Source organism: Argopecten irradians, chromosome 4 (assembly GCF_041381155.1).
Source record: "Argopecten irradians isolate NY chromosome 4, Ai_NY, whole genome shotgun sequence".
Taxonomy (NCBI): Eukaryota; Metazoa; Mollusca; class Bivalvia; order Pectinida; family Pectinidae; genus Argopecten; species Argopecten irradians.
The window spans coordinates 44058175-44202353 of NC_091137.1; the positions used below are offsets into that span (position 1 = coordinate 44058175).

Consider the following 144179-nt stretch of genomic DNA (forward strand, 5'->3'; position numbering starts at 1 on the left):
TGTCAGGAATGTCTGAATACTTACATCATCAGTGAGGTGTCGGGAGGAGGGACACGGCGACTACCTTTACCTGTCCGGTGTGTAGAACGCTTACTTACCCTGTTGATAAGACTGAGAATAAGGAGAAATGGGCTGGACAGTTTCCTATAGACAAAGTTGCCATGGAGCTGATCCAAATGAAGAGTAGTTCAACAGACGTTCACTACTGCATGTCTTGTGAAACTAAAGACAAAAAGGTTTCAGCTCAGTTCTGGTGTAAGACTAATAAATGTTTGCTTTGCAAGTCATGTAAACTAAATCACCATGATATCGTACACTTCAACTGTGACGCTATTGACATTAGAACGTCTACGTACTTTCTACCACGAACGGAAACAAATTCAAAAAGATGTGACAAGCACAGGAAAAAGATGGCTTACTACTGCGTTGACCACAATGTTTTCGGTTGCAGCAAATGTGTCACTGTTTGTCACAGGAAATGTGACGATGTGACAACCACTGAGGATTACTGTGAGACACTGGATAAAGACTCAAAATTAGTGGAAAGGACGACCTATATGAAAGAGGCTGCTGACTCCCTGGAATCGTTGGTAAAGAACTTCCATCAATACTTACAGAGCATCGCAGACGACAAAGAGTCGGCATTACAAAGTATCGACGATATGGAGGAACGGTTCATCCAACGAATGAGGGAAATGAAGAAGGAAATCAAAGATGATTTGATAGCTAAGTACAAGGAGGAGAGTGGAAATTTCAAGGCGGCAAGTCAAAAGTGTGAACGGCTGAAGGTCGCTATGCAGAACACAATGGAATCGACCGTGACAGCCCAGCAGCAAAACAACCACATTGGTACGATTATATTGTACCAGAGAGGACAAACAGAGCTGGATGCTTGGAAAGATTTAGTAAAAGAGATGAGGATGACGAACTCTGCTGTCAGTCTTAAACACGAAGCAGAATTTGATGGGACAATCCTGAACTTTGGTAAAAAATTGTCGTCCAGAAGCAACAGAGACAACTCACAGATGTTCCAGGCCTAACCAAACATTTATCCGAATGTGAACTAAAGGAGGTAAGAAAAGTGAACATAAAAATGGAATCAGATCGGTCCGATTGTAGTGCTTGTGGAGTTGTTATCACTTCTGACGGTTTGGTTGTTGTAGGAGATTATAGCAATCGGAAGCTGAAATTAATTAACACTGACGGAGATGTTGTTGATGAGTTGAAGGTGAATGGAAAACCTCGTGATTTGTGTTTGGTAGACAACACGACAGTTGCAGCAGCAATAGGTAATAGTATACATGTGGTGACAGTTACACCCGATAAACTTACATTATCGAATGTAATAATCATTGGGAAACAATGTCACGGTATAACGTACAGAAATGGAGAGTTCGTTGTGTGTTCAGATACTGAAGTGTACCGGGTAACAAAGGACGGTAAGACTCAGATTCTACACAAAGGTCCTAACATCATATACTTTTTATCCCAAGATCACCGTGACGGGACTCTTTTCATTCCTTACTACAACCACACCCCTGGTAGTACGGCCGTCGGAAGTCTGTCTACTGACAATCTACACAAAGACGTGTTGAAGGTCGGTGTAGTAAGGTGGCCGTATGGAGTGGACGTGGACGGAGAGGGTAACGTCTATGTCTGTGGACGTGAATCACACAACGTGGTACAGATGTCTGGGGACGGGACAAACGTCAGGGAACTGTTAACGACAGCGGACGGTATCAACAATCCAGGAGCTATATCTGTGTGTGTGTGATAAGGTTGTTGTGACAAATCTTTCAGACAGACTCTGCAATTATATTCACTTATATCAGTTAACTTGATCACTTTGCTAGAACATCTATTATGTTGACATTTTTCCATTTTTGTTACACTTACATAACTGGGAGTTTTATTACTTTACTTTATTATATTCACAAGTGATGATTCACTGTTAAAATTGTATTTCTTGTAATTTTCACCATCTCAAACTCACATAAAACGCACAATGTGTGAATATGAATGCTTTATACATGATGGTTCAGATCCATAAAAGCACAAAATACTGTTGATATAGCGGTAAATGTCGCATAAAATATCACACAGTTTGAAAGAAACGTCTCAGTCAACGCCATATTTCAAACTTACGGGTAATATCGGAAAACTGAGTTGCATCACGTGACCGACATCGGCGATACTAGTATAGATAGGAACTTCCTGAGCCGTATCACCTGGTCAATATTGGCAATACCCGTACAGATAGGAATAGATCGGAACAGTTCGGATACTTCCGAGCTATTTCAAACGTGTACACGTTAAAAATTAATATTTCAATTTAATTGTTTAATAACTTTGCGAATACGAACTTTACAAAAGTCGGTAAATATTGAAAGTTTAAAAAGTGTAGAACACTTAAAATACCTTTTCTATGCCAAAAATGTAACAAGTCACAGACCATACAACTTTAAATCTATAAAATTATTTCAGCTCAACAATGCTTGGTAAACACCTAATCCATAAGGTGTTGGTGAATATTCATACCGTACTTTCCTTACAGGGAACTGTGATCTTTGACTTTTGCTTTGATATGTCATTGATGTACAATGTAACTCAGTTGTAAAGCTTATTACTAAACATTTAGCTTTTAGTCAGAATTCAATAACCGATATATCTTAAAATCATATCTTATTAACTTAAGAATAATATATAACTGACAAATGCTCACGAAATGTATTTTGTAGTGCTTTTGGGTATATGTTCAATTAAATATACATTGTACATCTAATGTCCAAATTGTTATTTCGAATTAGTTTAATTATAATGTATGGTTTATTTTATGCTATATCATGAAATTTGGGATGTAAAATTGGTACATAGTGCTATAATATCGAAGGTATCCGGCCCTTTTTGTAGCATCATGCCTTGTTCCGGGCGGCGGGGGAAAAGTTGGGGATGTCCTTTACATTTTATTTGCCATGGAACTCGTCTTACATTTATCTATGATATTTGTTTTGTTCCATTATTAGAAAACCTGTATTTATCATTTTATATCGGTTTCATAACACGCAATAATCATTTTTTGGTCATGTGTATTCGATTAATCGATATATTTCAGAACTAAGGATGGTTTAAAGGGTTTCCCTCCAAAGGGAAATAACTCCTTTTTGTCGTCAAAGAAAATTCGGTGATATAATTGATCATATAAAGGTGTGCGTGAGTAGTAGTAGAACTAAATGTATAACTAGGCTTTAAAATCATTCTGTAGCATGAAACTTGATCATGCTTTTTTTTATTATTAGAAATATCTTCATATCAACATGTGTTACTTTACAGATGAAATAAAATTTATTAAATCTTCTTTAATTGTTAATCAATACCCAAATTAATTTTATTGACTTGTAAGGAATTTATCACAGGCGATATCTGAATAAAGATATGATTGAAATGCTTATACTTTCGTGTTTTGTAGTTTTAATTTTTTGAGTAATTAATAACTGTATAATTTTCTAGATTAATTACGAGAATTTTTTTCATTCACATTACGTAATTATTTCAAGTCACATTATACGTAACTATCAACAAAACTTCAAGTTAGTGTAGATGTAGTTGAAATAAAGTTATATCAAAGAAACTCTTGTAAACATGCCTTCATTATAAACAGGTCGTCATAGAAGCTACGAATATTGTCGAACGGAAATCGGAAAATTCATGACCCGTTCTCTTTAGAGTACTGACAGACGTTACGTAGTTACGGTAGTCACCTGTCGTTTTCGGCAATGACGTTACAATATCGGCTAACTTCGGCTTGTTTGACTCAATGGGACCCACCAAGCGATGTGCAATATTTATGTTAAAATATATATTTCACACAACCATTAATGTTAACAAAATCACTAACCTTGTAAACAATGCCGATCAGTGTCCATAGACCTATATGATTGATACAGTATAAAAAGCTCAAAATACCTTGAAATATTTCATTAATATCAAGGCATGACATAGACATTTCACATATTAAAAAATGGTGAGGATCGATAGCTGTATATCAAAGTGGTTATCTAAAACAGAAGTTGTATTATCGTAATGAAAGAGGAAATATTTCTCTACATGAAAGATCCTACATGAGTGACATATAACGTTTTATGAAATTGGTCACGAAGTTTTAATGTTTGCTTGCCTGCAAATTCAGTGAAATCTTGGAATCCTGACGTCACTTTATTGTATCTGAAAGATTTTTTCCTACAGCAAGAAACAGGATGATCAGGGAACAATCATGAATTTTGAATCACAACTAAATGTTTAGAATAGGGAAGCGCCGGGCCCTCCGCCACCGTCATACATCCAGTTTCCACACAGTGGCTTGTTTTTCAAACATCGATAGGAGCACAACAATATGCAGGATATGACGTCATTCAAATATTAATGACGTTAACAATCTGTGATGTGATATTAAGAAAAAAGTGGTTCGCGTCAAAGTTGAAAATCTCGACCAATCAAAAGACTGGAACGTCATAATCCTTTAGTACAATATCAATATATTTCTCCAACATCCAGCACATTTAGGAAATGGCGTGAGAGTGGAATAACACGATGTAATGATGCAGAAATGTAAACATCAGTTTTAATATCACAAAATGAAAACAATGCAAAAAAAACAAAGCAATTAAAAAAGCGACCGTCACCCTTAAAATAATTTGTGGTGAAATTTCTATGTTTATAAACAGCAGGTATAATGTTTATCCTTTAAAACGAATTGAAACAAACGATGAAGAGTTAGTTTGAAATATTTCCTACAGGATTTTGTTGTTTTAATATTCCATAATAAAGGCACCGTATTATAGTATCTACAATGGGCTATTATTGTTACATTAGATACTGTATGTACAAAGGGAGATCACTCGTCTTGTCAAAAACGAGTGTACGAGGTGAAAAATACGAAGTATATTGGCTTCCTGTAATTTATGAAACAACTTTATCAGTCATCAATAAGTATGGACAAAAAGCAAATATATATTTGCACATGTACATTATCGTTATATAAATGCTGAATTCTATTTTTTTCAGTATTTAAGTGATCGCTATTTAGAAATTACTTACAGTGTGGAATGAGCTGGCCATCCACTATACTTATCGATTTAAAATATTCGAAGGTTTGTTTTCATTTCATTTCAACATATTTTATTGATAACAAAGGGATGAGACAACATTTAAGCCTAAGTCTTCTCCCGTAGCCTATATAAGTCTTCTCCCGTAGTTGTTTATTTGAATATTACAGGATTAATACCGAATCAATCGTTTACAAAAGAAAAATCAGGATTGAGAGTAATATCATGAAATCAGAGAACTCGATGCGACTTTCAATACAAAAAAGTTTCAGTTTACTATACTTTTCATACAAGTGTTGATACTTAGTTTGATACAGTGTATGAGATGATTATCTTAGTCAATTCAGATTACAAAAAAAAATGTTGAAATATTGTGTTGCCTTTCTAAGATAGTAATGATAAAAATAAATGAAGAGTATGGTAGCGATTATTTATTACATTCATATTATATTGTTTAATCATTAGGCCAAACAAATATGTCTCCTTAGGGTTACATTGCCGAAAAAGGAGGGTCGGTCGGGAGGATTTTTTGGAGGAAACGGTTCATCCAACGAATGAGGGAAATGAAGAAGGAAATCAAAGATGATTTGATAGCTAAGTACAAGGAGGAGAGTGGAAATTTCTTTTCTTTTTTTTTCTTTTTTTTTTTTCTTCTTTTTTAGTGTCTTTCACTCTAAAATGATGGCCGGAACCGGAGTCTGAGATCGAAATCCCGACTTTTTTTCGCAGAAAGTGTGGGGGGGGGGATTAAGGTCAGGAGTAAAAAATTAGGGTCGGTCGGGTAACCCTAAACAGACGTATTTTGTTGGCCTTATAGCCAGGTGTAAATCATATCTGATATCAGGAAGACACTCAATATGTTGAGTAAACCTTTGTTAAATGGAAAACGGTTTTAACAAAAATGTCCACCAAGTACAGAAGTTCGCGTTAACACCCAGGTGCATATTGTGTATAAAGGTATATGTATATGAAAATTACATGTTTAACATCTTAAGAAAGCTTCTTCATCGCTTTTTGTAATTTTTACATTTCTTCTAATTTTCCAGTTGAAATATGAGTTGTATTGAACGAGGTTTACCGAACAGGTATTGACGAAGCTTGTAGACACGTTACCGGAATTGACCGAGTATTATCGATTGTCAAACAGGAACCACCAAGGCGGACACACTGTCATAATACTAGGTATGGAGGTTTTATTTTGTCGGTGTTGTCAGTATGTAATGCTATATACTCTGTGTACGACAGATTCAAAACATTGATAGGATGTGGAGTGTGAATTAATAATAGTAACAGACATATTTAAAGAATTATGTCCAACCTTTAGTGTAAATAGGAAGGCGTGGTTATGTTGACTATACGTAAATCGAAAGTGAAAGTAATTTAACACTACCAAGAAGGCCTACCATACGAGGTTATTTACTAGAACGGGTATTTCCGTATAATTTACACGAATGCTTACAATACAAATTATCATAAACTAGCAAAATAAGCGACATGATAAGATGTTCAGCGGTTCTGTTATTTGTTCACGTGATAACATTTGTAAATGATTCCAAGGTTCGTTCAGCCCATGCCTGGTCACTTTAACTTAATGGATCAATATATGTCTGAACATGCTTACAATATACATTTAAAGCTGTACTTTTTATCTTTATAGTGTTCTACTTTATACATATATTGATACCACCATTCAATAAATAAATGTCCCAACTTTCTTTTTTTCAGAATCTTTCTATGTTTGCCGAACGCAAGTTATAGTTGTCGACTTATGCTTACCCGGATATACCGAGGATTGCCGAATATCACTCAAAGGTCGCCGATCTAGACAGACACGCTATAATCAACTGACATGAAGTTTAAGTTTTGATAATATTGACGGTAAGTTACGTTATATTTTATGATAGATATAGTCAAATTTATTTTTACGTAAACTCGATACAGAATTTGTGTTAAATACAAAAACGTACATTTAAATGTATATCCTGTAATAGGTCGGTTATTGTGGTGATATTGTTGCTGTGTTAGATATATGCAAACCGAAAGTAGATGTAATACACAGCACTTATATGTATCGGGTAGATACATAGGCCTAAAATTACAAGGCACACCGTTCTATATTCTGACATACGTTTATATTTTTGCCAATACTGACGGTGAGAGTTTATATTATCGGGTAGGCCTACCTACAATCACTATGTTATTGGTTGATTGGTTGGATGTTCAATGCTTGTATTTTATATTTTGCGTAAGCATGGAATAATTGATCATTCTACATTTATATGTACATGATAAACTGTTCAATATGGTAATTATTAAACTGTATGCATCAATTGAACACGTTTATACTAGTTTACTCAATGGCATGTTGATAAAAAGCCTACGATAATGTATGTTTATATGATTATTGTTCCATTTGTTCCGGACTGACACTATTATAACCTTAGCAAAAAAGGGAGAATTTATGAGCTCATAATTCTTCCATAACTCCCGTTGGTGTAGTGATATGAAGAACATGTTTCGTGACGTCGTTCTGGCCTTCGTCATGACGTAATGACGCAATGCTATATTTATTCGCAAAAATACTTACAAATTGATTAAAAAGTTGTAAATGTACTGATGATTTGATGTTTAAATCTAAGAACTTATTTTTAACCCGAATGTCATTGTGGCTGCTTATAATGTCATAAATAGGGGCTCCAGTGACGGGGACAGCGGGGAATTTGATTTGGCAATAGCGATAACAGTGTACAATACAGAGTTGGATTAAAAGAGATAACAGAAAACGGAAATGTAAGCATTAAACTGCCTTCTTGAGGGATTTATGGTTCTATAATTAATTTTTATTTGTTTTTATGCTAAATCCAACTCTCTGATTGGCAGATTCTATTTCTTCATATAATATGAAAACCAAATCCAAGAATGGCGCGAAAATCCGATGTAATCATGACGTCACAATAGAGACGTCGACGTTGCGTATTGATTTGAAAAAACATATTCCATTGGAAAATTAATGGAATTGTACGTTTAAACGTATTTTATGTTATCAAGTAGTCTGAAAAAATAATTATAGGCATTGATGTAACTATTTTTAACTTCTTCGGGTTATGAAATAAATTTTGTTTGCAAACTTTTATGAGAATCCGCTACGCATAAAAATCATTTATTCCTTTTAGGATACCTGATCAGGGACTGATAACGTCATGGCAGAAGGTGGCCCCAATCAGGAATCGGTCCCGAAAGACGGTACCCAGACGGACTCACACCTCCTGGAGTGTCCGATCTGTCTGGAACAGCTTCATCAGCCAAAATGTCTACCATGTCACCATTCTCTTTGTCAGGAATGTCTGAATACTTACATCAACAGCGAGGTGTCGGGGAAGAGGGATACGGCGACTACCTTTACCTGTCCGGTATGTAGAACGCTTACTTACCCTGTTGATAAGACTGAGGATAAAGGGAAATGGGCCGGGCAGTTTCCTATAGACAAAGTTGCCTTGGAGCTTATACAAATGCAGAGTAGTTCAACAGACGTTCACTACTGCATGTCATGTGAAAAAACTAAAGACAAAAAAGTTCCAGCTCAGTTCTGGTGTAAAAATACCCAATGTTTGCTTTGCGAGTCCTGTAAACTAAATTATCATGACATCATACACTTTAACTGTGACGCTATTGACATTAGAACTTCTAACGTACTTTCTACCACGAACGGAAACAAATTCAAAAAGATGTGACAAGCACAGGAAAAAGATGGCTTACTACTGCGTTGACCACAAATGTTTTCGGTTGCAGCAAATGTGTCACTGTTTGTCACAGGAAATGTGACGATGTGACAACCACTGAGGATTACTGTGAGACACTGGATAAAGACTCAAAATTAGTGGAAAGGACGACCTATATGAAAGAGGCTGCTGACTCCCTGGAATCGTTGGTAAAGAACTTCCATCAATACTTACAGAGCATCGCAGACGACAAAGAGTCGGCATTACAAAGTATCGACGATATGGAGGAACGGTTCATCCAACGAATGAGGGAAATGAAGAAGGAAATCAAAGATGATTTGATAGCTAAGTACAAGGAGGAGAGTGGAAATTTCAAGCGGCAAGTCAAAAGTGTGAACGGCTGAAGGTCGCTATGCAGAACACAATGGAATCGACCGTGACAGCCCAGCAGCAAAACAACCACATTGGTACGATTATATTGTACCAGAGAGGACAAACAGAGCTGGATGCTTGGAAAGATTTAGTAAAAGAGATGAGGATGACGAACTCTGCTGTCAGTCTTAAACACGAAGCAGAATTTGATGGGACAATCCTGAACTTTGGTAAAATTGTCGTCCAGAAGCAACAGAGACAACTCACAGATGTTCCAGGCCTAACCAAACATTTATCCGAATGTGAACTAAAGGAGGTAAGAAAAGTGAACATAAAAATGGAATCAGATCGGTCCGATTGTAGGGCTTGTGGAGTTGTTATCACTTCTGACGGTTTGGTTGTTGTAGGAGATTATAGCAATCGGAAGCTGAAATTAATTAACACTGACGGAGATGTTGTTGATGAGTTGAAGGTGAATGGAAAACCTCGTGATTTGTGTTTGGTAGACAACACGACAGTTGCAGCAGCAATAGGTAATAGTATACATGTGGTGACAGTTACACCCGATAAACTTACATTATCGAATGTAATAAACATTGGGAAACAATGTCACGGTATAACGTACAGAAATGGAGAGTTCATCGTGAGTTCAGGTAAAGAAGTGTACCGGGTAACAAAAGACGGTGAGACACAGATACTACACAAAGGCCCTACAATATATTGACATTATCTCATAAATCACCGTGATGGGACTGTCTTCATCCCTTACTACAACCACACCCTGGTAGTACGGCCGTCGGTAGTCTGTCTACTGATAATATACACAAGGACGTGTTGAAGGTCGGTGTAATAGTGAGTGACGTGTTTGGAGTGGACTTGGACGGGGAGGGTAACGTCTATGTCTGTGGACGTGGGTCATACAACGTGGTACAGATGTCTGGGGAAGGGACAAACGTCAGGGAACTGTTAACGACAGCGGACGGTATCAAACAACCAGAAGCTATATCTGTATGTGGTGATAAGATTGTTGTGACAAACATTTCATCCGAACATTGCAATTATATTAGCTTATTTCAGCTTATTTCATCAGTTTGATTGAACAATTTTTATGATGACTTTGTTCCTTTGTAGTTACATATCAGTTTAAGGACACCTAGGAAATATATTCATTATTTCATCAGGTTAAACATTCTTGTCAGATCCAAATAAATGATTTATTCAAAAAATCATGTAAAAACCAATATATTTTCTTTTCGCAGAAGGGCCCTCACACCATTTTCCATATTTAATTATACTTATGTAAACACAGTACATCACTCTCACTTTATTATAGATATATTTAACAATGCCTTGAAAACACCTACTCCATCATGTTATTATTCTGTACATTTGCTGAAGGTTTGTAAATTCCTTACAACGAACTGTGGACTTCTTGACTTTGATGTCACTGATGTAACTCACCGGTACATTTGCTTACTGTAAACCCACATTCATTCGCGTGCGATTTACTTTACTTTGCGGATTTTGCTATTTAAGTAAATTCGCTAAAGTTTATCTCCGCGGATTAATGTCTACATTATCTATATTGATAGGAATCATCATTGAATTGTTGAATCTGCGAGTAATTATCTTCGGATACATGTTTTGTAATGGAAATCGCGAAATTTAATAGCCGCGAAAGAAAGTTGGTTTGCAGTATAACTGACGATTTATATAGTTTTAGGCCAGTGTTTCACTGTTATATCTCATTAGTTTAATTCTAATTTATGATATTATTTTATTCTAAACCGTAAAATGTGGGCATGTAGTGTTAGAGCATAGTGCTATAATATCGAAGGTGTCCGGTCCTTCCTGTAACATTATACCTTGTTCCGGGCGATGTGGAAAAGTTTGGGATGTCATTGTCATTTTATTTGTCATGTAAGTCACTTGCTTAAAATTTGTCTATGATTTGCGTCAGATGTTTTATTCCATTATTAGTGTTTACTTTTTTATCGGTTTCATATTACGCAATAATTTTTTTAATCAATTTTGTACAATATATCGAGACATTTCAGAATAAATGAATGCTGAGTCTTTTTACCTCCAAAGGGAATTAACTCCTTTTTGCCGGCAAAGAAAATTTGGTGATATAATGAATCATACATAGGTTTGATTTAAAAATATTTTATTTGTATCAAATATACATTGGGATCGGGCACAATTTGTTTAAATTATTATAAGCCATACATAGGATTAGATGTGTACGATTAGTGTAACTAGATTTAAGAATAATTCGGTGGCATGAAACTTGTGTATGTTTTTTTTATTATTAGAAATATCTTCATAGAAACATGTGTTGTTTTCCAGATAAAAAAAATCATTGAATCTTATTAACCTGTCTATATAAACAGCCGATCAATATCCAAATTATTTTTATTGACTTGTAAGGAATTTGTAATATGTAACAATGAATAAAAATATGATTTGAATATTTTCGTGTATTGTAGGTTTTTTTTTTAGTAATTACCAAATTTTTAATTTTCTTGAGTGATAACGAGAAATTATTTTTCATTCACAATACATAACCAATGTTTCACCAACAAAGAATCGATAGACTAATTACAAATACGATGGATGCGTCGTGAATCACTACGCTATAAATATTATCAGCAGTGATATCAGCGTTTAATAGAAGCAAACACACACATTATCACAGTTATCATCTTCATTACATTAGTGGATGTCAAATATAACGGAGAAACAAATACATCTGGTATACATAAGGTCAGAGGTCAGATAGAATTGCAGTAAACACCATTATATGTATTTAGAGTAATATTGTTTTTATTTTTTACACGAATATTAGTTGTAATAAGAACATACACATAAAACAACTATTGATGTCTCAATATCCTCAGACCCCAGATAGGATTGATACTGATAGCATATAAGGAACTCAAAAACATTTTTAAAGCTTGATATAAACATTTCATAAAAATGGTGAGGATGGATTTCTGAATACCAAATGGAAATCGCTCTAGGTTATATTACACTAGTGACATATGCAAAGGCACTGAACATCCGTCGGATTAAGCGATATATATGTTTTACAACGAGTTGTTGTTGGGTATGGAATTTATTTTACACGAACGAGTTACTTGTGAAAATTAGTAGGAAAATTGTGAAATTACCAAAATACACGAGCTTCAGCGAGTGCCTTTGTAGCTTTGAGAAAAATTTTACAAGTGTAAAATAAATTCCAAATTTACCAACTCCGACTTGTGTGACTTGTTTCTATGTGGTTATTTAATAAAAAATGAAGTTGTGAAGTTGTGTCATGACATAATTAACACTTTCCTTTCATTTAAGATCTTACATGAGTGTCATATCAATTTTTATGAAACTCATCAAAACTAGCAAAAATAAACACTTCAAATACTCGTTTCATAAAATGTCATATGCAATGAAAACGAAGTCAAAATACTTTTGAACACATAACTATAACAACATACATTTCGAAGGATTTCAATGCCGAATTGTGATACAAAAATCAGAGGAGACAGCCATTTTGCCCCACCATATTGGATTCCTGACGTCACGTCATTATTCCTGACGTCACTTTATTGTTTCTGTTATGACGTCACCATAGATTTCCTACCGGACACAGTCAATGGAAATCTGAACTGAACATCAGGCGGATTATGCGATAAATAGGTTTTACAACGAGTTGTTGATGGATGTTGAATTTATTTTACACGAACGAGTTATTTTCTAAAATTACCAAAATACACGAGCTTTAGCGAGTGTCTTTCGTAGCCGTAGCTTTAAGAATTTTTTTACAAGTGTAAAATAAATTCCAAATCTAAAAACCTCGAGTTGTGTGACTTGCACGAGCACGTCTTCCCACTGCCTGGGACCGTATACGGCTGATAATGTATACAAGATGGGGTTTTGGGTTGGGGGATCCACTCTCCCACCCAGTGCTGAAGGTTCGTTCCTCTTTCAATCCTAATTAGATTACTATGGAATGTTTCATGGGAACCAATGAGATGGCAGCCGCCGTCAAAAGTCGTGCACGAGCACGACTTCCCACTGCCTGGGACCGTATACGGCTGATAATGTATACAGTATGGGGTTTTGGGTTGGGGGATCCACTCTCCCACCCAGTGATGAAGGTTCGTTCCTCCTGCAATCCTAATTAGACTGCTATGGAATGTTCCATGGGAACCACTGAGATGGCAGCCACCTTCAAAAGTCGTGCATGAGCACGTCTTCCCACTGCCTGGGACCGTATACGGCTGATAATGTATACAAGATGGGGTTTTGGGTTGGGGGATCCACTCTCCCACCCAGTGCTGAAGGTTCGTTCCTCTTTCAATCCTAATTACATTGCTACTGAATGTTCCATGGGAACCAATGAGATGGCAGCCACCTTCAAATGTCGTGCACGTGCACGTCTTCCCACTGCCTGGGACCGTATACGGCTGATAATGTATATAAGATGGGGTTTTGGGTTGTGGGATCCACTCTCCCACCCATTGCTGAAGGTTCGTTCATCTTTCAAACCTAATTAGATTGCTATGGGATGTTCCATTGGAACCACTGAGATAGTAGCCACCTTCAAAAGTCGTGCACGAGCATGTCTTCCCACTGCCTGGGTCCGTATACGGCTGATAATGTATACAAGATTAAGTTTAGGGTTGGGGGATCCACTCTCCCACCCAGTGCTGAAGGTTCGTTCCTCTTTCAATCCTAATAACATTGCTATGGAATGTTTCATGGGAACCACTGAGATGGTAGCCACCTTCAAAAGTCGTGCACGAGCACGTCTTCCCACTGCCTGGGACTGTATACGGCTGATAATGTATACAAGAAGGGGTTTTGGGTTCCAATCTCCCACACAGTGCTGAAGGTTCGTTTCTCTTTAAATCCTAATTACATTGCTATGGAATGTTTCATGGGATCCACTGAGATGGCAGCCGCCGTCAAAAGTCCTGCACGAGCACGATTTCTCTCTGCCTGGGACCATGTACGGCTGATAATGTATATAAGATGGGGTTTTTGGTTGGGGGACCCACTCTCCCACCCAGTACTGAAGGTTTGTTCCTCTTTCAGTCCTAATTAAATTGCTATGGAATGTTTCATGGGAACCACGGAGATGGCAGCCACCTTCAAAAGTTGTGCATGAGCACGACTTCCCACTGCCTGGGACCGTATACGGCTGATAATGTAAATAAGATGGGGTTTTGGGTTGGGGGATCCACTCTCCCACCCAGTGCTGAAGGTTAATTCCTCTTTCAATCCTAATTAGATTGCCATGGAATATTTCATGGGAACCCCTGAGGTGATAGCCATCTTCAAAAGTCGTGCACAAGCATGTATTCCCACTGCCTGGGACCGTATACTGCTGATAATGTATACAAGATTGGGTTTGGGTTGGGGGATCCACTCTCCCACCCAGTGCTGAAGGTTCGTTCCTCTTTCAATCCTAATTAGATTGCTATGGAATGTTCGATAGGAACCACTGAGATGGCAGCCACCTTCAAAAATTGTGCACGAGCATGTCTTCTCACTGCCTGGGACCGTATACGGCTGATAATGTATACAAGATGGGGTTTGGGTTGGGGGATCCACTCTCCCACCAAGTGATGAAGGTTCGTTCCTCTTTCAATCCTAATTAGATTGCTATCGAATGTTCCATGGGAACCAATGTGATGGCAGCCACCTTCAAAAGTCGGTCTTGCACGAGCACGTCTTCCCACTGCCTGGGACCGTATACGGCTGATAATGTACATGTATGTAAGATGTGTTATTTGACCCGGCGATCCAGTTAACTACCTAGAGCTCAGGGCTCGTTATGCTTTCAATCTGAATAAGATTGCTATGGAATATTCTATGGGCAGCACTGAATTTGCAGCAAACTTCAAAAGCCGTGCATGAGCAGCTCTTCCCACTGCCTGGGACCGTATACGGCTGATAATGTATATAAGATGTGTAATTTGACCCGGAGATCCAGTTTCCGACCTTGAGCTCAGGGCCCGTTCCGCTTTCAATCTGAATAAGATTGCTATGGATTGTTCTATGGGCAGCACTGAATTTGCAGCCAACTCCAAAAGTCGTGCACGATAATGTCTTACCGCAGCCTGGGACCGTATACGGCTGATAATGTATATAGGATGTGTTATTTGACCCAGAGATCCAGTTTCCGACCCGAAGCTCAGGGCGCTTTCCACTAGTTAGTATTATGATCCAAATAAATTATATAACTGTCTAACTCTTATATTTTTCTTCTTATACATTTGAGTTAAAAAGTAAATAAATGTGAACGCAATTGAAGATATGGTATCAGTAAAATAATTTATCATCGACAATAAAACCCTCAAATGATTTAGAAAGGTCTGTGTTTTAATATTTACTGGAAAACTCCGAAAAATTCAAAGGAATTAAACAAAAAATAAAGACTTTATTTAATTTGGCTGCATCCGTCAAAACAGGTGACGCTTGAATAACGAATAACTGTCTAACTTAACTTTACCCGGCCAGAAGTAAAGTTAGTTACTTACTTTACACCATTACCACCATTGAAAAGTTTGAGCTTCTAATTTTACTTCAAGTTAAAAATTTGAAAAATAATTAATTGCATCCCGAAAAAATCCCGTGACACTATATCCTATATGGAATGAAGTACTGATTGCGCATGCACCAACGGCGAAATAAATTATTTTATATTATTTTTTGTGTTAATTAGGCATATATATACACCATTAAACACCAATTATTGTTCAAATGATTAATATCATTTATGCTCTGTCGGCGGTGGAGCATCTTTAAGTATTTGTTTTATTTTAGCAATAAAAACTCTAATATTTTTTCGCTGAAAACTATGATTTTTAAACAATTTTATAGCTTGAGATTGACGTTTAATTAGTACTGCATGTGGATCTTGACATGACCTGCTTAAGATGATTACATCCTAGGGTCACATTGGCTAGGTCACGTGCATAAATTAGGTCATATTCAATTAATGGTATCATCTGTCCACGTAGCATCCGTTGTTTTCCCATGTTTAAGGCAGGTTTTTAAATTATTCAAGTTTGTTTTATGAGCTAATCTCAAGCAACAACTTCATTCAATATCTCCATTTTAATATTTAATTAATAAGGACTTAAACAATGGAAATGTGAATTTTCTCCATTTGGCTTTTAACCTTTGACCTCTGGTATTACCACCAGACCAGAAAAAATCGGATGTCCTTAATTAGCATACAATATCTAGCTGATCCTAAGGTACCTTCATGAAAAATATTTTGCTTATCATTGAGTGACCTTAAAAACGGCCCAAAGTGATACGCCTCCTTCTATGTAAATTGACACTATTACAGAGGAGACAAGGTAACATAGCGTCACACATAAATGTAATTTATTTCTTTTAGGATACCTGATCAAGGACTGATAACGTCATGGCAGAAGGTGGCCCGAATCAAGAAACGGTTCCAAAAGACGGCACTCAGTCGGACTTACACCTCCTCGAGTGCCCGATCTGTCTGGAACAGCTTCATCAGCCAAGATGTCTACCATGTCACCATTCTCTGTGTCAGGAATGTCTGAGTAGTTACATCATCAGTGAGGTGTCACTAAAAAGGGATACGGCGACTATCTTTACCTGTCCGGTATGTAGAACGCTTACTTACCCTGTTGATAAGACTAAAAATAAAGACAAATGGGCCGAGCAGTTTCCTGTGAACAAAGTTTCCACGAAGCTGATACGAATGAGTAGTGATTCAACAGACGGTCACTACTGCATGCCCTGCAAGAAAACTAAAGACAAGAAGGTTCTGGCTCAGTTCTGGTGTAAGACTACCCAATGTTTGTTTTGTGAGTCTTGTAAACTAAACTACCATGACATCATACACACCAACTGTGACGCTATAGACATTGGAACTTCTACTGACTTTCTACCAAGAACGGAAACAAATTCAAAAAGATGTGACAAGCTCAAGAAGAAGATTACTTACTATTGCGCTGACCACAATTCATTTGACTGCAGCAAATGTGTAACCACCCGCCACAGAAAATGCGAAGAAGTCGCAACCACTGAGGATTACTGCGAGACACTGGATAAAGACTCAAAACTAGTGGAAAGGACGACATATATGAAAGAGGCTGCTGACTCCCTGGAATCGTTGGTAAAGAACTTGCATACATATTTACAGAGCATCGCAGACGACAAGGAGTCGGCATTGCAAAGTATCGACGATATGGAGGAAAGGTTCATTCAACGAATGAGGGAAATGAAGAAGGAAATCACAGATGATTTGATAGCTAAGTACAAAGAGGAGAGTGGACATCTGAAGACGGCAAGTCAAAAGTATGAACGACTGAAGGTCGCTATGCAGAATACAATGGAATCGACTGTGACGGCCCGCCAGAAGAACGACTACATGGGTACGATTCTATTATACCAGAGAGGACAAACGGAGCTAGATTCCTGGAAAGATTTAGTCAAAGAGATGAGGATGATGAGCTCTTCTGTCTGTCTTAAGCACGATGCAGAATTTGATGGGACAAGTATGAACTTTGGTAAAATTGTCGTCCAAAAGCAACAAATACAATTTACAGATGTTCCCGGCTTAACCAAACCTTTATCAGAATGTGAATTAAAGGAGGTAAGAAAAATGAACATAAAATTTGATTCAGATCAGTCCGATTGTTGTGCTTGTGGAGTTGTTATCACTTCTGCCGACAGTATTATTGTAACAGATTATGCCAATAGGAAGCTGAAATTAATCAACACTGACGGAGATCTTGTGAATGAGTTAAAGGTGGATGGAAAACCTCGTGATTTGTGTTTGGTAGATAACACTACAGTTGCAGCAGCGATAGGTAATGGTATACATGTGGTGACAGTTACACCCTCTAAACTTACATTATCGAATGTAATAAACATTGGGAAACAATGTCACGGTATAACGTACAGAAATGGAGAGTTCATCGTGAGTTCAGGTAAAGAAGTGTACCGGGTAACAAAGGACGGTAAGACTCTACACAAAGGTCCTAACACGATATACACTTTATCCCAAGATCACCGTGACGGGACTCTTTTCATTCCTTACTACAAACCACACCCCTGGTAGTACGGCCGTCGGTAGCTATAGTCTGTCTACTGACAATCTACACAAGGACGTGTTGAAGGTCGGTGTAGTAAGGAACGCGAATGGAGTGGACGTGGACGGAGAGGGTAACGTCTATGTCTGTGGATTAGGATCACACAACGTGGTACAGATGTCTGGGGACTCGACAAACGTCATGGAATTGTTAACGACAGCGGACGGTATCAACAATCCAGAAGCTATATCCGTGTGTGGTGATAAGGTTGTTGTGACAAATCTTTCAGACAGACTCTGCAATTATATTCACTTATATCAGTTAATTTGATCACTTTGCTAAAACATCTATTATGTTGACATTTTTCCATTTTTGTTACACTTACATAACTGGTAGGTTTATTACTTTACTTTATTATATTCACAAGTGATGATTCACTGTTAAAATTGTATTTCTTGTAATTTTCACCATCTCACACTCTCATAAAACGCACAATGTGTGAATATGAATGCTTATATATGATGGTTCAGATCCATAAAAGCACCAATATACTGTTGATATAGCGGTAAATGTCGCATAAAATATCACACAGTTTGAAAGAAACGTCTCAGTCAACGCCATATTTCAAACTTTCGGGTAATATCAAAAAACTGAGTTGCATCACGTGACCGACATCGGCGATACTAGTATAGATAGGAACTTCCTGAGCCGTATCACCTGGTCAATATTGGCAATACCCGTACAGATAGGAATAGATCGGAACAGTTCGGATACTTCCGAGCTATTTCAAACGTGTACACGTTAAAAATTAATATTTCAATTTAATTGTTTAATAACTTTGCGAATACGAACTTTACAAAAGTCGGTAAATATTGAAAGTTTAAAAAGTGTAGAAACACTTAAAATACCTTTTCTATGCCAAAAATGTAACAAGTCACAGACCATACAACTTTAAATCTATAAAATTATTTCAGCTCAACAATGCTTGGTAAACACCTAATCCATAAGGTGTTGGTGAATATTCATACCGTACTTTCCTTACAGGGAACTGTGATCTTTGACTTTTGCTTTGATATGTCATTGATGTACAATGTAACTCAGTTGTAAAGCTTATTACTAAACATTTAGCTTTTAGTCAGAATTCAATAACCGATATATCTTAAAATCATATCTTATTAACTTAAGAATAATATATAACTGACAAATGCTCACGAAATGTATTTTGTAGTGCTTTTGGGTATATGTTCAATTAAATATACATTGTACATCTAATGTCCAAATTGTTATTTCGAATTAGTTTAATTATAATGTATGGTTTATTTTATGCTATATCATGAAATTTGGGATGTAAAATTGGTACATAGTGCTATAATATCGAAGGTATCCGGCCCTTTTTGTAGCATCATGCCTTGTTCCGGGCGGCGGGGGGGAAAAGTTGGGGATGTCCTTTACATTTTATTTGCCATGGAACTCGTCTTACATTTATCTATGATATTTGTTTTGTTCCATTATTAGAAAACCTGTATTTATCATTTTATATCGGTTTCATAACACGCAATAATCATTTTTTGGTCATGTGTATTCGATTAATCGATATATTTCAGAACTAAGGATGGTTTAAAGGGTTTCCCTCCAAAGGGAAATAACTCCTTTTTGTCGTCAAAGAAAATTCGGTGATATAATTGATCATATAAAGGTGTGCGTGAGTAGTAGAACTAAATGTATAACTAGGCTTTAAAATCATTCTGTAGCATGAAACTTGATCATGCTTTTTTTTATTATTAGAAATATCTTCATATCAACATGTGTTACTTTACAGATGAAATAAAATTTATTAAATCTTCTTTAATTGTTAATCAATACCCAAATTAATTTTATTGACTTGTAAGGAATTTATCACAGGCGATATCTGAATAAAGATATGATTGAAATGCTTATACTTTCGTGTTTTGTAGTTTTAATTTTTTGAGTAATTAATAACTGTATAATTTTCTAGATTAATTACGAGAATTTTTTTCATTCACATTACGTAATTATTTCAAGTCACATTATACGTAACTATCAACAAAACTTCAAGTTAGTGTAGATGTAGTTGAAATAAAGTTATATCAAAGAAACTCTTGTAAAACATGCCTTCATTATAAACAGGTCGTCATAGAAGCTACGAATATTGTCGAACGGAAATCGGAAAATTCATGACCCGTTCTCTTTAGAGTACTGACAGACGTTACGTAGTTACGGTAGTCACCTGTCGTTTTCGGCAATGACGTTACAATATCGGCTAACTTCGGCTTGTTTGACTCAATGGGACCCACCAAGCGATGTGCAATATTTATGTTAAAATATATATATTTCACACAACCATTAATGTTAACAAAATCACTAACCTTGTAAACAATGCCGATCAGTGTCCATAGACCTATATGATTGATACAGTATAAAAAGCTCAAAATACCTTGAAATATTTCATTAATATCAAGGCATGACATAGACATTTCACATATTAAAAAATGGTGAGGATCGATAGCTGTATATCAAAGTGGTTATCTAAAACAGAAGTTGTATTATCGTAATGAAAGAGGAAATATTTCTCTACATGAAAGATCCTACATGAGTGACATATAACGTTTTATGAAATTAGTCAAGAAGTTTTAATGTTTGCTTGCCTACAAATTCAGTGAAATCTTGGAATCCTGACGTCACTTTATTGTATCTGAAAGATTTTTCCTACAGCAAGAAACAGGATGATCAGGGAACAATCATGAATTTTGAATCACAACTAAATGTTTAGAATAGGGAAGCGCCGGGCCCTCCGCCACCGTCATACATCCAGTTTCCACACAGTGGCTTGTTTTTCAAACATCGATCGGAGCACAACAATATGCAGGATATGACGTCACTCAAATATTAATGACGTTAACAATCTGTGATGTGATATTAAGAAAAAAGTGGTTCGCGTCAAAGTTGAAAATCTCGACCAATCAAAAGACTGGAACGTCATAATCCTTTAGTACAATATCAATATATTTCTCCAACATCCAGCACATTTATGAAATGCCCTGAGAGTGGAATAACACGATGTAATGATGCAGAAATGTAAACATCAGTTTTAATATCACAAAATGAAAACAATGCAAAAAAACAAAGCAATTAATAAAGCGACCGTCACCCTTAAAATAATTTGTGGTGAAATTTCTATGTTTATAAACAGCAGGTATAATGTTTATCCTTTGAACGAATTGAAACAAACGATGAAGAGTTAGTTTGAAATATTTCCTACAGGATTTTGTTGTTTTAATATTCCATAATAAAGGCACCGTATTATAGTATCTACAATGGGCTATTATTGTTACATTAGATAATTGTATGTACAAAGGGAGATCACTCGTCTTGTCAAAAACGAGTGTACGAGGAGAAAAATACGAAGTATATTGGCTTCCTGCAATTTATGAACAACTTTATCAGTCATCAATAAGTATGGACAAAAAGCAAATATATATATTTGCAGATGTAGATTATCGTTACATATATGCTGAATTCTATATTTTCAGTATTTAAGTGATCGCTATTTAGAAATTACTTACAGTGTGGAATGAGCTGGCCATCCACTATACTTATCGATTTAAAATATTCGAAGGTTTGTTTTCATTTCATTTCAACATATTTTATTGATAACAAAGGGATCAGACAACAGTTAAGCCTATATAAGTTTTCTCCCGTAGCCTATATAAGTCTTCTCCCGTAGTTTGTTTATTTGAATATTAATCGTTTACAAACAGGATTGTAATAAAATCAATCGGATAGGTAAAATGTGCTTTATTTATTTCATAAAGAAACATCTTCATCACAGGATGTGTCTTCTACTGATGAGATCCCTTTCAGTTATAATCATGATTTTATTTCAGAGAACTCGATGCGACTTTCAATACAAAATCATATCACCAAACTCTTTCAAGTTTACTATTACTTTTCATACAAGTGTAATACAAAAGTTTCAGTTATCTTAGTTTGATACAGTGTATGAGATGATTATCTTACTTAGTTTGATACAGTGTATGAGATGATTATCTTAGTCAATTCAGTTTACAAAAAAATGTTGAAATATTGTGTTGCCTTTCTAAGAAAAGTAATGATAAAAATAAATGAAGAGTATGGTAGCGATTATTTATTACATTCATAATATATTGTTTAATCATTAGGCCAAACAAATATGTCTCCTTAGGGTTACATTGCCGAAAAAGTAGGGTCGGTCGGGAGGATTTTTTTCTTTTCTTTTTCTTTTTTTTTTCTTCTTTTTTTAGTGTCTTTCACTCTAAAATGATGGCCGGAACCGGAGTCTGAGATCGAAATCCCGACTTTTTTTCGCAGAAAGTGTGGGGGGGGGGGGGGATTAAGGTCAGGAGTAAAAAATTAGGGTCGGTCGGGTAACCCTAAACAGACGTATTTTGTTGGCCTTATAGCCAGTTGTAAATCATATCTGATATCAGGAAGACACTCAATATGTTGAGTAAACCTTTGTTAAATGGAAAACGGTTTTTAACAAAAATGTCCACCAAGTACAGAAGTTCGCGTTAACACCCAGGTGCATATTGTGTATAAAGGTATATGTATATAAAAAATTACATGTTTAACATCTTAAGATTTACATTTCTTCTAATTTTCCAGTTGAAATATGAGTTGTATTGAACGAGGTTTACCGAACGGGTATTGACGAAGCTTGTAGACACGTTACCGGAATTGACCGAGTATTATCGATTGTCAAACAGGAACCACCAAGGCGGACACACTGTCATAATACTAGGTATGGAGGTTTTATTTTGTCGGTGTTGTCGGTATGTAATGCTATATACTCTGTGTACGACAGATTCGAAACATTGATAGGATGTGGAGTGTGAATTAATAATAGTAACAGACATATTTAAAGAATTATGTCCAACCTTTAGTGTAAAGAGGAAGGCGTGGTTATGTTGACTATACGTAAATCGAAAGTGAAAGTAATTTAACACTACCAAGAAGGCCTACCATACGAGGTTATTTACTAGAACGGGTATTTCAGTATAATTTACACGAATGCTTACAATACAAATTATCATAAACTAGCAAAAATAAGCGACATGATAAGATGTCCAGCGTTTCTGTTATTTGTTCACGTGATAACATTTGTAAATGATTCCAAGGTTCGTTCAGCCCATGCCTGGTCACTTTAACTTAATGGATCAATATATGTCTGAACATGCTTACAATATACATTTAAAGCTGTACTTTTTATCTTTATAGTGTTCTACTTTATACATATATTGATACCACCATTCAATAAATAAATGTCCCAACTTTCTTTTTTTTCAGAATCTATAGTTGTAGACTTATGCTTACCCGAATATACCGATGATTGCCGAATATCACTCAAAGGTCGCCGATCTAGACAGACTCGCTATAATCAACTGACATGAAGTTTAAGTTTTGATAATATTGACGGTAAGTTACGTTATATTTTATGATAGATATAGTCAAATTTATTTTTACGTAAACTCGATACAGAATTTGTGTTAAATACAAAAACGTACATTTAAATGTATATCCTGTAATAGGTCGGTTATTGTGGTGATATTGTTGCTGTGTTAGATATATGCAAACCGAAAGTAGATGTAATACACAGCACTTATATGTATCGGGTAGATACATAGGCCTAAAATTACAAGGCACACCGTTCTATATTCTGACATACGTTTATATTTTTGCCAATACTGACGGTGAGAGTTTATATTATCGGGTAGGCCTACCTACAATCACTATGTTATTGGTTGATTGGTTGGATGTTCAATGCTTGTATTTTATATTTTGCGTAAGCATGAAATAATTGATCATTCTACATTTATATGTACATGATAAACTGTTCAATATGGTAATTATTAAACTGTATGCATCAATTGAACACGTTTATACTAGTTTACTCAATGGCATGTTGATAAAAAGCCTACGATAATGTATGTTATATGATTATTGTTCCATTTGTTCCGGACTGACACTATTATAACCTTAGCAAAAAAGGGAGAATTTATGAGCTCATAATTCTTCCATAACTCCCGTTGGTGTAGTGATATGAAGAACATGTTTCGTGACGTCGTTCTGGCCTTCGTCATGACGTAATGACGCAATGCTATATTTATTCGCAAAAATACTTACAAATTGATTAAAAAGTTGGAAATGTACCGATGATTTGATGTTTAAATCTAAGAACTTATTTTTAACCCGAATGTCATTGGGGCTGCTTATAATGTCATAAATAGGGGCTCCAGTGACGGGGACAGCGGGGAATTTGATTTGGCAATAGCGATAACAGTGTACAATACAGAGTTGGATTAAAAGAGATAACAGAAAACGGAAATATAAGCATTAAACTGCCTTCTTGAGGGATTTATGGTTCTATAATTAATTTTTATTTGTTTTCATGCTAAATCCAACTCTCTGATTGGCAGATTCTATTTCTTCATATAATATGAAAACCGAATCCAAGAATGGCGCGAAAATCCGATGTAATCATGACGTCACAATAGAGACGTCGACGTTGCGTATTGATTTGAAAAAACATATTCCATTGGAAAATTAATGGAATTGTACGTTTAAACGTATTTTATGTTATCAAGTAGTCTGAAAAAATAATTATAGGCATTGATGTAACTATTTTTAACTTCTTCGGGTTATGAAATAAATTTTGTTTGCAAACTTTTATGAGAATCCGCTACGCATAAAAATCATTTATTCCTTTTAGGATACCTGATCAGGGACTGATAACGTCATGGCAGAAGGTGGCCCCAATCAGGAATCGGTCCCGAAAGACGGTACCCAGACGGACTCACACCTCCTGGAGTGTCCGATCTGTCTGGAACAGCTTCATCAGCCAAAATGTCTACCATGTCACCATTCTCTTTGTCAGGAATGTCTGAATACTTACATCATCAGTGAGGTGTCGGGGAGGAGGGACACGGCGACTACCTTTACCTGTCCGGTGTGTAGAACGCTTACTTACCCTGTTGATAAGACTGAGAATAAGGAGAAATGGGCTGGACAGTTTCCTATAGACAAAGTTGCCATGGAGCTGATCCAAATGAAGAGTAGTTCAACAGACGTTCACTACTGCATGTCTTGTGAAACTAAAGACAAAAAGGTTTCAGCTCAGTTCTGGTGTAAGACTAATAAATGTTTGCTTTGCAAGTCATGTAAACTAAATCACCATGATATCGTACACTTCAACTGTGACGCTATTGACATTAGAACGTCTACGTACTTTCTACCACGAACGGAAACAAATTCAAAAAGATGTGACAAGCACAGGAAAAAGATGGCTTACTACTGCGTTGACCACAATGTTTTCGGTTGCAGCAAATGTGTCACTGTTTGTCACAGGAAATGTGACGATGTGACAACCACTGAGGATTACTGTGAGACACTGGATAAAGACTCAAAATTAGTGGAAAGGACGACCTATATGAAAGAGGCTGCTGACTCCCTGGAATCGTTGGTAAAGAACTTCCATCAATACTTACAGAGCATCGCAGACGACAAAGAGTCGGCATTACAAAGTATCGACGATATGGAGGAACGGTTCATCCAACGAATGAGGGAAATGAAGAAGGAAATCAAAGATGATTTGATAGCTAAGTACAAGGAGGAGAGTGGAAATTTCAAGGCGGCAAGTCAAAAGTGTGAACGGCTGAAGGTCGCTATGCAGAACACAATGGAATCGACCGTGACAGCCCAGCAGCAAAACAACCACATTGGTACGATTATATTGTACCAGAGAGGACAAACAGAGCTGGATGCTTGGAAAGATTTAGTAAAAGAGATGAGGATGACGAACTCTGCTGTCAGTCTTAAACACGAAGCAGAATTTGATGGGACAATCCTGAACTTTGGTAAAATTGTCGTCCAGAAGCAACAGAGACAACTCACAGATGTTCCAGGCCTAACCAAACCTTTATCCGAATGTGAACTAAAGGAGGTAAGAAAAGTGAACATAAAAATGGAATCAGATCGGTCCGATTGTGCAGCTTGTGGAGTTGTTATCACTTCTGACGGTTTGGTTGTTGTAGGAGATTATAGCAATCGGAAGTTGAAATTAATCAACACTGACGGAGATGTTGTGTATGAGTTAAAGGTGATTGGACGGCCTTCGGATTTGTGTTTGGTAGACAACACACGACAGTTGCAGCTGCAATAGGTAATAGTATACATGTGGTGACAGTTACACCCGATAAACTTACATTATCGAATGTAATAAACATTGGGAAACAATGTCACGGTATAACGTACAGAAATGGAGAGTTCATCGTGAGTTCAGGTAAAGAAGTGTACCGGGTAACAAAAGACGGTGAGACACAGATACTACACAGAGGTCCTAACACTATATACGCGTTATCGCATAAACACCGTACCGGGAATCTCTTCTTCCCATACTTTACCTGCACACCGGACAGTACGGTCATCGGTAGTCTGTCCACTGACAATCTACACAAGGACGTGTTAAAGGTCGGTATAGTAAATATAAGTTACCCGTATGGAGTGGACGTGGACGGGGAGGGTAACGTCTATGTCTGTGGATATGGATCAGACAACGTGGTACAGATGTCTGGGGACGAGACAAACGTCAGGGAAGTGTTAACGACAGCGGACGGTATGCACAGTCCACGAGCTATATCTGTATGTGGTGATAAGATTGTTGTGACAAACATTTCATCCGAACATTGCAATTATATTAGCTTATTTCAGCTTATTTCATCAGTTTGATTACACAATTTTTATGATGACTTTGTTCCTTTGTAGTTACATATCAGTTTAAGGACACCTAGGAAAACTGTTCATTATTTCATCAAGTTCAACATTCTTGTTAGATCCAAAGAAATGATTTATTCAATAAATCATGTAAATACCAATATATTTCCTTTTCGCAGAAGGGCTCTCACACCATGTTCCATATTTAATTATTCTTATATAAACAGTACATCACTCTCACTTTATTATAGATATATTTAACAATGCCTTGAAAACACCTACTTCATCATGTTATTATTCTGTACTTTTGCTGAAGGTTTGCACTTTCCTTACAGAGAACTTATTTACTTTGATGTCACTGATATAGCTCACCAGTACATTTACTTACTGAAAAACCTTCTTTCATTCGCGTGCGATTTACTTTACTTTGCGGATTTCGCGATCTGAGGGTTAGGGTTTAAGCCTACATTATCTATATTAATAGGAATTATCATTGAATTGTTAAATCAGCGAATAATTATCTTCGCAAACTTGTTTTGGAATGGAAATCGCGAAATTTGATATCCGCGAAAGAAAGTTGGTTTGCAGTATAACTGACGATTTATATAGTATTAGGCCAATGTTTAACTGTTATATCACATTAGTTTAATTCTAATTTATGATGCTACTTTATTATAAACGTAAAATGTGGGCATGTAGTGTTAGAACATAGTGCTATAATATTGAAGATGTCCGGTCCTTCCTGTAACATTATACCTTGTTCCGGGCGATGGGGGAAATTTAGGGATGTCATTGTCATTTTATTTGTCATTTAAGTCACCTGCTTAAAATTTGTCTATGATTTGCGTCAGATGTTTTATTCCATTATTAGTGTTTACTTTTTTATCGGTTTCATATTACGCAATAATTTTTTTAATCAATTTTGTACAATATATCGAGACATTTCAGAATAAATGAATGCTGAGTCTTTTTACCTCCAAAGGGAATTAACTCCTTTTTGCCGGCAAAGAACATTTGGTGATAGAATGAATCATACATAGGTTTGATTTAAAAATATTTTATTTGTATCAAATATACATTGGGATCGGGCACAAGTTGTCCAAATTATTTAAAGCCATACATAGGATTAGATGTGTACGATAGTTAAGAATAATTCGGTGGCATGAAACTTGTGTATGTTTCTTTTATTATTAGAAATATCTTCATAGAAACATGTGTTGTTTTACAGATAAAAAAAAATCATTGAATCTTATTAACCTGTCTATAACAACGGTCGATCAATATCCAAATTATTTTATTGACTTGTAAGGAATTTGTCATATGTAACATATGAATGAAAATATGATTTGAATATTTTCGTGTATTGTAGGTTTTTTTGAGTAATTAACAAATTTTTAATTTTCTTGAGTGATAACGATAAATCATTTTCATTCACATTACGTAAATACATAACCAATGTTTCACCAACAAAGAATCGATAGACTAATTAAAAGATTAAGCATATCGTTGTGATGTATAAATACGATGAATGCGACGTGAATCACTACGCTATAAAGAATTGAAGCAAACAGACACATTATCACACTTGTCATCTTCATTACATAAGTGGATGTCAAATATAACGGAGAAACAAATACATCTGGTATATACTACGGTCAGAGGTCAGATAGAATTGCAGTAAACACCATTATATGTATTTAGAGTAATTTTGTTTATATTTCACACGAAAATTAGTTTTAACAAGAACACACACATAAAACAACTATTGATGTCTCAATATCCTCAAACCCCAGATAGGATTGATGCTGATAGCATTTAGGAACTCAAAAACATTTTTAAAGCTTGATATAAACATCTCATAAAAATGGTGAGGGTGGATTGCTGAATACCAAATGGAAATCGCTATAGGTTATATTACACTAGTGACATATTTAAAAATACAACTACTTGACATGTGCAAAGGCACTGAACATCAGACAGATTATGAAGTGGGGGAGGAGAAATAGGTTCCCATGTACCCCTCTGGCAGTTTTTCAAAAATGTGTTTATTTGTCTCTGAATGTTGTCTGGTTCTCTATCTATGCGCATATATGCGAATGTGTCATTTTGGCCAGTTTTTGATAATTTTTTAGGGGGGGGGGGGGTTATTCCCTCTCTTTTCCCGACCTCATTGATGCGATCTGTCTTTTTATAGTACACATATGTTTACACAAGGGTTGGTTCAATTCGAAATGACTGTTACAAGGTGATTTGTCCATCTTTTTTTTTTACTTGTGATAAAAATTATGACATTTATTGATTTTTTACGGAAAAAAGCAGAAAATTTCATTGTTTCCCCGTCATTTCACAAAAATAAGAAGACGTAACGTCATTATTAGTATTCAGCATGTTTCAATCATATCAAAAAATGTGTTTATTTGTCTCTGAATGTTGTCTGGTTCACTATCTATGCGCATATATGCGAATGTGTCATTTTGGCCAGTTTTTGATAATTTTTTAGGGGGGGGGGGTTATTCCCTCTCTTTTCCCGACCTCATTGATGCGATCTGTCTTTTTATAGTACACATATGTTTACACAAGGGTTGGTTCAATTCGAAATGACTGTTACAAGGTGATTTGTCCATCAATTTTTTTACGTGTGATAAAAACTATGAAATCGATTTTTTACGGAAAAAAAGCAGAAAATTTCATTGTTTCCCCGTCATTTCACAAAAATAAGAAGACGTAACGTCATTATTAGTATTCAGCATGTTTCAATCATATCAAAAAATGTGTTTATTTGTCTCTGAATGTTGTCTGGTTCTTTATCTATGCGCATATATGCGAATGTGTCATTTTGGCCATTTTTGATACCTGAAATCCAAGATGGCCGCCATATGACCCCCATGGGACATTAGTTGTCAATGGCAACAAGCATAAAATGAAACTAGATATCACAACGGTCCTAAAAAACCATGTTTCGAAAAACTGCCAGAGGGGTACATGGGAACCTACTTCTCCTCCACCACTAATGCGATAAATAGGTTTTGTTGGGTATGGAATTTATTTTACACGAACGAGTTATTTTCTAAAATTACCAAAATACACGAGCTTTGTAGCTTTGAGAAAGGATTATCAAGTGTAAAATAAATTCCAAATCTACCAACCCCGAGTTGTGTGACTTATTTCTAAGTGGTTATTTAAAATGAAGTTGTGTCATGACATAATAAACAACAGTTCAAATACTCGTTTCATAAAATGTCATATGCAATGAAAACAAAGTCAAAATACTTTTGAACACATAACTATAACAACATACATTTCGAAGGATTTCAACGCCGAATTGTGATGCGAAAATCAGAGGAGACAGCCATTTAGCCCAACCATATTGGATTCCTGACGTCACGTCATTATTCCTGACGTCACTTTATTGTTTCTGTTATGACCTCTCCATGTATTTCCTGCCGGACACAGTCAATGGAAACTGAACTGAACATCAGGCGGATTATGCGATAAATAGGTTTTACAACGAGTTGTTGTTGGGTATTGAATTTATTTTACACGAACGAGTTATTTTCTAAAATTACCAAAATACACGAGCTTTAGCGAGTGTCTTTTGTAGCTTTAATATGTTTTTTACAAGTGTAAAATAAACTCCAAATCTAACAACCCCGAGTGTGACTTGTTTCTGCCATAATTAAATCATCTACAACCTGCTCAGAATCCCCCCCCCCCCAAAAAAAAATATATGAATTGCGGTTAAACTTATAATTGTCTATTGATTATACAGAGTGGGTGTTATTTTGTTCTCTGATCAGAACTTAAATCATGAGTCGACTGCGGTGCGTTTTAAATATTTCCTACATTTTTTTCTGTCTGAATATCCGATGATGAAAGCACCGTATTTATAATAGTATTTATAATGTGGAATTATTTACAGTGGAAAATACGTTCGAAGGGAGGTCACTCGTCTTGATATAAACAAGTAAACGAGGTGAATAAAATGAAGTATTGGCTTCCTGCAATTTATTTAACAACATTATCAGTCATCAATTAGTATGGACAAAAATACAAATAAATATTGCATATGTAGATAATCCATGGATAAATGCTGAATTCTTATATTTTTTGTGTGTTTCCGAGAGTTCGTTGTTATATGTAATTACTAACAGTACATATGGCATGTGTTGGCCCCAAGAATTTCAATTATCAAAATTTTCAAATGTTTGTTAATTGAATATTAACAGGAAATCGTTTACATACAGAATTGTAAGACATTCAATCTGATAGCTGATAATTTGCTTAATCCATTTTATAAAGAAACATGAAAACATGAAACAATGCAGGATGTTTCTTCTACCGGTGAAGACCCACTACAGTTATAATCACTGTGTTATTTAGATAACTCGTTGCAACCGTCCATACAAAATCTTATCACCGAACTCGTCCAAGTTTACCATTACTTTTCACACAAGTGTAACATACAAGAGTTTTCTTCCAGTTTTTTTTTTTAAGTTTGATACAGTTTATAATATGATTACATTTGTGTCATTTCAAATTACAAAATAACGCAAAGTTATACAGACATATTCAATGCAGAATATCTCCGTATCTAATTGCGTTCATATTACCTTTAACGCAGTCAAAACAATGTTCCATCTATATATTTACATACTTTCTCTACTTTTGCATGTTCATCATATTTAAAACTGTATTGGTTGCTAAGTAGGGTATTTTCGGTAGAAAAGTAACTAAAAATATAGTTCTTATTGTGAAACGCAATTTACACTTTTGGATTGAAAGACAAAAAAAAGTAAAAACTCTCCGATGATTCACTTTTTTTAATTCATTATGCGGCACCTATGTCTCTTTCGATTGATTACGCAAAATAGTAAAGGCGGATTGACAACCACTGCAGTAGTGTTGCGGCTCGAAGCGGGAGGCGAGCCACCATATTTGATTGAGACTGTATATGTGCTGGCAAAATCGTGTGAGTGAAATTGAAAATACACCAGTTAAAACAGTGTTGATTAACATCCCGGAGCTGCATAATGTAATGTGGTTGATGCTATTGTCTGTTGTCAATAAGTGTCCGAGTTTACAAGTTCCAATTCATTGGATGGAGAAGCACGTGTGTTGTTACTGTCAGTAGGCAAATCTGGATACGGAAATGTTTATTACCGGACGATAGCGCTGACAAAGTGCCATAAAATGACTTTTTTCCGAGTCAGTACACGAGCTGCTGTACGAACGAAGGGCTTCTCCGACCTAGGACCTGAAGTAAACATGATATGCCTTGCATCATCATGCTGTGATAACAGTAGCGCGGTAAACATCTGAACACCCGCAGCCTTGCAGATATCTGGCAAGACATTACAAAATGTGCGTGGGAACAGCGGATTGTTGACATACCAAACTTTATCATGTAATTTTGTTCGTTTTACTTACTGATTGAACAACAGTGTTTCAGACGGGTGATTTTGTTTTGTTTTTTGTTTTTGTTAGAGCAATTTCAACATTTAATGAGATACAGAAATCCACATCAGTTTCCTGTTGTCTTCAAATTTGGAGAGACCGTCTTGATAGTTTTTTCGCCAAAGTTTGGAATGAGTCAATTACTAATTGTTTGTGAACTTCAATACCTCTTCCTCCTAACCAAGTGGATGCTATTTCGTATCAAACAGGGGATGTAAAGCGCTTCTGGTGCCCCCTGAAAGTAAGTGTTTATTTTATTCGGTTTCGTCTTAAGAATTATGCTTCTAGATGATCCGGTGGTCATTCTGTCCATCAAATCTTACCAAATTGATATCATTATGGTATCATGTATAAGATGATTAATTAATCGCATATTGATTAGTGTGTTTTTATGATAAACTTCAGTTTGTTTTGACGACAAGGACTTTCCCTTTCCTTAATTTGTTTGGCCTTCCTTGACGACAAAATCGTGTTATCCTTATTGAAAGATCTTAGGAGCAGGTAGTGCGGAAGTCACTTTCTGTACAAAATACCACTACACTAAAATCTTAAAAAAAATACAACAAAATCTCAATATATATTTAGTGAAGAAAACAGCCTTGTAACTACAGTCAACTATGTAACGGTCAAGTAGCTAGTTAATTGCTTATTTTAAAAAGTGCAATTACTGGTTGATTTATAATTAGTACGTTATTTTTAACTGTACATTACACGGAATGACATATTCACCGAACGGGGTTGTTCGATATTGTTTTCAATTTCATCATTCGAATGTTTCTTCCATTAAATTTTCTATTTTTTTTTTTTTCATTTCAATTATTTTTGTCAGTATTTTCGTTCTTATCAGTTGATAAGGGTTCTGAGTTAACGTTATATGTATAAGGCCCGGGGATGGAAACCGGAGGGATACCGGAGGCATAGCCATATCATGAATATATAGCACTACATCCATATCTGTCAGACATGAGCCCAGACAATAACACTGTGAATGAATCACCAAGCAATTCCCAATCGCTAAACACGTACGGAATATTACAGTTATTAAGCTGTCTTGATGATATATACTTTTCAGATAACGCCGACAGCGATCTTGTTTCTAGTTTCATATTGCGTGATTATGTTAATATTTTACTTGTGAACTAAGCGAAAGCCAGTGTGCAAGGTAAAATATAAACAAAGTATTATGTATAAATGTCGTGATGACGCAACGTCTCATTAAAGCTTGAAGTAAAAGTAGTCCGGACTGACATTGCGGGATTGTATTCCTACACCGTTATGTTTATGCTAATTTTATCGCACGTGCATTTTAAAAAGAATGTATAGGTACATCTAAGTACAAAAGTCTACTCAATGACATGTTGATTAAGAAACTCAGATACGTGAATTTATACGTATGATTCATTGTATCTGTATATACGTGTATGTTAGTTCCTCATCCTTACAATTCCCTGCCTAACCACCAATCCAACCCATTATTTTTAGTTTATCGGGCAGTAAATATGTCATCGACGGCTATGGACAAGGACGCGTAATAATACTGTAGTTACAAAAATTGATTTCCGGAGAATCAAATTTCACATTGAAGACATTAAAGTTGTGGCTAATTTATCTTAAAGTTAAGTCTTAACGTCAACAACTATACTATTCATAATCAGAAACTCAAATTAAGAAAAGTACTATGTCGTGGAATTTGTCGATGTTTCTTGTTACATATTTCATAAGGAATGTAGAGCAATACATTTGTAACAGTACTATCCTCACTGCAAAGCCCCTTTAAAGTCGTGGCTAATATGTCTTAAATATGAATTCATAACATCGACAACTATACTAATCATGACTAGGAACTCAAATTAAGAAAAGTACTATTAAGGTATATATGTCATATAATATATATATAATATATAAACATGTATGCGTAAATAATCATTATAGGTATAAAACGAGATTTTCTTTAAAAATATTTGTTCGATGAATGAGATCTGAAAAATATGTGCTAAATGAATGTAATTAAGAAAGAGTGAAGAAGTTTGAGGGAAAAAATCCATAACTAAATATGGATATTAGTGCGAGAGGTCTTCTGAGAAAGGAAATTTATTGTTTATTTCATGAAATATTGAATAAAATGAAAACTTCAACTACGATTAATAAATTGTTGAAATGAAACCCAAAATCAATATTACCTGGGCAGAAAGGAGTGGTATCACATTGGGCCTTTTTACGGCCACTCAGTGATAAGCAAAATATTTTGCATGAAGATTCGCTAGGGTCAGCTGAATGTCTGGGTTCATGGTAATTTCAGAGGTCAAAGGTCAAAGGGTGAAAATTAACATTTTCATTATTTATGTCGTAATTGATTAGATATTAGCATAGAGATATTTTTTGTAGATTTTGGATGTAAATATTTAGTTTGTGAAGTTCAGTTCAGAAAAATAAAAAGTAGGTCACGATGACCTAGTTAAGTATTTGTTTTATTTTAGCAATAAAAACTCTAATATTTTTTCGCTGAAAACTATGATTTTTAAACAATTTTATAGCTTGAGATTGACGTTTAATTAGTACTGCATGTGGATCTTGACATGACCTGCTTAAGATGATTACATCCTAGGGTCACATTGGCTAGGTCACGTGCATAAATTAGGTCATATTCAATTAATGGTATCATCTGTCCACGTAGCATCCGTTGTTTTCCAATGTTTAAAGCAGGTTTTTAAATTATTCAAGTTTGTTTTATGAGCTAATCTCAAGCAACAACTTCATTCAATATCTCCATTTTAATATTTAATTAATTAGGACTTAAACAATGGAAATGTGAATTTTCTCCATTTGGCTTTTAACCTTTGACCTCTGGTATTACCACCAGACCAGAAAAATCGGATGTCCTTAATTAGCATACAATATCTAGCTGATCCTAAGGTACCTTCATGAAAAATATTTTGCTTATCATTGAGTGACCTTAAAAACGGCCCAAAGTGATACTCCTCCTTCTATGTAAATTGACACTATTACAGAGGAAACAAGGTAACATAGCGTCACACATAAATGTAATTTATTTCTTTTAGGATACCTGATCAAATCAAGGACTGATAACGTCATGGCAGAAGGTGGCCCGAATCAAGAATCGGTTCCAAAAGACGGTACTCAGTCGGACTTACACCTCCTCGAGTGCCCGATCTGTCTGGAACAGCTTCATCAGCCAAGATGTCTACCATGTCACCATTCTCTTTGTCAGGAATGTCTGAGTAGTTACATCATCAGTGAAGTGTCACTAAAAAGGGATACGGCGACTACCTTTACCTGTCCGGTATGTAGAACGCTTACTTACCCTGTTGATAAGACTAAAAATAAAGAGAAATGGGCTGAGCAGTTTCCTGTGAACAAAGTTTCCACGAAGCTGATACGAATGAGTAGTGATTCAACAGACGGTCACTACTGCATGCCCTGCAAGAAAACTAAAGACAAGATGGTTCTGGCTCAGTTCTGGTGTAAGACTACCCAATGTTTGTTTTGTGAGTCTTGTAAACTAAACTACCATGACATCATACACACCAACTGTGACGCTATAGACATTGGAACTTCTACAGACTTTCTACCAAGAACGGAAACAAATTCAAAAAGGTGTGATAAGCACAAGAAGAATATTACTTACTATTGCGCTGACCACAATTCATTTGACTGCAGCAAATGTGTAACCACCAGTAACAGAAACTGTAAAGATGTGGGAATCACTGAGGATTTATGCGAGACACTGGATAAAGACTCAAATCTAGAGGAAAGGAAGATGAAAGAGGCAGCTGATTCCCTGGAATCGTTGGTAAAGGGCTTCCATAAATATTTACAGAGCATCGCAGACGACAAGGAGTCGGCATTACAAAGTATCGACGATATTGAGGAACGGTTCATCCAACGAATGAGGGAGATGAAGAAGGAAATCACAGATGATTTGATAGTTAAGTACAAAGAAGAGACTGAAAATTTGAAGACGATATGTCAAAAGTGTAAACGACTGAAGATCGCTATGCAGAACACAATGGAATCGATTGCTACAGCCCGGCAGGAGAACGACCACGTGGGCACAATTATATTGTACCAGAGAGGACAAACAGAACTGGATGCTTGGAAATATTTAGTAAAAGAGTTGAGGTTGACATGGTCTACTGTCAGTCTGAAGCACGAAGCAGAATTTGATGGAACAAATCTGAACTTTGGTAAAATTATCGTCCAGAAGCAACAGAGGCAACTTTTAGATGTTCCATGTATACCCAAGTCTTTATCAAAATGTGAACTACAGAAGGTGAGAAAAGTGAAGATTAAAACGGAATCAGATCGGTCCGATTGTATAGCTCGTGGAATTGTTATCGCTCCTGACGGTATAATTGTCGTAGGAGATTATGCAAATCAGAAGCTGAAATTAATCAACACTGACGGAAATATTGTGGATGATTTGAAGGTGAATGGAAACCCCTGGGATTTGTGTTTGGTAGACAACACTACAGTGGCAGCTTCGATAGGTAATGGTGTACATGTGATGACAGTTACACCCTCTAAACTTACATTATCGAATGTAATTAACATTGGGAAACCATGTTACGGTATAACGTACAGAAATGGAGAGTTTGTAGTGAGCACAGGTAAAAAAGTGTACCGTGTGGCAAAGGACGGTAAGACAAAGATACACAAAGGTCCTAACAATATATTCTCGTTATCTCTAAACCACCTTAATGGAACTCTCTTCTTCCCTTACTACACTGACACCCTTGGCAGTACAGCCCTCGGTAGTCTGTCCACTGACAATCTACACAAGGACGTGTTGAAGGTCGGTGTAGTAAGGGTCGCGTATGGAGTTGACGTGGACAGGGAGGGTAACGTCTATGTCTGTGGATATGGATCACACAACGTTGTACAGATGTCTGGGGACAGAAAAAACGTCAGGGAACTGTTAACGTCAGCGGACGGTATCAACAAACCAGAAGCTATATCCGTATGTGGTGATAAGGTTGTTGTGACAAACCTTTCAGACACTCTCTGCGATTATATTCACTTATATCAGTTAATTTAATCACAATTCTTGTGATGACACTTTCCCTTTATAGTTACATATCACTTACAGGGCTGGTTGGTTTAGACTTTTCTTTGAATCAAAATGTAACGTCATCAGGTTAACCTTTTTGCAATGTTCACGCAATTAAAACATTTTAATTATTTACTGAATAATTGAAAGTTAAAAAAATGACTGGTAAACAGGTACTCCGTTATTTTTTTTCTTATTCTGTAATTTTGCTGAATGTTTTAACCGTTCGGTCGTTCCTTATAGAAAACTATGAACTTATTGGCTTTAGATTTGATATTTCATTGTCAGACTAAGCCATAGTTGCTGACATGAAATGAAGATATTACTGATTTATATATCTAAGGGAAAGATCAATTTTTGGTTAGTATTAATATATGGCTCATTTGAAAATGCATTTTTTTCTTTTATAGTTAAGCGTAAGATTTAAAAAAAAAATTACATAATTGAACGCCGTAATTATTGATATACATTGTATATATATATATATATATATATATATATATGTGTGTGTGTGTGTGTGTGTGTGTGTGTGTGTGTGTGTGTGTGTGTGTGTGTGTGTGTGTGTGTGTGTGTGTGTGTGTGTGTGTGTGTGTGTGTGTGGATACACACAATTAAAAGATGCAAAAAAAAACTAAAAAAAACTTTTTGCTATAATTTTTTCATTTTTTTTTCTCGCCATTTTTTGCATTAATCTTATTGACAAATACATGGGACATAAACATTTCATTTCTATCGCACAAAAAAATAAACATAACATAGCATGCTGAGTAAGAACATGTACGTAGAAAAAATATGTTTGATATGTTTTGGTGAAGATGAATTTATAGAAAAAAATTTGTATGTACTGGTATGTGTATTTTGATTGATTTATGAACAGTTACTTATAGTAATAAAACTTTATCAATGGTTTTGCATATCTATTCCTTACTTAAAACAGATTGTGAAACTGACTCAAATCGACTGCTTATAGATATTTTATTTCAAGGGTTTTAACACTGAAAACATTTGACATTCGGATTATCACCATCAGTATATACATATATATCAGACATGTAGAGGTTACACAACGAGTGGTCATTGGATATGGAATCTATTTCATACGAGTTATTTTTTAAAAATTACAAAAAACACAAGCTTTAGCGAGTGTCTTTTGGAACTTGATGAAATAACTTACAAGTGTGAAATAAATTCCATATCCAATAACCCCGAATTGTGTGACCTGTTTCTACCACAACAAATAATCTATAAGAAGGCTAAAATAAGAAAACGTTATTTGCCGGCATATGCAAATAAGGTGTAATATTATCATAAGCAAATAGTCACTCATTAATATTCAAAATTTACAATCTGTACATTCCTTCCCACCGAACGTCGTTTTGAATCTAGATTTCTATAGGTACTTGAACAGTTAATTGTTGCCGAACTAAATGTCCACGGCAAAGTAACATTTACTTCCCGCCAAATAATCATCAAACCATTGTGACATAGTTAAAGTAAGGCTTATGTGCGTTAATTTTACCGAACCCCTCCCCCCATGGTTCTCGTATAGCAAGATTTACCACAAAACAAAAGACAATTATGAATTTTGAGTCAATAGTGTTAGCGATCCGTTATTCGATGATCGATATCGTTAACAATTTCTGACTTGACTATGTAAAAATGTAGTTCGGGTCAAAGTTAAAAATCTTAATCCATCAAAAGATCGGAAGCTGTTATTCCAATAGTGGAAATCAATATATTTATCCAACACCCAGCACATATATACAATGGCCTGATGGTGGAATAACACGACGTATTGTGGTAGAAATGCCAGTGTGTTACAGTGTTAGTGGTCTACAAATCTGATGGTAGTAAAATAAAATTAGAATTATTGCAAATCTTGAGTATTCCTTTGAAGTTCTTCAATTGTAGTAAAATTATTAGGACTACACAGTCCTGTGTATCATGCTGTGGATCCAAAATTATGTAGTCTATATACTTTGTGATTATCGGGTCCTTTATATAGGTAGAGTTCCGCATATGAAGTTACTAATTAAATGCGGTCTTGTGTGAAAGCCCGTCAATTCTTCTTTTTCTAAAATGAAAAATCATATGAATTTCACTTATATTTTCTTATTCCAAATTTTGTATTAACAAAATAAAAGTACTTTGATATTTGCATGACTTGGTATAAAACGGAATTTAAACATACCTTGTTATTTCATGGTAAATCTGAAAAATACAATAAGATTGTGTTGAGGATTAAAAGACATCAAAGTATCTTACGTGATATTTACGCAAGATATATGCGAAGTTTAATTCCTAGTCGGCACAATTTATCCAAGGGAAATCCAGATTTAGAAACCCCATGTACAAGCTCTCTAATTTTCGGCATCATTTCAACACACATAATGGTCGACATTTGGTTTTGATTTACCGGCTTAGGATTGGAGATGTTTAAAACAGTTTTAAACATGTTAAAAACAAAACAGATAGGAAACAATGTCCATATTACGAGGATGGAATAAAAGAAGAAGGAAAACGTCAAGTGGTCTTCATGCAATAAAGTTGTAATTATATACATGAATTTAATCGTGAATAAGAAATCAGAACAAAAATAGAAATAAACTCAGCAGCCGTTCATCATTTTGCATTTAAAATTCTTATGGTTTTACGCTGTTCAAGTTATCAATTAAACGGAAGACGCATGGTATGATTAAATCTTAACGGCGCATTTAAAGCTGTTTCACTGTTGACTAGGAATTATAATGAAGAAAATAATTTGAAATTTCATAGTTTTCAACAATTCTCAACAATGATATCTGACATTGTCCTACCTGGAATCTTATTGGCAGTTCCTTGCAGCTCAAATGAAAATGTAGCGTCTGCAGCAGTGATCTGCGATTAAAACGTTCAGCTTAAGAGTTAAAAGTTTAATGATTTGATCATTTTTAAGAACTTTCCTCTGATTCGATTCTTAGCAAATATGTTATAACGTATATATTTTGTAATTGTAACATCATATACTAGGAACGACAACTGGTTTTTCGTCAGTTTAGATTTTTAGTAGATCCTGTTTCCTTGGTCAAGGTTTCTGTTTATTTGAGACCACTTTATGATATTCAATGTACCCTTAATCAAACATATAACCTTATTGTTACCTTTTGTAAGTAAGAGACTGAGATAAGCCAAAATCTTTATGTATGTCTTAGCATATACTGTATGCGTAGATATTTTCGCGAGAGCTTAATGTCGAGATTTGCACGCATAAAAGTTTGGCGGTGTTATTATTTTCGCAATAGTTACAAATTTAGACATTTAACAACAAAGTTCATATACGTACATAATGTTACGCGCGGGGAAATTTTCAACGATCACGCGAAGAAAGCCTTCGCGTAATTAGCGTAAATTTTCCGCTCGCGAAAATGTCCACAAATACAGTATAATGTTATGTTTATCTACAACCATCAATGATTTTATAAAATAGAGTACAGAACATACCCCTTATTTATATGCATGATACACTTTTCCTTTAAATTTAATCAAACTTCTCTGAGATGTATTTTTTATATTGTTTACCTAATCTTAAGCTTAAGATATCTGTTTTAATGAGATATATAAGCAACAATGTTATGTTATGTTATGAAGGAGAAAATTTCATAAAGAGGTTTCTCATTAAGTTATAATTTAAAATTAATTACAATACTACACAATAAAAAGCCTTTGATTAGCAGAGGAATAAGTAGACTATTCCATGCAATAAATTCGTATAAATTGATCCATCCTCGATATTTCAGAAGTTATTTTTACTGTCGTTATATCCACCCTTGGAATCATAGTAAAACTGATGTAAGTTCAGGAGAAAAAAATAAACATGTCAATTAGAGTCCTACAGAGATTCTCCTTTGATGTATCTCAAAAGCATTCCTTACTTACAATTTGAAATAATACAGTTTAAACAAAAATGAGGATGGCTGCCACGATAAGTAATTTCTTACCTGCAAGTCCTTCATCAACTGAAATCAGTATAATACATGAATAAGCCAAAAAGATTTGATTTAAAAGAAAATCAATGCATCGTGTTTAAGACGTTTCAGGTGATTGTAAATGTTGTAATATAATCAATTTAAATACCAGATAAAAATTCCATGATGAATCATATAAGAAGATTTAATTGATTTGAAACGAACCACTTTGTACAGGTATGATTTAAGGATAACTATATATAGGTGTTACTACTGTTTAGTCATACAAAACAAATAAAAATGTATTCCAGCAATAGAGAAAAATAGTTTAATAGTTTAATGTTTTAATTTGTACATGTAAAACATTAAATAGACTAAAAAGTAATTCATATCAGCATCATTATTAAAATAATGGAAAACTAAACATAAAGGAACTCTTTCAATTATGAACAAATGATAAATATTATATTACTTTCACATAACGTTTAGTCCTATAAAAAGTATTCCAGCAATCTAGGATTTTTTTTCTCAAATCTATTAAACCAGACACTAGGAACACAAGGTCACAGGAAACAATATATTCTATCTTTATTGTGTTCACTGTACATAAGCATTTTATAAGTAAGGTTATCTACCTTCTTGATATCGACATACAGAAATATAATTAAAAATCATTTATACAATTTGTATGTATCATCATCAATTATATGTGATAGAAATAAAAATTAACTTGTTATAGCATACCTTCAGGCATGAAGACGGAATTTTCTGTAACAGAAGGAGGGGAGAAAAATATGTATTAATGAGACAAGGTGATACATTCTATAGAAAATTTGAGTTGATCGTTTGTATAGTGATTAAGCTATTCACCTGGACGGCCTGGGTTCGATCCTGACAAGGTCAAGAAAGAAAATGCCAGAAATGTTATAACTTTTAAACTCCCCGATACTCGGAGAAAATCATAAAAATTGTACGGACTACCATGTACAACATGCTTTTTTATTTTCAAATATTCGAATCCAGAAATATTATGATGTCATGACTATGAATTTCTTACCTTTGAATCTTTCGTCCACTGAAAAAGATACAATAGAATAGTTAAAGAAATTAAAACAAACTATACGTTTCAGGATAAAGAAGAAACTTGAATCAATAAAACTATTAGTTTAAGTTGGAACGGTACACGCTATATACAGATAACAAGAGATAAGTTATTCTTGTTGAGCGAATGGTCTCTCTAAACTGGTTTATATATCATTTCTTAGGTTTCGTTCTGAAATATTGGTTTTTATTTCGATTCCGGATAGATTACCGCGTATTTACACACTCACTAGAGACATCTGGTAACTTTGGTATCAATATTTCTCTCATACCTACAGGTGTAATACTGGCTGGTCTCGGCAATACATCCATGTTGCCTGAGGCTGTATTGCATCGCTACCCATGCAATAAAGCCTCGTGACGGCACAGCGTCAAAAACAACTATTTTCGCGGTATAATTCTTTTTTACACTTTTTCTCAGAAACTAGACTGGGTTAACTTTAAAAGATACAAACAACAGGATTTGCGTTGAAAATATCACCCAATTTTCATATATGGATAATTGACTTGCAGTCGCGTTTTTTTCGAATTTATATCAAAATGGCGGATCACAGAAGTAACATTGCAATAAAACGTCGAGGTATGAGAGAAAAATACTATTTCATACGTGGACATGAAGGATAGGGATATTCTACCCGAGGGTCACAAAATGTTATGATATTGTATAGCTTAATATAAAATGTCAGAGAGCAACCCATATGTTTTAAGTTATTTTCGTAGGGCGATATAATTTCACGATCGATGAGAATACACGAAAAAAAATTCAACTTTACGAACAGAGCAATCTACCTTTAATCTGAAAAATAAAACTTTGCGTGAAATGTCGTGAGACATGCAATTGCAAAATTAAACCACCTAAAAATATGTTGGTTTATATAACATATGAGCGTAGGTAGAAATATATTCAGCTACCCAATTTACACAGCTGTGGCTTTCGAATTCTCGTTTCTGTGTAGAAATTGGTTTCTTCGTAACAACCATCTAAACGAATAGTTAGGTACATATATGTAGTATAATGATGTTTTCGGCCTATATCTACATTCTACAAAGAATAATTAGTTCCGTAATTCAAGAATAGCCAAAGCTTTGTCATAATGACATTGGCAAAATTCTCACTAAAAATATTTATTAAGATTTTACATCAAAATCATAGATGACCGTGGGTTATTTTCACTAACTTAACCGTTTAAGGAATGTGCGATGGCAATGCTTATTAATAAAATAAATATATATGTACATTGAGAATATAAAAAATGTTGTTCATGCATTCTAGATACAAAATATTTCATATATATGTAAGAATACAATGTCCTAGCATACCTTCACACATGAATCCGGAATTGTCTGCAGAGAAATATAAAAAAATAGTGTTATATTCTGGGAAGTTTGAACGTAATTACCAATTTATTGAAATATTTTTATTGTTTGATTTTATAAAGCAATTAAAAAAATCTGTGACTTAATTTCGGTAACGAAATGTTTGACTTATGTAACGTGGACTTTTTGATGTAATTAACCAAATAGAATCTTAACATTATCAATTATGGACCTTTGTTTCGTCCATTTAGTGTTACAACGCCTTGGTAGAATCAAATAATGACCAAAGGCGTAGTACGAGGTCATTATTTTAGATTCTACAAAGACATGTTATGTTATGAAGGAGAAAATTTCATAAGGAGGTTTCTCATTAAGTTATACTTTAAAATTAATTACAATACTACACAATAAAAAGCCTTGATTAGCAGAGGAATAAGTAGACTATTCCATGCAATAAATTCGTATGAATTGATCCACCCTCGATATTTCAGAAGTTACTTTTACTGTCGTTATATCCACCCTTGGAATCATAGTAAAACTGATGTAAGTTCAGGAGAAAAAAAATAAACATGTCAATTAGAGTCCTACAGAGATTCCCCTTTGATGTATATCAAAAGCATTCCTTACTTACAATTTGAAATAATACAGTTTAAACAAAAATGATGATGGCTGCCACGATAAGTAATTTCTTACCTGCAAGTCCTTCATCAACTGAAATCAGTATAATACATGAATAAGCCAAAAATATTTGATTTAAAAGAAAATCAATGCATCGTGTTTAAGACGTTTCAGGTGATTGTAAATGTTGTAATATAATCAATTTAAATACCAGATAAAAATTCCATGATGAATCATATAAGAAGATTTAATTGATTTGAAACGAACCACTTTGTACAGGTATGATTTAAGGATAACTATATATAGGTGTTACTACTGTTTAGTCATACAAAACAAATAAAAATGTATTCCAGCAATAGAGAAAAATAGTTTAATAGTTTAATGTTTTAATTTGTACATGTAAAACATTAAATCGACTAAAAAGTAATTCATATCAGCATCATTATTAAAATAATGGAAAACTAAACATAAAGGAACTCTTTCAATTATGAACAAAGGATAGTCCTATAAAAAAGTATTCCAGCAATCTAGGATTTTTTTCTCAAATCTATTAAACCAGACACTAGGAACACAAGGTCACAGAAAACAATATATTCTATTTTTATTGTGTTCACTGTACATAAGCATTTTATAAGTAAGGTTATCTACCTTCTTGATATCGACATACAGAAATATAATTAAAAATCATTTATACAATTTGTATGTATCATCATCAATTATATGTGATAGAAATAAAAATTAACTTGTTATAGCATACCTTCAGGCATGAAGACGGAATTTTCTGTAACAGAAGGAGGGGAGAAAAATATGTATTAATGAGACAAGGTGATACATTCTATAGAAAATTTGAGTTGATCGTTTGTATAGTGATTAAGCTATTCACCTGGACGGCCTGGGTTCGATCCTGACAAGGTCAAGAAAGAAAATGCCAGAAATGTTATAACTTTTAAACTCCCCGATACTCAGAGAAAATCTTAAAATTTGTAGACTACCATGCACAATATGCTTTTTTTTAACTTTCAAATGTTCGAATCCAGAAATATTATGATGTCATGACTATGAATTTCTTACCATTGAATCTTTCGTCCACTGAAATAGATACAATAGAATAGTTAAAGAAATTAAAACAAACTATACGTTTCAGAATAAAGAAGAAACTTGAATCGATAACACTATTAGTTTTAGTAGGAATGATGCACGCTATACACAGATAACAAGAGATAAGTTACTCTTGTTGAGCAAATGGTCTCTCTAAACTGGTTTATATATCATTTCTTAGGTTTCGTTCTGAAATATTGGTTTTTATTTCGATTCCGGATAGATTACCGCGTATTTACACACTCACTAGAGACATCTGGTAACTTTGGTTTCAATATTTCTCTCATACCTACAGGTGTAATACTGGCTGGTCTCGGCAATACATCCATGTTGCCTGAGGCTGTATTGCATCGCTACCCATGCAATAAAGCCTCGTGACGGCACAGCGTCAAAAACAACTATTTTCGCGGTATAATTCTTTTTTACACTTTTTCTCAGAAACTAGACTGGGTTAACTTTAAAAGATACAAACAACAGGATTTGCGTTGAAAATATCACCCAATTTTCATATATGGATAATTGACTTGCAGTCGCGTTTTTTTCGAATTTATATCAAAATGGCGGATCACAGAAGTAACATTGCAATAAAACGTCGAGGTATGAGAGAAAAATACTATTTCATACGTGGACATGAAGGATAGGGATATTCTACCCGAGGGTCACAAAATGTTATGATATTGTATAGCTTGATATAAAATGTCAGAGAGCAACCCATATGTTTTAAGTTATTTTCGTAGGGCGATATAATTTCACGATCGATGAGAATACACGAAAAAAAATTCAACTTTACGAACAGAGCAATCTACCTTTAATCTGAAAAATAAAACTTTGCGTGAAATGTCGTGAGACATGCAATTGCAAAATTAAACCACCTAAAAATATGTTGGTTTATATAACATATGAGCGTAGGTAGAAATATATTCAGCTACCCAATTTACACAGCTGTGGCTTTCGAATTCTCGTTTCTGTGTAGAAATTGGTTTCTTCGTAACAACCATCTAAACGAATAGTTAGGTACATATATGTAGTATAATGATGTTTTCGGCCTATATCTACATTCTACAAAGAATAATTAGTTCCGTAATTCAAGAATAGCCAAAGCTTTGTCATAATGACATTGGCAAAATTCTCCCTAAAAATATTTATTAAGATTTTACATCAAAATCATAGATGACCGTGGGTTATTTTCACTAACTTAACCGTTTAAGGAAGGGGCGATGGCAATGCTTATTAATAAAATAAATATATATGTACATTGAGAATATAAAAAATGTTGTCCATGCATTCTAGATACAAAATATTTCATATATATGTAAGAATACAATGTCATAGCATACCTTCACACATGAATCCGGAATTGTCTGCAGAGAAACATAAAAAATAGTGTTATATTCTGGGAAGTTTGAACGTAATTACCAATTTATTGAAATATTTTTTATTGTTTGATTTTATAAAGCAATTAAAACAATCTGTGACTTAATTTCGGTAACGAAATGTTTGTCTTATGTAACGTGGACTTTTTGATGTAATTAACCAAATAGAATTATCAATTATGGACCTTTGTTTCGTCCATTTAGTGTTACAACGCCTTGGTAGAATCAAATAATGACCAAATGCGTAGTACGAGGTCATTATTTTAGATTCTACCAAGACATTATTACACCATATGGACCGCATGAAACGTCTTTAATCTCTATATTAGATATGTACGTAGTTCCTTTGTAAAATGTCAAAAGAGTTATCCGAAAGAAAAACGGCTACAGGACGTCACCCTGAAAAACTGAACATTTGGGTAATGACATTGCAGAAGGTATACGGACTCGATGTTTCTAAAAACTGGAAAACACCAAGTCGACATGCTGTGTATCCAACGTGACCATGTGTTAACCAATGAGAAAAAAGGAATATCAGAGCATATCTTATATTGTTTAATAACTTGTGTTTCTGTATCTGAACTCCACTCATGGTACTCCGTGGTTCTATATAAATAGTCAGCCTCTGATTGGCAAGTCTTTCATGTTAATACTATTTCCCGCTCAACAATTATAAACCACAAATGTCGGATGAATATTTTGACTTGAATTTGACTTGAATTAACTTGTATTTATGAATGTGACAAATAGAACGGCCGATTACAACTCCGTTAACACACTTTATATTACATATCAATCACACATCTATACAGCATAATACACCCTCGGAAGTCAGTGTCTAAACTCCACTACGCTCCGTTTATTCTAGACCGGATCCTCGATACTCTAGGGGTTACTATCACTGACGTTATATCCACCCCTGGACTATCTCATAGTAAATCTGCAAAGGCTTCCTTTAAAGGCTACAGAAAAGAACCGAATTCAGCTGAAATTAACATGTGCCTTATTTTGCCTTCAGTTTTACTATGACATAATTCAAAGGTGGATATAACGTCAGTTATAGTAACCCCTGGAGTGTCGAGGATGATCAGACTGTAACCTAGTGTAGGCTGATAACATGGGTGACCGATAATGAATATCATACAAACATAACGTTACACTTACAATTGTTCTCCCTGAAGCCAGTATGACCACCGCATATATGACGACATATGTAGAGAGTTTCATGGTGTAAGTCGGAAACAAATTTATCTTTGACGGTAGTCGTTTATATATATATATATTTAAATGTAAATTAAGTCTGCGTATCAGTGTCTTGTCTGTCAGCTATATGCATGTTTCAATTTAAAAAAGATAAATAAATATGTTATTGATTTTATGTAAATCAAATGGATTCGATATCAGGTTACGCCTATTCAAGTCCTTTCCATACTGGTCATTAACATATACACTTCTGCATGCATTATATTATATTTATACTAAGATGATTTTTACAATATTATTGTAAACGGTGTTTACAACAATCTACAACAATGTATCTGCAACAGTTTATATACAATACGTAATAATGACCAACAAATACCACTTGCGTGCTGTTGGAAGTCGTATCAAAAGATGGCGCGCTGGACTTAACACGTGACCCTCGTCTGCAGGATCTGCTGACGTCATGTGTTTTGCGGTTCACAACACTATTAGTTAAAAAAGGGAGACAACTCCAACATAATTTTAGTAAGTTATATTGATATTGAATAAATATTAAAGATTAATATGCATATAGATATGAATAAATCATGTTCAATGGTATTATTGTTGACGTCTTTTCTACATCGGTTACCAAGAACTCAACAGATGTTGTGCATGTTGACAATCATTACGTAATCTACCATAGAATATTTCGTGACAATATGGAATATTTACATTTATGTAACAATTTACTATTTTAAGACATAAATTTTGATAAAATGGTGTTTGAATATACAGTGAAACATCACATTACGACATCAAAATAACGACCACCATGCCACTTGTTTTCAGTCCGATTTCTTTCTCTACATCATCATTGTATTGGCTGATTCAGTTTTAAGACCACCCTGCTATTTCGGGTACTAGTTTTCAGTCCCATAAAGCTGGAAAATTAAGTGTTTGAATATAAACTACTTGCAGTACCACTTGACTTTTTAAAGACACAAAGATTGAAAATAAAGTTATAAAGTACTCTCACTAATTAATGACTAAAAGTATTTCATCATCCCATAAGGACAAAATAGCTTTGTGCACGTTATTTTTGCCAATCGGATATGTACTTACAAACAGTGACACTATTTGTTCGCACCGTTATGATAATATTAGTTTTTTTGATCCAATGAAAATTCTCGTTACAAGCAAATATGGATCGAAATAAAAAAAAAAAAAAAAGGCCCATGGGCCTTAACGGTCACCTGAGTTAGAATATATAATGAAACAAATAATGAAACAAATTAAAGACATATAAACACTATATGCTGGGCCTTGAAGTTGGTCAGTGGTTTATAAATTTGACCTTTTTAGACTATGAAGAGTATTTGCTTCCATCCTGCCCCTCTGGTCCCCCAGAGGGTCATCGAGGACGGATATGGATGTTAAAATGCTATATCTTAGGCTAATAATTCTAATCAAGTTTGACTAATTCCCTACGAAAATTAGGCAAATAATGTTCACAAATATGTTTTTCCTATATAAACTAAAAGTAAACTTGACCCCTCCCCAGGGGGTAACGTGAGACCCCAAGGTCATATAATTCACAGTTTTTATAAAACACCTGAAGACCTTTCCATCTATAATTATTTGATTCTACTATATCCAGAATTTTAGAAGATTTTTGAAGTTTTAGCCTATTTGACCCTTTTTTAGCCCCGCCCCTCTGCCCCCAGGGGGTCGGCCAGGACCAATGTGGATATGATATTAAAATGCTATCTCAAGCTAATAATTCTAACCAAGTTTGACTCATTTCCTATGAAAATTGAGCAAAAAATGCTCATAAATATGTTTTCCCTATATAAACTATAGTAAACTTGACCCCCTCCCCAAGGGGAAACAGGAGATCCCAGGGTCATATAATTTACAATTTTTATAAACAAACTTTAAGACCTTTTCATCTATAAAGTGTATTTGATTATACCATTTCCAGAAGAATATTTTTGAAGTTTTAGCCTATTTGACCTTTTTTGGCCCCGCCCCTCTGCCCCCAGGGGGTCAGCCTGGACCAATGTGGATATGATATTAAAATGCTATCTCAGGCTAATAATTCTAACCAAGTTTGACTCGTTTCCAATGAAAATTGAGCAAAAAATGCTCATAAATGTGTTTCCCTATATAAACTATAGTAAACTTGACCCCCTCTCCAGGGGGAAACGTGAGACCCCAGGGTCATATAATTCACAATTTTTGTAAAGGACCTTTTCCTACCATTTCCAGAATTTCAGAAGAAGATTTTTGAAGTTTTAGCCTATTTGACCCTTTTTTAGCCCTGCCCCTCTGCCCCCAGGGGGTCGGCCAGAACCAATGTGGATATGATATTAAAATGCTATCTCAGGCTAATAATTCTAACCAAGTTTGACTCGTTTCCAATGAAAATTGAGCAAAAAATGCTCATAAATGTGTTTTCCCTATATAAACTATAGTAAACTTGACCCCCTCCCCAGGGGGAAACGTGAGACCCCAGGGTCATATAATTCACAATTTTTGTAAAGGACCTTAAGACCTTTCTATTTATGAAAAGTATTTGATTCTACCATTTCCAGAATTTCAGAAGAAGATTTTTGAAGTTTTAGCCTATTTGACCCCTTTTGACCCCGCCCCTAAGGCCCCTGGGGGTCAGTCATCGAAAATTTGTTAATAGGATTAAATGGCCATCTCATACTGATAATTCCGACAACATTTGACTCATTTCCTATTACAAATGACCAAATAATGCGCAAAAATGTGTTTTCTCAATATAAAGTATAGTAAACTTAACCCCCTCCCCAGGGGGAAACTAGAGACCCCAGGGTCATATAATTCACAATTTTTGTAAAGGACCTTAAGACCTTTCTATCTATGAAGAGTATTTGATTCTACCACATCTGTGAGTAGAGAAGAAGATTTTTGAAATTTTACTCAATTTTACCCCTTTTGGCCCCTCCCACAGCCCCCTGGGGGGTGGGGACCATATAATTCACAATTTTGATTGGCCTTATGCCTTAGAAGGTTTGTGCAAAATTTCATTGAAATTGCTTCAGCAGTTTTGGAGAAGAAGTCGAAAATGTAAATTGTTTACGGACATACGACGGACGACGCACGACGCACGACGACGGACAAAAGGCGATTAGAATAGGTCACTTGAGACTTCGTCTCAGGTGAAATAAAAAAAAACTTCTGAGCGACTGGTGACGAGAATACATAGATGTTTGTGTTATATCTCAATTCCATCAAAGAGGTTAATCCGTATAATTCAATAGTCTTTTCCCTACATATATATCAATAGTGTCTTCAAAATACAAAATTCATCAAAGGACTCTCTCTGAATCAATTACGCCGTTGTAGCAGCCATTTACAAGCGACATTACAAATGACAACGTCATTATTTCCTGTATGGGATGATAAAATATTTTCTAAGCCAATGAAAATGTCCGTTACAAGCAAAATTGATTTATTAACAGAGAAATTTCAAATCTGAGGACACTTTAAAAGTGCATATTGTTTTAACCAATTAAAAGTGGCGTTACAAACGGTGCCATCATTTTTTTCGGAATGATACAACATAAATTTATCCAATGGAAATGCTTGTTGCAAATAAAGATCTAATAAGCAAAATAAATAATTTAATTCGAGTTTGATATACAAGATGCAGAAAACCGTGTCAGTTTCATTAAGGGGCGAACTACAGATCTAAATGGTAAAAGTAAACAACTAAAACATGTACGATTTCATGAGAAATGAGTCCTGTAGCATAGACCAACAAAGAAATCCCGAACATCTGTATAATTGCTTTCCAAACAATACTCTCACAATAAACCGCTTCGTTGTTTTATTTAGAGTACATTCAGATTTTTGTGTTTTATCTCCTAAGCATAAAAAATTTATTCAAGTTAATCCTTAAGAGCAATAACGTCACAAGTAAAACAAGGAAATCATTTTTTTGCGATAAAGCTTACCATTTTCAATGGTATTTCACCTACTAGTCTTATCGCTAGTGAACAGCTATCTCACGTCTGAGGTCAATACACCTCGTGCGTTCAGCGGAAATGGATTTACTCGGTAGAAAAGCATTATTAATTATCGCTGTATCCTGCGTTAGCTTATGTACAGGTAAATGTTAGGGTTTTCTCTATAAATGTACGTTAATTTTCATAATGGTGATTTTAATGTAAAGACATACTTACAAATACATAATGTAATTTACTAGATAATTGATAATACAGACTATCAGTACTATGAATAGATATTATTCGATATGGTTTGAGAATAACTATTACATCTGTATAATAGTATAAAATTTATCGAATTTCAGTTAAAACTGATGATATTCTACACGTGTATTGGCCTGTGTATGATGCCGATTTACAGAGTTACCTCCCTTGACCTATATTTGTAGCCTGTATATGTTATGGCGAATAGGACAAATATCACAAAATATACATACTCTCAATTATATTTTGAATCATGTCATAATTCTCTAGATGTTATTATATTATAAATGGAAATTAACTGTTACTTTATAAAGTTACAATAAATATGGTCAAAAATTATATCGTTCCTCACCAAGGAGTTACCTTTCCTTATTTTCATAAACATCACCATGTATATATGTTTTATATAATTGTTTATTTGTACCACCATTATCAGGAGAAGAATAATTATAAGAAAGGCTATGACTGATGTCTAATGCTATTGACACATAACATCATTTGTCAATAAAATATTTGGAAATTGAAAACCTGTATTTTTATTTTATAATTTTGTACATAATGTCACAGTGATAGTAAATGAGAAAAACTTCCTTTTTGATTTACACTTACATGATGAAATATGTCTCAAGTATAATATTTTTACCAAAGATAATCAAGGTACCTTAACATTATTTAATCTTACCATCATTTGAGAGACTAAAACTTTGAATTATTGCTTTACTGAAAGAAACAATTTTTCATATGTGCTGAATTTAGCCATATCCTTGTTTGAATATGCAATTTTTAAGTTTTATATTACCTTACATTGTATACACAGTGGAGAGTGTAAACGTGTCCATTTTCGCTTATTACGCGAAGGCTTTCTCAATGTGAAAATTTCCACCACGCGTAACTTAAATCGCGAATATACATTGACGCAAAATGTTTGCTGCAACAAATCGCGAAAATATACACTAGCGAAAATATCCACATTTACAGTACTTATATATGTAATTTAAGTATGATGATAAGCTTATAACTGTATAATACTTTCAATCATGTTATGTAATGGTGATGACAATAATGTCATGAAAGATCTTTGTGATCGGTTATGTAGATTCATCACAATTCTCTTTTTAAAAAACAAAATGTTTATTTTTAGGCGATAGCCCCTGTAGAGCAGGATGGTTAGCGTTTGGGGAAAACTGTTACTACTTCTCCCATAACCTACTGTCATGGCCACAGGCTGCAGTAAGTCATAGATATCAATTATATACTACGACTTCTGTTTCAAATTTGGCTTTATTTAATGTATCTTTCTTTGTTTAGGAGATAGTTATCTGGTTATAAAGAGCTAAGTTATTTAAACGGATTTAAATGCAATATCGGACAATAAAACTTTGCAGTTTATGCATATACTAACTATGAAATTCAATGTGTACTATAAATCATTTTCTTTTCGTGGCAAATTAATTTCGCGATTCCTTACCTAACTTTTTCACTGCGTTTTAATTTCGTGATTTTGAGTCATACGGTTCAAATCTACCTACGCATGATATTTTTTTATCTTCGTGATAAAGAGTCATACGGTTCAAATCTACCTACGCTTGACATTTTTTTATCTTCATCATATAGAGTCATACGGTTCTAATCTACATACGCTTGACATTTTATCGCGGAGATTAATTTTCGCAAATTCTACTTGCCCGCAAAATTATATCACCCACGAAAAAAAGTTGTAAGATTTGTTAACAGACGAAATACCTGCTTCGAATATTACATTTATTGCAAAATTGATTGCAAGGGACATGGGTTTTAAGCTCCTTAGAGTAGATACCAGAATACCATTGACACATTGCGTAGAATTATACTGTTCGCACCAAGGACTTTTCACTGAGTCCTATTGGTGTAGCTTTTTGCTATGGCCATCGACGTAATACGTCGATATGTGGTTTAGAGATGTAATTATTTATTAATTCATGTTTTTTTTAGGAAACTTGTGAAGCTCTTCATAGTACACTGGCCACTGTTTTGTCTGCTCAGGAACACTCATTCCTCAAGACTACTCTCATGAAAATACACCCCAATGGTAACACGAATTTGTTTTTATTACTTTGGTTTTATTATTTTTACTTTACAAAAAAATGTTAGATAACAATATACCAGTGATAGTTACACAGATGGAAAGGGCATCTGCAATCGCCGGGTTCACTGAGTACTTGGTTACTTAATGTACAAAATATCGAATATAATGTTACACTATATTGGCTTTGAAGTTGACCGTCGCTCCTCAACAAGGAATCTTCAAAAGAAGTCTATGTGTATCTATGATGGTCAGTGGCTGCCTTCAGTTTTATGATGACATAGTCCAGTGGTATGTATACAGGCAATACTTCATCACGTGAATTTCACGTGCATTTCATTTGAACAGGGGCCAAAAAAAGTTTTTTTTTATCTGAAATTCACATGAAGAAAAATTGCCTGTACATAATGACATAGAAGGTATCCTCTTGAGTATCGAGGATAATGCATAAAACATTTAGATGCAGATACTCGAATGACAATCGATATAAAGCATTTAAATATTCAAGTGTTACATTTTATGATATAAATTTTTGGAGAATATTAAATTCTGAATCCCGCATTTCAAATCACACAACAGATAATAAACACATGATTTTTTCAAAGTAAATTATCCTGTCAAAGTAAAATTGTTGAGAAAATTTGCATCCCGAATTATGGTACTATTTTGCTGCTAAGTTTGCTAAATATCTTCATGTTATGGATAATATATTAGATATATAAGATATTCTGTACAGTTTGCAGTAAGAATAGGGCCAAATGTGGATCACAAATTCACTCAGCAATTTTACTTTGACAGGATAATTTACGTTGAAAAAAAAGTGTTGAAAGTGAAAGTGAAAGTAAACTGAGGGTATGCTGCCTTATATGCTGTCATTCAGATGCAAATACTCGTATCTACTGGCTTGATGGTACCGACCTAGAAGTGGAGCATGACTGGAGATGGGCGTCATCTGGGGAAAGGCTCGGCTATCAGAAATGGAGTCCTGGGGAACCCACGAACACGGGCAATGAAAACTGTCTTCTGCTATGGGGACACGCAGGCTTCGATATGGGCGACAACCCTTGTGGGGCTAGTTGGAACTACATATGCAAAACCAGGTACTATTGTTTTGATATCGTGCTAATTCAAATTGGTTTGTATACATATTATTGTTTGTGCTGATCAAACTGAACACTATGACATGTTCATTTAACTTTAATTCCACAATCAACACTGTATATGTCACAGTTCAACATTAAGAAACTCATTTATAGGAGCATTTTTTTGTTTAAAAATGATCAATATTTGTATATTTAAAAAAAAATGAGGCGGCCCCGGTTCTTATATGTTTTCTATGCGCTTACGAGTTTTTGTGCCAAGATTTATGCTTTGAACAAAAAGTAAACTTTTTTTTTCGTTCGAGTTCGAGTTCGGGTTAATGATGAGGTAGTACTGACTAAAGCATTACATACATCAAGGTCCATTAAATAAGTTATGGTATTAACAAATAGAGTAAATTATGTTTGTTTACGAGTGCATTGTATTCCTTTTAATTTAGATATATATTGATATCTATTTAATTCATGTTGCAGCTTAGAAGAAACTGGCGAAAGCCTCATCGGCTGAGTTAATCGAATAAACAAGGATTGGAATTAATGTATGTGTTGTTATCAATTTACTTCACTTTTGGCGATGCTAAATTATAAGTTTTTTTAATCCTCCTTACCCAAAACAAAGATTTTCCTAACGCATGAAAAATCACCTCGTCGTGTGGAGTGTAACATATTCGAGGATAGAGACCATACTATACCTTTGGGCCGGATACGAAATTGTGCCTATACGTCCCAGTGAAGCACTGTCTCCGAAAATCACTCGGGCACAATTTTCTTAATTTTTGGTAGGTTTCAAATTACTTTATGCATATACGTACATTTATATATTATTTTTGTCAAACCAAACATAACTACCATTTCTAATATCAACCCTACCGCTCACAAGACGCCGAGTTCAGTTTTTGTAGACTTGCTGTATACTTTTCCTTTTGAAAGACCTTCATATTTACATGTGAAAAAAATGTTTCGCTGTGAATCTGATATGTTGTACGGTACAGTTTTATAACCTTGTAGGTAAGTGATATCAAACAAGTAAGATAAAATGCGTACAAACATTTTGATAATGGTTTGCATAATCATTACTTAGCTCCATTAGCATAGAAACCAATTGCAGCTCCACAGATGACGTCATTATCTACTAAAAGTCTTTTGAGCTACAATATTGCAGTTATAGACCGTTTAGAACAACATACAGGTGTAAACACAAGGCCTAAACTCAATGACAATTGTTAGAATGATCAACAGATATTTGTAAGAGTGATGGTATGATAGATAATTCTATCTTACTTATAACGAATGCATTTGGTGACTTAAACCGCTGTATTTTCTTCCACCATTCATTGATGTTGATGTCACCGTTTTTCGCAGTGAGAGATTTAAGCAAAATATTTACGTGACATCGTGCATTAATATGGCGTATTAACCGAAGCGTGTATTGTCGACCGATTATCATGGTGCGTTAAGCATGCTTTTTTAAGACTCCCCCTTTCCACCTCTTTTTATGCTCCTTACCTTAATTGTGTGACAATAAAATCTCAACCCTCGAGGGAATTCAAGAATGATCAAACCCTTGACAAGCTTCTGGTTGGGCGTCCATAGATTACTGGTACCCTTCGGGTTGTGTGGGTTCCGTGTCACACCCTCAAGGTAGGGAAATACCCTGTTAACCATCATTTTATAAAACTATAAAACAGCGATTCTTCAGATTAGATTATAACTTAAATTTTCCAATTGAAGATTTTTAGCCTCATTATTGGACAACATGTTCACCATTGCTTCACATCTAAAAGTCATTCACGGTGGGATTGGTCACTTTAACAAAGACAGAAAAAAATATCAAATTAAAGAAAGTCAAAAAGACCAAACAAAGAAGACAATTTGAAGAATGCATAAGATGTTAAGCCTCATTATTGGACATTGGAAAACAACAAAATAGAGATAAGAGAGACAAGCAATGACCCGTCAGATAAGACTCAAATGTGGATATGAAGATCGTGCTTCGTTTTACTCTGCTTTCCTGTCTGACATGCGTTGTTTGTGAGTATTGCTTGTTTAATATACAGTCATTTGACACCTATTAGACTGGCCACCAGTCTCTAGAATATTAAAAACATCATCAAAATTTGGCATGATCATTATTTTGTATCTATGACATGTTCAATTCCTCAGTTTCAAAGCAAGGTAGATGATCTAGTAATAGAACTCTACTGAGAAAATCTTATCAATAACTTATGTCTTGAGGTCAGTCTAAACTGCTGTATAACGTAAGATATTCGTTGCATAGAAAATGTTTTATTTTCATGGCTACACGCAGAGAGAAAGAAAAACCACGAGTTATGTTTTCCATGTTACTGTAAGCATTGTTAAAAAGATTAGTCAAGAATTGTGAATATTTTTAATAATTCGAAATAATAGTAAATCTCCAAAACACGAATGAAAATTTCGGGTTATACAGGATGTATATTTTTATTACACATTTAATGTTTTGTTTCGGTGAATAACGGCATGTGTACTGTTCTGTTTTGGTCATCAGAAAAAAAAAACAATATCACTGAAACAAGATTTAAAGTTTCTTAACTTAAAAACAGAACAAACGTAGGAAAATATATAACGATGACCCAAAATGAGGTTACAACATTAAACAATGCAAGGTTTCCCTGTGTAATTTATGATAACAGTGAAGATTCATTTAGCTGTTTCGCTGTCTGGCGCGGCTGTTAACATAAGACGAATCGCGTTATAAAAATATTTTTTGCTTAAAATTTGTTTTAGAATGGGAGGAATTTGATTTGTTTGAAATTAATTGTTCATGTGATGATAAGGGTAGTATTAACGGTAAGGTAATCATTTTCGCGAACCTACAAAATCATCAGAATCGTTTAACATTCCCGTTTAAAAAAATTAAAAGTTTTTTCGGAAGATAGTGGACCTACTAGAAAATTGTTGATATATATCGATATAACTTACTTTTACAGTAGCCAACTGCAGAAATGGATGGGTCTCGTTTGATGAATGGTGCTACCTATTCTCTCACAATCAGCTGACTTGGCCTGAGGCATCTGTAAGAAATAATTATCAATTATATATAATATATATGGACCTTTAATTATTTTATTACTGAGGTGGTATAACATCATATATTTACATCGTCAGTGCAGTTCCACTATGTAATCTTACCAAGCTCAGTCACAATATTAATTGTCGTGCCAGCGATCACGAAAAACGGCTGTTAAAATGGCTGTCCTTCCTTGACGATAACCAATGACTAATTCACTTAAGATGCAAAATCCTTTGGTATTTCAACATGAAATTGTGGCCAAATGTAAATATATATGCATTGAAGGTCTTTCAGTTGGCATTCATAGCCAAATGAATGCCAACTGAAAGACGTTCAATGCTTAAAATGAACCGAATAAAAGGTCCTTAATATTCATTTTAGATATGTAGTTCTTTTAACAAATGTCAAAAGATCCATATATTAATTAACAAGAAGAACGATTAGGCCAATTACGCTACTAAATACAAGAAAGGTTTTCTTAGAGGTAGAAATATTGCAGACAATACTAGACAACTATACGTCTAATACACTCTGCAAAAGAAAATAACATCCCTGGACTATTGCTCTTAATTGATTTTGAGAAGGCCTTCGACTCGCTATCATGGACATTCCTGTACAATGAAAGTGTCATAAGATGGATCAAATTATTCAATGACGATCCTAAGTATGTATCCTACAAAGTGGTATTTTTTTATATTTTTTCCGAATTCAGCATGGATGAAGACAAGGAGATCCTATTGCGCCATATTTGTTCATATTATGTGCGGTAATCATGGCAATAATGATGAGAAATAGCAAAGATATTAAGGGATTAACTATTGAAGGCCATGAATGTAAGCTCATGCAATTTGCTGATAATACCAGCCTCACTCTTGATGGAACAGAAAATTCTCTTAGATGTACGTTGAACCTTTAGATCAGTTCGCTAAGTTTTCTGGTTTGAAACCAAATATTGAAAAAACGCAAGCCATTTAGATTGGCTCAGAGACAAAAAGTGAAAAGAAAATATGCATAGAACGTATCTTACAGTGGATTAATGACATATTTGTCGTTTTGGGGATCAAATTTAGTACTGAGCTTATAAATATGCCTGATTAGAACATCAAAGAGAAAATACTTGGAATTGAACGTCTCCTAGCTCAATGGTCCAAATGACAATTGACAGTTATTGGTAGAATAACAGTTGTCAAATCACTAGCTGTCTCAAAGATTGTATATTTGATCTTAAGCATTCTCAGTGCATCAGACATATCGATTAAAAAACTAAACAAAATCATCTACTCGTATATATGGAATGGGTCTATTGATAGAATAGCCAGAAATACCTAACCCTAGTCTTATGACATGGGAGTTCTAAAATGATGAACTTCGAATACTTTTGCAAGTCATTGAAACTGACATGGATTAAAAAGTTGTGTCTATCCGAATCCATATGGCGTCATTTGATTTTCAGAAATATACCGCATCCAAATTTAGGATTAGCAGGGGCTGGTAATGAATATTTTCAACTGTGCTCTGATAGGATATCCAATCCCTTTTGGAAAGAAGTTTTTAAAACTTTAAACATGTTTTGTACTAAAATACCTTTAAATGACACTGTGATTTTTTATGAACCTTTGTGGTATAACTCATTGATTAAGGTTGGTAATAGTAGCATTTTCTATAAAAATGGACACAACATGGAGTTTATAGTATTTAGGATTTATTTGATTGTAGTGCTGGTAAATTGTATACATATGAAAGATTCTGTGAAGACAACTTTTTTCATCTACCTTTTACCACTTTTGAGGGAATTAAAAAGGCAGTTTTAAAAAGTTGGCCTAATTTAGGGAACCTACCTCTGCCTACAGTGCTTTCGGAATGGCCTCATGCTCTAGAAACAATATTCCAAGATATTAAGGGATGTAGGAATATATAAAATGTATTTGTAAAACCTACAGCTGTTCATGAAGAGTACATGAAAAAAGTGGAAAAGTGTATTTGTATTACCTATATGAAGGTTACCAAAGATACTAGCCTTCGGTGGTTTCAATACACTTTTGATACAGAATTCATAGAGCAGACTCTCCACTCTGTGGTTTCTGTGGTGCTCATAATGAAACATACAAACACTTATTCTCTGAATGTAATATTGTTAGCAAATTCTTAGAAGAAGTAAAAGAGTGGTTAGCACCTTATTTTGTGGAAGATTTGGATTTTGAAAACCTTATATTTTGAAATTTAAAGACAAACTCGTATTCTAATATTATAATCCTTTTGCTAAAAAGATATATCCATACCTCAAAGTTCAAAAGCAGATATTTAATTTTGAAAATGTTAACAATACTATAAATCTGAAAAACTTAATTTTATCAATGAGCAAAGATTTTTAGATAGAATGAGTAATCTCTCAGAGGACAATTCATAACTGATCCATAGTCTAATTTATATGCATGTATATATTGTATATCTTATATGCATGTATATATTGTATATCTAAAAATAAAAACTAAGGCATCATCTTGGTACTAATGTTTATTCCGCAACATATTAATATATTTATTTCTGACACCGCAAATGTGAAAGTTTGTATTGTCATGTTCGTCTTGTCATATTTTATCTTTAGTGAAACAGTAGCCAGTTGAAGTGGTAACTTACTCACCATGTGTATTCAATTTTAAAATGACAACTCATTATCTAAACATTTTTGACATCACAAATGTTTATAAGTATAAGCCTCCGTATAAATATATGGACATATATATACATACCCATGTGCACCTTGAATTCGGGTTTCAAAATTAAACAATATTAATCTGTACATTTTTGGTGTCAAAATTGCTTATTTGCTTCTAGTTTTATGATTGGCTTAATCTTGTAATGTGGTATCTTCATCAAAAGGTAGTATAGTGATAAATGACAATATACCATGTATTCATAATTCAGAATAATACACCTTTTATAATTACATGCTTTTTAATACCACGGTTGATTCAAGCTTCCATCGTAAAGATTGTCTTGTCATCTACATCATATCTTTAGTGAGGCAGTATGCACTTTAAGTGGTAACATAAAATCATGCAACTATGAAATGATAAATTGTGTATTGTCTTTTATGTTTGTAATGTCATGTTTTGATGAAAATCAATAAAATGTAAATGATAAAAAAGCAAGAAGAACGATTGACATAGGACGTCACCCTGAAGAGCTCAGCGTTTGGGTTATGACGTCACAAAAGGAATATTGACTTGATCTTTCTAAAAACGAAAACATCAAGTCAATATGCTATATATCGACCCCACGTTATAATGTATTAGCCAATAAAAATTGAGCATATCTGACACATCATTGAATCTTAAAAGAGTTAAAGAGTGTTCATTGCATATAACACAAGTTTAGTTCCAGGAAGTGTCACTTAGAACAAGAACAAACAGATGATACACAATGACACAAACAAATTTACTTTTAAACGAGTCTTGAAGTCAAAATACATTAAAGATAAACAAGATTTAAAAATGGCCATATGTACAACTTCCGACAGCCTATCAGTGTAATTCTCATACAATTCTCAAATGGCAACAATGGCATTACACATTCATCATTAGATTAGCGAATGCCTCGGACGGGAATTGTGGATAAATTGATTAGATTACTACTAGGCCTAGTTTTTACTATTAAAGATTTCTTAATGCTGATTGTTTTTTTTTTGTACAGGAAACATGCCATGCGTTCCATGCACAGTTGGCTTCAGTGCTTTCAGCAGAAGAGCAAAACTTCTTGTCAACAGAATTACAAGAGATGCATAAAAACGGTAATATCTGTGCCAGATTACGAAAAGTATACATTTTATTTAATTTTTGAAGCAATCACTTTCTAGTATATACATGTAGTTTATAGTGAATAAATCCAAATATCATTTTATATAAATTAATGCATATACCAAATCATGGTGACAAAATTGATCTCCTAGTTTTTCCTAAAAATCCTACAATCCTTGATACTCCAGGGGTTACTATCACTGACGTTATATCCACCCTTAAACCATTTCATAGTTAAACTGAAGGCACCGGAGGACACATAATTTGATCATTTGATGTACATCAAGGGATTGGTCATCCTCGATACTCCAGAGGTTCCGATCTTTTACGATCTCTACACCCCTGGACTATCTCCTGTAGTATAGAGAATGATAAACTACCCGTTACTATATATCACTTATAAGCTCTTTTTTGAAATATTGCTAGAGATAATCTTATTCTGTATATGCATATAACTGAGTTATCTGCCCTTGCTGGAAAGTATTGATATTGACGTCATGTGTTTGCGGGCATAACGTCATTCTTTCAGAGAAAACGACGTGATTTCGCACACAAAATAATTACGTCACAATGAGATACCTTCCCGCGAGGGAGGTAACTCCGTCATACTCAAAGACGGAATTTACGCCCATTAAATGTGAAAAATAAAAATAAAAACGGTCGATTATTTCAGATCCGAAAATATCCTCAATCCACTACTGGCTGGACGGGTCGGACTTGGAGGTGGAGCACGTGTGGAAATGGATGTCCACAGGCGCCAACCTAACCTTCACAGACTGGGCGCCGAATGAGCCTAACATGGGAGAAAACGAAGACTGTCTGATCCTTTGGGGCGCCAGTAAATTCCAGATGGGGGACAACACGTGTTCCAACAAACGGAACTACATATGCCAGCAAACGTACCTATAAATATATATACTTACAGTTTGCACTGACATGGACTCAACAAGCATGCTTTTTAGTATTATCATTATCAAAGTATAATGATAGCACAACACGTGCGACGATTTTATTGTTACGTGAATAGTCGCTGGCGTGGGAACATATGAATAGTCGCTGGCGTGGGAACATATGAATCAGCTGTTCAATTGAATCCGTTGACGATATGACGGGAGAAAAAATATATGGATATTTTGATAAAAAATATGAAACTGTCGCGAGATATTTATTTACGTGAAAATCTGTAATTATAAGGAATAGATTTTTTATTTTGTTGAGGTTATGAGGGTATAATGATAATAGTGTAAATTATGTAACCCTGGCGAAGCCGGGTTACATAAAAATTTACACGGGCTCCATTATCATTATACCCTCATTACCTCAACAAAATAAAAATCAATTCCTTAAATAAATAGTAAATATCAAATTATTTTTTCCCATATACACATGTATGAATAATATAGAGGCCCACTACCTTTCCGAAATAACATTTATATTTTAACGTTAATACGACCCTTATCATCGCATTTGAAAAGTTTAATTAAGATAAATAAAATCTTACTTTTAGTTTCCATAACGCTAGTCGTATTATGATTCTCGTTGTCGTTCGAAATACCGCACAGTAGTTGACTATCAATACGCCAGACAGATGAATCTTCACTGTTCATATAGATTACGCAGGGATTTTACATACGTTTGGTGTTGTAACCTATTCGTAGGCCATCCATATACACTGTACATGTACAATTCCTTACGTTATAATTGTTTTTAAGAAACTTTTACTTTCTGTATCGTAAAGGTAGTGGCACTTTAATATATGGTAATATATCACAACAATATGATAATGTAATAACATGTTTGGATGATATATGCATTATTGTGTATCTATTAATTATCATGGGTAAGCATTGGATAAAACAAGCTGTTGATTTTTTTTGCATCACATCTTAGTTAAGTACGCGTTCATGTTTTGTTTTTTTATTATTATTATTATTTAATAAATATTCTATTAAAAATTTTGCTTGTTTTTAATTTTCAGCATGGAAACCGATTTCGGGAACGGGTTCATCGGCTGAATTTTCATCTTTATGTAAAATCAAGCGGGTTTTTTTCTTTTTCTTTTCAAATTCCATCCGTAAAAAATAAACTTACGTAAATTCACAACAAGTGCAGCCTTTTTATTTTTGGTATTTCAAATGTGTAATTGTTTGCATTTCTCAATTATTCTAAACCTAACACATACACTATGTGAGTACATGGGAACCCATCCGAGGAAGAAGCTTGGAATCGACCGTAAACCTCATATGTAATACACGTACGTTTTTAAATGTCCAATCTTTGCAGAAATACATATTACGTTTACATCAACTAACAACGAGTGATTCCTTTGTGTGGAAACTATTGTTTACTGTACGACTGTGCACGCTTGTTTTCGGCGGAAGACCACTCGGTCCCAACAGTTTCATATGTGACATATTTACAATTGCAGCAAAAAAAATGTTGATTATGTATTTCTATGATTTAGACCATTTCGCTCCTCATGTAGATTATTCTACAAACGAGTGATGCGTAATCATTACCGCATGAAGTGGCTTCATGAAATTGAGACTTCAAATATGAGTCTGTACATAGTGAATATGGTCCTCATCCCCTATGACTCTTGGAAAGTAGTACCCATAATACGCATGGAAACTTGGGGAGTCAATAAAACTCTCTTATCGACACGAAAATGAGACTGTCATATGTAGGTGATGTAGTAAATCTACAAACAACATTTCTATGCATAAATTCTCATACGATGTAATCGTCTCTTCGATAATCACGACAAACTGTTGGGATTTCTTGTAAACTATCCTGATGTCCATGTATATGTTCGTTTTGATGGCCCTAATCCCCTATGTATGGTGGTTGATTACGGCCATCTCGTGTTGTTGTGTTGTCGCCTTGTCGTGTTGTCGCCTTGTCGAGTTGTCGCGGTCTCAAACTGCGACAACCCCAGATTTAACAGTTAAAATGTCGACTAGTCGCGTTTTCGAACCGCGACAATTCGACAACACGACAAGACGACAAGTCGACAACACGACAAGTCGACATTTCAAACACGCTAATTAGCGCGTACAGAATCTCGTGTTGTCGCGGTAAAATGTCGACTTGTCGTGTTGTCGAGTTGTCGACTTGTCGTGTTGTCGCCTTGTCGTGTTGTCGACTTGTCGTGTTGTCGAGTTGTCGACTTGTCGCCTTCCTGTACACATGCGCAAACAATGGATAACACTCGCCATATTGGATTGCTAATGGAAATAATTGTGTGCATGTGTTTGTACCTAGATGAAGAAATTTGATAGCAATTTCTTTACCGAGAGTTGTCAAAGTATTTTTCTCTGAACTATGAATTTCAATAATTTGTTTATTATATGATAATCGTGTAATAATGGTCAGGTCACGCCGTCTGAGTAGTACGCAGTAATCGTTATCTGTTAATTTTAAGGTCACTTGAACCGCTAAGGCCTAATTATGGAAACGTATTTGGGCCTTCTTTTGTCGTGATAAATCATAGTCTAAACGACTTTAAAAACGCGACATGACGTGTTCCTTGAGGATTTAGCGACATGTTTTATACGACTTAATCACTAAAACCCACATTTTGGCGATGGTAACAAACACGACATTTAATAGATACACGACGGGTGACTTACTATTACGTCGACATGTACCGATAAAGATATGAAGGCGACTTACCAAAGTCGTCCATTTCACAAGTTATAACATCATGTCGACATGAACAAATCGACTTGCCTTGGAAAAACATGAAGTCGATATCCTGAATATCACCTGATTATACAAGCAATCATCAATAGCCGAAGAATGACAAAGGTGAAAGAAAGATGGGCTTCCAAAGGGTATGTTAAACTTAACCTGTGAATACAGTGTAATAATGTGAATACCATTCAAATTAATGTGGAACCGTATGCAAATTTACTACAATCAATATTTACTATTTGTCAGGAATATTATTGCTGTTATATATGCGGTATTCTCCATATAAGTATGCCAATTCAGTTCAAAATGTTATTTTCTGATTACATTCATTGTAATTCTGTTTTTAAATACATTTTGAAATGTGCTATATATTTGACGGAGAAACAACGTTAAACTAATTAATACAATTATCATTTATCATCACAGGATCAACACAATTTGAAATATTTTGCCCTCTAAATAATCTAGATCTATAACATAATAACCTGAAGGCATGTTTGGCGTTTCATGCTTGTACTGTGAGGTTTTAGCTGTTTATGAAAGTGTTAAACACAATATGTTTGTTTTCCAGTTCCTGATATTGCTGAATTACTTTGTATTATCGGAGACTGTTTTTCCATACCCAGGAGATAATGATAATGATTGATGATCTTCTCAGGTACTACTTTGGACTTTTGTATAATTCACGTGAGATCTGCGGTTTTCTTGTGCTTGATCATGGAGTTGTCATCAGCATGTCAACAGTAAAACGAAAGTTGAGACTTGGATTAAGGAGACATGCATGTGAGAGGCTATTGCAAGAGATAATACAAACAAATATTTACATTGCCACTGCACAGTATCTATATGTTGCTACTACGCCAAAAATGTGTTATTTTCCGACATTAACATTGTCAGTTAGGCTCTGGCGTACTGATACCATAATCAAAGTTCAAGAGGTCACGAAAAGACAGTGTTTAAGTCTGTGTGAGAATTCACTGAAAGATTATTGAAATATTTTAAAAATTGGTCAGTATGAAAATATATTCTAATTAAAAAATTTCAAATGGATAGAAGTGTTGTATTTATCCATTTATATCCGCTTTATTTCATAACTGCTATTGTTGAGTCGGTTGTCCATGACAACACACCGGAAGAACACTATTTTCCGCCAATTCAAAGGCTGTCCTATCAAATGGTATTTTGCTATATGCAGACGTATAAGTTTTATTTTCATACTTTATTTTTACTTAATTTCTTTTTAAATTGGGAATGACTACTTAAAATGTAAATATAAGCATTGGCTGTCATATTTTTGACATGCATTTGTGTGTAACATACATTGGGTGTTCAAGCATATCTATCATGTTGCGCTAACGCGCACCATTGGCCATGCTAGAACACCCAATGTATGTTACACAAGAATGCGTGTCAAAAATATGACAATTTATGCTTAATTAATAATCTGCACCGAGAGACCTTCTGTAATTACTCCAAGTTGTTCTTGGGATGCGTTCGTTTCCGAATACCGTGAGGACATACTGAAGCATCACTGACGTAAAAGGAGTGCATCTGAGATCAAGACGTTGTTTACGACGGAAATTATACTATAGTAAAGGTCCTTAATTATTATCTCATACATATTGATAGATACGATAAGCTTAAACCGTTTGGTATAGCGATTAGTGGAGCTATAGATAGATTTTCACGAAAAATAGCATAAAAGTTGGGCTTTCTTACAACAATCCAAAGTTAATTAGAAATATGTACCTAAAGTTCATCGTCCAGTTGGGAAGGGTTCCGCGCGAGTAAGAGATGCTGGTACTGCGAATGTTTTAGAGGACTTACAGATCAGTTATAGAATGCATGATGCTGATAAGATGGTAGGCAATAGTCGAATCAACCTAAACGCCGCCATTTTGTTTTTTTCGTGAACATAAGCGGCCTTTCGGTTAAAAATCGGTGAAAACAAATGACAGCGATGCGCCTCGTTTCGCGGGATATTCAAGCAGCTTCTGTGTACATAATTCGAAGAGATCTCTACGTGTGTTTATGAAACGTTACTATAGAACAACATATTTGATGACTTGAGAGCATTTTAAATATTGTTTGTGTGAGTATCTTCAATCTTGCATATTTATTTCAGCTGACATTGCTAATCTTACACGGTTTGAGAAGGGGGCGTGTCCTATATAGTCGATACTGTACATAAGTTTGATCGTGTGACAGAAAGTTCAATGCTTAGAAACAAACCGATTTAAAAATGAGCATTTTAGAAATGATGCATTTGTTTACACTTGAATATATATACACAGCTGATTTGAAGAATGTCGATGATAATGAATATTGTTACAATGAATCTCCGAGTAACCAGCTGATAACCGTACGTGCATTGTTACACATATACATTACAAACTATGTCATATTCATATGACGTCGCGATCGTCAATTGGCAGGCATATGGATATCATGCATTATATACCTGACGGACGTTGTATGTACATTTCACATGTTTCATAATGAATCTACAAGTAATTGATTAATTATCATTATTCATCTGAATTTGATTTTTACAAGTACACCTTATTTTGTCATCATGGTGAGATTTATAAAGACTTATAAATCGTTGTATACACATAAACATTAAGTACATTTTGAATTTCAAATACGATTTATTTGTTCTTTTTCACATACATACGTACATGCATACAAGCACATGAGCGCCATACATGTATGTATACAATTTGTATATGTTTCTTATTTACATATTAACATAATTATACACATGTAGAACTGATCAAAGAAAACATTTCAGTTGTAAACTTCACTATCTGATAGATGTGAAGAATCAAACACATGTAATATAATTAAAAACATTTCAATTAATATGTGAATTTAATATTCCATTAAAGCTACACATACCGGTATCTAGACTGAAACAATGTTTAATTTTAAACATGAATTGTAAAACAAGTTTGATCATTTTTTTAGAGTTGCAAAAGTTGTTACTATTATAATTAGTTTTACCGTTCATACTATATATGTCATGAGTTTATTTTCCGAACAATTTCACTAAAATCAAAGTAAATATTACCGATACTTTTCATAATGTGGGTCGACTGAACTTCATTTTTTATGGTGATGAATTATGCTTACATGTACAATTAACAGATAATTATAACTACAAAGAATTCCTAATGAATATTTCAGATTTGTTGCTGTGGGTAATATGGAAAGCAAATGCAATGATTAGAGTTTTACAGTTCATTTTCATTTGTGTTTTGTTTGAGGCATGCATTATGTCTAACAGAGTTTGTGCTGTTTCATCGTGCAAAAACAATGGATACAAACTGCAAAAGTGGTTAAACACAAGTTGTGAGAAGCACCAATGCTTCAATAAAGAATGTGACTGTCCAAGACCTTTTAGATTAATTCCTTTTCCCACAGAAAAGAAAGATCCTGAGACTAGACTAAAATGGGCCAAACTTCTGCAAAGAAAAGGTTCTAGTGGTTGTAACTGGCTTCCTAAAGATGACTCCAGAGTTTGTTCTCTACACTTTGTTGACAATGAACCAACTCTTGAAAATCCCTATCCCACTCTCAATCTTGGTTACACCCCTACCAAGGAATTAAAAGCAAGACCACCACCAAGACGAAGATTAATAGATAGGAGTCCATCTAAGATACAGAAACTTGATACATGTATTAACTCAGAACATGCCTCATTGTGTAATAATGGGCAGGAGCAAAATCATATTTCCTTTGCAGATCACAATTACTTTGTTCAAGAGACTCCGAAGGAAGAATCTGAAACAACGACGGACTGTGACCAGTGTCTCTCCAAAAACCTGAAGATCAATGATATGAAAAATGAGATAGAACACTTAAAATTAGAAAATATTAAATTAAAGGCAATTCTGAAGCAAAAATCCCAAACATGTCTGACTCTCCAAACAGTAACAAAGTCCAACAAGAAAATGAAATTTTACACTGGATTTCCAACAGTAAAAGCTTTCATGGTTGTATATACTTACATTCTGGCTACATTTAAGGACATAACCTACTGGAAAGGTCCCAGTAGGGTCACAGCAAACCCGCTGAAGCCCAAACGAACTATGACAAGAAAGCTGAGTAAGAAGGAGGAGATAATCATGACAATGATGAAGATAAGATTAGGTCTTTTAAACCAGGATTTGGGGGACCGGTTTGGTGTTTCTGCCACATGCGTCTCTAACATTATTTCCACTTGGATTCGAATCCTTGGGAAAGTGATTGGCGATCTTGTTTTCAACCCTAAGAAAGAGGTTGTTAAAGCAAATTTACCACCGTCATTTAAGACAAAAAAGTATAGCAATGTTCGTCACATTATAGATTGCACAGAGGTTTTCATTGAGAAACCTAGTAATTTTCAGACACAATCTGTTACTTGGAGTGATTACAAGCATCATCATACTATAAAACTTCTTGTAAGCATCACCCCTGCAGGAATGATCAATTTCATTTCTAGTACATGGGGAGGAAGGGCAAGTGATAAGTTTGTGACTGAACAGTCAGGATTTCTTGACATTTTAGAGGCTTATGACACTGTTATGGCCGATAGAGGTTTCCCTATAAGAGAAGAGCTGGCATTGCGTCACTGTCACCTTTTAATTCCTCCTGGGAGAAGAGGTGTGGCACAGATGACCTCAACAGAGACTCGCTGTACAACAGAAATAGCCAATCACAGAATTTATGTTGAACAGGCAATAAGAAGGCTAAAATGTTTCAGAGTGTTGAAGTATGAACTACCCTTGACTATGCTTTGTCACATAGATGACATCATCAAAATCGCAGGGGGGATGTGCAATTTATACCCTCCTCTTCCAAGATATGCATCTCAATAGATATATATAAGGCATATTTGTCACTACAATAAATCCAGTATCTAATTTTCAAATTATGAAAACAATGTATATATTATATCAGTTTTCAATATTTGCATGTTTGCAGTCTTGAAATACCATATTCGACTGAATAAGCGCCCCTTCCATATATGCACCCCTCTCCTTTTTTAGGCTTCAATTTCACTTACTTCAAATTAATTGCAGACTGAAAATTTGAAAACTTTGTTGGTTTTCTTAAAGAATTCTTTTGCAAATTGATTTATGGTTTAAATGGTAGAACAATTTTATATAATTGATTTTTCTTTGTTTTCATACTTAATCCGACTTTCTGATTGGCCAATATTTTTTTTGCATACCTCTATGAGAAAAAAAATAAGCGCCACTTACAAAATCCACGGAACTACTTTCGTCGGACATCCCATGTCGGTAAACATTAAGAGTCAGCTGAGTTGCTTCAATATTTTTCGGCGCCATGGGCGCTTTTTGGGTCAAATACGGTACATAGATATGTATACAAAAAGTTAAGTAATGTTTTGTGCTCTGAATACATTATATACATGATATCATAAACATATTTACATATATAGCAGAAAATCTCAAAAATGATCGCTTCGTATTTTCTTTCAAGAAGTCATTGAAAAAGTTACGAATGCTGAGCTTCAAATAATGATTGACAATGATTTTGTGTTGATGATTTACCTGGTATGAACATTTTTTTTTGAAGAGTCAATTGCAAGTAACTGGTTCATATACCAATAATGTATAAAGAACTAATATTAGTTTGTAGAAACTTGATTTTTCTCTCTTTCAAATATGTTAATGTCCAACATACAACTGTCTATAAATAATCAATGATCATTTTCTACAAGATGAACAATACCAGCCATTTATCATCTGGTTTAGCTGATACTGCGTAACTTTAACACATGAGTAATGAAACCACCTGTTGCATGCATCACAACAAACACTACGTTCTTTCAAATTATGTACATTTTCCACCTCTTTCACAATTCTCTGACATGCTGGACAAAAACACACCCCTACTGGGTCTGGCATTTCAGTGCTAGTATCCATGGGCTCATGAACATCATCCAGGTTGTCTTTGGTTGGTTCATCCGTACACAATAGTCTGCCCACCATGTATCTTTTGAAGAACAATACTAAATTTGATAACATGGACTGAAAAAAGTCAGCATCAAAAAATATTCTTTGACAAAAATTTCCATTTGGAGTATGTACAAAAAATTCACACCATTTCTTTTCTGCTATACCCATCTGCCCTTGCACTTGACAAAAATATGCACTGCTCTTCTTTAATGTGATTATACCACTACTTGATATTTCCAAATATTTTGGAAGAGAGCAATTACAAAAATTTGTACAAATTTTACATTGCATGACTAAAGGACATTTCACTTCAACCAGACCTTCCCCACAACATGAACATGTTATTAGTAAATCTGGAGAGGCAGCAAGATATGGGTACTGTTTACACAATACAAGGCCACATTCACTATATGTTACATCTTTATGTACAATAGAGAAAGATTTTACAAATTCCTTCTTTGCTACAGGTTCTGTTTCTCTTCCATACTTAATGGATCTTACATATTGTAAAGATTGGTTTGTTACACCAAGAAGGGTATTACATAATGATGTAACATCTGCTGATGGATTTTTTTGCAAAGTTTTCATTTTTGTATTTACAGAATGGAAATTGGAAGCGGTTATCCTTCCCTTGCGTAAAGCCCTCCAATCTTCATTCATGCTTTGACCCTTCGTTAACTCCTCGACACTTTTCACATCGTCATGTGTAACCTCTGGAAATGAGGTGATGAATTCATCTACAAAGAAAGTTATAGCATAAAATTTTTTGTGTGCTAACAATTTGTTTAGTGCAAAACAAGTCATTTCTCATTAAAATATGTTATGTTACATTGTATGTATGTATACATGTATGAAAAAAATACATGTAGTGATTTTGTTTTTAAGATAAATTTTGTTGATAATTGTTTGATATTTTGAAATTCTGGAACAATATTTGCTCTATTCAATAACGGTACTTTGTTCATTTACCAGGTTGTAGCATTTGTGTGGCCTTGAATGTTTCCACAATGGTTATCATGTCCAATTTAGAGGAGTTACATGTCCTGGGCTCAAGTCTTTGTGCTGTATCATTCGTGACCACAGGAGTTTTGGGCATATCTAAACCTGAAGGGAAAAAATCAGAAAAAATGTATTGTCCACTTTCATCATTATGTCATGCAGATTTGCCAATTAGAAATTTACCAAATTTTCCGATATAACTTCTATGCAATTTATTCATCAAATTTATTAGAAAAAGTTCCAATAAGAGACTGTATTCTTTCAGGTTACCTCTTAATCAGAACTAATAAATAAGCAAGATTCTTTTGTTTGTTTATAAATTCTAAGTGAATTGAAGGGCACCAATCAACTGGTAATCAAAAGGTTTCCTTACTATAATCTAATTCCCCTAGGAAGAATGGAATGATTACATTATAAGCTATTTGAACATAAATTTGATTGATTTCCCACCTTTATAAATGCAGGCATTGGGGATTTCCTCTCTTAGTTGGTCTGTCAGAGGCTGTAGATGTGATGTTGTGCTTGACGGTACCGGATTGAAACTGGCCTTTGTAGTATTCATAATTGATGGTCTTTTCTTGACTGCAGTGTTCAAAATACCAAAATTATATGATTTGGTGTTTTTTTTTATTGAAATAACTACCAATTATCATACCTGGTATTACTTGAAAAATGAATTACCAGGTAATTTGTAGTGTTTGGTTTATTTAATTTGAATTTACAAATGATTTACATTATCCCAAAGAGAAATGATAGGTTAATCAATTGTAAAAGCAGAAAGTCATGAATTAATAGTGCATTATTCTGAATCTAAACCATATAAAATAGATGACAGTTATGTGTAAAGTACTATTGCAAAATCATTGTTAAAACATTTGGTAGTAAATTAATACATATACAATAAATTAAAATTCTATATAACATTCTGAATGTCAGTTGCTGATGAAGTATTTTACACCTTATCAGTTTATCAGGAAAAATAAATTACTGGAAAATAGAAGCTAAAAACTTATTTCTGGTATCTAATATTTACCATTACTAAAGCAATTACTGATTATAATTTTCAAATCAAATCGCAACACTATCTTTCAGTTCAAAATGTTCATGTTTTAATTCTATCATTGAATGTGCTTTCTTTTGAAATTATTAAAAACACCACCATTGCTTCAATTTATATGGCAATGGTACTTGAAAAATATATACCTGATTTTGTGTTATGCTTTGTTTTCGTTAACTCCATATCCTTGACCCGCAATGGCTGTACAATTTTTTTGTCAGTATCGGGAATAGTCCAACTGCAAGGGACAGATGTGCATGATGTAACCCCCATCTTGTTTGCAGCTTCTACGCGGAACAGGAGACCAGCTATATGGTTGCATGTCTGACCGAGTCTAAAAAAATATATTCATAATACATGATAGCTACTCACTCATGAGGATACTGGTAACATCAATAATCAACTCAAGACAATGCTGTTAATAATAGTGTTGCAGAACATTAACATACTCACAAGTTCTTAAAATTCGATAATATCAATGGAAAAATAAAGATTGAATTGGAAGCACATTTTAAATATATGATACATGTATAATAGCAAAACAACCATTTGTTGTCCTAATACTTTTGTATGATATATCTGTGATTAAATATCAAACTATAACTGTCTGGTATCAGAGGAGTGCAATGTCAAACAAATAATTAATATGCAATATACCTACCCTGCTGTACATGAACAGTAGGCACTTTTTATGTCGCCTGTGGACTGTTTAACGCACACCCATACACTGTGGTCAGCATTACTCAATCTCTGGGATGGGGTACACTGGGCTCTTAGAAGGCAGAGATCATGTGTCAATGGTTGGTAAAATACCTCTCTGAGCCAACTTGATGAAAAATACTGATATGCCTTTCCTACTTTATATTCGTTTAAATACTTCTCCGTTGTTGAAACATTGGATGATGACATGAAGAACTTAACAATGTCTGAACAAAATACAGGAGGCCACTGAGAAATCGCTGTTTTTTCATCTCTCCAACCATCAAAAGTCTGAAAGGGGTCCTTAATGGTAATATCATCTATTGTAAGTAATTTTGAATAGTCCGTCTGATTTTGTGTGTGTATCTCAGAAGCAGAGGGTAGTTTCTGTATCGATAATTTCTGAGCAGCAAAACAAAGAGCAACGAGCTCATCTTTAGTACCTTTGGTCGCCAAACCTCTTTGCGATAAAAAGTCTTTGAGTGCATCAAGTTTCCACATAGATACATCATTTAAAGAAAGACACTGATCACCAGGATCCATTGTAAGATTATATAAACTACATAATATGTAAAATAAATAAAGATGTGATACAAAATATTACGTATAGAACCTCAAGATCAGCGCTCACAGCAATCAAAATACGCGGGCCGCCATGTTTGTTTACCCGTCGCTACGGAAGTCACAACGGTGTCGTTTTTAACCGGAAGGCCGCTTATATCATTGCCAAGTACGAATAGGTTGATTGGTCTATTACCCAGTTCCATTACTTGCAGATCAAGTTGCAATCAACGAATAGAACTTTTATGAGTCACTTTGCGATTTACATTTACTGACTTATATAATTACTCGATAATTAATTTTCGAGACATGAGAGTTAGCGGTATGTTTGATAGAGCAAACCCTCTTCATATTGAATGCATGAGTTTTTGTTTTTTTGTCTTTCATTCAAGAACAATTGGATATATTTATCCTTAATTGGAAGGTACATCGAATTAGAACCCAGCGACACCTTAATATACATCATACCTCATGGAATCCCAGATGTACTATACAAAATATATCAACCTGAAATCTATGAAGCTTATGACCGCTTCCATCCTACTCCACTAAACCTGCCTTTATCATTAGGTTTTTTTGTGTGTCTAATACTTCTTAAAATGCGTATATTAGGCAGGTTTAGCGGACTACTTTCATCTACTCCCGTGTGCTTTGGAAACCATAGACGCAGTCATCAGGGGTTGTACAGATGATTTTTTTTATAAATTATTAAATTGACAGCTGTAATTAGAAGTGACAAATTAAAAACATGGCTTGCAATAGAGGATATTGATGAGCTTTTCTTTGCTTTGATAAATATGTTTAATTATTTATCTCACCAACATCATTAAAATGTCTATGAATAGATAATAATCGCATAATTAAAAAAAGATAATAAGTAAGTTTGTGGTTAAAGCTTAAGACATAGAGATATCTACTGCAATTTATTTATATTATTTTCGCGTACACGTAACTATGGGTAATGTAATGAGACAAGTTATTTGAACACTAGTATGACATCACGTGTAGAAATTACTATTGAAATGAATATTGTATGGATATACCAGAGTCGCCTCTTGGAAATACATTAAAATTTTACCGATACACGTAAAAAGACTTTATAAAATCGTTCATTCATAATGCTACCGTAAAATCAACGATAATAAATTTTAAAGTCACAATATGTTATTTTTATTAAATTTATGGTCAGTATAAATTATGGACAATGTTGATTAACAAATAGTTTACTCCTTAGTTTTACATTATCTACTGATTTCAATCAATTATTTAAGCATTGAATTGTCTTCCTATAGAATCTATGGTCTATATAGATTCCAGAGCTTTACAGACAGTCTTCATAATGCGCGCTAGCACTTGAATTGGAAGATGGTTTAACACTTTTATTTACATCATTAACTCATTGTGTCTCTACATGAACATTGCTTAAGATGGATCAGGAAACACGTTTATCAACGACGATTTAATCCACAAGATGGAACAGCTATTTTGCCGGTGATCAGTTGATTCAGAAGTTACCATTTCAACATTATTGACGTCATAAAGGTCTCGTTTTGGGTGTCCGTTATATCCATAGATTTCACTTTGCCTTGGTTAATTGATATAGTAAAAGTGGTAAGTAGATGTAAATATGTCATCCAGGGGTGCCAATCTACGTCACCATTAGGTTGTAGTCAACTACAAATGGCAGCCATACAGTCATTTTAAAATAGTCCCCAAGTAGTACGATTGTTGCGGACGTCGGAAAGTCGGTTTGTTTATGAAGGACACACCAGAGGTTTTTTTTTCTCAATTTATTCGATTTTTCTTTAAAATATTTCCGTAAGCATTAAACTATCTTCCTATGGCATCTATGGTTTATATAGACGGTGGTCGTAACCATGTCAACATTAGTGACATCGATTAAGTCTTATTTCTGCATTAATTACAATAGTGACTTATTTCAGAATTCATATAAATCAACAAAATCTCTCAGGCTTCATTCAGACTCACAGACTGCCATTCATTCGCCTCTGCCGTGAGTTGACCTAGGGTCACATAATATTAATGTATTTTTGTATGTACGACGACTGTTTAGTACCTTGCAAACCCACTTGTAGATTGCGTCACGGCTATTTTAGTACACTGCGATCGACTAGTAAATTATTTCACGGCTATTGCTTAGTGCATTGTGGCCAACTTATAAATTACGTCACGACTATTGTTTAGTACATTATGTCCCACTTGTAGATTACGTCACAGCTATTGTGAAGTACATTGCGGCCTACTTGTAGAAAACGTCACGACTATTGTTAAGTACATTGCGGCCCACTTGTAGAAAACGTCACGGCTATTGTTTAGTACATTGCGCCCCATTTGTAGATTACGTTACGGCTATTGTTTTGAAATGGCGGACGTTGAATGCAAAATTTATTGTTCACTTAGAAGTTAAACTCTCATGTCCACAAAATAATCTATATTGTTTGGTTTAATGTTGAATTTTAAAATAATATTCTGCAATAAATAGCATTCGCTTATAGAAAATTATAGAATTTATTATTAGCCGGAAAAGCGTAGGAAGATATAGTTGTTGTTACTTCAAGGAAATCCGAGGTCCTTTAAAAATCGAGTTTGCTCGACATATTCTTTAAGGGTAGACAAGACGTAGAGGCGCTCAGATATTCTTTAGACTGACTTTACTCTTTTGGTCAATACAAATGTAATAACAATTGCTAAAATGTATCTTTACATGGCGTACATTGAGGAAACCAAGATGTACATGTATCTTGAGCGTCACTTGAGTAAAACAGTACTATCGAACTTATAACAAACATGTACATGCAACCTGCTGTGCTGCTGAATAAAACAAGTTTTTACATTATATTTGATGCAATGAAGAAAAAAGGGAATGTTGACAAATGTTTCCAAGAAACAGCAAAAGTGCCTTTGACCTTGATCTGGTAACCATGAAACTCCAAACTTGTCAAAGATATTTTGATAGTTCATGTATATTCACAGGTTTTGTTACGATCTATGAAAAAAACTAAACTGTGAAATGCTGACAATGTGTGTGTTTTTTTTTTTTTTTATTTCTAAGAATAGTCACGATGACTCTGACTCAAACCTAATAGCCCTAAAATTCTAACTTGTTATAACGGTGACCTTAACTGAATACTTCTGTCGTTCATGCTATATATATTCTATATATAGCCAATAAACATAGCTCAAGTCATATATAAATACACGAAAGAACGGCGGACATATAAGACAATTAAACAATAGAATATATCGGATTATCAAAAGTTGAACTTTAAACCAGTGAAAATCCATAAAGAAATTTTACCAATTGCTTTTCTATTAAAATAATTCAATGTCCTCTGGCTATAGCCGTCTAATTCCTTGGGATAGCAATGGCTTGCGGAACGTCCAATTAAATAAAGTGTAATATGAGCAAGAGTTGTGTGCAGCCAGACGGAATCGAAGCTGCGACCCTGGTAATTACTATTACTGGCTCTACCGAATGATCTAAAGGGAAATTCCCCGTAGCGTATAATATTGTTGCAAAGTTTAAATTGAGTTTGTACAGTGATCGAAAATGTAAAATGTTTTCGACGGATAATACCGGACATAAGGTTATGTCCATAGGTCATCTTAGACTTTGACTTAGTGATCTTAAAAACATATTGCAAGAGCCCTGTCACTTTGCAAAAATTAGGCTAGAGTAAAAGCTGTCTTTTCATTTGATGTTTGACGTCATTCCAATGACGTCACTTCATAGATGAGGTCCCTTGTTTATCTATGAATACTAGAACGACCAGCCTACTATGCATTTTCGGCCGGGTACGAAATGGTCCCTATTGTCCTAGTCGAGCACTGCCTCGGATAATCATTTGCACAGTTTGCAGACAAAATTTATTAACCCGATGGAGTTAAAAATAGTTTCATCAATGCTTACAATTTTTTTTTCAGTCTACTTGATAATGTAAAATACGCTTAAACGTACGATTACATTGATTTTCTAATGGGTTATTTTTTAAATCCATACGCAACGTCGACGTTTCTATTGTGACGTCGTGATAACGTCGGGTGCTTGCGCCATTCTCAGAATTTTTCTTCATAGTATATGAAGAAAAAACAATCTGCCAATCAGAAAGTCGAATTTAGTATGAAAAGAAATAAAAAAATATTATTTTTGTCAAAAACAAACATAACGACTATTCTAACTTGTAATTTCAACTGTACCACTCACAACACACCAAATTCACAATTAATTTGTAGACTTGCTGTATAAATTTCCTTCGGAAAGACCTTCATATTTATATTTGAAAAAAATGTCTTGCTCTGAATTTGATATTTATTCAGTTATATTGCAGTGTATGTAAGCGATATAATCGCCGAGGGTGACAGTGATATCCTCGGGGTGACACTAGGCACTGTCACCCTCTAATGCAGGTAGTATTTATTTTATTATACCAAAAGTCTAGAAACAAAACTAGTTTTCAAGTCTTTGCAATCTATTAAAACATTTTAACTGATTTTAGCAAAAGTCGAACAGTCACCGTCGGCAGTAGAATACTGTAGCATATCAGTTTCTACTCAGTAGCGCTAACTTTCATTGCATTACAAAAAAGAATACTCACAATAAGCATATAGTGAAAATTCTTGTTGTCTTGTTTCCTGCGTTTGTTTAAATGTTAACGTTTTTGCAAATCTCAATAAATTTTGGCTTCGTCCCTTCGTCGGTTTACAACATTAGCAACGTCACGAAGACGCTTGAAATCGCATGTCTTCCGTTCACCTAATCACCGAATGGTTCATAAAAACCAACATATAGCGCTTTGACGGTAAGCGAAAAGACGTGAACGGAAAGCTCCGTCCTTAATATGATTTTTTTATTGATAAACAGACTAATATGGCAAAACTATTACTAAATAGCTCCAGATAAATTTTGAAGCGTCGCTTCAAAAAACAAAGATGGCGCCGAAAAAAGAAATGAGTGCGCATCTTTTTTGGGCGGTTAATATTTTACACTGTCAAAAATACACTATCACCCGTTGCTAGGGGGTTGCTACGAACGTGTCTATTGTTTCCTATTGTTCTAATGTTACCCGCCGTGTGATAGTGTAAAATACCAAATATCTCTCGACCAATCAGAATGCAGGATTCTCACTGGATGCACCTCGCACAACATACCCACAACACACCGCATACATGGGAGGCCGTCCTTACATGACTACAGCTGTTAATAGGACGTAAATTAATCAAACAAACAAAACTAAGATCAAATGTATGCAAACGCCTTGATATGCTTCAGTTTTAACATCTTAAATTCTAAATTGTTATCACCACAACATATATCAGACGAGGGCCTATTTTCATGCTGTGGCCCTTGTACTGAAAGAGGTATGAAAGGATTATGTTAGAGTCCTAGTTATCAAAGATGCTTCACCACTACCGAATGGTACATGCAATTTTTCTCTATCAAAAATCAAAAACAGCAGCAGACGAATTAGTACCTTTCTTTAGCTACAAAAATTACTTACTTTACACCATTACCGCCATTGAAAAGTTTGAGCTTGTAAGGAAGCCTGTTAAGGTCACATTGAAAAAAATAATATGTCGTAATAAAGACTTAGTATGTCGTTATAAAGACTTAGTATGTCGTAATAAAGACTTAGCTATGTCGTAATAACGACTTAGTTATGTCGAAATAACGACATAGAATCCCGTAATAACGACTAAGTTATGTCTTAATAACGATTTAGTATGTCGTAAAAACGACCTAGCTATGTCGTAATAATGACATAGTATCTCGTTATAACGACTTAGTATGTCGTAATTACGGCTTAACGACTTACCTATGTCGTAAAAACGACATAGTTATGTCTTAATAACGACTTAGTTATGTCGTAATAACGACTTAGTATGTCGTAATAACGTCGTTATTACGGCATACTAATTAGACTAATAAAGACTTAATTCTGCATTTATGTGTATAGGCAGATTGTCATTATCAAATAAAAATAAAGTCTTATTTATGTTATGTACATAAATGGTTTTAGCGTCTGTTGAGTAAGTAACTTATATTCAATAATTATCAGTAAATGTAGGTGACAAGGGGAGTAACTCTTATTTAAAAAATTGTCCGGATATTATGTGAGTAAGCGCATGCGCATTCAGTTGTTTATGGAACAAAGAAATTCACAACACGAAAATTTTCACAGCGACTTTTGAGAAATTCTACATCAAAAACCACCACCTCCCCTTCCACCTCTAGATCAGTTCATTTTTTGTTTACATGTATTTTTGATTCATGTATTTATGTATTTTTGATTCATTTTATGTTTTTAATTTTGTTATTAGTATTGGAGTAAGGCGTTAATTGATCCCCATCTTTGTATAAGGGATTTTTCTTTACTCCTCCAAGTCTTTATAATAAGTAAAGATTATTTTGTATTTATAACCATACAGTTTGGAACTATATTGGCGTTAATTGATCCCATCTTTGTATAAGGATTTTCTTTACTCCATTTATATTAACAAACAAGTCTTATAATAAGTAAAGATTATTGATTGTATTTCCGTCATTTATTATAATAATAAATGACATCATTCACTTCTAGAATATGGAGTTGTTGTTGTTCTTCCCATTATACAAACATAGCACATCCATGATCTTTACTGAAGCAGAGCTAAATGTAGGTTAACAATACCAATATTAAGATTATCTATGTTTTAAAAAAATATAGTTAATGCTGCTTCATAAAGGTTGCTTTCCAAGAAATAATGTGAAGTATTCTCGAAAGGGTGTACATTGCTACATGTACTAACAGGATTTTCAACAATATTAAAACGAAGCAAATCAGATATTTTTATGAACTTTATTAAATTAAAAATGCGATCGCCGTATATGTCACTATATTAGGAAGGTGGCGACTAACAAGAATAATTTGTAATAGCATTTTCAAAAGTTTGCAAAGAAGGTAATGTTTTTTCCTCTTTTTCTAAAGAATTCCACAGATGTAAGCTTAAGGTTGTTGGTAAAAAGGACGCGGTGCTAGTAGAGAGTCAAAAAGAAGGAATAGCATAATTACTTCGTAAATTGTACTGACTATGTCACCAACCTTATTTGGTAAAAGAGTTGTTACAAAACTATATATAGGAGTGTTTGTTTGTTTGTTTTCATTTTGTACACTAGACTTGATATTCTTCTTTTTCGCCATTTTTCCTTTCCGAAAGATTTCCTAGACCTGTTTCGAAAAATATTGAATCTTTACTTGCATATGAAGATAACCCTGTTATTACTCCAGCCGCTTCCTTCGCTGAGCACCAAGTCGATATTCGTGAAATCGACTTCTTTTTATTTGAATGACAAGTCGAAATAATTAAGACGACATGGTCTAAAATCTTTGACACAAACGACTTTCCTGAGTCGCCTATCGATTTGTATCTGTACAAGTCGACAAAGTAAATGTCGACATGACGTCAATCATAAGGGATATGTCGCACAATCTATATCGCGAAAGTGCCAAGTTGCTCGCCATGTCGTGTTTTTAAGGTCATTTAGACTATGTTTTATCACAACAAATGCAGGGCCAAATACGTTTCCATACCTAATAGTTCGATGGCCCGTTAATCCGAAAATTAGAAAATATTGCAATTTTATGATGGCATATTTCTGCCATCGATTTGCCGACTTACGACTTAATAATGTCGACATCGTTAAGGCATTAAGTCGAAATCATATCGGAATATGTCGACATAAACAGAAGAATATGTCGACTTACCACATGTACATGCCCACATAATGAATCCAAGATATTTATGTAGACAGTCGGTAACTCGGCGATTAATGTGTTTATGCTCGGGTGTGACACCGACTTGTCAGTTATTGATGTCGACATCTAAACTAAAAGATGTCGACATCTGGTCTTGAAAGTGGAAATCAAAGGCCACCCTTTCATAGAGCACTGTGTAGATCGACGTTGATTTTGTTAATTCAAGTTTTTATTCATTTGATTTCAAAAAAAAAATGTGATCCTTATGGTGGCATATTTCTGCCATCGAGTTAGTTTAGGTCGACTTAGGGTAACTCAACTTTGACCAGATAGTTATGTCGGCAAGTCGAGTTATAAGATGACTTTTTGATATAGTTACGTTGACCAGTCGAGTTATAACATGACTTGTTGAGATATATAAGTCCACATATTCATATTGGAAAGTCGAGTTACACTATCGCGACTGACTATCGTGGATCTCGTCGTAATAAGGTAAGTCAATTTTCCAGGATGTATGATGTAAGTCGACTTGCCGACATAAATATCTCAACAAGTCATGATATAACTCGACAGGTCGACATAATTATCTCGGCAAAGTTACGTTACATAACTCGACCTAAAATAACACAATGGCAGATCCTGCACATCCCGGCCATGAAACTGTAGCCTGCGTGTACGTAGCTGTTAGCCCGAGCTAAGGAAGTGTACAACGAATTATTAATATATATAACCGTGGGTTGAAAATTCGTTTCAAAGCTGTGTGTGTGTTTTGTTGATTTGCATTCGTACCAAGTCCATGTAGTACATACCGTACTATACTATATTAAAAGAATGAATGAAAATAAAAATAAAAAAAATAAAATAAAAAAAGATTTTTTTATGTTGTATTTTCTTGTGAATCCCGAAAAAAACCAGTTACGTAATTTAAAAGCCATAAAGGTCACAGTACAGGTACACAATACACGCTGGGAAACCAGATTTACTTGTTAGCTTGGCCTACATAAATATTTACATCCCTCGATCAGAGATTTAAATGTAAATCTCTGCCTCGATACACTTATATAAAGGCACAACGAATTTTTGTTACGGTCTTAATGGTCAGATTCAAACTTTGGGCTAAAAATCCTCCAGGGACGCGGTTTTAAACTCCCAACTCGCGATACATCTGCATCTATTTTTCGTAGTAAAAACATGCGTTCTTTGTAGTCAAACGTAGTAAAAAAAGTCACGTGCTTATACCTCATTCATGCCATTGGCCGGAATATACAATTGTATTATGGGTAACTAGTGATCACGTGATTTTGTGTTTACTTCCAAATATGGTGATAGTTTGCTTGCCATTTCTTCGGAGAAATTGATTTATTTGAAAATATTTAGACTCCAAAATGTTATTAATATTGCGTGTTTATCATTTGACTTGCACATATGCACTGTTTTTTTTATAAATAATGAACTGAAATGAGTTGTGAAACTGCCATTTTCACGTTTTGTAAATAAATGATATAATACGAATTGACCAATTCAATAGGTCTAACCGTCTAATCGAAAATCAGCGAAGATCGGCTACTCCCGGCTAAATTCGTAGAATTCTAAATTTATATTTATATATATTATTACCTGCTTTAGGGCTCAGAACATATACATATAACACAGAGAAAATAAGGCCAAAGTATGTATAAATACCCGGTCAGAGAAATCACTCTATTTGGAAGTAAACACACACTCATGTGATCACTAGTTACCCACTAATACAATTCCATATTTATTTCGGCCAATGGCATGAATGAGGTATAATCACGTGACTTGTTTTACTACGTTTTACTACAAAGAACGCGTGTTTTGTACAATTATGGGGAAAATCCTCCGCGGATCGTGGTTTCATTTCCACCATTTGAAATTGTTAGCAATACTATATACTATCATATCATAGTTTATTTTCCATATTATTTCCAAACAAATAGTTATAAGCTTCCGCATAGCCCACTTAGCTTTTTGAGAATCTAATACATACATGTATGTACACATATACTAAGAAACACGGGCTTATGTGCTTACATGGCAGGTCTCAAGGCCCTCTACCAATATTGTGAATTTCATGGCCCTGGGGTCTCGGAATTTTCCCCAGGGGATAGGGTCTTTACCATAGTTTATATAGGAGACATATCTATTTGTTTGTTTAAAAGCAAAACATTATTCATAACTGTGCATATTCTCAACTCTCATTCATTTGTAAAAAATTCAAATTTTAACAAACTTCTTCTCCACAACACGGTTTTTCTCATTTTACAGCAAGTACAAAAACAACAACAATCAAATTACAATCATGAATATTTTGTATTGATATTATTTTTTTTTGCAAATTTTCAGCAAAACAAACATGTTTCAAATTAAATTAATACACATATTTGATTAATATATTTGATCTGCATTCATTATTGAATGAAAAAAAAAGAATTAAAAAACTTTATAACATAGCAAAGGTACATGGTTTGTCATTTTAATCAAGGGAGATAAATCCGATTCGAAGGATTTTCCACAAAGTGGAAAAGTTAAAGCCGCATAATCCGTATCTTTCAGGGTCCGTAAATCAACAAAAGAAAAGTAGGGTACATATATTATAAAAAGTTATCAACTTTCCCCTAATTACACACCCAAAAAGTCCCGAGTTCAAAAGAAATTAATGATTAAAAATTCGATATCCAGAGTGTTTGAATAATTCACTTTCCACGCATTATTCAACCAAAATTTAGACTGGTAGATGTCCTGGTCAACATCAATTATAATTTCAACACAAATTTATTAGATGATGTTTCAAGTAATTGTCGAGTATATATACATGAACTTTGACATCTGCCATGGCACAACATGTAATCTTCAATTTATCAATGTTTCACAATCAAAGTCTACTCTAAGCCTTCTGTTTCAAATGGTGGAAATGAAACCACGATCCACGGGGGATTTTCCCAATAATGGCACAAAACACGCGTTCTTTGTAGTCAAACGCAGTAAAACAAGTCACGTGATTATACCTCATTCATGCCATTGGCCGAAATAAATATGGAATTGTATTAGTGGGTAGCTAGTGGTCACATGAGTGTGTGTTTACTTCCAAATAGAGTGATTTCTCTGACCTGGTATTTATACATAACTAGGCCTTTTGAAGAATATCTTATTTTCTCTGTGTTATATGTACATGTATATGTTCTGAAACATAAAGCAGGTAATAATATAAATAAATATAAATTTAGAATTCTACGAATTTAGCCGGGAGTAGCCGATCTTCGCTGATCCTAGATTAGACGGTTAGACCTATTGAATTGGTCAATTCGCATTATATCATTTATTTACAAAACGTGAAAATGACAGTTTTATAACTCATTTCAGATCATTATTTATAGTAAAATAATACATATGTGCAAGTCAAAATGATATGCATGCAATATTAATAACATTTTGGAGTCTAAATATTTTCAAATAAATCAATTTCTCCGAAGAAATGGCAAGCAAACTATCACCATATTTGGAAGTAAACACACAATCACGTGATCACTAGTTACCCATAATACAATTGTATATCCCGGCCAATGGCATGAATGAGGTATAAGCACGTGACATTTTTTACTACGTTTTTACTACAAAAAATAGATGCAGATATATCCCGAGTTTGGAGCTAAAACCGCGTCCCGCGGGAGGATTTTTAGCCCAAAGGTTGAATCTGGCCATTAAGACCGTAACAAAAATTCGTTGTGCCTTTATATAAGTGTATCGAGGCAGAGATTTACATTTAAATCTCTGATCGAGGGATGTAAATATTGGATAGGGCAAGCTAACAAGTAAAGCTGGTTTCCAAATGGGTATTGCGTATCTGTACTGTGACCTTTTTGGCTTTTAAATTACGTAACTGGTATTTTTCGTGATTCAAAAAAAAAAAATCTTGAAAAAATAATTGTAATGTAGTATAGTACGGTATGTACCACATGGACTTAATACGAATGCTAATCCACAAAGCACACACACAGCTTTTAAACTTTTTTGTTTGTTTGTTTGATTAATTAACGTCCTATTAACAGCTATGGTCATGTAAGGACGGCCTCCCATGTAAGCGGTGTGTTGCATGTATGTTGTGCGAGGTGCATGTTTTGGGAGACTGCGGTATATTCGTGTTATGTCTTCTTGTATAGTGGAACTGTTGCCCTTTTTATAGTGCTATATCACTGAAGCATGCCGTCGAAGACACCAAGCAACACACCCCACCCGGTCACATTATACTGACAACGGGCAAACCAGTCGTCCCACTCCCGTTATGCTGAGCGCTAAGCAGGAGCAGAAACTACCACTTTTATAGACTTTGGTGTGTCTCGGCCAGGGGACAGAGCCTTCCTCACAGGGGCGAGCGCTCAACCAAAGGCCAAAAGTGAGGTGGTGTCAAGGGAGACTATAGGAAGAACAAAGTAATTTAGGGAGAAAGAAAAGATAAGATCCTAAATTTAGTCGCCTTTTACGATCATGCAATAGGGGCAGCAGGTACAATTCTTACGCCCTACCTGCAAGGAAGAGCTTTTAAACGAATTTTCAACCCACGGTTATATATATTAATAAATGATTATGGCCAAGAGGATGGAAATTCGTTGTACAAAGCAGAGTCCTTTTGCACTCTAACTTCCTCAGCTCGGACTAACAGCTACAATGTGTACGTACACGCAGGCTACAGCTGCATGGCCGGGATATGCAGGATCACAATTTTTAATTTTGTAATCAAATATATAAAAACTTTTCTGAATTAACAAAATCAACGTCAAACTCTGCTGTATGGCGCCTTGCTGCATATTCACAGTGCCCTATGAAAGGATGGCCTTTGAATTCCACTTTCATGACCAGATGTCGACATCAATTACTGACAAGTCGGTGTCACATCCGAGCATAAACACGATTAATCGCCGAGTTACCGACTTTCTACATAATTATCTTGGAATCATTATGTGGGTAGGTTCATGTGGTAAGTCGACATATTCTTCTGTTTATGTCGACATCTTTCGATATGATGTCGACTTAATGCCTTAATTATGTCGACATCATTAAGTCGTAAGTCGGCAACTCGATGGCAGAAATATGCCACCAATATGGTCTATGGTACAAGCACTGACTTCAGTTTTCTATATTCAAAGATAGTGGCTATTTCATATGATTTGCGCATGAGTAACAGGAAGGCGACAAGTCGACAACTCGACAACACGACAACTCGACAACACGACAAGTCGACATTTTACCGCGACAACACGATATTCTGTACGCGCTAATTAGCGTGTTTGAAATGTCGACTTGTCGTGTTGTCGACTTGTCGTCTTGTCGTGTTGTCGACTTGTCGCGGTTCGAAAACGCGACAAGTCGACATTTTAACTGTTAAATCTCGGGTTGTCGCAGTTTGAGACCGCGACAACTCGACAAGGCGACAACACGACAAGGCGACAACACAACAACACGAGATGGCCGTAATCAGCCACCATACCTATGTGCTGGAAAAAATATTCAGAAGTGCTCATTTATACTTGGTAGTAAGTAAGATATTTTACTCGATGAAGATAGATGTTTAAATCTTAATGACCAATCTAGCAACTTGTGTAGATAATATGATGCGGGGACTGTCTATTTTGATTAAGTTGTAAAATTGCCATACAAACGACTTTGTATACTTGATGAAGATGCGAAGAGATGATCAATCCGAATGCTCAATTTTGCAACTTCTGTTAATAATGTGATGCAGAAATGGTCCATTTTTATTACTTCGTAAACAATTGACATACAACCGTATTTGTAAATCTCTGTAAAGAGGAAACAAAGAACAAATGTCTTTCTTTCTAAAATATCGCAAATCTCCCCGCCTCTGATTCAGGAGCCGCAAAGAACCCTGGGAGAGATTGCAAGTTACGTCCCGCGAGATTTCAGATAACCCACGACGTCACAATGAGTAAGTAACTAAAGATGACGTCATAATTGATATTCTGAACATCAACATACACACTGACGATAGATCTGTAAGAGACCAAAAATGGGCTGCTTTGACTTCTTGAAGTGTCTGAAGCGCAACAGAAATCCGAAAATACACCCATACATGACAGAGGAGGAAATGGAAGTGATGAAACCAGAAAAGCCCTACGGAAAGAAGTGGTTCCGTCTGGAAATTGCCCCACCGCCGCGTGGACTAAGGATCCTATTTGCCTTGCCTATCGTTGTACGGGAAGTTAAACCCACTTGCTGGATTGTGGACAGGAACCCTATAATCTATCCGTGTCCGCCACCACCACCTTCTCCACTTCTGAAAAAGGAGAAGTCTGATGTTCCAAAATTATCTTCGACTCCACAACAGACCCAAGAAGAACCATTTGCTTCCGCCAGGCGAACCATCAAAACGACTGCGGTGTGTGTCCAAGACTCATGGCAAGACAGTATGTCCCTGCCAGCAACTTGGTGCAATGCACAAGAAATGAAGAACGTGAAACTGGTCGAAAACAAGAAAACTGGAAGAGATGCCGAATTGTGGTTAAGACAACTGATGACTTTATTAATTTATATAATTGGTAATTAGTGATATTACAAATGATATTCACTTCACATAAATAACATATACTTTATACGTAGAGTTTTTGTTATTTCGTTTTCATATGTAACCTTCAACTTCATCGGTGATATTAATCACAATCGCCAAATCGTCTTTCATCTGGTCGTCACATTGTCCTTTGGCATGTTCTGTCAGATAAGAGTGCATACTTTTGCCGTTCATCATCAATTATATCAATAAAAAGAAGAGGACCAAGAATGGAGCCTTGTAGGACACCATATTGTTCTTAATGATGCCCGAGACCACAGAGTTAACGTCCGTGTGCTCTGGAATTGTTCGATCCGCAGTCACATTTTTCAACGTCGTGAACTTGCGTGACAGAACAGTCAATCTAAAAAAAAAATTGTGTCATTTCTGCAAGACAAAGGTTTTGTTCCATAAAAAAGTAGAACGACGTCGCAGTCTATATTTTCTGGCATGTTATTAAAATAGAAGAAAATGTATTTTTATGTTAACAATTCATGTCTCTATATCATAAATTGGTACCGTTTTGTACTGTGTGTATTTGTGGTTTTTCACTTTTTTATCTTTTCTCTGCTGATCTGTCGATCGGCAAGTCTACAAACTAATTCCACCATTTTGAAGTATGACGTCACAATTCATTATAACGAAATGACGTCATGATAGTGCGTTTTCGGTGAATCTCTGTGTCAAATTTTACCGCCATGTGGTGTTCAGTATGACCACAGTGACACTTTAACTGAAACCGCATACAGATGCGTGTTACATCTGTCGCGCCAAAAAACGTCATTTTCTCAACAAAAACGCATGGATAGAAAAAGTCCTCCCGTAATTGAATAAATATATCCTTTCTGTTTTTCAATTTAGAAAAATAGTATTGCTCTTATCTTATTTTACTGTTCAACGCTTTTTCCTTTTACTGTTCAACGCTTTTTCCAATGAAATTCTGGCGTGACGTAAAAGTGACCGAACATTGTGCGTTATGTCCTAGCGCGTGTGAGTTGTCTTACACCCCAGTGTAAGATAGAGATAATATTTTCCCTAGCAACCGCGGGATATCCATGTGAAGTATGGGAGAAAGATATATCTTTTCCCTATCAACCACAGGATATCCCTGTGAAATATGGGAGAAAAGGTTTTCAGTGATTGTGTATGTATCTGTCCGTCGGACGGACGGACCGCGCGGGGGGATGGACGATCTTTAATATTAGTATGTTTTCCTTATTTGAGTCGAATCATAAATGTATTTAGGCTACTTACCATAGTGAAAACTTTTATTAGTTGAATCATTTAAAAAGTTAACATGTTTGTCTAATAGTATAATGTAATACGTTTTGATAGGATATCTCGGAAAATTGAGCATTTAAACAGAAAATGATCTCCATCTTCCAGATCACAATTCTATAAAAACGCTCATTCTAAACAATTATATTTCTGTATCGTCCAGTTTCGATATGCATTGTACTGTGCTGACATGTAATCTTATCCAACTTAAAACAATTTGGTGACGCTTTGAGACATATTTACTCAAACACTTACTCAACACTCCATGGGTTATTATCACTGACGTTATATCCATCCCTGGACTATAGCATAGTAAATCTGGAGGCAGCTCAGAAGAAGAAAAATAACAGACCAATGCAAAGCAACACAGTCATCCACAGTCTAAATGTCTTTTCAGGAATTGTTTAACAATGCAAACATATCTTGAAAAGCACTGCCAAAAATTCTTTGTGATAATACATAATACTAGAATTTACAGAATTATCTAAATTGTTCTGGTTTAGCCATATACCGTTATCTACAAGACCAAATGAAAAAAAGGTATATCTTTCACAAAAGTTACTCGATATATATTCTATATATATTCTTATGATATAATTGTTTTTAAGAAGCTTTTGATTGTTTTTTGTTTCGGAAAAGTAGTGGGCCTTTAATTAAACGCTTATTCATCTTAGTCATCAACCTAAGTTACATAGCATTTTATAACTAGCATATTATAGGTTTTACAACTTGTGGCCCTTGAGCTGATATTGACTCTGGCTGAACATGGGTACGTGCACGTGCTATGTCAAAATCACATGTAGGGCTATCATATGTTAATTTAATTATAACATCTAACTATTGAACGGTCGGGATACGTCCTCATTATCGCACATACATTGTATAAATTGACGTAAGCAAATTGTGCAATAGATTTATTCTTAGATCTTTCGTTTCTTTTCGAAAGCAAATAACTGTTCAAAATCTCTGAGATTAATTTCACGCTGCATGAATTCGAACATGTATAGGTCCCTATACACTTTTAGATTTATTTGGACGCAGATCGTAACGTATGGATAATTTTTGTGTCGTTTGCTCATTAAATCGGTAGTTATTTCATCTATAATTCAATAATAATATAATCTATATTCGTTCTACATGTTCAGCATGTCCATATACACTGTATATAAACTATTTTATAAAGTACTTGTGTACCTGTGTGATCTCCGCCCATCCTTCCTAAGCTTAGTAATAACTATATATACATATAATGTCATGGATTCTTATAAGATGCATATTATTGTATATTTGGAATATCCTCGGGATTTTACACCAAACGCACTTTTTTCTCTTAATGACGCATCCTTACACATGTACATATATACCTGCGTGTTACATATGTACATGTACATGTATGTTACTTACAGTCAAGTCTGTGTATAAAGGACAATCAATGGACAATATGCCAAAGTGTCCTAGAGAGACGTCCTTTAGATCTGGAGTATCTTATGACGACATTTTTAAGGCTAGAATTTTACTTTTTTTGTCATTTGCTGAAAATAGCAAGTGCCCTAAACTTGCTAAAATACATTTTTACTTATAATTAAATATCCGTATTCAATTTAAAGTTTTGTTATATATAAAATCATTTATTTTGGCGTGATGAAGTGATGAATATAGGTACATGTATGTCCTAATATTTTATTTTATATTTTTATCAAAACAGTTTTTCAGAATCATTACATGTATGTCATTTTTACATTTGTCCCTTATAAAATCTACTTGCTAAAATAAGCAAATGCATATTTATTTCGCTCTGGTATATATATTTATTCTGATTTTATGTCACTTTTAAACGGACGTTTGATTAATTAAAGATGTATTTGTATATATATTGAATATCACCGTAATTAATAAAACAAAGAATTAATTCATAAAAATAATTAATCTAAAAAAATGAAGAAAAAAATGATAAAGATCTGTTAGACTATTACCATTAGCCTACATGTACATGTCAATTTGCTTGCCTGCAATATTTAATGTAAATGTATATTTTGGTAAAGTTTGAATTAGGCCTTGGCCTTCTTTACCGTTGACTCTAGGCCCTATAATTTTTGTTGTGTATTACACTAGTTAATTCGGAACATTTCGGAATTGTAGCTTAGGATATATTGTGCTCCGTATTTCGCAAGCCGGGTTTGGATTTAGTGACCTGTTATTATAGAATCAGCTGGTCATGGCGCGGGTTGTAATATTAGGCCTACTGTGGACAATATGTGTATCTTTGGCCTATGGTCAAAAGGATGCCTACTCAAACATCATGGAAGGCATGAATGATATTCCGGATCGACTGGATCAAACTCGTCTTCTCCGATCACAGATAATGAAATCGGACTACTCGAAGCCTGCGGTTCGTCTTTTCTCCATGTTCTCGCAGCTGTCCCCATTGTACCGAGACAACCTTCTCGCTTCTCCTCTCCAAGACGTTCTCACAATCTTGGACAGCATACCCCAGTACAATGTTTCGGAACAATGTCTTAACGACACAGAAACATATGTGGAGGGTTTGTTGGGGAGGGAAATGTGGAGTTTCAGAAGTAAGTTGTACCGAACGTTATATGACACGCTCTGGAATTGAGTCCTATATATTGACCCTTTAGGTAAACCAGATTTGTTGACCCGAAAAAGTAATAACATTGTGTTTTCTAATATCCAAGAAAAATTATACATTATTTTTGAAAGACTCAATAAATCAGACAATTATTTAATTCATCCTTTCCATTAAGCCATATATTACCTGCAAACCTGATTCCATTCAAATTTATCTACATTAAAATGATATCAGAGATATAAATACCATCTGGTAACAGTTTTTGGTAATTTATGTCTCCGGTTTCATTTACCCATTTAACCCGAACTGTGCATGTGATTATATTGTTATTTGTTAAGAATGCTTATGGTCGGATACATGGTCATAATTTGTGTACAGGTTTTAGTCTACCTGCTCGGTATACCCAGAAACATAAGTAAAAAAGAACCATGTCCATGTGATGGTTTAATATACATAAAAAGAAAACAGTTTTTTTCTCCCTAGCGCTTTCTCGGCTCATGCCGGTCTTCAGGGGTTTGAATTCTTTTATTTGTAAAACATGACGTCATAGTACAATGACGTCATAGTAAGATTACGTCATAACATGGTACATAAAGATATTGTCAATGTGCTAAATTCAGAACGGGACAAAGGAATTTCATATTAGTTTTTATTTTGTCCTCATGTTTTTGTTAGTTTCTTCCAGAACCATTCACAATATCTTTATGTACCATGTTATGACGTAATCTTACTATGACGTTACTGTACTATGATGTCATGTTTTACAAATAAAATAATTCAAACCCCTGAAGACCGGCATGAGCCGAAAAAGCGCTAGGGAGGAAAAAACTGTTTTATAGTTGTGTTTCCCAGAAACATATATACATAGAGATTGACAAGGCTCCGCCATTTTTACAATAGGCAGTTGTACCTCTGTATGTGCTTAGGGGTTTTTAGATAAACTTTTAAATATATAGTTAAATACAGCAGAATAACTTTGATATGTTATGAAAGTTCAGTATTTTTCAGATGGTTTGAATACGATTTTGGATAGAAAAAGAATATTTTTTAACTTGTTTATTAATAAAACAAAATGCACTTCCGGTTTTGAAAGTTTGATTTTCGAAAAAACTGGTAAAATTGCTGATTTTCATGCTTTCAAAAATCATATTTAATAACATAAATCGGGAAATCTGGTCACATCAAACCATGATATAATGTTTAAACGTTGTATTTATGCAAAAATATCATGTTTAAAAGAATACACTTAAAAGTAGTTAGCCAAGGGAAAATGCTTATAAACCGGAGGTCCCTCTGCCTGACAACAAAGACAAAGAAGGAGTTTCCAATCTCTATATGTATATATGTTTCTGATATACCCAGTTGACATTTGTACATATGTGTGTACAAATGCATGTCAAGTAAACAAGCACTGCATGGCCAAGGTGTGATAATATGTTTCCAAACTTTTATGAAATACGAAGTACATGTATGTAATTATAATACATGAACAGTGTATACATTAGACCTAAAGAGGACCTCGATGTCCAATTTTTCTTTGAGATGCAAAACCATATATTGTACTTATTAGGGCTGGATCAATATATCAATATACAGATACGTATCGGTTTTCAGCAGCATATCGAATATCGATACGCAAACATGCTGTATATCGCTGTATCGTTTTAACAACTGAACCTACTGTTTTTGTTATAGAAATAGGAAATTCCAAACAAAATTTATTCTAAAACATCATTCATGTAAGAACATTTCAATCAAAAGGAAGTGTTTAATGCATCTGTGTCACCTAGATGGACTAAAAACGTCTTTTCATAACTAAGAATACGAATTGACAGAAATTAATTAACACAGATGATATAAACCGAATTAAATGTTCGGTAAATTTTTTCAAAATTATCTTTTATTGTCATAATATTCAAAACACAATGGTCAACTGAATTTGAAAAAGAGGTCCACTGTATTGTCATATGTATTGTGTATTGTTTCAGTGTATTGTCAATACGTATCGTGTCGTTTTAGACCTTCCAATACCCAGCCCTAATTACTTATACAGTGTCTTATAATGCTCACTTCACCATCTGATCACCCATATGTATATTGACCACATAGTTATATATACTTACAGGAAGACACAACATGAATACTGCAGTCTCCCAAAACATGTACCTCGCGCCAACATACACGCAACACACCGCATACATGGGAGGCCGTCCTTACATGACCATAGCTGTTAATAGGACGTTAATTAATCAAACAAACAAACAAACAAAACTTGATTTCATGGCATGCGCAGGGCCGTGGGAAATTGTTGAAATGTAATCGTCAGTCAGACAAGTGCTCCTCTAAAATCTACTAGTCCGAATGGTATTTTAATTCACTTGCCCTCAATATTTTCCAGATAATTAAGCATATGTGACTGTATATATTACGTGTTGTTTTAGCTGTATTCAGTTGTTGTCACCTATATATTGACTGATCAACGAGACATACATATTATGATATAATTTAAGGTCCAGTTCATAATCAGCATCAGAATTTTTTACTTGTCCGACGTACGAGTGTGTTGTCAAGATTCACTTATCTGACGGTCAAATCCATATGTCCCGCCTGGCGAGAGCACGAGTACATATCCTCAGCTAGCCCTACATGGGGAGGAATTTTTTCTATCAAACAAATTCACACCGCAGCGATAAAATACATTGTATATACTATAGCGGTGATGTTAAAGCCATGATACATAAATCTGCTACACTTTAGACAATTTTAACTGTGAATGTATTTTTTGACATTTTATCTTGACTCATTTCAAGCTTTATATGATTAGTTTTTGTCAACGTCAGTGACATATAAAAAATATCTGAAGTAATCTATTAAGTGATAAAGCCCTATACAGCCTTAGGCGACGAACCTGTTGCCGCTCGTACTATTAGTTTCCATTTTTTCCCCTCAATGCACATACCTGAATGTTTTGTACGATCAGTAATTCTCACTTTGACATTTACTGTACAATTGAAAAATAAAAATAAACAGGCTCCCAATCAGCTGGTAATTACTGCATTTCAATTGTAACAACGTTAAATTATGAATTTGAAATATAGATGACTTTACTTTACTAAAACATTTTCTTCTAGTTATATATAAGCACTAGAGTACAAATGTTCATGTTGACTTTTCTAATTAGACTCAATTCACGCCCCCCCCCCCCCCTTCCCTACCCCCCAGGCCCCCTCTATCTCTATTTTTTGTGCTGCCAATTTTATACAAGTACCCTGATATTAATTTCTCATTGTAACACAGTATAGTTTAATTTAAGTAATTTATTATCTTCTGAATTTATTGGCTATATATATGACTCATGCATTCAAGGCTGTACTTAATGACCCTTAAATGGCCTTAATTATGAATTCAAGTTCTGTACATTACATTTTTTATATACACATCATTCGGTCGAGGCTGCACTTGATGACCCTTAAGTGGCCTTAATCAATTTAAAAGTTCATAAAAATAAATATTCCCAATCTAAATTCCCTTTTATCAATAACAGAATCCTCCTGTTCATAATTAGCAGATACCATTTCTTCATGTGTTAAAGTTGTGTACCCAGTGGCATTAATTCTGGGTATATATATAGGTAGTCCAGTATTTTTTGTATTCGATTATTCGGTCACATGTAATCGATTACTAATCGATTAATCGTTTGAATTGAAGGCAACTATATTGTTTCACTACTGACTACTGAAAACGTCCGCCATGTTTTGTTATCAACTAATAATAACACCTACCGTATAATATGACAGAGGACATGCCTTATATAATATAAGCCTACCAACAAATAAGAATAGATTTATTGACAAAACAAACGTATTTTATCCCAAATAAGCTCTGAATTCCGTTCCTGTATTGTCTTCCGTAACATCGTTTAAATCAAGTCTGCTAACCCGCTGTTTTGACGTGACCTTCACACGTACGACTAATCAACCAAATCTGGATCGCCACGGAGCAACATGACCAAATTTTCGTCAATGAACTTTTTTATTTCCGTGATCAAAAAAAACAAAATAAATCAACAACTCTTATATTCAATTAGAATATGAACAAAAACATTCTTTTTATATGATAAACACATGCAATAGTAAAATCTAAATGTTTAAGATTACTGCTCCTTCCGCTCCCGAGCGTCCCGGCGGCGATTAGGCCTCCGTGACGTAACAACATGGAGTCGATCGCTAGTGAAAATTGGCGAACAGCGTGTTGCAAGCTTTCTCATGACATCCACTTTTTCATTGATTAATGACTTTACCTTCCACAGAGACGTAATTTAACAAGTATTTCTCACATCATATATGCTTTGTTGAGTTCAAAACATGTACAAAAAGAGATGAAACTCCAGTCGGAATGGCTTACTCAGAAATCCATGATCTGTCAACGTGTTTAGTCAGCTTACAATGCACTGGCTATGCATGTTACGATTAACGATTAATAAAATCTTTAATCGATTATCAGCAATTAGCTTCATTAATCTAATCGCCTCCGATTATTCGACTAATCGTTTCAGCCCTAATTCTGGGTATATATATAGGTAGTCCAGTATTTTTTCAATAAAGTGCCCTGCATGGCCATTTATTGGGTTAAATACTGTTCATGTATTTATAACTAGGCTAAATTACAACATGCTTCTGATAAGCAAAATCAATCCGTATAGCAACCCTACCAAAATTTATTGGAGTTTTCTAATGCGTTAGGTAAATATAACTTAATATGACAATATGTATACGGTATACAATTTAGACTGCTACTCCTTGTATTTGATATCTAAAATCCGCTATTGACAGTATATTATTATGTGACATGTCTGAGTCTCGTGATCATTTTATTCCTTCTAAGGTATCTAGATATTGACCTCCTTGTGTAAACACACATCTGCTTGCATGGTTCTATCAAATTACTTATACATGTATACCAGTATATGTATTAACTTTCCTTAAAGGCCCACTAACGTTCAGGAGCAAAATATAAAGGTTTCTTAAAAAACTTTAATAGCATCAAAAAATTGATAGCGATAGCCTACGTTGAGGTTAAACACAAAACATATGCAAGATATCCTGCATAATATATGATAACAATGGAGTGTTTTTGCTGTTTTGCCATCTGGCGCAGTTATGATAGCTAACTAACGGGTGGTATTTTAGGACGATTGCGGGAAACATAAGACGACCTGGGTTATGAAAATAAATATTTTATTTAAATCAAATTGTTCAGGTGATGATGTGTATAGTATTAACGGTAAGTTAATAACTTTTGTGATTCTACAAAATTATTTTAAATCTCATTTTACATTCACATTTTAAGTGATTTTCTTACTCAATTACATGTATTTCAGGGGCCTGAACCTTTTGAATTAGGAAAATTTTCATTTTACTAGAAATATGTATATTTTAGAGAGGTTTCTTTATATTTCGGAAAATATTAACATAAAATTGGGAAAATTCAGCAATATTTCTCTGGGAGAAAGGACCTTTATTCAGCCCAAAATGCACCTAAAAATTCACTGATATATGTATCTTATATCTATCAAAATGAAATTAACTTTAATGACTTATTTCGTAATTATATGCATCCCAGATAATTTAAGGGATGCATAATTATATATATTTTATTATTTATAGTTAATGTGTTAAATGCAAACAGAAATCATGACCATTTTGATGTACACCTGTAGAATTTATGAAGTAACATTGATCATTGCCCATGGCATGCATGTAAATGATTTGATACAACTGAACTCAGGTGAGTTAAAAACCTCTTGATTGATTGCATAATAGTGCCATATATACAAAAAATGTTATGTAGGAAAATTAAGATAGTATCTTAAATATAGGATTTAACATGAGTGTTCATTTCATATGAGATTTTATGAAACAAGTCTAAGAAATTTTTATTTTTGCGTGCCTTGGTGAGCAAAAATTAAAACTTCGAGACGAGTTTCAAAAAATTTCACATGAAATGAACACAAATTTAAGATACTTTTTATCACATAACTACAAATACCTGCATAACAAAGAATTTCACCTCAAAATATATTCTGAAAATCTAGCAAATGCTGCCATTTTGTCCCGCCGTCCTTGTAATCCTGACGTCACGTTATTTTTCCTGGCGTAATTTTATTGTTTCTGTCTGACGTCAAAATGAATTTCCAGCCAATAAAAACAGCTCCAGGTCATATTACACAAGTGACATATGCAAAAATATAATATGGGCGAAATCACTGTATATCAGGCAGATTATGTGATATAAAAACAGAACGGACATGAAAAATGAGATAATACGCTAGAAACATTTGTAATGCCTATCTAAACATATACCAGTTTGATATTTGCTTATATTTTGTCTCTAAATAGTAAATATAATGAAAGCAATCTTCACATCTTTTCGACGACAGATTTTTTTCTATGACTTACCTCCCTTGAGTTCCGATGAGTTGTGACGTCATCTGAGACAATCAACTACCGGAAGCCGGTGTGCCGATCGCAGAACTGTCAACATGCATGTGTATTTTAGCCACATGTCTTAGTACTTACGGAAATACACACGGAGAAAAATATGTTATATTTCGACTTATTGGGTAGCGTGATTTATCCCCTACATAATGACACATTATTGAAGTCATAACCTATGAAATGACGTCACTACATGTAAATAATGATGTCTTTAATGTCGCGGGTACATATGTCATATGGCTTATGGTGTGCCAGGGGTTAAACCACGAATGAATAAGTAGTTCTTTCCTATTCAGTCCACCCTGGAGTAATACGACTGTGCATGTATGTAATTTATAGTTTACACATAAAATTAACCGAGGAGTTTAGATATACATAGAATCTACTGGTAATTTTATGTGCGAAATAAGATCGTAGCGAAAATGGACAATTATTGGGGTCCACCTCTTTAGAGCTACGTTTTAATAGAAAAATTATCTGTTACAAACATACGGAGACATGAAAAATACATGCAGATTAAAAGAAAAAAATCAATAATTTTAATAATAAGTTGTGTCTTTTTGCCCCCCATTTTCGTCGACTGAAATGTTCTCAAAATGCGCATTAAAAATAAAAGAGGTCCTTCTGCACATTTTCCATACTTCATTTTAGGGATTTTCATATTTATTTTGGGTTACACAACAATGTACCGGTGGTGTGAAACCGGTATGTTCAGATCTAGTCCGCTAAACCTGCCTATATTATCGGGCTTTTTTAATTAATTTTTTTTTTGCCTAATATATAGGGGGGGGGAAAAGCCTAATAATATAGGCAGGTTTAGCGGACTAGTTCAGATCGAGCAGGGTTGCATAATGATATGACGACATTCACAGTTATCATTATTTAATTGCAGGAATTTAAATTCGAAAAATTACCATGTTAAGAACGCTCTAAAGTACATCGTAAAAATCATCTCAGCAATCGTAAATACATTTAGTAATATTTTTCCTTCTCGGGGGAGACCTTAGGACCCCCAAAAAACAAAATCTCTCGCCTTAAGCCCTCGCAAAATCATCAAAATACATCGTGAAACTCATATCTCAGTCATTCTAAATTGTAATATCTTTATCAGGGTCTCCCCCGAACCCCCAAAACACCACAATGCTCGCAAATATGGCCAATTTTAGTACTCATTAATTTCCTGTTATATTCTACATAGTACACTTGCGTATATATATGTAGAATGCGAGTTTTACCGATTTTTTTATTTAGACCCCTAGATCGTCTCATAATGGTCAATAGGCTATCTAGTGTGCTGTGGTCTGTGCGTATACTTTTAAAATTTACTAAGGTCGACAGGTTTCTTATTTCCAAAACTCTGCACGGTTATAAAATACAATGAAGCGGTCTTGTAAATGATTTGTGTTTTATAAGAAATATATGTTGTTTCATGGTCCTGTGTTAGTTGAACTATTACATGTGTATCTTGTCCACGAGTACATGTCATCCATATTAGGTCATTGTATCTAGTTTCTGTGTTTTGTGTCCCGTCTTTTTTATCGGCCGTGCGTGTATTGTTACTACTGTACATGTTATTTTATTTCGTACACATCCGTAAAACTCATTATAGAACTTTAAGAAGTTCTGAAGGATTAAGCTTCAAATAGGAAATATAGAGGTGTGCAGTACGTACATAAGGCGGGATAGGGGCACGTTTATCGCGGTATGATAGGGTTTTGGATAGGGTATGAAGGATGGCGGATTTTTTTTTTTATAAATATGCATTATATGTACATGTATATGCATGTAGCATGTAGTTTCATTGTAATTTGGGTCCATTTTCTTGTAAAGTTATATTTCTTTTTCTTGGTTTAACTTTAAAGTCTATGTTTTGAGTTTTAAGTTACAGACAAAAGTCAAGCGCAACCCCCTTGAAACCTGAGTCAGTGACACACACGTACACGGTGTCAAATGGCTTTTAAAGATGCTCCACTGCCGACAGAGCATAAATAATATTCACCATTCGTACAATAATTGGTGTTTAATCGTGTATATATATGTCTAATTAACACAAACAATAATATAGAATAATTTATTTCGCCTTTGGTGCATGCGCAATCAGTACTTCATTCCATATAGGATATAGTAACACGGATTTTTTTCGGGATACAATTAATCATATTTCATGTTTTTAACTTGAAATAAAATTAGAAGCTCACAAACTGTTCAATGGTGGTAATGGTGTAAAGTAAGTAACTTTTGTAACTGAAGAAAAATACTAAATCGTCTGCTCCTGTTTTTGATAGTTAAAATTTACCATTTGTCAGCGATGGAGCATCTTTAACATACTGAACATAACAATTTTATAGCCCAGAATATGACGATAAGAATGAGTAAGCTATCGTTTTTATTATATCATTGTATGTTATAGATTATATATTATATACGGATTCATTTCCACTATTCAATATAGCAACTACACGTAGCGCGACTGTTTTAAATATCTATAATCGCCAATACCACAACACTGCCCCATTGAGTTTCCCAGCTCTTGTCACAGCTGTTGGTCTCAGATGACGTCACGAATCTACGGCCACCTGGTGATATCAGGGGCGATAAGCGATGCGATCGTTCTAGACAAGGGTCGTTGTGGACTTCGTTTCAAGCACATTTTATGGAAATTACGTCAAATACAACCTGTATTTTTTGTTGGAAATCATAAAGTGCACCACAATAAACAAATATCAACACAAAAATAGCATATTTAAAATCTGTTTTTATCACCTTTAAAGACAGGATTTTTGAACCACACGATGGATTACTTATAATATATACTCAAGTAGAGAATAATTAATATAATATTACCCAATAAATATATGACTATATGTCTAGTGTAAAAATACTTATGAGACCACCCCTTTACTCTGTAAAATGACCTTTGAAACACCCCTAACTGTGTAAAATGACCTTTAAGACCACCCCCATACTCTGTAATATGACCTTTGAAACCACCCCTCATTCCGAAAAACGACATTTGAGACCACCCCCTTACTCTGTAAAATGACCTTTGAGATCACCCCTTTGTCTGTTTAATTATTTTTGAGACTACCCCCTTACCTTTTTTGAAATGACCTTTGAGATTACCCCTTACTCTTTAAAATGACCTTTGAGATTACCCCTTTCCTCAATAAAATGGCCTTTGAGACCACACCCTTTCCCCTATGAAATGACTTTGAGACATTCACCTTACCCCTGTTACAGGACTTTGTGATCACCTCTGATTTCTGTAACATATTTTTGGGATCACCCCCTTACCTCGAGCTCTGACACAGGACTTTGTGATCACCTCCTATTTCTGTAACATAATATTTTTGAGATCACCCTAGGCCTGCTTACCATCCTCGGTTATCCAGGTTATCCAGGTTAATCAGCCTACCATCTGATAACATGGCTCGCATGATAAGAGTTGTGTCGTTTTCCAGAAAAAGTATTTTCGGAACTTCTTTCTCCTACCTGTGAATTTCCATTCTGTTGCATTCAATCTTTTAAGATCTCTTATGAATCATATTTAGCTAGTTAATAAATCTTAAAATTGAAAACCTTGAAAGGCTTTCATAAATCTTGCAACAATAAAAAATAAAGATTTTAAGATAAATATTATTTCCCTTGCTGTTTAATTGTCTTAAATGGCTAAATTTTACACATTTTAAAGTTTGGGATGACTTTTTGTGACTAAAATATTGTCATTGTGTTCCATGCATCGTTATCTGCTGTTCACTTGGTGTAAATTGTCATTGATAAGACTTTTGAAGTTTTTATAACTGAAAACCTCTGCAGGTTTGTTATGCCTGTTATATATTGGACCTGTAGCATGCTAGGATGAATTTAAGGGATACCGTGTGTATTAAAATGAATAACCTTTATCTACTGTAGTACATTAAAGCTCATAGGGGTCAAATAGGCTAATTTTTGAAAAAATAACATCTTCTCAAAAACTAGTATATATGTCTGACCTACAGCTAGAGACCTGATATTGATTGCTCTGGATTATGATGTATATGTAATTATATATATATGCCAGCTACCAAATTTGATCAAATGAGTGACCTTGATCTGAATTCAAGGTCATTGGTCAAATAGGCTATTAATTAAGTTTTTATTTTCAATAACTAAGAGGTCTAAGGACCTGATATCAAGCCTGTAGCATACTGGAATTAAGACTACCAAATGCAAGTTTAATTGTTCAAATGAATAACCTTGACATTCATTTTAGGTCACAGGGGTCAAATAGACACACATTTTGAAGCGATATCTTTTTAATTATATACATGGATATATATTAAGATCTCTAGCAATTGGATATACGTTTTGATGAGCCTGTAGCATGATTCACCTTGACCTTCATTCGTTAATTAAAGTCACAGGGATGAAATATTTAAAGAGATGCTCAGTAATAACTGAGATCAGTTTTAGAGAATTCTTACATGAGCGTTCATTTCATATGCCAAGGCTCGAAAAAATAAAAACTTCTTAGTCTCATTTCATAAAATCTCATATGAAATGAACACAAATTTAAGATACTTTTTATCACATTACTACATATACCTACATAACAAATAATTTTATGTCAAATTGTATTCCTAAAATCTAGCAGAAGCCGCCATTTTGTCTTGCCGTCCTCGTAATCCTGACGTCATGTCATTTTTCCTGACGTCATTTTATTGTTTCTGTCTGATGTCACAATGAATATCCAGCCAATGAAATCGCTCCAGGTTACATTAATTACACTAGTGACATATGCAAAAATATTTAACGGCTGAAATCACTGGATATCAGGCGGATTATGTGATAAAGATTGATATTAAAAAAATTGAAAAATCTTCATTATTCTTTTTCCTCTTTACCCTGTTTTCTCATACAGTGCTTGACGCAGTGGGCAAGCCTCCCAGTGGTCTGTTGAACTTTGACCTGAACTGGTATGGTTCATATGATGAGTGTACAAATATCACAATCCCAGCCTTCCGTGGGAAATACTGCTCTGTCAACTTTCCTCTAGCTAAAAATCAACAAGCTGCAAATACTGGTAATGTAAGTTGGATATTACTTTTTTTTTTTTTTTTTTTGTATTTTGTTAGATCAAGGAAACTCCTTTATCGCAAAGATATTTTTCAGGAGGAAATCTAAATGGAAATTTCAGAAGTGTTTAAAAAGGCAAGTTGAGGCTCCTTCTTGCACATTATGTAAACCATTAAGTTAACTTGTTTTATGCCCACCTTGCCTATAATGTTAATTTCTAGGTTATAGTTTAAACACTAAAACAGTTCAAATTTCTGTACATATCAGACTAATGTCCTTGGTGTGTCATTGCTATTGGATACACCTTCCATTTTGATATAGGTATTAGATCTAGAATCAATCTGATTAAAATCAGCTGTTTGATACTCCGCTAACTTCGTGCTCCGCTATCAAACAGCTGATTTTAATCAGATTGATCTAGAATTGTCTATCAATATTGTCAGTATATAATCAGTTATCTTTAAATATGATTATATAAAATATTGTTATGTATTACATGTATATGTATGATTTTGAAGAGCCGTCCTGATACAGCGAAAACGTTCAAAGAATGTGTCGTTGAGTTTTCTTTATGTTACATAATAAATTATCTATTGACTACATTGTGTATAAATATATATTGAACAACAAGTCTAATATGTAAACCTATGAGTGATACAGACCCTCTGGGCCTTTTGTTATTGGTTATGTTTTCTTCTCCTTTCAGATGGCTTTAGGAATAACGCCAGGTTTGAACATTGGGGTCTGTGTGCCGGATAGCTGTAGTGGACAGGATGTTACTAACCTCATCAACACAGGTAAGCTACTTACTTAGCCTTATTTTCAGACGTCCCCCTAGATTCTGGAAATTTGTCAAAAGTGGTGGGGGTCTTATTTGCGAGAGGGGTTTTATTTGCGGTGAAATACGGTATTAAATTACTGCCTACATGACTCTGTCTATTTCTGAGTTGTTCTCCTACTGAGAGTCTGATAAGACAATGTTGTACAAGGACATCCTTTGCGATAGATTCAGAGCTGTTTATTTCTGATTTCTCCGTAAACTATAACCTTTTTGTTTTGTATTCAAAATATCTTCAGTTATAATTGTCTATGTGAAATATATTGTAGTAGAAAAGTACATGTATTGAAATCAAATGAGAAAATAAGTTACTATTTATTATATTTATTTTATTTTTGTCCACTTGTCACTAGTACTATATAAACTAAGCAAGACATGTTGATTGATTAAAGGGACAATTTAGTCTAAGAGAACGTTAAAATTTGTACATGTATCGGAAAAAACTCAGTTCTAATGGTAATTAGATCAGTTGGTTTTACTGTGATATGCCTGAAAAGCCCACGGTGGCGACTTGTGTGTGAAATGTACAAAATTGCTCGCTGTCCGCCATTACACACTGTGGTCAAACTTCTTGTATGCCGAACCCTGTCCCTTGCTCGTAGGGTAATGCAACTTTTGTCTACAACTGCTCAAATTACTCTGACAGTAGTGTGTTTACCTTATTAGGTGCATTGTCTTGCCTAAAAATCATTTTATCACCTTCTCAATGGTTATGTAGTTCATTTGTTTAACGGGTGTGACTTTGGCTCGGGTAAAGGTACAGCGTTCATATTGTACCTGCTTAATCGTATTGATCAACGATTTGATATTTCAACGATATAAATTAAAATACTTAACAATGTCGAGGAATTTATAAATGTTTTATATTATATGTTTCATAAGAAATGTAGAACAATACATTTATACTATATTTTGCTTCTTGGTTATGTAAAAGAATTAGCCTGAGTGAATTGTCTCTTTAATGTTAAAATGGCTGTTCTATCATGTGGATTAAATTATCACGATAAATGTAAAAATGGATAAATGTAAAAATGGGGGGGGGGGGGGGGGGGGGCTGTTCTATCATGTGGATTAAATCATCATCGATAAACCTTTTTTATGTTTCTAATTTCCCAGATCACTTTTACAAATGTTCAACTGCTAATTCTTGTTAATAATTTGAATTTGAATTTATTTATTTTACATTGATCACAAAACATTTTATAATACAACTTACACAGATTTTATTTTGATGCCCCCGATGTAAGCACGAAGGGTCTTACAGTGGGAGCTAGGAAACCTACATGATCGGACAGATGACCCTTAACCTTTTTACGTCCATGCTGGGGATCAAACCCCGACCAGCTAAGTGAAATCCAGTTAAACGTAATGTTTTATTTTAATTTATCTTATGTAATGATTTCCTGTTTCAGTATTTTCAATAACGGTGGACCAGTTGATCCCTTCTAATGGTAGCATAACTCTGGATGCTGGTGTAACAATGTGTCAGGAATATGACCTGGAGCTTGATACTAAAGCCATTGTGGTGTTGTAAGTATAAACTCCTTCACTCCTAAAATTCCATAATGGACTGGTCTAGTCTTTGATTTAGGAGAGTCTAAATGTGTTTAAAGGGTGTAACATGAAATCATTTTCAGAAGTGATCACAACAGGCGCAAGGGTCCTTATAGCTTCTTCAATTTATTTGACGACCAGTATCGCCCCCTTGTTGTGGGCTTCTAAAATAATTTTAGTTTATGCAACATTTTTGGTATAAGCTTAGGTTGGTGTTACCAGAAATTATTTTATTACATTTCAAACTATATGTGCTGTGACACCTTTTGAGGAAATATATGATAATAGGCAATGAAATTATTGATGATGTGTGAGACAAAGAACCTGCCGAAAGTCCCTATTGGTTTGAACAGTCTGGACAACCTGATTAGTTGAGAGTCAGGGAGTCTGGCTGCATGATTGGTTGAGACTGTGTGAAGTACTAATTGGTTAAGTTTGTCCTGACTAGTATTACTTGGTTGTCTTGATTGGTTCAAATTGTCCAGACGTCATGATTGGTTAATTACATTATTTTTCAGGGTGATTTCCTGCTTGTTCTTGACCCTGCTGGTGGTAGCTACTATGTATGATCTGATCTTTATACAATGGCCAAAAAATAAGACAAGTGAATACGAGGAGCTTGCTAATGGAATAGCTGCCTTCACACATAAGATTAGAGGCCAAGAAGGCGAGGCACAACCTTTGTTAGGATCACCCGATGTTGGAGTTGTAGCAGCACCAGGTATAAACACTGGATGTGAGAAAGAGAATATCAAACTCTTGTATGATTGTAAAAGTACTAGGTAAACTCTGGAGGTGAGATATAGAATATCAAACTCTTGTATGATTGTAACAGTACCAGGTAAACACTGGATGTGAGAAAGAGAATATCAATCTCTTGTATGATTGTAACAGTACTAGGTAAACTGTGGATGTGAGAAATAGAATATCAAACTCTTGTATGATTGTAACAGTACTAGGTAAACTCTGGATGTGAGAAATAGAATATCAAACTCTTGTATGATTGTAACAGTACCAGGTAAAAACTGGATGTGAGAAATAGAATATCAAACTCTTGTATGATTGTAGCAGTACCAGGTAAACACTGGATGTGAGAAATAGAATATCAAACTCTTGTATGATTTTAGCAGCACCAGGTAAATACTGAATATGACATGTAGAATATAAAACTTGTGTAATTGTAGCAGCCCCATTGTAAACACTGGATGTGAGAAATAGAATATCAAACTCTTGAATGATTTTAGCAGCACCAGGTAAATACTGAATATGACAAGAAGAATATAAAACTTGTGTGATTGTAGCAGCCCCAGTTAAACACTGGATGTGAGAAATAGAATACAAACTCTTGTATGATTGTAGCAGTGCCAGGTAACACTGTATGTGAGAAATAGAATATCACACTCTTGTGTGATTGTAGCAGCCCCAGGTAAACACTGGATGTGAGAAATAGAATATCAAACTCTTGTGTGATTGTAGTATGTGAGAAATAGAATATCAAAGTCTTGTATGAAACGTGGTCATTTGGCATTAATTAACAATATGATTCTGTTGGATAAAACTTAAATCATAACCTGATTATCTGATACAAATAAAAATATTCATCATAAAGATGCCATTCTGAATAAATTATTAATATTTTGAAATATGGTAATTATTTTCTTTTGATTACAGGAATGCTTTCTCAGGCCCTTTTGGCCTTTTCCGTGTACACCAATGCTTGCAAGATCCTAAACACCCAGCAAGGCCCGGGGTCTATCACCTGTCTGAATGGTGTGCGATTCCTCAGCATGTCATGGGTGTTGTTAGGCCATACCTTTGCCTTCGGAATAGGCACTGCAGGTACTAATTAAAAATACAACCTTTCTTTCAAACCTTATTATTAAAATTATCCACCAAGAAACATCTTTGCATGGGATATTAGATTAGGCTAAGTATGTCAGTCCGAGATGATTTTTCTGGGCTATATCTCCAAAACATTATAACTTAGCTCTATGAAACATATATCAGACTAGGGCCTTAGTTGTGCCTTTTGCTATTTCTACCCATGAAATGATTTATAATTTCCATACCATGAAAAAAACCCAAAAAAACAACAGATATTGCATTTTATACCATATTATGTAATTGAAACTAATTTTTAATATTCTTGCAAACACCTGACGAATCTATTTCTAGACACAAGGGCAGATAACTCTGTGTAATCTGTAGTACGTATACAACTATATTTTGTTAATGTGATGTATTATTTGTTTTTTATTTACAGATAACCTGTTGACATTTTTACCGGACTTTATACGGTCGTGGTCATCACAAGCGATTCTTAATGCTCTTGTATCTGTCGATTCTTTCTTCACTATCAGGTAATATTCTGTCTTTGCATATTACAGAGTTACCTTCCATGATAACATTATTATTCTCTGAAAAGCATGACTTTACGCTCGCAAACACATGACGTCACAATCAATACCTACCGGCAAGGGCAGATAACTCTGTAATATGCAAAAAAAGAATATCCAGTTCTACGATTAAAATATTTACATAATGAAGCATAACATCCTTTTTAATTCATTCACCCCTGAAATTTCATAATGGACTGGTCTAGTATTTGATTTAAAGAGATTCTAAATGTGTCTTCAGGGGTATATGAGTTAATCAAGGGATGTTAACAAGAGGAGTAAATTTTAAGGTTGTTAAAACGGAGGCTAAAAAAGTGTTTGATATCTTAAAAATCAAACCAAATGGTTATAAATTTGGTTGCTAGTTTGATTAGATTGACATCCTATTAACAGTCAGGGTCATTTAAGGATGGCCTCTCGTGTATGCAGTGTGCTGGGTGCGTGAAATGTGTGTACATTTTGGGAGAGTGCAGTATGGTTACACAAGGTGATGATTGCAGACTTGATACATGTATTGATGCAAATTGAAGAGACTAATCCTTCCCTGCCAACCTGAGAGGATTTTATGAATTTCTAACTCACGGCTTGATGAGTTAAATATTTGTGACACTCTTCATCATGAGAACTTGTTGTTGTTTCCATTTCACAAATGTACTACTTTCCTCTAGCCTGAACAATATAATGTACACTGTAGTGATGTTTAGAAAGCTACAGTGAGTAAAAGTATTCTTGTTTCTGCAGTGGGCTTCTGTTGTCCTACCTTGTACTCAAGGAAATGAAGAAGAAAGAGGGAAAGCTGAACTGGGGAATGTTCTATTTTCATCGCTTCTGGAGGTAAGACTCAATGTTTATCTAGCATGCCCGAGATCTGGCTAATTCATAACTTTTGTTTCTGTTCTTTTGCTGTAGTTTTAAGCAAATGTTTTCTGATAAAATTTTCACATGTTTCATAGCATGAATTTTACTTACTGGGTATTATAATACCAAATGTTGGCAGGCTTACGAAGCGGGATACATTTGCGCAATACACTAAGAATTAATTATGTACTTGAATGAGCTAGTACTCAAAGTCAGAGTTTATAGTATCCATGACTGATGACCTGCAGATTGATCTGTCTCATAATATCTTGAGCAACAGGATCAATTGATAATTATCTACTCTAGGAATAATACCTTACTTTGACTAAATGAAAGTCAACCTATGTTATCGGTCTTTCACAGTCACATACTGCAACATTGTATTTTACAGACTTACACCTCTCTACATACAGTGAATATTGTATTTTACAGACTAACACCTCCCTACATACAGTGAACATTGTATTTTACAGACTAACATCCCTACATACAGTTTACATTGTATTTTACAGACTTACACCTACCTACATACAGTGAACATTGTATTTTACAGACTAACACCTCCCTACATACAGTGAACATTGTATTTTACAGACTTACACCTCCCTACATACAGTGAACATTGTATTTTACAGACTTACACCTACCTACATACAGTGAACATTGTATTTTACAGACTAACCACCTCCCTACATACAGTGAACATTGTATTTTACAGACTAACACCTACCTACATACAGTGAACATTGTATTTTACAGACTAACACCTACCTACATACAGTGAACATTGTATTTTACAGACTAACACCTACCTACATACAGTGAACATTGTATTTTACAGACTAACACCTACCTACATACAGTGAACATTGTATTTTACAGACTAACACCTACCTACATACAGTGAACATTGTATTTTACAGACTAACACCTCCCTACATACAGTGAACATTGTATTTTACAGACTAACACCTCCCTACATACAGTGAACATTGTATTTTACAGACTAACACCTCCCTACATACAGCGAACATTGTATTTTACAGACTAACACCTCCCTTCATACAGTGAACATTGTATTTTACAGACTAACACCTCCCTACATACAGTGAACATGGTATTTTACAGACTTACACCTCCCTACATACAGTTTACATTGTATTTTACAGACTAACACCTACCTACATACAGTGAACATTGTATTCTATAGACTAACACCTCCCTACATACAGTGAACATTGTATTCTACAGACTAACACCTCTCTACATACAGTGAACATTGTATTTTACAGACTTGCACCCTACCTACATACAGTGAATGTTATATTCTACAGACTAACACCTACCTACATACAGTGAATGTTATATTCTACAGACTAACACCTACCTACATACAGTGAACATTTTATTTTACAGACTTACACCTACCTACATACAGTTAACATTGTATTTTACAGACTCACACCTACCTACATACAGTGAACATTGTATTTTACAGACTTACACCTACCTACATACAGTGAATGTTATATTCTACAGACTAACACCTACCTACATACAGTGAACATTGTATTTTACAGACTAACACCTCCCTACATACAGTGAACATTGTATTCTTATAGACTAACACCTCCCTACATACAGTTAACATTGTATTTTACAGACTACACCTCTCTACATACAGTGAACATTGTATTTTACAGACTTACACCTCCCTACATACAGTGAACATTGTATTTTACAGACTTACACCTACCTACATACAGTTAACATTGTATTTTACAGACTTACACCTACTACATACAGTGAGCATTGTATTTTACAGACTTACACCTACCTACATGCAGTGAATGTTAAATTCTACAGACTAACACCTCCCTACATACAGTTAACATTGTATTTTACAGACTAACACCTCCCTACATACAGTTTACATTGTATTTTACAGACTAACACCTCCCTACATACAGTTAACATTGTATTTTACAGACTTACACCTCTCTACATACAGTGAACATTGTATTTTACAGACTTACACCTCCCTACATACAGTGAACATTGTATTTTACAGACTTACACCTACCTACATACAGTGAACATTGTATTTTACAGACTAACACCTCCCTACATACAGTGAACATTGTATTTTACAGACTAACACCTCCCTACATACAGTGAACATTGTATTTTACAGACTGACACCTCTCTACATACAGTTAACATTGTATTCTACAGACTAACACCTCCCTACATACAGTTTACATTGTATTTTACAGACTTATACCTACCTACATACAGTGAACATTGTATTTTACAGACTTACATCTACCTACATACAGTGAATGTTATATTCTACAGACTAACACCTACCTACATACAGTGAACATTGTATTTTACAGACTAACACCTACCTACATACAGTGAACATTGTATTTTACAGACTAACACCTCCCTACATACAGTGAACATTGTATTTTACAGACTAACACCTCCCTACATACAGTGAACATTGTATTTTACAGACTAACACCTCCCTTCATACAGTGAACATTGTATTTTACAGACTAACACCTCCCTACATACAGTGAACATTGTATTTTACAGACTTACACCTACCTACATACAGTGAACATTGTATTTTACAGACTAACACCTACCTACATACAGTGAACATTGTATTTTACAGACTAACACCTCCCTACATACAGTGAACATTGTATTCTACAGACTTACACCTACCTACATACAGTGACATGTTATATTCTACAGACTAACACCTACCTACATACAGTGAACATTTATATTTTACAGACTAACACCTACCTACATACAGTGAACATTGTATTTTACAGACTTACACCTACCTACATACAGTGAACATTGTATTTTACAGACTTACACCTACCTACATACAGTGAAGCATTGTATTTTACAGACTTACACCTACCTACATACAGTGAATGTTAAATTCTACAGACTAACACCTACCTACATACAGTGAACATTGTATTTTACAGACTTACACCTACCTACATACAGTGAACATTGTATTTTACAGACTAACACCTACCTACATACAGTGAACATTGTATTTTACAGACTTACACCTACCTACATACAGTGAATGTTATATTCTACAGACAAACACCTACCTACCTACAGTGAATGTTATATTCTACAGACTAACACCTACCTACATACAGTGAACATTGTATTTTACAGACTTACACCTACCTACATACAGTGAACATTGTATTCTACAGACTAACACCTACCTACATACAGTGAACATTGTATTTTACAGACTTACACCTACCTACATACAGTGAATGTTATATTCTACAGACTAACACCTACCTACATACAGTGAACATTGTATTTTACAGACTTACACCTACCTACATACAGTGAACATTGTATTTTACAGACTAACACCTCCCTACATACAGTGAACATTGTATTTTACAGACTTACACCTACCTACATACAGTGAATGTTGTATTCTACAGACTAACACCTCCCTACATACAGTGAACATTGTATTTTACAGACTTACACCTACCTACATACAGTGAATGTTATATTCTACAGACAAACACCTACCTACATACAGTGAATGTTATATTCTACAGACTAACACCTACCTACATACAGTGAACATTGTATTTTACAGACTTACACCTCCCTACATACAGTGAACATTGTATTTTACAGACTAACACCTCCCTACATACAGTGAACATTGTATTTTACAGACTAACACCTCCCTACATACAGTGAACATTGTATTTTACAGACTAACACCTCCCTACATACAGTGAACATTGTATTTTACAGACTTACACCTCCTTACATGCTGCTTATGATGGTCTATGTTCCCTTGTTCCGCTATATGTTTGAGGGACCAAAGTGGCTCCAGAACGGCTTTGAGCAGAACTTCTGCTCTGACACCTGGTGGACAAATCTATTATATGTCAACAACTTAGTGAAGTCTAAACAGATGGTAGGAATAACACATTGGTATAACATTGGCATTACACACCTGAAATAAATGACTGAAAAGCCATAATTCCTTTTTAAATAAGTATGAATTATGTGAATTAAAAATAGGCTAGATACCTGGAGCTTTAATATACCATCCCACCTGCAACAAGTTGGAATGTGGGGAAGTATATTGGAATCACCTGGTTCTGAAGTTATTCTTCTTGAAGCTGTGAACAGATTTTGATGAAACTATGCAAGAAATGATAAGAGGTCATGTATAAGTGCAAGAAGGTTTTATTTTCCATTAAAAGATTAAAGATTAAACTGTTGCCATGGTAACCAAGCTACTATCAATAAATGTTTAAGTGTTTGAATCTGATTTTATTTAAAGTTGGTCAATTGATGTAACATATGTATGCCTATTACTTGGCTCATTTAATATTTTATGGGGGCAGCCATCTTGAAAACACATTTTGAACTTTTTATGTTCTGTCTTGAGCGTTTGAGCTGAAAAATGCTTGAAATTATCCTGAAATGGTCCGAACCAAGTGTTGTTAATTTTCAAGTCAATCTAAAATCTGAGATTGCTGCCATGTTATTTTTAGACCCTCCAAGATTTTCAGATGACATTTTTTAGACAAAGAAAATTTTAATGTTATGTTTCGCTGGTTACATTTAGAACATAAGATAATTCAAATTAGAGAAACACTTATCTTGTGTGTTGTGTTAAATTTGTAACATTGATAAAGCAGATCACGTGACACATACCGTATTCGACCCAATAAGTGCCCTGTCCCAATAAACACTCATCCCACTTTTTAAGGCCTCCATTTCACTTATAATAACTTAAATTCAGAGTGAAACTATTAAAACATGTAGATTCCTCTTATTTGATTTCTTTTGCAAATTGATTTATAGATTACTCTTTGTAATAATTTTGTGAATTTTTGCCTTTCGTTTTTCAATTTTTTACTCACCCTAGGTGCTTATTTTATTGATTGTAGAATAATTACATGCAACGCTTGTATTTACAGTGTATGGGCTGGTCTTGGTATTTGGCCAACGATATGCAGTTCTTCGTTGTTAGCCCTTTGATGCTATTGCCCCTGTTCTTGTAAGTTTTTTATTAACTCACCTCGCCGAGAGTTTACATGTAATTTTTGTATTTACAGTGTATGGCATGGTCCTGGTATTTGGCTAATGATATGCAGTTCTTTGTTGTTAGCCCTTTGATGCTATTGCCCTTGGTTCTTGTAAGTTTTTGTTAACTCACTTCGCCGAAAGTTTAAATGTAAATTTTTGTATATTTGGCTAATGATATGCAGTTCTTTGTTGTCAGTCCCTTGATGCTATTACCTCTTCTTGTAAGTTTTCTACTTTTACTAACTCTTCTTGTAAGTTTTCTACTTTTACTAACTCTTCTTGTAAGTTTTCTACTTTTACTAACTCTTCTTGTAAGTTTTCTACTTTTACTAACTCTTCTTGTAAGTTTTTTACTTTTACTTATCTTCTTGTAAGTTTTTCTACTTTTACTAACTCTTCTTGTAAGTTTTCTACTTTTACTTACTCTTCTTGTAAGTTTTCTACTTTTACTAACTCTTCTTTTAAGTTTTCTACTTTACCACTCTTCTTGTAAGTTTTTTACTTTACTTCTTCTTGTAACTTTATACTTTTTCTACTCTTGTAAGTTTTATACTTTCACCATTCATCTTGTTAATTTTATACTTTTACCATTACTCTTTTACCTTAGCCTGTTCTTTGTAATTTCTATTGTTTAACGTACATTAACAAAGTTTTGTAAATGCTATTTTTTTGGTATTCAAACAGAGCCTTTCTCAGACTATATGCATCAATGTCTCATTTTGCAGACTTTTCAGAGTACAACATGCATATTGCAATGGAGTGGCCATCTTAGATTTTGACAATTAAAGTGTGTGATTTATAACTCTTTCTCAGAAAGTGCTTAAGTTAGCGGTTACCTACAGATACTCTTACACCATGGGAAATATATAATTTTATAAATTACCATACATTGCGTCTTGGTGTCTAGCTAGTTGTGCGTATTCATTTTGAGACCAACCTTTAAGTTGACCGATGTAAATCACTAAATGTAGAGTGTTAATTAAGATCCCTCCCAGATCTCAGATCTTCTGTTGAGGTTTAAAAAATGTGTGAATGTTTCCACAAAATATTGTGATCCTGAGATTTGTTCAATTTGTCCTCTTCTACTTCTAGAATAAAACTTTCATTCACTGGATTTGTAGATCTTCTTATCTTAAGTTAGAAGATCTTCCAAGAAGAGTTCTATTCTTCAAATAGCACAAATGGAGTTTAACTCTGGTAATTATATTTTTGGTTCCATTTCAGTGCACCAACCATCGGACTGATTGTGTGCATGGTTTTCTTGCTGGCTGCACTCATTACTGCAGGTGTCATCTCCAGGGTCGAGGAAATGCCCCCTACTATGCTTGGGGGAGGAGGAACTGCAGCGTAAGTTACCTCCCTTTACACATATACCGTCTAACCTGTATAAATCTAACCTTTATAAATCTCACCTGTATAAATCTCACCTGTATAAATCTCACCTGTATAAATCTAACCTGTATAAATCTCACCAGTATAAATCTAACCTGTATAAATCTCACCTGTATAAATCTTACCTGTATAAATCTAACCTGTATAAATCTCACCAGTATAAATCTAACCTGTATAAATCTCACCTGTATAAATCTAACCTGTATAAATCTTACCTGTATAAATCTCACCTGACAGTATATACCGTATTTCGGAGTATAAGCCGCGACTTTTTTCCCTGAAAATCGGTAGTGCGGCATATACACCAGTGCGGCTTATCCGTGGACGAAAACCAAAATCTGACGATGTTTTTGCATTATTACGTTGTAATTCATATGTGAAAATCGTTAGTTTGGTAGGTATGTTGCAGATATCCCTATTGCCTGTAAAAAATTTTCTCTCATTTACAATTATTTTTTACCTGTCTAAGACATATGATACTGTATTTCCAGTACATATACTTCATACCTGTTTATAATTAATTAATTTGTATATATTTGTCACCTTAGGTATATGAATAATCACTCTTTTTCTCACTTGTGTGCTTATAGAAACAATTTGACTATATTTATGGTACCTTAAGCCTATTATTTGTGGGGATGTTTTCAAATTCTGTGAGACATTGCTACACTGACAATATTTCTTCACATGACTTTGATGCCAAATATTGAGAAAAGCTTGACTTACTCTTTAATCAATCTCAAAAATTTAAGATTGCTTACGTATAATTTCTTGTTTTAAGCAAAAATCGTAAAAATTTTGACTTATGTAAATAATAGACTATGTGGTTTTATTTCACTCTATTGATATAAATTGTACATACTAATGTTTCAGAGGTTCTGCGGCTTACTTCAACGACTACTACATTACGCCCTACTGTAGAATTGGGACCTACATTGTTGGAATTATAACAGGATATATCCTTTACAAGACTGAATGTCGCTGTCGTATCAACAGGGTATGTGTTTTAACAATGCTGCGCAGCATGTTTAGTAAGTTGCTTACTAGTGGATCCAGAGACAATATTAAAAGATTATAATTCTTTATTTAGGATCCATTTAAGTTTTGTCTACATGTTCATAAATATTAGCTATGTGAACAATAGAATCTCTTGCATTAATCTCAAGCAAAGCGTATTCAATTTGAAGGGAACAAAATTTTGCACATTTTGGGTGACTGCGGTATGATAATGTTGTGACACTTGGTCATAGTGGAATGTCTTGCACTTTTTATAGTGCTATCTCACTGAAGCATATGCCACAAGACACACCAAGGAAGCACACCCCACCCACTCACACTATGCTGACAATGGGCTAACTAGTCTTCCAAATCTGTGGGATAAAAAAACTATCACTTTTATTGTGTATGGTGTATTTAGGACTCTTGGTTCATCAGTATATTGTCATTTCAGTATGTTAACCTGATTGGTTGGCTGTTAGCTGCGGTAGTAGCATGTTCAGTGGTGTACGGCCTTCACGACCCAGTGAATGGTCATCCGTTGAGTGTAGACGTGTCGGCCCTGTACAACACCACAAACAGGATCGCCTGGGGAGCCAGTATATGTTGGGTGATCTTTAGCTGTGCTACTGGAAACGGAGGTAAGATTCAGTTTCGGTTTTGGTGGGGAATTTTAGCTCTGCTTCCAGAAATGGTGGTAAGAGTCAACGAAGTAGGCATTCTTGTGCAATCAATTTCGAGTTCCTATACAGCATGTTACCTCTTACCATCCTTAACTCACTCACCCTGTCATTTCATAATGGACTGGTCTAGACTTTGATTTAGAGGAGTCTAAATGTGTCTACAGGGGTGAAGGAGTAAATGAAGAACTGTTTTTATTGATCCCTTCCTTTAATTTTGTTTGTATGGCTTGTTTGATTATAAAAGTTGTATTAACGGTCAAAGTCGGAGGAGCTGGAGAAAAACAACCAACCATTGGTTACTTTAGCCTAACACAATTTGCTCTCTCCTGCTTCTTGAATACAACTTGCGATCACATGATTTGTTGCTCTTCGGCTTTTTGAAGCTCTTCCATATAGAAAGTTGAAGATATTCTAAGAAAATGAGAAGACTTCTCTTTTTGGGAGAGCCAAAATCGAGTTAGCCCACAAGGGATTCAAACTTGCGACCAGAAGGTGGAGAGATTGTGGTTATATGTTTGGACACCTTAACTACTCTGTCACCACAGCCCTCTATTTATTTTTTCTACCTTTGGCAATAAAATTTCAATTTTCGTGGTGATTTAATTGATGTTTTATTACAGGTTATGTGAACACACTGCTGTCGTGGAAGGCTTTTATCCCCCTGAGTCGTCTGACCTACTGTGGCTATCTGATACACCCGATCATCATGTTCGGTTTCTACTTCAGTCACCAAACACCTATACACTTCACCTACTTTAGTTTGGTAAGTAAAACACCAGATATGGAAATTGTAACACCAAGTATGGTAAGTATAACACCAGATATGGAAATAGTTTGGAAAGTAAAACATGAGATATGGAAATAGTTTGGAAAGTAAAACATGAGATATGGAAATAGTTTGGTACATAAAACACCAGATATGGTAATAGTAACACCAGATATGGTACGTAAAACACCCAATCTGGCAACAGTAATACCAGAAATGGAAATAGTTTGGGAAGTAAAACATGAGATATGGAAATAATTTGATGAGTAAAACACCAGAAATGGAAAAAATTCGGGAAATAAAACACCAGATATGGAAATAGTTACACCAGATATGGAAATGGTTTTGAAGTAAAACATGACATATGGAAATAGTTTGGTGAGTAAAACACCCAATATGGAAATAGTTTGGTATAGAAAACACCAGATATGGAAAAAGTAACACTAGATATGGTAAGCACCAGATATGGAAATAGTTTGGGAAGTAAAACACCAGATGTAAAAATAGGTTTGGAAATAGAACAACAGATATGGAAATAGTTTTGGAATTAAAACATGAGATATGGAAATGGTTTTGTAAGTAAAACACGAGATATGGTAATAGTAACACCAAATATAGTAAGTAAAACACCAGACATGAAAAAAGTTTGGTGAGTAAAACACCAATTATGGAAATAGTTTGGTATATAAAACACCAGATATGGTAATAGTAATACCAGATATGGTAAGTAAAACACAAGGTATGGAAATGATTTGAAAAGTAAAACACCAGATATGGAAATAAATTGAAAAGTAAAACACCAGATATGGAAATTGTCTGAAAAGTAAAACACATGATGTCTATCCATTTCATAAAATGCTTCCTGTGCTTTTGTCAGAAACACTATTTATCATATAATAATTAGCCCTATTCAGCCATGTTATACTGCCATATTGTATATAGGACTCTTTATCTCTAATGATTACCTGATTATGTTGTATTGTATTTCCAGATCATGATCTATCTGGGGTTTCTCTGTCTAACATTTATGTCCGCTTTCCTGCTCTCACTGGCTTTTGAAGCTCCATTTATGGGGCTGGAAAAGGTGATCTTCAGACGAGAAAGATCTGAGAAGAAATGATTATGGATTTTTTTCTTTAATTGAATATATGTCTTTTATGTAGTGTTCTTTGCATTGAAAATGTATCCTTTGCTGATATCCTTTCGACGGCCGGCAGGATTCGAACTTGACTCAATTTTGATAGTATGTTATTACAAATGCCATCTATGAAAGCAGTTTGCATCTAGATTTCGGTTTGATGCCATTTTCACGATGATAACAAACAGCACACACTACAAACAAGCAAAAACAGTCACCGGAAGTCCCCTAAAGGTCACCACGCACGGGTCATGGGAGGCAGAAACCTGCGCGTGGGACTTGTTTTTTGTTTTTTTTTGTTTGTTTTTTTTTTAAATCAGTGCTATTTTCCCCTTCCTTTTCCCTTTCTCTCTATTTTAGTCTCTCTAGTATTTAGTTTGCAACGGTCTCAGTGGGGCTCCAGAAGGGTGCATGAAATGGGGCAAATGAATAATTACGCATAAATACGTTACGGCCGTCCAAAGGATATATTAATTAAAAGGAAAATGATAAATGTTGTAAATTAAGATACACCTTAAAGGTATGTACATAACTTGAGATTAGAACAATTTAATGGAATTCAAAAGGAATAAGTAATCAAAGCGTTTTTAAGCACTTAAATTATGGTTTCTTTCAGAAACTCTTTTATACAGAATAGATCTTTTAAGTTGCATTTTAGTTTGACATTTTAAGAATTTATCGCTTTAAATGCCTTTTATGATAAAATCAAGTGAAAAAAATAAATACATTGTACATTTCATATAATGATGTTCTTCAACTAGGTGCATGATATATGTTGGATCTGTACTGACGAGTTTTGGGACATGTATTTCAAAGTCGGATTTACTTTTAATGATCTTAATTAACTTTTAATGAATATCTCATATGTGTATACTCTTTTTTGCTTTGTCTGTCATAAGTCTTGTTTAGAGAAAAAGTGCCATTTTATTTTAACTGTATTATAAAGATCTAATTATAGAAGATCTGAGATTCGTTTTAATCTGTTTGTCTGCATATTCTCATTTTTAATAATTAAAAAGAAAAAATTATACATCGTAATGATTGTATTTATAAGGATTGTATGAAAGAAATGTGTGTATATTTACAAATTATTATAATACCACATATCAGACCATTAAGAAATTGAAACGCAGGGAGAAATTTGTTGGCATGAAAACTAATTAGGTAATTAGGTTGATTCAGAGTGTATGGTTTTCTGGTTTCATAGATTGAACAAACTTGAGTAATTATAATCGCTTATTTTTTATATTAATGATGATACTTTATCCTTATTGGTAGTATTCTAACTTAGTGATAATTTTAGTTTACATTAGTGATAATAATTATTGCTGCAGTTTTATTTTTTTACAATTATTTTTTATGAAATAACTGTGATGCTTATTGTGATTTAGTTAGGATAATTTTGGTTGAATATTTCACCTATTACCGTAGATATGCAGGGAAGAGTAAAATCACCTCATGCTCATCTGGTGGCTCCAAAATCATGAAATTTTTTCTTAGCCAATCACAACTGATGTAACATTTTATAATGTCGTCTGTGATTGACTAAGTCAATATTAATACTGTTTTAGGATCTATTTTAGTCTCTCTAGTATTTAATGGGGCAAATGAATAATTACGCATAAATACGTTACGGCCGTCCAAAGGATATATTAATTAAAAGGAAAATGTTAAATGTTGTAAATTAAGATACACCTTAAAGGTATGTACATAACTTGAGATTAGAACAATTTAATGGAATTCAAAAGGAATAATTAATCAAAGCGTTTTTAAGCACTTAAATTATGGTTTCTTTCAGAAACTCTTTTATACAGAATAGATCTTTTTAGTTGCATTTTAGTTTAACATTTTAAGAATTTATCGCTTTTAAATGCCTTTTATGATAAAATCGAGTGAAAAAAATAAATACATTGTACATTTCATATAATGATGTTCTTCAACTAGGTGCATGATGTATGTTGGATCTGTACTGACGAGTTTTGGGACATTTATTTCAAAGTCGGATTTACTTTTAATGATCTTAATTAACTTTTAATGAATATCTCATATGTGTATACTCTTTTTTGCTTTGTCTGTCATAAGTCTTGTTTATAGAAAAAGTGCCATTTTATTTTAACTGTATTATAAAGATCTAATTATAGAAGATCTGAGATTCGTTTTAATCTGTTTGTCTGCATATTCTCATTTTTAATAATTAAAAAGAAAAAATTATACATCGTAATGATTGTATTTATAAGGATTGTATGAAAGAAATGTGTGTATATTTACAAATTATTATAATACCACATATCAGACCATTAAGAAATTGAAACGCAGGGAGAAATTTGTTGGCATGAAAACTAATTAGGTAATTAGGTTGATTCAGAGTGTATGGTTTTCTGGTTTCATAGATTGAACAAACTTGAGTAATTATAATCGCTTATTTTTTATATTAATGATGATACTTTATCCTTATTGGTAGTATTCTAATTAGTGATAATTTTAGTTTACATTAGTGATAATAATTATTGCTGCAGTTTTATTTTTTTACAATTATTTTTTATAAAATAACTGTGATGCTTATTGTGATTTAGTTAGGATAATTTTGGTTGAGCATTTCACCTATTACCGTAGATATGCAGGGAAGAGTAAAATCACCTCATGCTCATCTGGTGGCTCCAAAATCATGAAATTTTTTCTTAGCCAATCAGAACTGATGTAACATTTTATAATGTCGTCTGTGATTGACTAAGTCAATATTAATACTGTTTTAGATTTAAGTTTCAAGATGTTAGAGCCAGAAGAGATATTCTGTTTGTTATTCAAAGAAAACTTTTTTTTTCTCGTTGTAAATAAATGAGGATATCTTTGTTTTTGAAGGATTATTTTTTCAGATATTTTGTTTTTGATCTGGCTATTTTTTGTTTCTGAATGCTGTTTGGTTGATAAATCACATAATTATAGATGATCATTCTTAAGGCAAAAACAATCAGGAAATTTCTTCAAACTGCTGATTTACATTTGAATTTTTAGCATTAAAAGGTACTGTGCACTATAAAACTACCAGTCAACAACACTTTTACTTTTATTAAATGAGATGAATTTTGATAACCAAGAGTGTATCAAAAGTTTCATTTAGGAAGAGTTGATGAAAGAAACAGAGATTTTTCTTGGTGTCCTCAATATATAATCTTCAATACTCCAGGGGTTAATTTTACTGTTGTTATATCCACCCCTGGACTATCTCATCGTAAAACTGAAGGTAGCACAGGAGAAAAAATCTGAACCAACTTCAAAGCCCCACAATCAACCACAGTGTACCATTATATGACTCTCTTGATGTACATCAAAGGACCAAATAACCTGTTCTGTTGCCTCCAGTTCCACTATGAGATAGTCCAGGGGTGGATATAACGTCAGTGATAATAAACTCTGGTGTATTGAGGGTGTCAATATATATTTGTTAATATATCAATATTAAAACGTGTGTGTATATATAATATTTATGACATTTTAAACAGATATCCACATCATTAATTATGTTTCCCTATTTTTTTATTTGTTTCTTTGAAAAAATAACAATTCATTTTGTATATAACCTTGAGAATTTATACAAATCATATTGCTATCTTCAAATTTCCACATTTGCTGTTTTTTTCCACAATCAAGGAATATTTTGCTATGAAATATTCCAGAGGTGGGTATAATGACAATGATAGTAACCACTGGAGTATCAAGGGTGTCATTTGCTAAAATTTTATAAAATATACCTCAGATCATGTAACTGTGTTATTATTTAGCAAAACGACCTGAGCAACAGTACATCTAGTACTACCAAAATCCATCTGGTAACATGAAATAACATTATTTACATCTGATTTTTTATCTGACTTTGATGATAAAACAGGTCTAATACTCCATGTAATGCATAAATCAAGTTTCATTTGTATTAGAAAAAAATGTATATGACATTCCATTTACCACTTATATTAGTTTCTCATATAGATATGATGCATATATTTTCATATTTTTGTAGTTTTTATGAGGAAAGTCCCATTTGTGTATATTCTAGTGATCAGGGAATTGCAGAAAATAGATGTCTTTGCTGTAGATATCACTAAAATTTGGCTCATTTTCTGAAAACTTAACTTTGTGTTTGAAATGCTCACCTGAAGGAGAATTTAACAGATTTATTCTCTTATAGTTTAATTCAGCTACACATAGAAACATGTATGTTTGTACCAATATAATATACTGAAGCCACTTATTTTTGCGAAGATGATTTTTTTCGCAATTTTGCGGTACGTTCACATTGCTATGATCACAAAACATTTGATCCACATATTATTAAGAAATGGCTGAATCATAATTATATTCATTTAAAGCAAGGTCGCAATAATTTAAAACTCTACTTTTTTTTTATCAAATCGTGAAAATTTTGACCCTCAAAAATGACCGGCTATAGAGTATATTGTTCATTATATAACCCAAATTAATCCAGTTTGTTATGAAGGTGCAATGCATTAGTATGCAGACACCATAAGGATAACATTGTGTTTTGTGAATGTTCTACAACTGTGTGATGTCATTGGCTGTTAAAACAGAACCGTTTTTGAAAAGTGTGTTGCATGGTTATACGTAAGCATTAGTTTCTTTTTACTTATATAGCCTCTCTGTATTGGTTGTTAGTCTTAACTCAGGATTGACATTGTTTTATTACAAATATCCACTTTTATTTGTTTTACACTACAGAAATTCCATTACCATTGAACATTGTGAATGTAGAATTTAAAGATGCTCCATCGCTGACAGAGCATAAATGATATTCATCTTTTGAACAATAATTGGTGTTCAATCGTGTATATATATATGTCTAATTAACACAAAAAATAATGTAAAATAATTTATCTTGCCTTTGGTGCATGCGCAATCACTACTTCATTCCATATAGGATATAGTGCCACGGAATTTTTTCGGGATGCAATTAATTATTTTTCATACTTTTAACTTGAATTAAAATTAGAAGCTCAAACTTTTCAATGGTAGTAATGGTGTAAAGTAAGTAACTTTTGTAACTGAAGGAAAATACTAAATCGTCTGCTCCTGTTTTTAATAGTGAAAAAATACTATTTGTCAGCGGTGGAGCATCTTTAAGCAAATTTAACTTTGTAATAGTCACACAAGCAAAATGTCTTCGGGTAGGTTTTACTAGGAAAGAATTTGACATGAATTCAAGTTAAATTCAGCTGAAATTGAGCTGATTTCATATGGAAACTACCTGGGGAATCTTCGAGAAAGGATCAAACAAATATTTTGTAAAAGAGAGATTTTTCACTTAAATTTCAAGTCGATTTCAGATTATTTACATATTAATTTCATGTAAAAATGGCATGGAAAATATCAGGTGAAATACAAGCCAATTATATGACAATTTAGGTCAAATTCTGAATTCACTGTTGTAACTTTATTTTGTAAAGTTGGCCTGGCGTTGACTGAAATTCACCTGAAGACATTTTGCCTTTGTCCACGGAGTTTTTATTGTAAAAACCGGTGATTGCGGTATTGTGATTTGAGACAAACTTAATCCTCATCACTCTTATATGGCTACACATAAATGAGGAATGAGTTTTAAATTTGTGGTAAATACTGTAAATATTTATATTTAAAATATTTACACATGATTTTTTTATTCCAGAGTATGTTTCATATTTGTATATACTTTCTCACTGATTTTCTTTAAAAATGTGCTGATGGATGAAAAAGTTTTCAACCAAAATTTTTGTAAAACTTTTTTATATATGTACTTTAATTGATTTAACACAAGTAGTGAGATAAATGTAATATAACTATCTCTTCAAAATTATCAACCCTTTTTTTCGAAACGAGTTGTAAAAGTCACATTGTCCTGTGTATAAAAAAAGTCCATTAAATATACAAATCTCCACAAATGTTGAAATACCGCGATTTGAATTGACGAAATACCATTTCAAAGTTTACTTTTAAAATCCTAACGAGATTTAAAACTTATGTCACCATTTTAGAGACTTTAACTTTTACCAAAAGGGGCAGTTCTTTGTTTGGACCGTTTTTAGGGGTCTGAAAAGAAAAGGAATAGGAAATATTTATTTTTCCCGAGCAGAGTAGAATAAAGAAAAAATATTCACATTACTACTGATATTGATACATCCAAGTAAATCTCTTAAATTAAATCGTTGAACGTGGATTCTATGTTAAGTGCTCTTGACAAAAATCGTTTACGATACACCCATTTCCTGCACCATTCGGTTATTATCTTTAAAAAAAAGTTATACAACTTATGCAAATCACTTTCGATGGCCCTGATGAAAGCGAACGATGGGTCTAAGATTGGGAGGAAACAGGATTATTATCTCAATGCAAGTAGGCATTATACATCTAATACACTCTCTGTTTAATTCAGGTAGTGTTTAGAATTTATGCTATCCAAACGAAGGAATGTCTCTTTATTCTACTCCGTTCCAAGCAATAAAAAAACTGTCTCAATACAAAAAGGAACTCTAGTGTCATACGGAAAATAACTGCTAGGAACAGACGATAAGGTTAATTCAAAGTCTGGATTTTGTGATTTTGTATGAAATATGTACAGCATTAGCTCAAAGTGCTTCAAATTGAAATATCTATATAAGAGTTTGTAAGTTTACATATGATTTATTAAATATGTATAGATCTACATGATTTCAGCGAATATATTAAATGTAGTTCTTTCGTATATTACATTTCTGTGATTTTTCATTGGTAATCGTTTCCCTGCTTTGTGTGTTTGTCAATCGTAAATTTAAGCACTGGGTATATTAATGGTCGAATATAATACATGTTGAGTCTTCATATCACAAATACCAACCATTAGGGGTTTTCGTCTGAAAGACTATTAGTGTATATTTACAGTGTATTCTTGGGCTAATAGAACAGCCTTTATAGGTTCATTTCGTGTGATATGGTCAGTAGCCTAGCAGACAAGGAGTGCCATGGATGGAATTTTTGATAACGAAAATCTTTGACGGGTTCTTGATACTTTCTCGTAGCAGGGCGATGACATAACATTCTGGCGAAAATGGCATTAGAACACTGCCATGGCATTTTGTGGATGATGGAAGGCTAATGACATGAATATTTCGACATTGTCCCGATCTGATTAAAATACAGATACATATTATACGTTGGATAAGAGGATCTAAGAAAATCCCATTAGAGGTCATGTCCCGGTGACCTTTGGAATTTGCCAATCAAATTGCTGCTTGCAAAATTTGACAGTGAATTTCAGGGGACGATATAATTTAAAAATATGTCAGAATTATTTCCGTGTATGTAGTCATCTCGCCCAAAGAGCACAAAAGAGCTAATCGTATATGTATGTTGGGGTGAAATGGCGTTGTCAAGTGATAAAGCAACGCTTGATCTGAATTACACATGGTATAAAGGTCATCCGAACATGACCCTTGATGGGATATTCTCAGATCTTCAATTGAACGGAGTGGTTATAAGGATCTGTATTTCAATCAGATTGTCCGTGTATCATGGAAAAAACCAGTCCATTTACAATATAAAGTTCTTTTCAACTAAAGCAAGTTGAAGAAGATGCTATTATGAAGAAATTCTGTAATGTTTCAGTAATGCTTTTTGGTCTCCGGTATTTTTGCTTTGGACATGGATGAACTCTCAACCTCATGACAAGTGTACATGTCACTTGGTGTAGACAAAAGTGATGTGCCAAGAAAAATTGAGAACATTTTGAGAAACCTTAAAATGATTTGTGGTATTGTTACTAACAACTTGTCTTCGTTACAAAATAGCACATTAATTATCGTTCTTGATCGAGATGCGTTTACGTCGTCACTGTCATAAAAAAACCAAATGTTTCAAAATTGTACTCTCCGAATTGAATGTAATCGTTAACTCTATTTTTGAGTTTTGAATTTTGGAGTGCGAGATTCTGAATTAAACACACACCATCAAGTATCTATCACAAAACACACACCATCAAGTATCTATCACAAAACACACACCATCAAGTATCTATCACCAAAACAGGTAAACCCATGCAAATATACACAGTTTAATTAATATATCAAATATGTATGTCATATATATATTTATTCATTTAAATGATAAACAATAAATAGAACAGGAAGCAATAAAGAAATTCAGTTGTCCTAAAATATGATTATGAGCACAGTATACAATAAATCTATTACACCTCATAACACTTTTTTTTTTCACATTAGCCACGTAAGCCAAACTACATCGACTATATCAGTAAGCGTTTTCTTTATATGATGGAAAACTGTGATTCCTTCGTCAAACGTTAGTATTTGATTTATATGTTAAATTATGTCAACTTTGACCCAACTTGTTTCGTAGCCGTTCATATTCTTGTAATCTGTAACATATAACATTTGATTATCAATATGCATTAATTATCGTTACAATTCAAACGAATTAAAAAGTTTTAGATATTCTGAAGGTAAACCTAAGTCATTATCACACGCTGTTATTAAATAAAATTAGATAAAACAACTTAGGTATGATTATCATCGTAACTTCGAGATGCTAAAAGACTTACTTGTAGTGACTAAAAGCTATTAAGATTAGTTCGATATTTTGCCTATTCAATGTATATAACACTAGAACTTTCCAGAAATCCAATACATAGATATATACTTGAGCACAATGTCTGAAGCCTTTCAATCGTTAATGCATTGTCTAAATTAAAACGAAATATCGTCTGAACCAAATCCTTTCAAATTCGAAAAAACATATATCGACTTACCGAACCCTTTGAAATGGTATTTTATTGGCAAAGAGAACAAATGGTGTCAGATTTGACACTTTCAACTGGTGTATCGACTAAAATTGAAAATGAAATCGCAAAAGACTTTTGTCTTGCATCGGCTAAATTTGGTCTTGAAAAACACAGAATTGTTATCGACTTATCGTTAACTTCTAAGAAAGTCAAACAACACTGGTGTATATAGCTTTAACCTTTACCTGAGAGCATTGACTTTGATGAAACCTTTGGCGTCGACTGGATTATAGTTTCCTTGGACGTTCATACTAAAATGACGAGTGTTATTTGTGACTCTAAGCATTCACAAACGTGAAAACGTTACGGTAAAAATAAATATGATAGTGTTATCATGTTTTAAGTAATTTAGTTTTAATTACAAATTTGTAGCAACTTGACTTCAGCTAGTTCAGATCATTCCGCAGTTCCATAATTTTCTAATACATGTATACTTGAGCGGGTTCTATATAAAAAGACAATAGAATGATTCAAACTATATTTAAAACTGACAATGCAAGTTAAAAAGTATATGATTGAGATTAAAAAAACCCAACACACTGGTATTTCAAGAATCGTTTATGAGACAACCCCAAAGTTTTACAAACTGGCCATATGCACGTGAATACCTGTCACAAACAAGCGACAACTACCAAGGACACACACGTGTCGGTGTACGTGTAAAACCTAGTGTATATTGAAGTGTTTTATTAGCTTATTGGAGATACATTGGGATTTAGCTGACAACTTGATGTATTGATGCATTATTTCAATGAAACCTTGTCAGGTGAGTGTAGTGTTTATTTTCAGTTTGATATTGTTATTTGCAATATCGGGGTATGTGTATCCGAGACAAGCTACAACGTGTAAGTCCCATGCTTTATACATATAGGGGTTGGCCAGTGAAGGTAACTAAGCTGAGCAAAATGGAAAATGGCTGCCACTTCCTTGGATACGACACTTTCATAACTGGGGGATGTCTAAGAAACAATTTGAAGAAAAAAAAAATCATCATTTTTTTTTAAATTTCAAATTCATGCTTTTTAACTGGTATTGTCAGCTTCAATGCTTCCTTCTACAACCTACATGATTCACACAAATGTGTTCGAGACGTTTTAATTTTGTCTCTGCAGTCTCAAACATACTTGGTTTAAACATATAAACAGAATTCTGTTACTAGACTGTAACAACAGCCGTGCCCTTATTCTTCTCCTTATATGTTACATCAATGTTTGGTAAAAATAGAAATATATTTACATGTACATAATTAATTTTTCTTTTTCTCACAAAATCTCAAAGCTTGAATGAAAAATCTAACATCTGCGCATTTTTTCATATATTGATCGTTATTGCTTTATATCAAAAAGGTGAATTGTCTTTTTTATATCCTTTGCCAACTTACCTGACGAGTTCTTCATTATAGAGACTGAGTGGGGACTGTCTCGCTAGGACGTAGACGGATCCTTTGTACACCTTCACGCGCACTGTGCCTTCCACGTGCTCCTGGCTCTTGTTGATACAGAAACGTGTAAACTCGCATTCAGGGCTGAACCAAAACCCTAAATTACAGAGGAAACACGAATGACAACCAAGGCAGCATTCGTTGACAAAATTATAAAATAAAACCAGGGGCGTAGGAAGCGGGGGGGCAGGGGGGGCAACTGCCCCCCCCCCCCCCCCCCCGTTCCCCAGGACGGGGGGGCAAACATGTCTTTTTGCCCCCCCATTTTCGCCGACTGAAATGTTCTAAAAATGCATATTTGAAAGAAAAAAGAGTCCTCCTGCACAATTTTCGTACTTCATTCTAAAAAAATTTCCGCTGCGCGGCGCATTTCCTAAAACGTTCAAGCACATAATGTTCAAACCTTTAATAGTAGTAATTCAATACACATGAACTACACTAAAAATGTCCATTAAGGGATTCTACGTACTGCATTTGTATTTCAAAAATGTCTCTTAAAAGATTACTTTGTTTATATGTCTTAGCAAGACAATTAATTCATTATTATTTTGAGTTACAAATCAATGTGCCGATGGTGTGAAGCCGGTATGTTCAGATCGAGCAGGGCTGCACAATGATATGACGAGACAATTATCATTTTAAAATGCAGGTTACTTTAAATCGAAAAATTACCATGGTAAGAACGCTTTAATATCATTAAAATACATCGTTAAACATTCTAAAATCGTAATTTTTTTCCCGGGGAGACCCCCGGACCCCCCAAACTCCAAAATCTCGCGCCTTCAGACGCTCACAAATTCATCAAAATGCATTGTAAAAACTCATCTTAGCCATTCTAAATCGTAATATTTTTTCCCGGGAAAGACCCCCGAACCCCCATAACACCAAAATCTCGCGCTTTCGGGCGCTCGCAAAATCATCAAAATACACTGTAAAATCATCTCAGCCATTCTAAATCGTAATATTTTTCCCGGGGTCGACCCCCAGACCCCAAAATCTCACACGCTAATTTGGCCAGTTTTCGTTAATTTCCTTTTAGCGACCCCACTGTCTATAAATGTGTACAAGGATTATATTTAATGATATATGAAAAAAGTATATAAAGTATATATGGTTGTGTGTTGAATTAATCTCCTCCTGTAGGTGCGGCGGGGGGGGGGGGGGGGGGGTGGTTACAAAATATTGAGGACCTTTGCCCCCCATTACGTTTCATCTTCCTACGCCACTGAAAACTTAAATGCATTGGTGACAAAGATAAAATTAATTTTAGAATAAGCAAAATTAACAGCGATATGGACTGATCGCCAGGCAGTATCTATATAGCAACGCCTTATGCTCGCAAACGCTATTGTACATTGTACCTATTCAATGTCGGAACAAACAATACAAAATGCAAAATCAGGTTCAGTTTAATTTTCGACTTTTGATCCGTCTATCATTTCAATGCATATCTCTTTTGGTTCATTTAACAAAAAGAAACATAAAAGTATGCTCTTCCTACAATTCATCCGCCATCCTATTGGCTTACCTCGATATACTTGATCAGAAAACTTCACATCGAGATCGCGTTTGATCCTTCGTACCTCCTGTAATTTAATAACATTGTAGTAAGTTTTAAAATGTTCCCCATCGAAAATATCTAAGACGATGCATCATTTTCAAATCCATGAATTTTTTATTAATGTGAAAAATTGGCTTTATTTTCTATAATTTTAAAAAGTTTTGATTTCGTTGTTGGTTTCGTCTCAGCATTTCTTGGACAATTAAACATTTTCCAGGTTTTGCAATTTTTTTTATCATTGTACAAATCAAATAAACTTACCAACATATCAATCTAATAACAAGTCTAATTTAAATAGATTGCAATATCCTTTACCAATAGCTATCGTACTTACCGGTTATTACATTCCATCTAGAACTAGGATATACAACTCTTTACGTCAATTATGTTATACATGTACACCAATACCATGATGCATATACTCGAGACATAAAACCATTAGCACAATATTAATATAGTCACGCTTCCATGATCAGGTAGATTATCTTACTTTTTAACATTAAATATTCTTGGGTGCTTCCTTTTGTGGTCAAGACGTTTATATAAGTATTTCGTGTTTTAAAATATTCCTAGTTGGCAGATAATTTCGTTGTTTTAATATGCGTTGTTTCAAAAGAACACCAATAAAAAACGAAGAACACCAATAAAAAACGAATGTTTCTAGTAATACAGATATAATACTTCATTGCTTTTTATATTACTAGTTTCTATAGCACAAACCTTGTCCATAGTAAAGACCTCCATGTCTGTATGAGCAGTGGCTAAAATGGCGCCTCCTGGTGTTTCGTATATACCTGGTGAGGGAGAAAAGGGTGAGATGATCATACTAATATGGAAATAATAACGATTATTCTGGAATTACAGTTGACTCTCAGTGCTCATTCAGATTATGTTTTAAAACATTCAGCTGTTTTACGAGGCTGTAGTATATTCATGTTGTGTCTCCTTGCAATAGTGTAGCTCTTGCCCTTTGTACAGTGCTATCTCATTGACACATGTCACGAAAGACAACGAACAGCAAACCTCACCCGGTTACTTGTACTGAAAACGGGCAAACCAGTCGTCCAACTCTCTTTTTATGCCGTGCGCAATGCGGAAGCAGAAACTAATCAAGAAAAACAAAGATAACAATATGTTTATTTTTTAAATCACCAAACTTACCTCGAGATTTCATGCCGATGAACCTGTTCTCTACAATATCTATAACTCCAACACCATGCTTTCCTCTGAAAGGAAAACAAGAAACGTTTACTGTATAGCAACTCAACCACAACAGCTGGAGATTAAGTCAGTAACAATATCAAAGCCGACAGCTAAAATAAAAACATTCATTTAAAAAAAGAAGTATCATTTTTGCAGAGACACACAACGCTTTCCTGGCTTATTTAAGAAAGTAGGTCCGCCATTTCACTTTTGCTTAGAACGAATATACGTACCCGGCCTACTATACCTTTCGAAAAGACGACACCATTTTCTGTCAAAAAGTCTTTTGAGCTACAATATTGCAGCTAACTGGAAACCAATACACCGACTACTGTGCTATGCTTACCCGACTTGGTTGAGATAAAGGAACAGATCTAGAGCTTCCGTCTTGACCGTGCCGTCCTCCAGATTAGTAACTTTGACCGGTAAACCTGTTGGTAGTAATCAACTTGTTATAGATATACCATGTACTTACAACCAACATCAAGGTGTACAATTCATAGCCGAGTCTACATATAGTATTTCAAGTGATGTACCAATAACTACACAAAAACCGTTATCACAATCACATACCTAAGAAGAGCTTGGTATATGATTGAAGTCAGTCGCTGTAAGGTAATTAATCTCAACCGAAAATTAATTACATTAAAAATTGAATGGAACTTCATATCAATAAAAATGATGCCGATATTAAACTTATGCGAATTCTACTTGGGTCGCAGTTGTGATTTTAAAATACCTATCGACTGACTTAACAGTAATATCTTGCTCTTCCCTAATTTCCATGATAGTTTCTCTACATTTTATCGTTGAACGATTTTCACCGATTTCATGATAGCTCTTTACATTTTGTCAATCAACAATGACACAGTCGACAATAAGAACGAAACAAAATATGTTTCTTATTTTTACTGTATGCATGTAAGGTCATAGTCATTAACTTCACAAAAATGTACAATTTGGTACCAAAGTTTTACGTCTTTTTGTGATTGTGGTATTCTTTAGAAACTTATGAATCGTTTAATCGTTGTCCCTTCCATCTCTATGATTTATCCTCATTATTATATATAAGTAAGCAGAAAAAAGTGTGATGTTACTGAAAAAAAAAAAAAATCCAGTCCAATGTTTTTTTTTTTTAGTTTCCACTGACCATTTTTGAACTCTAGTTCGAGCCTCTCTGGTTTATCCGGGGCGTCCTCCGGATGAACTGACATTTGGAGCATACTCTTTGGGAATTCTGTTTTGGGGTCCTCAAGAATACCAGACTCGTAACTGTAAAGAGACATATGACCAACTATGGTAAGCAATATATTTATTTTTCCTATATCATCAATGTTAAAACTTGAGCACCGTTTACTTTTTAAATTTTAAACTGAAGAAAGTTTGTACTACTGAACATCAGGTAGAGGGTTATTTACAATTAAATAATGATCAAAATTTATTTGAAAGAAACAATTAAATCATTAATCATACGATCAAAGTAGTAAATCATCATTTCGGACGGTAAGCATATTAAGTATTTTACTTTTGGTAATGTATGCGATTCGTATTTTCAAAATATGATAAGTTTCTGAAGTATTTAACATATACAGTAAAACACGTCCGTCTATAACGAACACTTACAATGAATACATTGTTATAACTTAGTAATTTGCATTAATGTCAAGGTTCCTATTAGATGTTTGTTTTATTTGTATAACTAACTATACTGAAAAATGAAGTGAATATGTTATATTCTTGTTTCCTCTATGTAATAACATATAATAACCTTATATGCATTAAGTTGGCATCCATACTCCATGGTGCTTTTGGTGTCACCGGTAAAGGAATTCCGTTTTTCTACAAATATATCAAATACATTAATCCAACTTTCTTTCGTGGCTACTAAATTTCGCGATTTTCGTTTCAAATTAATTTTAAAAAAATATAATTCAACTCAAAATGTGATTTAAACTATTGTCTTGTTAGACTTATTATTATTATAATTCATAAGATATTGACCACCTTGCATCGCGAACAAATGAATTAATGTTACGTGAATGCTGAATGTTAGATGCCAGCGTTACCATACAATCTAAAATACATGTATAGCCAAATTCCGCACATACTTTAGCGTACTCGAACAGAGCATTTCTCCCTTCAAACCGGTTGTAGAATTCGGGCATCTTCCATGGTGCTATCACCTACAGTATTAAAGATATCAAAAGGGTTCATTTTATTTCTTAAGTGAGTTAGCATATATTATAAGTAATAGTCGATCAGACACAACAAAAATATATGCCACAGCCAAATCATATACAGACGTCCACACACGCAATGCATCTCACACATTGAAGGTCGTCCTTAAAAGATTAATATAAGACTTAAATCTAATAAATCAAATTCAAGATACCAATATATAATTCAATTTCATTGTAAATCAATTATTGATATAATCAAAATGTGATATTTTTCAATATTTTATAAAGACATCCCTTCGTTATCATAAAGTAGGGTTATTCGAGTTAAGACCCACCAATAGGTCCACCATTGCCATGAGTTACCTCTATATTAGGATGTAACGCGTATGCTCCGAGCTCAAAGCGTATTTGGTCATTTCCTTTTCCTGTTGCACCATGGGATACATATCGGGCTTTCTCAGCTATTGCAACTTTTATCATGGCTCTGTAAAACCAATATACATGTACTTAAACTTATCGACTCATAAAAATACAGTAAAGAATATATACCAACCAGAAAACAGTGGAAAATGATGAAAAATGCCCAGTTCTATGTATCTTGATTTCAAAAAAAGGAAGCAAGAAGGATGTGATGTTTGCTGTACCACCATAATTCAAATTCTGATTGAAGTATTCAGGGACCAAACTATTTCACCTATCAATGCTCAATGATGAAGTTAATTTGACTTACACTGTAATTTTCTAACCCAAAGCACGTCATTACTTTCAAAACAGTTGATAATATATCGTTCTTTGCCCTTAATTACCTTTTCATGAGATTATTCTAAGCAATGATAACATGTATTTGATGATAATGTTTGTACCTTGCTGAGAATGGTTTGCTACACATGAAGAAATTTCAAGTGAAATTCACTTGAACATATATTACCCATGTTTTATTATAGATAAACAACAATGGCTAGTTTGTACCTTGCGATACATGGTCTTGCAAGGGCAGTACCAAGGAGGTATCTGTCCTCGTAAGCTGCCCCATTGGCCTGGACAGCCGGCCAGATAAACTCCTCCACAAACTCTTTCCTCACATCGGGTATAATCATCTATCAATAAAAGTCGCATTCGATATAAAACAAGGCAAGTAACATTTCAAATGTAAAAAAAAACAAAAAACCAACATGCTCATGAATTAGAGTCGCAATTTACAAGAACAAGAACTGTTTGTATACGTATTGCAGTTTTTTCGTTAAAGGCTAATCAAACTTCTTTCAAATAGATCTTTTCCTTCACTGGAGACGAATCGACCGCCGAGGGAATAAATCATGTGTCTAATCACATTAAACAAATCGTTGCATGTTATTAACTAGGTCATATTTGAACAGCAGCACTTCCTTTGTTTGGTGACGGGTCTAGGGCGATAATTGTTTTCCGTGTTTGCTATGTTATTAATGTAATGAAGGACGATTATAACAGTCGATGTTCACTGACTGACCAATCAATGTCAATTTAACTGGAGAGAGTATTATTGACTAGTGTAAAAGTCTTTAAATGTATGGTTGATTTAAGCGAATATCGGAAAGAACGGCGCAATAAACACGCAGAAGTCCGAAATTTTCTGTCGTTTAAATATTATTTCGTCGACTTGAAGCTTTTACTGCAAACCCCTGAATTTTCGCGTTCACAATATTTGGTGTCTTCGTTATTTGCGACTTTTTCGTGAATCTATTAATTCGCGATCAACTGATAATCATGTATTCATGCTTACGTTTTCGCAAAACAATTGAAGTCGTGTCCGAGCCCTCTTGTAATATTACGTGAAAATTTGTATCGCGAAAACTAAGCGGTTTACAGTAAAAATACAATAAAACGGAAACATAAACGTCCTTAGTAATCAATGAATATTACGACAAATATGGATAAAAAGTAAATTTAATAATGACATTATTTTGTTTGAAAAAGTATGGGTATTTCAGCAGAATAATATAAACATATCCTTGTAGTTCAAATGTTGACTTCCGGTATAAGCTGAAAGTATATGTACAATGTATAATGTACACTTTAAATGGTGGCGTTGATAAATGACATCCATTGAAGAAAAAGAAACGTTTTACGTTCATCCTTCCACTAAAATATCGATAATGGTTTAGCTATCCCAATGTATATTTTGGTTGCCTTCATTAATATTTCAGGTCTTCAGTCCTAGATGAATTAATCAATTCCGTTAATTTTTGCAAACAATTGTAAATACAGGAACTGAAGTCGCTATTTATCATTTTCGACAAATTGGTGTAGAGGTTACATACCAAAATATAAATGAAATAAAATGGTTATATACATATATATCCCTACCACCAAGAGCTTACCACCATAATAACTCTAGTTTAATGACCTAGAGCACGAATACGCTAAGCTGATGTGCAGCCTCTAGCTCGTAACTGCTTACATATTGATTCTGTCTTAAACTCTTGTCGTCCTCACTATTTACACCGAACTTCACGAGAAAGTGTTGCTCACTTCCGCAATAAATCAATTAATTAGTCTGTCATTGACAACTGGTAGTTGTAGTGGAAATGCAAACAGTAGTTGAGACTCGTATCTGTAGAGATCTAATCATAGATTATCTAGGTTCCAAAATAATCTACACAATTAATATTTACATGATCGCCGTATGAAAACAAAATCAAAATTAAACAAAATACATTAAAATCGAGATAATCAGCCTGAATCGAAAATAGACCGGTATTGAACATGTATCTTGAACCGGTATTGTAGAATTTTTTTTTTTTATTAATTTCCAAAGAGAGTCGTATGTCGAATATTTGTATTACACAACTAAATTGCGTGTCATCCATTTTGATGCTACCGTTACGCTATTTCGTTTTTGGTAGTTACAGACATCACCTTGTAAGCTTGTTTTAAGTGCAGCAATGAAATGTTAACTGAGGTTTTGTTACACATGTCGTCGACATCTAACACTTTTTGAAAGTGTGGAAACGCAAACGGTGTCCGTTACTCTAATATTTTTGAGAACCTTTACCCTCAAGCGTCCATTCTGACCAAATTCTAAATAACGTTATTTCAAATTATAAATTCCTTTTCCAAGAACATGCGCTGGTTCTCGAATGAATGCTTCTGTCAGCACTCACCTACAGTATATAGCATACAAGAAATATGAGTTTTATCACTATACACTGTATCACCAGCATTAATGCATCTAGTACTAGTAACTAGCCAAACAAACTACAGCGGACCCCCGATAATCCGGACGTCGATAGTCCGGAAAACCCTCAGTCCGGACGGAAATGTTACATATTGACTAAGACCACAAAATTCGTTAGTCCGGAAAATTCCGTAATCGGGATGTTTTAGACTGGGATCGAAGCTGTCCGGGTTATAGAGGGGTCATTGTATATCATACTTGGTTTAATCGACATCTCAACACAGTAAATTCAGCTTCCATCAAAATACATTCATTCTCTTATTAGTTTTATATTAGTTTACCTTGTCTATTTATATTACCAATCAATGTCCTACAGCTAACAACAGAGAACAATGTCAACAGTTCGTAGACAAAGGTATCACCATGAATAACAGGTACGGAACAACAGGTGGTCAGTATTGACATGAATGTCATAAAATGTCGACGATATTTACAAGCCAAGTTTACTTGACTGTAAAACACCCACAACAAACTATGATCCTTTATAAATATTGAACATTATGTCACAGCTTCACATCTCAACTATATCAGTAATACCTGATGTTCAAGGAATATACACACGTTATTCAGCATTTCAGGAAAAAGGTAAAAAAACAAAAGGTCAAAATTAGTAGTGTCAATTATTTCAGACTACCAAAAGTAACATATTTCACTAAATGACTGTTCAAAGACTTTGGGATGCGCCAGTTTTTGCAATGAAAATTTAAGCTTAAATAATAAAATGCAATGTCATCCATTTTTTTCTTTTATATATTCATTAGTGAGTTTAGCAAAAAATCTATAACGTTTTATTGGTACGATTTGACAGCAAGAACGTCTAAACATATAACTGCCGCCGGTTACCAGTCAATAGTTTTGACAATGCTGTTTCCATAAGCGAGACGACTCTGCTTAAAGTACTGGCTTGTATTGAATATAATTAAAACCAGGGCCAGACAAATTTGACACCAAATCAACTGCTTAAATTATCACAAGTAGTCAAGCTGTTCCTTTGTTTGACCTCAGATATACGTAATGCTTCTGACCTTCTCTGCCCCTAACTTCGAGGCCTTCACCTTGGCAGCTTCAAAGTCTTCATCTTGTCCAACATTGGCCTTCAAATAAACAGAAAATTAGGTTTGTTAGGTTTATCGTCATTAAAGGACAACATCTTGTGTATTCAATGTGATGCGCGCGATATAGTCTGTATGTTTTAGGGAGGCTACGGTATAAGCTTGATGTGTCTCTTTGCAATTGTGGAAATGTTTGCCCAAAGATACGTTATGTAAAGTTTCTACATTTACACAAAGACATTAATCTGCGGTCTGTTTCTAACAGCTATAAGCTGCATTGGAATTTAAACCACCTTATGATATCAACGCAGTATTGTGTTGGATTTTAAAGGGTTTTTTTTATCCTCTGAAATGAGAGGACAGGTGACAATATCAGCAATCCTAAATTCTGTGAAATTCTCAAGGAGTGATATAAAATTAATCTTTTGGTGACACTAAATGTTCCTATGATCTTCCGTAATTTAACTTGGGATTGAACAAGCTGTTGCATCAACAACATAGCGAATGTTTTGAAAAACTACAGCAATCTACTATAAAAAATGTTTATATATATGTCCCAATGACAATAAAAATCTTTGACAGTAAAACACAGAAAAGTTGAGATGACGATGATAGATTTACCGCATAACCAGTTATTGCCGCGGTGATGATATTTTCGTGATTTCGAGGGTCATCGACGTGATGGCGAAATTTTGATCGATAAAATATCAATAATTGGTTGAATTACCTATAACCTTGAAGCCAAATCATCAAGTTTGTATTCCATAAAATTCAATTTTCCTAGTAAAAATTGGCCCGATAGGTAACCGACTATGCGGTATGACATTACAGTGTGTGTTCTGCCTCATAAAGTGACGTGTAATAGAGTCAGGTTAAGCCTACACAGGTACATAGTATTAGTAGTCACAACAATCTACATGTATCGTGCCATAACAGGTATCCGACTTCTACTAGTGTTATCAGTATCCTACCTATATATCGTATACATTGCTTGTTCTCACGGTAACATAGACGTCCAGTCGTGTGAGCATGTATTATAGTATACCATATAGATGTACGACACACAACTCCTGTCCTATGTATAATTCAGGTCAATGTCCCATGACTTTGTCTCTGGATGTGTACACTATGTGCACCGTATATCAGCATCTTTTCTGATATTTTGCTTTCGGCAACAACCCCCTACTTTTTCAAACAAAGTATAATATCGATTTTCGATAGGAGTGACTTGTTTAATGCTTTGAATTAGGCTATACTATACATCTTTTTTTCGCTTCTTCCTAACTGTCTTTCTAACGTCCACCATCCTTTATACCTCTCATATTTGGTCTTTTGTTGAGCGTTCCCCCTTGTAAGGAAAAGTTTTGGTTCTGTCCCCTGGCTGAGACACGCCTTATTCTGTAGCAGTGATAGTTTCTGCTCCTGCTTGGCGCTCACCTTAAAGATGCTCCACCGCCGACAGAGCATAAATGATATTCATCATTTGAACAATAATTGATGTTTTATCGTGTATATATATGCCTAATTAACACAAAAACTAACATAAAATAATTTGTTTTGCCTTTGGTGCATGCGCAATCATTACTCCATTCTATATAAGATATAGTGCCACGGAATTTTTTCGGGATGCAATTATTTATTTTTCATATTTCTAACTTGAAGTAAAATTAGAAGCTCAAACTTTTCAATGGTGGTAATGGTGTAAAGTAAGTAACTTTTTTAACTGAAGAAAAATACAAAATCGTCTGCTCCTGTTTTTGATGGTGTAAAAAATACCATTTGTCAGCGGTGGAGCATCGTACTCCTTTTCCGATGTCAATGGTAAGCCAATGTCAGCCAATTCTGGCGCGTTTAAAAGAAGTGGGACGACTGGTTTGCCCATTGTCTGTATACTGTGATCGATGGGTGTATTTTTGTGTCTATTTCGCAGCATGCTGCGCAGTGAGATTGCACTAATTGGCAAGAATTGTAAAGAGACACAACATGGATTTACCGAAGTCTTCCAAAAACATACAGAAGTCTTCCAAAAACATACAGATATGCATGCACATACATTGGATGACGTCAATAAATGACTCTGGTTTTTAACAGGATGCCAAATTAATCATCAAACTAGTTAACCAACCAACTTCTCGGACAAGACACAACAGGAGTATGGCATCGTAAATCATACAGTCACATAGCTGATGTATGTTCATCGTATGATATACATGCTATCATTCACACATTATTTGTGAAATATTTGACCTTTCTTGTCCTATAACATGACAATGCATATCGCTTACCCTTGACAATGAAGCAGTATTTTACCTGATACTGCTCAACAGCTTACTTGCCCTGCTGGCGATCAGCAATATATGTCACTGAAAACTTCATCAAATGGGCAAGGTTCAGAGGGTAAATCCTGCCCAGTTTATTTTGTTAATGCAATTGTCATTGACAGTGATAATTGAACATAATTTAGTCAAAATTAATAACGATGGTCAAATATGCATACGATAGCCTTATTTTCTATTGTATGACGAGTGAAATACCACAAATGCAGCCGGAAACATTGGAAATGAATGAGTATTGACAACACCGTGTATATATTCCAAATCAATTGTAAAGGAAACGTACATAGCGGGAGATATACCGAGATATTCTATGTATAAACAGTATGTATTTAACAAGAAACATCCTTAAGGCTTGATCTAGTCCGAGCTAATTTGATTATTAGACCATAATAATTAGACATTTTGAAAAAGAAATGTCCTGTGTAGACCCACACAAGGCTTTCAGAATCCAAATGCCTAACTCTGGCCTTAGGCCCAAACTTCCAGAATCAACTGAAAATGTCTAATTCTGGCGTGCGGACCAGCATCTCTATCCGTCAGAATGACAAATTATCAGGATCAATAGGAGACGCGGGTTGTAATTAAACATATTTCCTTTATAAATTTTACTTACCAGGAAGGCCACCACTTTATATCCCTGTTCCAGCAACCATACAAGGATACAGGAGGTATCTAGTCCTCCGCTGTACGCCAAAATCACTCGTTTATCGTCCGACATGATCACAGCTAGAGAGGAGAATGCGACCAGTGGGTCCTTCACAGTGCTGCTATCCGTGCCCCGTCGCGGGTTGTCGCTGGGCTGAGACAACTAGGCCTATAGCCCAGACAACCATCGAGCGACCTGACTACCGTTGACTTGTAACCAAAGGCCTTCGCTTCTATACCCAGGTGATTCTTTTATTACGTGGACTCAGGTTGAAGAACGGCACAGGAAATATTGTCTTACATGTTATCACTTGTTATTTACATGATTGAATTCTACATCCTGTTATATCCTATTTTATCCAAAACCGATGGTTAACTGTTTTCATTTTATCATTGTATATTCATACTACAATTAAATCGTGCATCCCGTTTTGTCCTATTTCATCCAAAATGGTGATCAACTAGTAACTGCTTTCTTTTGTTGTCACATATCATTTATATAATATATAATGTGATTTTAGCAGAGGTTTTCATTTTATCATTGTATATTCATAATATGAAAGAAAGTTTATTCAATCACTTATGTAATGTTTTTCTGTGACTTTTTTTAAGTTAAGGAAAGTTGATGAAACTAAAGCCTGTTGCAATTTCCCATATATAATGAAAGATCAGGTGCTGAATTGAATTATATATTCGGGTACAACTAATTTTCATGCCACTTTAGTTATGATAATTTGTTTACCAAAGCGATAGCATTACTGATGGTGTATGTGTATAATATATAG

At 34.5% G+C, this 144179-nt stretch overlaps 9 protein-coding genes, 1 long non-coding RNA gene and 3 pseudogenes across 10 annotated transcripts in view; 10 read left to right on the forward strand and 3 right to left on the reverse strand.

Moving 5' to 3' along the window:
- Positions 1-2399, forward strand: part of LOC138321793 (E3 ubiquitin-protein ligase TRIM56-like) — a 2567-nt pseudogene extending 168 nt beyond the window's left edge.
- The window catches only part of LOC138321790 (probable E3 ubiquitin-protein ligase MID2), a 54037-nt gene extending 23401 nt beyond the window's left edge, over positions 1-30636 (forward strand). Inside the window, 4 exon segments of the mRNA XM_069265758.1 lie at positions 22945-23080; positions 23626-23754; positions 25049-26473; positions 26476-30636. Of these exon segments, the coding sequence (XP_069121859.1) occupies positions 25076-26473; positions 26476-27063 (1986 nt within the window). The 5' untranslated portion in view covers positions 22945-23080; positions 23626-23754; positions 25049-25075 and the 3' untranslated portion in view covers positions 27064-30636.
- On the forward strand, positions 8303-11668 carry LOC138322318 (probable E3 ubiquitin-protein ligase MID2; annotated as a pseudogene).
- Positions 16614-19167, forward strand: LOC138321788 (uncharacterized). The gene is given in 2 exon segments (XM_069265756.1): positions 16614-18290; positions 18292-19167. Coding segments are annotated over 2 exon segments (1974 nt in total). The 5' UTR covers positions 16614-16634; the 3' UTR covers positions 18610-19167.
- A 1190-nt stretch (positions 30637-31826) lies between the features above and the next one.
- Positions 31827-39512, forward strand: LOC138321795 (uncharacterized). The gene is made up of 2 exons (XM_069265761.1): positions 31827-32743; positions 35562-39512. The coding sequence occupies exon 2, from the start codon at positions 35594-35596 to the stop codon at positions 37556-37558; it is 1965 nt and encodes a 654-aa protein (XP_069121862.1). The 5' UTR covers positions 31827-32743; positions 35562-35593; the 3' UTR covers positions 37559-39512.
- An 874-nt stretch (positions 39513-40386) lies between these two features.
- Positions 40387-43964, reverse strand: LOC138322526 (uncharacterized). The gene is made up of 5 exons (XR_011208415.1): positions 43936-43964; positions 42572-42589; positions 42259-42282; positions 41548-41565; positions 40387-40447 (listed from the first exon to the last, which is right to left on the reverse strand). It is a non-coding gene; the product is annotated as an uncharacterized lncRNA (long non-coding RNA).
- Positions 43965-52238: 8274 nt separating this feature from the next.
- LOC138322527 (perlucin-like protein) lies at positions 52239-56147 on the forward strand. Its single transcript, XM_069266547.1, has 5 exons — positions 52239-52346; positions 53589-53677; positions 54419-54515; positions 55390-55609; positions 56084-56147. The coding sequence occupies exons 1-5, from the start codon at positions 52283-52285 to the stop codon at positions 56115-56117; spliced, it is 504 nt and encodes a 167-aa protein (XP_069122648.1). The 5' UTR covers positions 52239-52282; the 3' UTR covers positions 56118-56147.
- A 1388-nt stretch (positions 56148-57535) lies between these two features.
- Positions 57536-64564, forward strand: LOC138321796 (perlucin-like protein). The gene is made up of 5 exons (XM_069265762.1): positions 57536-57640; positions 58579-58664; positions 62355-62451; positions 63132-63357; positions 64437-64564. Exons 1-5 carry the CDS (start codon positions 57589-57591, stop codon positions 64471-64473), a joined length of 498 nt encoding a protein of 165 aa, XP_069121863.1. The 5' UTR covers positions 57536-57588; the 3' UTR covers positions 64474-64564.
- A 1974-nt stretch (positions 64565-66538) lies between these two features.
- LOC138322319 (uncharacterized) lies at positions 66539-76156 on the forward strand (annotated as a pseudogene).
- LOC138321798 (uncharacterized) lies at positions 69206-71038 on the forward strand. Its single transcript, XM_069265765.1, has one exon. The coding sequence runs from the start codon at positions 69331-69333 to the stop codon at positions 71014-71016; it is 1686 nt and encodes a 561-aa protein (XP_069121866.1). The 5' UTR covers positions 69206-69330; the 3' UTR covers positions 71017-71038.
- LOC138321797 (uncharacterized) lies at positions 71053-75514 on the reverse strand. Its single transcript, XM_069265763.1, has 5 exons — positions 74841-75514; positions 74326-74513; positions 73573-73704; positions 73093-73227; positions 71053-72860 (listed from the first exon to the last, which is right to left on the reverse strand). Exons 1-5 carry the CDS (start codon positions 75419-75421, stop codon positions 71872-71874), a joined length of 2025 nt encoding a protein of 674 aa, XP_069121864.1. The 5' UTR covers positions 75422-75514; the 3' UTR covers positions 71053-71871.
- A 17051-nt stretch (positions 76157-93207) lies between the features above and the next one.
- Positions 93208-121255, forward strand: LOC138321799 (nose resistant to fluoxetine protein 6-like). The gene is made up of 15 exons (XM_069265766.1): positions 93208-93630; positions 105042-105208; positions 105903-105993; positions 107447-107564; positions 108107-108309; positions 109260-109427; positions 109852-109948; positions 110726-110818; positions 114680-114845; positions 115861-115940; positions 117194-117316; positions 118235-118358; positions 118812-118998; positions 119661-119803; positions 120798-121255. Exons 1-15 carry the CDS (start codon positions 93270-93272, stop codon positions 120924-120926), a joined length of 2250 nt encoding a protein of 749 aa, XP_069121867.1. The 5' UTR covers positions 93208-93269; the 3' UTR covers positions 120927-121255.
- Positions 121256-129034: 7779 nt separating this feature from the next.
- LOC138321800 (argininosuccinate synthase-like) lies at positions 129035-143578 on the reverse strand. The gene is made up of 14 exons (XM_069265767.1): positions 143363-143578; positions 140387-140455; positions 137117-137244; positions 136511-136631; positions 136076-136150; positions 135736-135806; positions 135118-135239; positions 134314-134398; positions 133926-133990; positions 133485-133558; positions 132732-132789; positions 131144-131300; positions 129948-130013; positions 129035-129339 (listed from the first exon to the last, which is right to left on the reverse strand). Exons 1-14 carry the CDS (start codon positions 143465-143467, stop codon positions 129294-129296), a joined length of 1242 nt encoding a protein of 413 aa, XP_069121868.1. The 5' UTR covers positions 143468-143578; the 3' UTR covers positions 129035-129293.
- Between the last annotated feature and the right edge of the window lie 601 nt (positions 143579-144179).

Coding starts and splice junctions, on each gene's coding strand:
- LOC138321800 (XM_069265767.1), bottom strand. CDS start 143,467: ATGTCGGACGATAAACGAGTGATTTTGGCGTACAGCGGAGGACTAGAT. Junction 135,240..135,735: donor GCCAACTTAATGCATATAAG/GTTATTATATGT, acceptor GTCTCTTTACAG/TTACGAGTCTGGTATTCTTG. Junction 129,340..129,947: donor ATCAAAGTCAATGCTCTCAG/GTAAAGGTTAAA, acceptor TATATGTTACAG/ATTACAAGAATATGAACGGC.
- LOC138321797 (XM_069265763.1), bottom strand. CDS start 75,421: ATGGATCCTGGTGATCAGTGTCTTTCTTTAAATGATGTATCTATGTGG. Junction 73,705..74,325: donor AAAGCATAACACAAAATCAG/GTATATATTTTT, acceptor TGAACACTGCAG/TCAAGAAAAGACCATCAATT. Junction 72,861..73,092: donor CACACAAATGCTACAACCTG/GTAAATGAACAA, acceptor CTTTCTTTGTAG/ATGAATTCATCACCTCATTT.
- LOC138322527 (XM_069266547.1), top strand. CDS start 52,283: ATGGATTTACTCGGTAGAAAAGCATTATTAATTATCGCTGTATCCTGC. Junction 52,347..53,588: donor CTGCGTTAGCTTATGTACAG/GTAAATGTTAGG, acceptor GTTTATTTTTAG/GCGATAGCCCCTGTAGAGCA. Junction 55,610..56,083: donor AACTACATATGCAAAACCAG/GTACTATTGTTT, acceptor TTCATGTTGCAG/CTTAGAAGAAACTGGCGAAA.
- LOC138321796 (XM_069265762.1), top strand. CDS start 57,589: ATGAAGATCGTGCTTCGTTTTACTCTGCTTTCCTGTCTGACATGCGTT. Junction 57,641..58,578: donor CTGTCTGACATGCGTTGTTT/GTGAGTATTGCT, acceptor TTACTTTTACAG/TAGCCAACTGCAGAAATGGA. Junction 62,452..63,131: donor ACAAGAGATGCATAAAAACG/GTAATATCTGTG, acceptor CGATTATTTCAG/ATCCGAAAATATCCTCAATC.
- LOC138321798 (XM_069265765.1), top strand. CDS start 69,331: ATGAATATTTCAGATTTGTTGCTGTGGGTAATATGGAAAGCAAATGCA.
- LOC138321799 (XM_069265766.1), top strand. CDS start 93,270: ATGGCGCGGGTTGTAATATTAGGCCTACTGTGGACAATATGTGTATCT. Junction 105,209..105,902: donor AAGCTGCAAATACTGGTAAT/GTAAGTTGGATA, acceptor TTCTCCTTTCAG/ATGGCTTTAGGAATAACGCC. Junction 114,846..115,860: donor TAGTGAAGTCTAAACAGATG/GTAGGAATAACA, acceptor TTGTATTTACAG/TGTATGGGCTGGTCTTGGTA.
- LOC138321795 (XM_069265761.1), top strand. CDS start 35,594: ATGGCAGAAGGTGGCCCGAATCAAGAATCGGTTCCAAAAGACGGTACT.